General features: G+C 42.0%; 2 protein-coding genes across 3 annotated transcripts; one reads left to right on the forward strand and one right to left on the reverse strand.

Moving 5' to 3' along the window:
• Positions 1-1,038: 1,038 nt before the first annotated feature.
• Positions 1,039-68,138, forward strand: LOC147629579 (uncharacterized). 2 transcript variants are annotated; one of them, XM_086811079.1, is made up of 7 exons: positions 1,039-1,194; positions 1,289-1,919; positions 49,600-49,681; positions 65,314-65,448; positions 65,527-65,702; positions 65,824-65,975; positions 66,557-68,138. In XM_086811079.1, the coding sequence occupies exons 2-7, from the start codon at positions 1,675-1,677 to the stop codon at positions 67,693-67,695; spliced, it is 1,929 nt and encodes a 642-aa protein (XP_086667205.1). In that variant the 5' UTR covers positions 1,039-1,194; positions 1,289-1,674; the 3' UTR covers positions 67,696-68,138. The 2 variants fall into 2 exon arrangements, with proteins under 2 accessions (XP_086667205.1, XP_086667204.1); XM_086811078.1 differs by having other exon boundaries at positions 1,040-1,202.
• Positions 68,139-102,058: 33,920 nt separating this feature from the next.
• LOC147629580 (uncharacterized) lies at positions 102,059-103,070 on the reverse strand. Its single transcript, XM_086811917.1, has 3 exons — positions 102,868-103,070; positions 102,280-102,623; positions 102,059-102,237 (listed from the first exon to the last, which is right to left on the reverse strand). The coding sequence occupies exons 1-3, from the start codon at positions 103,068-103,070 to the stop codon at positions 102,059-102,061; spliced, it is 726 nt and encodes a 241-aa protein (XP_086668043.1).
• Between the last annotated feature and the right edge of the window lie 41,109 nt (positions 103,071-144,179).

Consider the following 144,179-nt stretch of genomic DNA (forward strand, 5'->3'; position numbering starts at 1 on the left):
AAATCTGGCCGCTCTATGGAGTGGCAATCCCATAGGATTGGTACCAAAAATGGAGATGGACCAAATGGGCGACCAGCTACCTGTTGAGTCGACCAATCAAGCTCTCTGTAAGCTTTTTGTTGAGAGACTAATTCAACCATGTGTCTATTTCTCTATTGCGCTTAGAAATTCCATCATAGAGCATAGGTACTTGAGCTTCCTTATCTATAGACAATAGCCACACTAAGATGAGCTGAATGCTCAGCTTGTTCACACACACAAATTGCCACGTGCTTAAATGAAGAAGAAAATCCAAGATATCCCATTGCCAATCTTTCGTTGGTTGTGTCACACAAAGGCTACCACACATAGTGTTTCCTTCTAGAATCTATATAGCTTCTCAAAGATCACAAACTCGACCCCACCACCTTAAAATCCAAGTTTGATTTTCACACATGAGCAACACCAATAGATCTCCTTACACCTGCACACCTACAAGAGATTGTCATAGAAGCCTTTCAGATAGATGATTAACAATGCAGAACCTGACTATTCTCAAGGACTTATAGACTACTTCACTAAGAGCTTCTCATGGTTGTTCTCCACACAGAAACTAGAGAGCTCTCTCTCTTTCTCTTGTTCACACCCACAATGGTGTGCCCCACAAAGATGATCCCTCCCTTAATCTCTCAATGTGCCACTCATTAGGGTAATGTGAATGATTGCTCAAAGGGATAGCCAAGAAGTTATTGAAATCCATAGGCATGAATTACAATAATATTCATACTTGTCGCAATGATTGTTGCCTCTTCCGCCATGAATATGAGCATTTGCAAGAATGTCCCCATTGTGGCTCTAACAGATATAGAGAAGATGTTCAGGGGGAAGCTGTCCCGGTAAAGGTTCTTAGGCACTTTCCAATCATCCCAAGGGTTCTTGTTTTCTCTTATTTTTGCCAGAAAGCTCTCAAAGCGAAAATGCATCCAAGGCAGCAAATGCAAAAAAATGAAGGCGAAAGGAACAAAGCATTGCAATAAACTATGAGCAATGCATTGGAGAGACTACTACTAGTCGCAAATAGTGTATTACCACTCCCTAAGGTCTAATAAGCTAAACGGGAAATGTAAGAGGGGCTAGCTGAGGTACTTCACTTCTTTCCCCTTTTCGAAAGAAGGGTTGTCTCTCCCCGACACTTCATCGGAGGATCTACTCCAGGTGGGCAGGTAACTGTTTGATTCGCTATGTTTGTTCGCTTCGCGAAAATGTATGCTTTCTTCCTCCACAAATCACTTTGCATCTCGCAATTCAGGTTCAAAAACCCCTCAACAGAAGCTACGGCGGACAGTCCCGTCTTTAGAGCGGGAAACCCTAAACTTTTAAAGAGCAAGAAACCATATTTTTCCTTTCAGAGTCTTCATGTTCGTTCTACAAGCAGGAGGAAACCCTGATTTTTATACAGGGACCATTTCTGTCTGTCAGAATTTCTGTTCTGGTTTACGACGGGCAGAAAACCGAATTTTTGCACAGATTTCGACTTTCAGAGAAGGAAACTTTTTTCTGTCAGAGCTTCATTTTGGGTCTACTTCTGCCAGCAAGGGGGAGGAAACCAGAGCATGAAAGCTTAATTATTCTGTCGGTTTTTGCTTGTCGTTCTGCTGCGGGTGGCAGGCAGGGGGAAGCCGGAAAAAGAAGGAGATGGCTGGCTTGCCGCAAGGAGATAGTTCTCAAGCTGCAGCAGCAACAGATGCGGTGGCGACTGCCGCCGCATCTCATGAGAAGCTGGAGGAGCCAGACCATTCCAGCTCCAACTGGTACTTCCCCCGAGAGCAGATCGAGAAGCACTCCCCTTCGCGCAAGGATGGCATCGACCTAAAAAAGGAGACCTACTTCCGCAAGTCATACTGCACCTTCCTACAAGATCTTGGCATGCGGCTCAAAGTGTAAGTAAGCCTTTCATCTACCAGGTTTTTACCCATCCCTCATTTACTTGTATGTTCGTTTGCAACAGCCACAAAGAGACTTGCTTGGCAGCTTGGAAGGCCTTTTTCTGGGTGAATTGGGTTGGCAGTTCTAGTTTCCTGATTTCAACAGGACTATTTTTACCTGTGGGATATTGTTTTCTTAGTGGCCTAATTTTAGGGAGTGTGTGTATCTCGGAGCAAACAAATGTTTTAGACAGGGGACCTGTGGTTGGAGCGAATTAGGGACAGATGTGCTTACCACCCTTTTACTCTTTCTTTGAAGTAAAAAGGGTCACATTCAGCAGGAGTATGGCAAGGGAGGGTGGTGGAGAGAACAATCAACACAGTGAAGTTGGCAAGCATCTTGGGGGGAGAGAGAGAGAGAGAGAGAGACGGAAAATTATATTAACATCTTCAAAAGGCCACTAGGGTCTATGAGACCAAAAATATTTTACAAAGTATCCATGTTATTTACAATGACCATGGTATTTAACATAAATGAAAAAGAACTTAAAGCTAACAGCATCAGTTGCATAAAATTAAGTAGTGGCTAATTGAGGTATGGCCTGTATAGTAGAGAAATTGAGGCTCATGGGGTGGTGGCTGTTGGGACTCACAGACACACATAGTAGGGTTTCTTGCAGATTAGGGTTAGCTGCAGAAACAGGAAGCTAAGAGAGAGAGAGAAAGAGAAGAAAGAAAGAAAGATATATTAAGCGTCTACTAAAGACCCAATGGGCCTATGAGACCAAAGTGATACAATAATGTCCATGGCATATCTCATCATGGAATGAAAAATAAAACAGAAAGAAAACATAAATATAGCTATCTCACTGGGGTGATACAAAACTGTCCATGGAAACTCATCATGGAATACTAAGAACATAAAAACACAGCTCCGAGTAGATGGTATACCACTCTCCAAAATGTCAAGCATGGGGCTGACGAGTATGGCTGAGAGGTCTCCCTCAGCTATGTCACGTGGAAAGGTAGCTCGATGGCGGTGGAGCATGTCCTGGATCTGGAGTTGATGAGGTGATCATGAGAGAGAGAGAGAGAGAGAGAGAGAGAGTGGTGACCACAAAATGCAAGTCAACTCTTGCATGTGAGTCACATCTATATAATATACAAGTACAGTCAACTCTTGCATGTGAGTCACATCCATATAATATACAAGTACAAAATTTATATGGATAGAGTGTCCTTTCACACTTGATATCCAAGGGGAAAAACCACGTGCCCTTGTTAAGCCTTGTTCACACGTAGCACTACTATAAGTGAGCATATGCCTACAAATCCCCCCTATTGTGTAAGTGTGAACCTGCACAAGGTAGCAGATCACTCTCTGTATGAGAGTCAGCCCAAAGCTTTGCGAAAAGCTTCAAACTTCTCTCGAGGTAAAGCCTTTGTGAATGGATCTACAATATTATCTTGTGTAGGGCAGTAAGATAAACCGATTTCCCTTACATGTAACCTCTCTCTGATAATGAATCTCAATGTGCTTGGTACGTGCATGAAATACAGGATATTGTGTCACGGCCATAGCACTCTAGCTATCAGTGAGAGTGGTGGTTGTGTGTTGACACTCACGAAGATCAACCAATAATCTCCTCAACTTTACACCATCTACTATAGCTGTGAAGATTGCCTTGTACTCAGCCTCACAAGTAGATGTGGCAATAGTGGGTTGCTTTTTACCTAGCCAAGATATACATGAACTAGCATGAAAAAAACAATTCCCACTAGTGGATTGCATGGTATCATAATCACCAGCCCAATCTGAATCACTGTATGCGTAAAGCTGTAAACCAAGATCCAGGGTACCCTAAAGATAACAGAAAATGTGTTGGACTACTTGCCAATGCTTTGTGCCCGGGCTGTGCATGAATTTTCTCAACAGAGATACCCCAAAAGATATGTTAGGTCTCGTGTTGCACAAGTAAATGAAGCATCCCACCGCTTGGCTGTGAATGTCGGCCTCAAAAGGCTCACCAATATCATGCGTAGTAAGCCGTACATCTGCTTCTATTGGAGTAGAAATTGGCTTACATTCTTCCATGTGAAACCTTTTTAGCAAACTTTTTATGTATAGTTTGTTGTATAACAATGCCATCGCCTCTATGTGCCAAGATAGTAGTGTAAAGGCCCCAAATCTGACATCAAATTCAGCTTTCAAATATGAAATTTGTGCTTTGCTAGTCCCTGTAATGAGCATGTCATCTACATACAAGATGACTATGAGAATATCGGCACCGGTTTTCTTCACATACAATGTGCTTTCAGCTGGACTATTCACATAACCTTGGTTGGTTAGATGAGCATGTATTTAATCATACCAAGCTCTTGGAGCTTGCTTTAACCCATAAATGCTTTGTGTAACCTGCATACTTTATGTTGCATACTTTATGTTCCTTGCCAAGAACTACAAAACCAATGGGCTGATTTACATATACTTCCTCATGTACATCCCATTTAAGAATGCAGTTTTGATGTCCAACTGATGCACTTTCCATCCTTTATGTGCAGCCAATGCAATCAATGATCGGATTGTAGTCATCCTCGAAGTAGGAGCAAAAGTCTCCTCATAATCTATTCTCTTTCTCTGAGAATAGTCTTTAGCCACAAGTATGGCTGTTTGCTCTTCATTGACAAGATCTTCAACTTCTTCCATAGAAGGGGGCTGAATTACTGGCTGTTCCACGTGTTCTACATGAGGATTTTCTTGTGTAGGGGCTGGCTGATTTGAATCCCCGCTAATCTCAATGGGTAATAGCCCATCAAACATGTCCCGAATGCTTGTATCATTACTTTTGTACAGCTGTACATGGGCTGAACTGAATTTTCAGCAAATACCACATCTCTATTGACAAAAATCCCGCACGGTATCCTTTGCTCTTATTGCCGTAGCCCACAAAAATGCATTTTATTGCTTTATCATCTAGCTTTGTTTTGAGTTGTTTTGGCACATGTGCATATGCCAATCACCCAAATGTACGCATATAATCCACTTTTGGCTTTCGACTATAGGTTGGTTTCACAGCCAGGAGTTGAGAGGGGGTGTCAGAAGTCATCTCCTGTCCAGTTTTATACACCAGGGCCTTTGTTGTGGGTGTGCCCGCCCTTATGAGGTGTTTTATCATTTTTCCCCACTCTCCGCATTTCCCCCCTATTTTTTCCATTTTTTCTGTGGCTTGGGAGGCAGCCCTGAGTTGGAGGATCCATTTGCTGGCCGACTACATCAGGATGTGTGTACAGGTGCTAGCCGACTGGACTTGACCAGTCGTGGACCCTCAGTGCTGGCCGACTGGATGCATGCTGCTGGCCGACTGATGCTGCAGTCGTGGAGCTTTTTTCAGCTGGCCGACTGATGTTGCAGCCGTGGAGCTTTTTTCAGCTCTGCTCATCTGGGGGCATATAAATAGGCCCCCAGCCCCCATACCATTTGTGTATCATACCGGGATCTTCTTGTGTATATAGAGCAGAGTTACACGCCTACTTCTCTCTCTCTCTCTTGTGCTGTTTTTTCTGCATGCGTTTTGCTCTAGTGTTCCCAGATCTGGTCATCATCTCCGCTGCGTATTCTGACAGTTACTTTGTGGCAACATTGGTACCGTTTGCATACAGCTCCTTACACTAACTTATTGGACTATGATTGGGACACCTTTGTGTGCGATTTGAAGACCAAGTTTCTCACTCCACAGTACATGACAAATCTAGAAGATGAGTTCTACAAACTCACCCAGAACCGTTCCCCCGTGCTCACTTACTCCAACAAGATGATCACATCAGCTCAACAGTGGGGAAGTCCGAGGAGGAGAAGCTCAAGCAGTTCATTCGGGGATTGGATCCAAACATTCGGTTCCTCGGTCGAAATTTTGAACCTCAAGACATATGACAGGGCTTTGACTCTTGCACAGAATCATGCGATGATGCTCAATGGAGGCAAGCACAAGACCTCTCCAGTCACCCCCAAACCTCAGTAGCAGACACAAACCAACCAGCAAAACCAGGCATCTAACCAACAGTTAGGTAAGGGGGCTCAAGAAGACCCCTGAAGAAAAGATCAAGGAGGGCCTTACGGGAGGATTCTTGCAGTCAGATGAGAAGGAATGGTACTGTTGGATTATATCATCTCCAGAGGGTCTACATCACCTTTTTTCATGCTTGTATTGGCCATTTATGAGGCCTTGCATTAGCATATCTTAGTAGAGATTATTCAGTATTTTTCTACCATTTTTGGGTATTTTTGGCATTTTATGTAGCATTTTTTTGCTACAGCCATGTTGTCAGCCAGCTCTACAGCTGGCCGACCAGCATAGGGCTGGCTCCCTTTCCCTTAGTTCATCTCTCTTTTCAGCTTCTGCAGTGATAGGCAGCATCTCTGGGACCTCCCTCATGCTACTCCACATAATGTACTACCTTTTCTGGTGATATTCAGCAGAGATCTTCTTTTCTCCTTTATGCTTGCTGTCCATATACAATGTTATACAGTTCTTGCAGCATTTCTTTGTGGGTATCATAGCATAGTACCCATTCTTTCATAGTACTTCAAAGAGAACCGTTGTTTTTTCTGCCACCACTCGGGACATGCCAAGAAGGATTGTACCAAATGGCAAGCGAAAAAGAGCAAACAACTAGCCTCTACAGTGGCTACCGCCACAGCTGTACCACCTCCACCTCCTCCACCCCCACCCTCAACCACCAATGCTGTTCAGCTTTTGCCTGCTTTGAATGCGTACCTGCAGTGGTATTTGATGATAAGCAGGAGGGCGGAGTTGAGGAGCGTCAGAAAGGTCTTATCCGAGCTTATGGCACGGCGAAGGGGCAACAATTTGTTGTTCTCTTCAACATGGGCAGTTCAGAAGATGCCATCTCTCCGCAGTTGGCGACCAAGATGAAAAGCCCAGTTTCAGAGGGACTTCATTGTCTCGCCTCTTCTCAGGTGCGACATGATCCTTTGGATTCAGTGGTTTCGCGAGTATGCGCCTATTCCTGATTGGAGGTAGGACACCTTCACAATCGTCGAAGGTTTGCTTGAGCCTACTATCATTCGAGGGGATTAGATTATTCAAGGTATTCCACTTATTCCCCACCTTCAAGCCAGTAGAGCTATCAGAAAGGGAGCTGAGTGTGCGATGATCTATGTCTGCCCACGTTAGATAGCGACATCCACCGCGACTCCATTGGAATCCGAGATGACTGGTCTTCTCCAGTAGTTTCAAGACATCATGTTGAGGGATGATCTGCCACCAAGACCCCCACCCTCTCGTCCTGAAGAACATCGTATTGAATTGGTACATGGAGCCGAGCCACCGAGTAAGTTTCCGTATCGTCTTTCCAAGGCGTTGGAAGCTGAGTTGGGGACGCAACTAGCACAGTTGCTGAGGTCTGGTTTCATTAGCCCTCCTTCCTCTCCATTTGCTGCACCTATCCTGTTTGTGCAAAAGAAAGATAAGACCGCACGTCTCTGTGTGGATTACCGAGCCTTGAATAAGTTGACAATCAAGAATAAGTTCCCAATGCCAAGGATAGAGTACATCCTTGAAAGGCTCAATGGTGCTTGGTACTTCACAAAGATCGACCTCAAAAGTGGCTATCACCAAGTGAGGATTTTCGAGGCCAATATCCCAAAGACTACCTTTCGAACAAAACGAGGGCATTATGAGTTTGTGGTCATGCCTTTTGGTTTGACCAATGCATCGGCGACATTCAACAAGATGATGTCACGAGTCTTCGCCGTACTCATCGGTATATGTCCGTTCATTTTTTTGGATGACATTCTTATTTTTTTTGGCCACTGCAGAGTAGCACGTGAAGGATGTGCAGAAGGTCTTGTAGCTTTTGCGAGACAACGAACTCTACATTAATGCAAAGAAGGAGTTCAAGAAGTCCAATACCTGGGCTATGTGATCGGTTCTGATGGCATTCACGTTGATCCGGAAAAGATAAAGGCAATCCTCGACTGGGACGTTCCCAAGACAGCCTAGGAGATACGTTCCTTCGTGGGCTTGTGCCAAGCATATTGTCATGTGCAAGATTTGCCATGGACATTCTCTGAGGCTAGTCCTGAAGGACAACAGATAAAGAAGGAACTCAAGATCAGTTAGAACCAGGTTTTGGAACATGGAGTGCAAAGTTGGCTAGTGTTGGACTAGGAGAAAGACAAGGAAGAACCTGTCGGCTGCATAGGGTGCTGTTGTTTGCATAGAGAACAGGCGGATTTGCATTTATGAAGAATTTGTCCAGTCGGCTGGCCAACCAGCAGTCGGCCAGCACTCTAGTGGTCCAAGGGCCTATGCAAAGGCACTAATGCTCATCATTATGATTGATTCACTCCCTTATGGAGTGGGTCCAGGATTTAGGACTGTTTTGGGTGTTTCCACCTTTTCATGGAAGGCAGCCCATGGCTGCCAAATTTAGAGGTACCTTTTTGTACCATATGAATATACTGAATTTCCGGCTCTCTCTCTCTCTCTCTACTCTCCCTTCTGTCTGTGTTTTTGCATCAGCATGTTCTAGATGGTGTTTAGGGCTGAAAGAAGCATCTCAGAGCTTCCGTGTGTTACATTGGTATTAGAGCATCAAGCTCAGCAAGGCTAAATCCTGATTCAGTCCCATATGAAGGTGTACAGGTCCAAGGTATAAGAAAATGCACAAGTACGAAGCCCAAGGCATGGAACAGAAGACCGGGAAGAGCTCCCAGGAGGTTGGTTGGTGTGACATGTGGGGGATTGATCGTAGTAATCACAACCTTAGGCTAACTAAACTTCACTTACTGATGCTTAAGAGAGACAAATAGTGTCGATGCAATGCAGCTCTATTAGATGAATGGGTTACAATGAGATCTAAATAGATCTATGATGCTGTCCTAGATGAAGATCCTTCTCGGGATGAGAGGGATATGGTGAATGCTGATGATGAGGATGTTAGAAGTCATCTCTTGTCTTTATCAGACATCAGGGCCTCTGTTGTGGGTGTGCCCGCCCTGTATAGGCGTTTTATCATTTTTCCTCACTCCCCGTATTTTTTTCCCTTTTTTTCATGATGTGGCTGGCTGCCACAGGCTGGCTGGAGCCTCTGATGCTGGCCGATTGCACTTGTGTACCAGGAGCACTGGCCGACTTTATCAGGAGGGGTCGTGGTGTTTTTCTCTGCTGGCCGATTGGATGTGCCCAGTCGTGAGGGCTGCTAGTGCTGGCCGACTGCATGATAGGGCCATATAAATAGGCCCCATTGCCCCACATTGTATTCATTTAGTTATTTCTCGGGATCTTGTGTATAGAGAAGAGTTATACGCCTATCTCTCTCCTTCTCTTGTGCTGTCTATTTTTTGCACTCTACTTGCTCTTGTGGTCTCAAGTTTGGTTATCATTTCCGCTGCGTATTTTGACATGGTATCATAGCCCTAGGCTCTTGAAAGATCTTGGGAGTTTTCTGAGCAAGAGGGGGATAGTTACGTTGCTGATTGGTGGACTGTTTGGACTGTTCGGGAAGAGAAGTTGCAAGAGGAAGGCGGGCTAAAGCGCTGCACAGCCACTTGCAGGTTTAGAGTTTTTTTTTCCCACCCACCACCCTTTTTTCAGTTACATCCCCGCGATGGCAGATTTGTTAGAGATGGCTGAGAAGCATGTGAAGATCCCGACTCTCCCCACGTTCCCAGTGGACCGCCGTCAGTTGGACGGGAACAATTACGGCATTTGGAAGGGGATGATGGAGTCTGTGCTGGAGTCATATGACCTTGCTGATTTCATCGTTATCGGGGTTCCAAGGCCGGAAGCAAAGGAAGGGGAGTTACTGTCGATGAAGAAGGACCGAGAGGCACAGGCACAGATGTGGGATCGTGTCAACGCCAGGGTCCGGTCATTTATTTTCCTCAATTGCACACCACAAGTAATCAATCACGTAAAGCACATGACGCTGTCCAGAGGCATATGGTAGCACTTGGCTTCTCTTTATAACAGGGTATCACCCATGAAGAGGATCTCCTTGGAAGTGCAGATGCGGGTTATGAACCTTGCAAAGTCCTCGACGATGCGGGAGCACATTAACAAGCTGCAGGCTCTTCAGCAGGAAGTCCTCCAGGCTGGGAAGGAGATATCATCTGAAGACATGGCCATTACTTTGTTGTCCCACTTGCCTGCTTAGTATTCCGCTTTCTACTACTCTTTGATTACGAATGACAGGCTCAGCACCATTACTTGGGAGGAGCTTGTGCCCATGGTCTTGGACTAGGAGGAACGTTTCACAAACCCTCCTCAGAGCGGAGGTTCGGAGGCCTTAACTGGCCAATGGTCGAAAGGCCGGAATAACAAGGCAAAGGGAAGGCTTCACCGGAGAAGTCTTTTGAGAAGAAGCTCGACACAGAACGAGAGAAGAAGTTGAAGGCCGAACGATCCTGCAATGATTGTGGCGAGAAAGGCCACTATTGGAGGAAGTGTCCTAAGCGGACTGGGAAGAGTGCTGATTCTTAAGCCTCAGCTGCAAAGACTCGTGCATTTGTGCACTTAGAGATGATGGACTCTGATGCTTCATCGTCTTCAAGCGAGGAGGTAGTTGGCTTCACCGCAAAGGATACCCGGGAATGGATTCTTGATAGTGGTGCTTCCAGGCACATGACTCTGTCCCGTGACTTCTTTTTGGATCTGAAACGACAGTCAGGTCGCATTTTTATTGGCGACAACTCCACTATTCCGATACACAGTGAGGGCCGGATGGAGATTATTCCCGACGGCAAGGGGGGCAAGCATGCTTCCTGTGTTCTTTATGTCCCTGCTCTTCATCTTCTGTCAGTGCATGAAGTATGCAAGACTGGGTTTCGGGTGGAATTTGAGGAGCATTCAGTTGCTCTACGGGACCGTGAGACTGGCCAGGTTGTTTGGGAAGGCGGTGTGGAGAATGGTATCTACAAACTCTCTACACTCTCCTCGTTGACAGGTTCTCAGGTCAGAGATTTGTGGCACTTTCGTTTTGGCCACTTAAATGTGGATGCGCTGCGGCGAGCTTTCCGAGACCAGATGTTGGTTGGCTTGCCAGATGTTGGCAGTAGGCAAGGACGTTGCAGTTCTTGCATACGTGGTAAGTAGCACAGGGAATCCTTTCCGAAGCAGGCTTCTAGGCGAGCTTCGAAACCGTTGGAGTTGATTCACACTGACTTGTGTGGACCTCAGCAGAAACCATCATTGGGAGGATCTCTCTATTTTATGCTGCTTGTTGATGACTGTACCAGATTCACGTGGGTCTACTTTCTTTCATAGAAGGACCAAGCATGGTTGGCACGTGATGGTGGAGAAAGAGTCTGGATTGTAGGTAAAGACTCTCAGGGCTGACAAAGGAGGTGAATTCTCCTCGACTGAATTTCTTAGATTTTGTGCAGATCATGGCATCAAGAGGGAACTGGCCAATACAGGATCACCTTCGGAGAATGGAGTTGTAGAACGCAAAAACAGGATTGTGGTGGAGATGGTGAGGACCATGTTGGAGCATCGTGATCTTCCTCGTCCACTTTGGGGAGAGGCTGTGGCAACGGCTGTCCATACCCTCAACCGATCTCCGACGACTTCAGTACCTAACATGACTCCATTTGAGGCATACTTTGGCAGGAAACCTGATGTCTTGCACTTCCGTGTTTTCGGGAGTGATGCGTATGTACATATTCCGAAGAAGCAGAGGGGGAAGCTTGACTCCAAGTCCCGCAAGCTTATATTTGTGGGGTATAATTCTCTTGCCAAGGGATACAAATTGTATGATCCAGACAGGAACGAGATTGTTGTCAGCCGGGATGTCTTTGATGAGCATGTTCCAGTATCCACTGTCGAGGAGCGGCCACTTCTTGGAGATCTATGCTATTTTAAAGGATTCCTAAACTCACTAAACTCAGGTTTAAAGAAAAGGCCCAGTTGTTTCACATGGTCCTAGCTCAGCGCATGCTACAGATGCCCTTTTGAAGCATATAATCCTTGAATGCATTTGACATGTATTCACCATCTCTATATGAGCGGAGTGTTTGGACTTTACATCCACACATATTTTCTGCCATTGCTACAAAGTGTCGAAAGCAGAGCTTGGACCTTACATCCCCCCCTTTTTTTTGCCATTGCTACAAAGTGTCGAAAGCATGTAAACACCTCTGCTTTCGCTTTCAAGGAGTAAACCCAAGCAAACCTAGAGTAGTCATGAATGAATGTGACAAAATAAAGATGCCCCCCTATGGATGGTGTCCGCTTTGGACCACACACATCATTGTGTATGAGCTGCAATTTATTTTCAGCTCTAACAGCTCCATCCTTGGGGAATGGTTTTCGATGCATCTTTCCCAAAATATGTCCCTCACATACATGTCTTGCTGCCGGAGACTCAAGAGGCGGCATATTATCAACCATATGATTCGTATGCAAAAGCATCAAACTCCGAAAATTTACATGCCCAAAACGAGCATGCCAAAGTTCTGCATCATGCATAGTAGGAGTGTGGGCAGCCACTGTAAGTGCATCATAAGTACGCTTGTCATAGCTATCCAGCTTATACAATCCTTTGTATTGTCGGAATGGCTCAGACAGAGAGTAGATTTTTCTTTATCCCTAGAACATACAACACTTTTGTCATACATATATTTGCACCATTGGTTGCAACAAGTATGACCTTTCCAATTCCCTTTATTGGATAAGTGGTATGATCTCCACATGATATAGTGATGCCATTAGAAGTATAAACCAAGTGCTAAAATACATCTTTGCATAAAATGATGTGGCTCAAAGCACCACTATCAAAATACCATGATACATCCTGTCTGTTGGATGCAATGCAAGACATATCATTCCCTAAAGCACTTGGTGTGTCACTAGTGCATGTGACCAAAAAAGTGTACTCTTCTTGAATTACATTAGTCGATTGCTTTGCTTTGTCATCAGAAGAGTCTGCTACTGCATTGCTTGCATCTTTCTTCTTCTCTTTTGCAATCCGCTTTCTACATTCATTGATGTAGTGGCCAGGCTTATGGCAGTAGTGACATTTTCCCTTGTTTTTAGGCTTGTTTGCATCCCCTTTGTCAGACTTTTCACCACTAGAAGAGGGTTGTCCATGACCAGCCTTACTAGACTGGTGTTCCCTATGCTTAAAGCTCTTTGCTTTACCCTTATCCTTGGCTGTAAACACCTTGTCTCCACCACGGTTGCTAGATAGGTTTGCTCTTGTTTGCTCTACCTGCAAGAGTAAACCCACTAGCTCTTTAAAAGTGACAGGATTAGGGCACCTCCTCCCATAGAGAGGTTGAGAGAGGTGTGAAAGCCCAAATAGGAGGGTGGTAAAGAATTTAGAGCGTTGGTGACTAGTTGTCTGTTTGAGATAACCTCATCAATGCTGAGCAATCGTTCCTGCAAATCTTTCACTTTGGTGAGGTGATCTGACATGGAGTCACCCTCATCCATAGAAAGAAGATCTAATTGCCTCTTCAAGTAGGCAACTCTTGCCTCATTGCGTACTTGATACATTGCTTCCAAAGTGTCCCATGCAAGCTTCGATGTCTTGTAGGACCGAAAGTGTGGAATAATAGACCTTTTCACCGAAAGGGCTATCAAGGACATGGCATGTGCATCCTTGGAGTCCCATCTCTTCTGCTCTTGTGTGGGAGCAAGTTCTACTTCAAGAGCTCTTTGAGCTCTTCCCCTTTGAGGTGTTGTTGACTGTATGGTAAGTGCGCGTGTGTCGTCACTACACATGATGCTCCAAAGCCCTTTGGCTACCAACAAATTACAGATCATGAAACTCCATAGGGAGTACTTTGATCCATCCAACTTGTCCTCCTGGGTGAGCACACCAAATACATCTGTTGCATTTTGAGCCATGTAGACAAGCAAACCAAGCACCAATGTGCACTTCCAAGCAACCAAATGTCCTGTGCAAGCTTTTGCCTGCAACTTCAAGCAAGTATAAACTTGCACCAAATTGTCCAAGTATACTCAACGTGTATACATATGTGACAAATGACTGTCGTAATCCCTTGTTACATGCTCCAAACTGAAAAGTCTCAATTTTTATGCACTGCAATTGCTTCAATGTGCAGTTAATTGCCCAATTTTCACAAAAGCCCCAAATTTCTGTAGCTGGAAGAGGCTCAATTTGCTGATTTTGACCTCAATTTGAAAAACCCCCAAATTCTAAGCAAAGCAGCATGTTAAATTTTTCCAATTTGAGAAATCCCCCAAGGTATCTGCATGGCTCTCCCTGTCCCTATCCTCAAGCGGTGTGATGAGACCCGCTATTGGCCCATTGCAATCCGCATGGCATGTGACATGTATATGTCAAGGTATCTAGCCCTCAGTATGAAACCATCCATTGTAAGCCTCATGAAAGTATCCATGTAGTATTGCTATTTGTGTGAGAGTGGCTCATGAGTTGTGATCCAGGTATCGTGTATGTAAAGTCCCAATAAATCATATCTGATCACCTAGTTCATGTCATCTTGAGATAGCTTGTTGAATGGGGATTCTGGGTCATACTGGAGTGGCGGGAGGAGGCTATCCATCTGGAGTCCCTCACTCGTGAACAGGTGCATATTGGCTTTACCATGACTCGTGCCCATCTGGTTGTTGCATGCGTGGAAGCCTTGCTGTATTGATCCACAGTCCTAAGTCTGATTAAGAACAAGATACTGATTTAACGTGATTAGGATAGAGGAGAGAGAGAAAAAGAGAGTTGGTGTTAGGGTTTTCTAGTATTATAGTACAAAAGGTGACATGAATGTCTGTTCATCTTCAAGGCTGTTGGTCTATCCTAAAGGGGTGAGCTCTGTCCTTTACATGCTTTCTTCTAACTTCTACTTCATCTAAAAGGTGAATATGAATGAATAAATGATGCAAATGCTGATTTATGTCTATATATATGTTGAAGGTGCTGGTCGGCCTGCTGCTGCTGCTGTCGGCCAGCTTTGAATAAATATATTCATAAAATAATTCTTTAAATGCTGTGCTTACTTCCATGTTTGCCCAAATCTACTGGCCTTGACATTGATGCCTGGCCACTTGCTTGCCTGAGTGCCCTGTTGGCTGTCGACTGGGTACTCATGCCCCTCCATGATGCTAATGATGATTATGATGGTGATGATGACGACGACGACGACGATGCTGCTGATTCTGATGCTGATGATGCTCATGCTCACTTGGATGCCATGTGGACATCTGTGTATGGTGCTGGTCCCTTGTGAGCCCTTGTCTGGGATGAGTCAGCGTAGGATTCCACTCTAAGCGGCCAAAGTCAGGTTTAGAAGTCTCGTACATCATACATGGTCTTGGTTAGGTATGCAAGTCCCACACATGAAGCAGTGGCAGGCCATATTGTGAGTCACCCTCTACAATGATGATAAGTGTCTTGAGCGTTGTTAGGCTTGTCGCTAGATGCAAGGCACCTGAGGAAGCATGTAGATACATGTAGATTTGCATAGTGTAGGGTTGCACCCAACACTTGGGGCTCCTTCAGAGGTATTTGGGACCCAAGCTAGTGTGGTGAATAAGCCCACCCTAGTGCCTAGACATCTCTCTGAGGAGTAGGAGGATCGGGCGACGGAGCCTAAGGGGGCGACAGTCCGGCTTGAGTCCTCGCTAGCGGCCGACGACGAGGTGTATGGTCTCGTAGGGTTTTGCCCAACACGTAGAGGTTGGAAGGCCGAATTCTAGATGATCGGCAGTATAAAGAAAAAGAATAAGAGAGCCGGTTTGGCTTGCATGGAATTAATTCATGTATAAACTTTTTTTATAAATCTTGTTTTTGGCATTATTGTACTGTGGAAAAAGGTTGTTTTAAGGAACCTTGTGAAAAGGGCCTTAATTAAGGAACATGTTTATTTATGTCAAACAGTATGGTAGGATTAACTAGAAAAAAAATTGACGCGTGAGTAGGGTGGAAAGTGAAAGGATGGAATGTCTCGACGGCACCATCCTACGGACGGGTGGACCCGATTAGTCGGGTAGCTTTTCAACAGATCAAGTGAAAGCCCTATGCTAGATAAAGAGATTCTCGGGCAACTCTATTCTAGAAGACTAGGCCAACGGCTATGCCTTGCATGGATGAGGAAAAAAGCATTGTCTCTAGGAAATCAAGATTAGTAGTTGCCCAAATTATGATCATTTACCCTATGGGTGATTTGATTTTTAGAAGACCACGCTCTCCCTGTTGCGGGATAGGACTAGGTCTTACCTACAAATCGTATTCTTGAATCTTTGCATAGTCAAGGTGTCAACGAGTAGGAAATTTTCTCCAAGTTAAGACTTAGTAGACTATCTTAAGTGTTTTCCCTATTTTGGAAGGGGGGAACCTCACAGAGACTAAGACTTCCTTCAACCAGCAAGCAAAGTACTATTGCTACGAGTCATATTCTCGACCTAGGTGTTGAGCTACCTACTTAAAAACTATCGGCCCTAAAGCATTATGATAGTGAGGGAAGCTAAACTCCAAGGTCATAAAGTTTCAAGCCAGGGGTTTTGTATATCCTTTTTGTGAAAAGGGTATTGACTGTAGCTAGTGTGTGTGTTTTTTATCTACATTTAATAACATATCTACAGCTGAACAAAAAGTTTGAGAACCCAATCAATCTTGATACATGAAGTGTTTAACATGATTACACAACAATAATATTGGTTACAATATTCATGTTATAAATGAAAGGAGACTATGTTTCAGATAGTGAAATATGTCATAAAGCTTAATCCTACAAGACATTTGAGATGGTAGATCCTAGTACTTGCATCCATCTAAAACAGACAAACAAATTGTTATCTTGCATGTGTATTACAGGTGTCCTAAGATCTACCACATGTTATAGATGTTACTTAGAGATCCTCATAATTAAGCTATAGTTAGGTCAAGTACAAAGAAATTGGAGCGAATCCGTTAGGTTGTAAAGTTAAGGCCTAGGCTTTGGGCAAAGACCCGGGACCCCTTTACTTGAAGTGATTATTAGTACACACGTGATTAGCATATAACCAAGTACTCAAAAGATTATGTGGCTTACAGTAAATGCAAAAAGGCATAAAGGTAGACACTAATTCACTATCCTAATGGATTTTTTCGCAATGGGTCTAGCCATAATGTACATGTCTATTGTGCCTCATAAGGGTCTGGTCAAAGATCTTGCAATATACCAATCTCAAAAAGTTATGTATAAGTTCCAAGAAGTTCGTCACTAAGGATTCAAGAATCATTATCCAAGGGTCCATCAGAGAAGCAAGAGCTTAGCCTTTCATCAAATTAGAATGTTCATACCCAAACAAAGTATTAATATCTTCAAAGTTTACATGGAGGATGCATACAACAAATGTATATGCGAGACATTAATCTCCATACAAAAGCCCCATTAAACTAGGATTTAGAGACTCATTAAACCTGTTATTGTATAGCGTAAAGAGTGTAAACAAGCCATAGCAAATATAGAATGAGAGCCATGCTAAACAACACCCGTGATTCACAATGCAAGCTAAGTAAGTAACTCACCAAGATGAAGCCCTTTCTGTAGTCGGAGCCGAGTAGAGAAAGCCAGCTATCACCGCCATCGTCTTTGATGAGGAATCTGCAAAGAGATCATGTGCAGAATGGCCCATCACATGCGGCCAGAGCATTACGACAATACTATTGATTATGATAGAGCCAAACCGTATGTGGTTGGTATTAAGGCCTTTAATAGCAATTACCCAAAAAAAAAACCTAGAGTTTCTCAACGTCAAAAAGAACTAAGTGTGAATGTGTGTGTGTGTGTGAGAGAGAGAGAAAGAAAGAAAGAAAGTTATATTAACGTCCACGAGAGGACGAATCCGACCTGGTACATCCATTTACATTCCACTCTGGGTATCGATGCCAAAGAGGCATAAAACTGAAAAAAAATAACTCAAAATGAACTCTTAAGACTCTTAAGAGTTTAAGTTACAATGTGAAACCGATCCCGTCAGGCGGGAAGACTCCGTTGGACACCCACACGCTTAATAGCACAACTTTAAAACCACAATTTGAAATGGACAACTTAATTCAACTTGAAATTGAAATGAAAATGAAATGGAAAGATGGACACCAGCACTGGGGCCGGAACGGGCCGACCCCCCCCTCAATATATGATATATTTATTGGGAGAAGTTAACAAATACAATGCTCCATGGGTTCCAAGAACCAGATGATGTCCATGTACATATGAAAATAGTACCAAACAAATAGGCTCGAAGTCGAAATTCGATGTAGATGCTCGAAGCAGAACGACCACTAGCGTGATCCAATCTCTACGGTGCTGTGCTTTCACTGGACTCCACGGAGAGCGCCTCACTGGTGTTCCGAGACCACGCACAAACAGGCGCTCTCGTACTAACGCCTGGCTCTCCCGATCTCAGCACCTTTGGACCGAGGTTCTCCAATAGAGCTTGGACAACCCGGCACCGAACGGGTATGGCCGTATAGGGAGTCGGGAATCCCTTATCAAATTTAACACAAAATACTTTTACTTAAATCTGAAATTCACTTACTTGTGGATGGCAGATAGAGAAATCCAATACCCATGTGTGCAGTTACTTGAGAGAGACTCAGAGGCACAGCATGTCGAGAGAGGTAGCTGCTGTATGGAGATGAAACACAGCCTGTATGGTTGCCAGGCTACAGTGGAGAAGAGATGGCAGCTTGCAGCCACCGACCTTTAACACACTGTTGGAGAGGACATACAGTACATAGCCGTCTTGTTGAAAGAGGATGGAGGCGCCTGGAATAAACAGAAGAGGCAACGCCTGTAGGAGATATGGTACCAGGCTGCAGTCTACGCTGCTGCTTGCTTGAGTAGTGGGCAGCCCACAACTAGCGCAGCCTGGAACTGAAGACGGTGGGCAGCCTGCAAGTAACACAGGCGCACATGTGCAGTTTGGCAGTCGCCTGTAGTTGGTGGGCAGCCCTGCTGAAAATCAGGCGCAGCCTGTGGAGTTTTGCAGCTGCCTGGAAGAGAGAGAGTCACGCAGCCTGTCAGCACCCGCCTTGGAGCAGAAGCACATATAATTCAGCAGCCGCCTGGGAGCATGGGGAGGTGTTTGGTTGCAGCCTGTAGTGCAGGGCAAACAGTCGCTTGAGAGAGAAGCATGCGCAAAAGAGATGGTCACCGGCAGTTGATTTCCACGAAGATGGTGGAAGCGGGTGATGTCCACGCTTGAAGGAGGAAGCCTCTTTTTTATAAAAATTAAGGTGGAGTTACACTAGTGATTTCAACGCTTGCATGTGGGTGACTAGTGTGGGTAGGTGACCTTGCCCACCCCCACATTTACTTAAGTGGGGCTCCCCACCTTGGCCCCTAAGTGGGTGCCCAAAGGAGGTGCCCACAATTAAATGTGTGTGAACAAAAGACCTTATAAATCAAAAGGGTTAGAAATAAGAAACATTTAAAATAACATGTGCCATATACTTACCACATGTTCACATGCACTCAAACTCGTCAGAATACAGAGCAGACTTCACGACTCACTGGCAGGCGTCCCCGCTCAGTAGGTAACACGTCAAGCAGGGAAACACAAAAATACATGTCATGCGAAAACAGTTTCAAACATGCAAAATATGTGTGCATGTGCAAATAGTAACATGGACATGTCTTCCGTTCATGGAACAAGTACAAAATATCTGTCGGCACAAAACTGGCACGACGTAAAACATAAAAACCTGGTCTTCCTATGGAGTGACAGTCCCATAGGTAAGACACAGTTCCAGGCACGAGTTTCCCTATGGTGTGACAGTCCCATAGGCAAAACACGGCACGAATACTGGCTCTTCCATGGCGTGACAATCCCATGGGTCGAACACAATCTAGGTCATACACGGGTGGCACCAGTCTGGCTCCCATCCATACGACACCATCCTGCTAACACGGGTGGCACCAATCTGGCTCCCGTCCATGTCAGCAAAATACTGGCCTCTTCACAGGAGACACCGGCCTGGCCTCAAGTGAACGAGACGCAAAGACTGGAGATGGACCAAATGGTCGGCCAATTGGTGACATTCCCCCGGGCTTCTAAAGAGTTGTCCTCAACTGAAAAGCCTGAAGATATGCCTGCAACAATTGTGGATAATCAACAAAATAGTTCTCATTTACCCACTTGGCATCAATAGGCAAATAATTCTTAAACTTCACAAGGTATCTCCTGGAAAGCTTTCCTGCAGGTAGCTTTCTCTCCTTGTGAAAAACAATCTTTTCTGGCTGGAGGATCTCCTCAAGCTCTTCAATCTCTGGCGGATCTTCTGTGACAGGCTCATCAGGATCTGGCCCCACATATTTCCGAAATAGACTCACATGAAAAGCATTGTGAATCTTCCACTGACTGGGTAAAGCAAGCCTGTAGGACACTTCATTGATCTTCTGAATCACCTTGAAGGGTCCATAATAGCGAGGAGAAAGCTTAGGATATGATCCTTCTCGTCCTGGCCTCTTCCGAAGCCTAGCCTTCTCAAATTTCAGCAATACCCAATCACCTTCTTTGACTTTCATGTCTCTTCTATGCTTGTCAGCAGCCATTTTATGCTTATCCTGAGATCTTGCAATGGCTGTCCGCACCTGACCAAAGGCAACATCCAAGTCACGAACATATTCATCAGCTGCAAAAATCTCATCCTTTGGTACGAAGGATGGGTGGCAATACCACTCTGCCATAGATAATCTCAAACGGAGCCTTTCCCGTGGAAGCATGGATTGTATTGTTGTAGGCAAACTCAACAAGTGGAAGATACTTCTCCCATGCACTCTTTTGATCTGCCACATAACATTTCAATAAATCCAACACGGCTGAATTTGCAGCTTCACTTTGGCCATCCGTTTGGGCATGATAAGCTGATGAAAACTCAAGCTTAGTGCCCATATTATCAAATAAAGCCCTCCAAAAGAGGCTTGTAGTCCTGGGATCTCTATCCCCAACAATGGATTTAGGCATACCATGATGCTTGAAAATATTAGCAAGAAAAAGCTTTACCTTATGATCAGCTTTGATGGTTTTCTTGACGGGCAAGAAGTGAGCTTATTTGCTAAACCTGTCCACAATGGTCCAAATAGCATCATTCCCATGCTGGGATCTAGGCAAATCCATAATAAGATCCATCGTGATACTTTCCCAAGGTTGCGAGGGAATAGGCAATGGTTGAAGCAAACCTGGAGGTTTTTGCCTATCAAATTTCACCTTTTGGCAAGTAATACATGCACGTACATAAGCCTCAATGTCTTTTCGCATGCTCGGCCAAAAGAAATACCTCTGAATCATGCGAGTAGTAGGCATGATACCTCGATGACCAGCATATGGTGGAGCGTGACATTCGTCCATAACCTTTGGACGCAAATCCTTCACCACACATGGGCAATTATCCTTCATAAGATAACCCTCGTTGATAACATAAGAGGCATGTGAATGACCAGCCATCGAATCAGTCCATATATGGCAAAAATCAGCATCCAAATGATACAAATCTCTCATAGCAGATAAGTCTCCATGAGAGGCCACTGAGACTGCAGCAACATAAGGCGTTCTGGATAGTGCATCGGCCACCACATTTTTCTTTCCTGGAGTATGCACAATCTGAAAATGAAACATGGAAAGAAAATTTGCCATTCTCATCTGCTTTTCTGAAAGCTTTGTTTGAGATAGAAAGTATCTCAAGCTTTGATGATCTGTCTTGACTACAAATTCAGCCCCAAGAAGATAATGTTTCCATATCTTTAAGGCGTGAATTACAGCCAAGAGCTCTTTCTCATAGATATCCATATGAAGCTCAGCATCATGCAAACGACGGCTCTCGTATGCAACTGCATGCCCTTCTTGATTTAGGACAGCTCCAATACAATCACCACAAGCATCACACTCAACCACGAATACTTGTGCAAATCAGGAACAATCAATACTGGACCACATATAATAGCATGCTTGAGCTGTAAGAAACCATCCTGTTCCTTTGAAGTCCATTTGAAAGCAGTTTTTTTCTTCGTGAGATCATGTAGAGGAGTGGCAATCATAGCAAAATGCCTTATGAAACGCCTATAATACGAACATAATCCCAGAAAACTACGTACTTGATGTACGTTTTGCAATTTGGGCCAATCGCGAATGGTCTCTATCTTTGCAGGATCCATTGTAACTCCATCTTTGGATACAATATGACCCAGATAATGAATCTCTGAAAGGAAAAACTCACTTTTCTTGGCATTTACGAAAAGTTTATGCTTCCGCAACTCTTCGAACACTGTGACTAAATGAGTTCTGTGTTCCTGCTCATTCTTGGAGAAAACCAAGATATCATCAAAGAAGACTCCTGCGAACTTGCGATGGGGTCGGAATATCCTATCCATCATTCAATGAAAGTAGCAGGAGCATTGGTGAGACCAAAAGGCATTACCAAGAATTCATATAATCCGAAGGCTGTCCTGAATGCAGTCTTATGGACATCTTGTGGCACCACGCGTATCTGGTGATAACCACTCTTCAAATCAAGTCTGCTAAAGCAAGCCGAACCATCAAGCTTATCCAAGATATCATCAATTCGCGGAATTGGGAATATGTTCTTGATGGTAAGCTTGTTCAAAGCTCTATAGTCCACACACATACGGAATGATCCGTCCTTCTTTTGAACCAGAAGCACAGGAGAGTAGTAAGGTGAAGAACTGGGCTGAACCAAACCTTTCTCTAAAAGCTCGTTTACCTGCTTCATGATTTATTCTTGTTGTGCAGCACTCACTCGGTATGCGGGTTTGTTAGGGGGAGAACTACCTGGCACAAGATCTATGCGATGATCTTCGGGCCTTTGGGGAGGTAATTCACCTGGCAATGAATCAGCAAAACAGTCGTTGAATGCATAAAGAAAATTCAGCCTATCATTAGACATAGCATCCACATTTTGATGATTTGGCACAAGGCTATCACGAACAAAAACCAAGTACGTTGAAAGACTCTTTTTCATTGCTTTATTAATTGGGATGTGTGATACAAGTGGGATGGAACCCCCTTCTTTGCCAGTATCAATAAAATGCATGCGGCCTTTATGCATAAAAGAAATCATATTAGACTTGTAGTCTTTGCGGGGCTCAAGCCTATGGTGCCACGGCTTGCCCAACAATACATCACATCCATTCAGTGGAGCAACTAGGAAATGTTCATTATCAAGGTAGCCCTGGATATGGATGCGCAACTTCCCTATCAATGGGGTAACCTGCACCTCTTTACCAATAAATGCAGCTTCGGCTTCAATCTGAGGTCCCATATGCTCGACCTCAATACCCAATGCAGCTGCCATTTGCATAGAGATGAAATTATCACTTCCACAGTCATCAAACATGAATAGTGCGGGCTGATCCTTGATTTGCCCCCAAGTGTTGCAAACCATTCGCTCTTTTGCATCATGACCTGTATTGCCTTGCACATCAGGAACTGCATGTACATTAGCTTTGGTGTGCTTGTCCTCGTGCTTTGGTTTGCGATCTGGGCATTGTCGAAACATGTGGTCTTTGCTACCACAAGAAAAGCATTTTCCATCCTTGGCATATTGCTCTCTTTGCTCCGAGGTTAAGCCGAATTTGTTCTTCCTTGGGCCCTGATCTTTAGATGTGTTATTTTCAGCTTTAGCACCCTTGTAGGTGTCTCGGAAGTTCTTTTTAGGTGGCTGTCCACCCTTTTGCAGATTTGGGACAGCCTTGTCCTTCCCCTTTGAACCTCCTTGATCCTGTTTAATCTTGAGCACCAATTGCTCCGTAGCAAGAAAGAAGCTGTGAGTTGTTGCAAAGTATGTTTCGGGTGCAATTCTATGCCCGAACGATATGCTGGTTGCAGTCCAGAACGAAACTTCCTGTTTCTTTCATCCTCAGTGATTTGCATAAAGGGAGTCACTTCCAGCAACACTTTCCAGAACTTGTTAACATACTGTTGCACGCTTTCATTGTCTCTTTGTTCCAGCCTGTCCCACTTTTGAGTGAGAGTTTGCTCCGCATTTGGTGGCAAAAACTGAGCATAGAATCTGTCTTTAAATTCCTTCCAGGTGGAAATGGGATCCTTGGTGATCTTTTCAGTGATCCACCAATGAGCAGCAGTCCCTTTCAAAAACATGCTAGCATGGCGTAAAGTCCTCATCGCTAAAAGCAATGTCGAACTGTGCCACAAATGCTAACACCTTAGAAGCATCATGTTCACCATGAAAGACATCAAACTTGACAGATTTGTCACCTGCTTTGAATTCCTTGAGCTTCCTGGCATGAGGCTCATGGTCTTCTCTTTTTCTTTTCCCCTTGTCCAACGGGGCAGCCCTATCTGCATGGGCTCCATGGGCCGTCATAGAAGTTTCATGGGGCACGGTGGCATGTGCTCCACGAACTCGAAACTCAGATACATGTGACTTACCTGCATATGGCAATGTCTCTCCATGAGACAACTCAGAAGGCAAAATTTTTCTAGAAGCAGACCTGTCACCATGAGATACATGTCTTGCATGCATGTGACTTTCACGCCCTCCATGAGCACTGGCATACATATATCTGTCAGGCTTAGTGCCTTGTGGAGAAGATGCATGTCGAGAGGTGACTGTCACCTCTTCCTTTTGCATTAAAGATTTCAGCCTTTGAGATGCAGGATCTCCATGCTTCAAACGAGGTGGATTTCTGAATTTCAGCTCTCCGTCATCCCCCTCTTTGATATCACCTTTGCGGAGGAGGTAGGCAAGTGCCAACTCCCTAGGTTTCTTGCCCACTTCTGTCACAAACCCCTATATTCTAGGGACATGCGGATGCGTGTCAGGCCTAGAAACATGCGGATGCATGTATGTATTATACCTGGGCATGTGTATGGATCATATGAGTGGATGCATATGAGTCCAAGGACATGGCAGGACATTTGTGGACTTTCGGGCGGTGCCCGTGTGGATTCCGGCCATGCACACATGGTGTGTTATGATGGCAGGCGGAATATTTTCAAGTACAAGAATGATGATAGGTGGTTCTCCAAGTTTACATGTGCACAATGCATAAATGATGCATGCCATAACTTTATTTTACTTTGTGTGACATTGTCTTGCTGCCTGGACAATGCTTGTTATTTTGGCTTGTGAAGTCCGAGGGACCGGGGACGCCCGGGCACCTTGTGGACACGTGTGTGCACTCCTGCTTGGGCCTAAAACTGTGGGCTTATGGGTTTTGCAGGTGGTAAGTGCGTCCACACTCAATTTACAGCTTATTTCATTTACTACTAAAGTTTATTGGTTTACAGGTCCACACTCATTAATAAGTGGCCGGACAACTTATAATGCGTTCGCATTTGGTTGGACCAAAATTAATGAAGTCCGGACAGCTTATGGCCATTTCCCATTTGGTTGGACCTAAACTTATACAAACAGGACAAATGGAGCACTATGGGCTGGACACCTACCTGGACACCTTATGGGGACACTTGTCAGCCTGTATGTGAACCCACCAAGCCCCATAGGTGGCACTGGAGAAAGGCGCCTCCTTCAAGAGGTCATTTGGGCTGTTTTATTCATAACTCAACACATTGGAGAGCTGGTTGAAGCTTTGGGAGTTGCTACAGGGCTGGTTGCTTGCTTCCCGGACTCACACAAGCTTGGATAATGATCCCCACACTCTTCTAAAGGGCTGGTTGGTAAATTTCAGACCTGTAATTTCTGGTTATTGCGAGTTTTGGGCTGGTTACAGGTGTCCAAAGTCAACTTGGACAGTACAGGACAGCTCTAGGGACCTCCACAGGGCTGTAGGACCCTTTACAGGTGGAATTCTCGCGATAGAAAGTTGCTGTTTTGGACTGGTTATTGCACAAAACAGGTTGGACAGCAATTGAATATGTGAGCATGGATGTGTCTCAAGGTTTCCTGGTATAACAGGTGCTTAGGGCAAGCATTGGGGACACTTGCTCGCGGAGAACACAGGTTTCTGGATCAGTTTCTCGCGTGGAAACAGGGCCTAAAGATCCATTTTCATCTTGTGCAGGGCGGAGTACCTGTGAGGATTGTGATACTCTTGTGCAGGGCGGATGTACCTGTGAAGAGGCTTATGCAGGGCGGATGTACCTGTGTGTAGGGCGGATGTAACTACAGATTCTCTTGTTTGAGATGTTTTCATACATGATGTATTTGGAAGAATCAGGTGCAGGCTGGTGGTGAATCCCCAGGCACCCTTAATCTTGTACTTTGCAGACTCTTTTGGTAATATAACCTAAAGGGGGGGGGGGGTCAGCCTATCATCGGCCCCTTTATGTGGTGTACTGTCATTTTCAGCTTTGTGGTTGTAATGCTCAATTGTTAAGTGCTTAGAATCTTGTTCACATTTATACGATTCCAATACACGCGTCCGCCTCCCGTTTCATTGGTATCAGAGCTCAGTTTTTTCCCTCATTGGAAAACGGTTTGAGGCTTGGAATCATAAGTGGTGACCTGATTTGAGTGTCATGGACAGCCACATTTCTGACAGTGTGGAGAACACACAGGACCGTGAATTTCATGGTACAAGGGATGCAAGAGATGCTGTAGGCAATGATGTCTATGGAGATGCAGGTACTCATGACACTATGCATTCTGATTTGGAATCTTTGAGGCGTCAAGTACGACGCTATAGGGCTGAAACCGAAGAGCTTAGGTCATTGAAAAATGACCCGGATGTACAAAGGGTGTTGGCTGCGAAGACAAAGGCTTCGGTCCATGAAGTCACTTTTGAAGCAATTGCAAAGGAAATGGATGTTGAGAAACCCCGAGAGCTTGCACTTGCATACCTAATGGTTAAGGGTGATGTATACACTGAAGCAGATGGTAGTTTGGCTTTCAAGAAGCCATCCCTCATGGCTGCCCGTGGTGATGCACAGGATGCACAACAAGCAGAAAGAGCACAGCAAGTGCTAAATGCTGAAAGGACAAGAGTCCCTGGTGCTAGGCTTGATGCAGGTCAAGAGAAGAGTAAGGATGAGGGATCCTCTACTCATTCCCGCTTTGCTCCAAGAAGACATATACGTTCTCGTGTTGAGCTTTCCACTCATTTGGAGAGTGTGACTCAAGAGAGAACGAAGAGGGATCGTGAATCTTCATCGCGGCATCATCATCATGCAGATGAACAGGATGTACATAGGGATCGTGAATCTTCATCGCGGCATCATCATCATGCAGATGAACAGGATGTACATAGGGATGCATATAGAAGGAAGAAGCCTCGAGAGTTCAAGTCCGGTGACAAGGATGTAAAGTTTGAAAACTTTCAGGGACGGATGGACTCTACCAAAGCACTTGCTTTCATTAGACAGTTTGAAATAGCTTTTTGCAATGAAGACTTTTCAGAAAAGTCTATGCTCAGGCATGTGGGAATGCATCTCAAGGATACGGCAAGTGATTGGTGGCTTGGCAAAATACTTGATGGAAGTGCTGCCCCAACTTGGTCTTCTTTCAAAATTCAGTTTTATGATCAATTCTTACCACCAAACTTTGCAAAGGATGTACGCAAGGAGTGGGATTGGCTGTCCCAAGATGAGGGAGAGTCCGTTGCTTCTTACATAGCAAAGTTTTGGAAAGTCCTTCTCAAGGTTACTCCCTTCATGAAGATTGGAGAGGACGAGAAGAAGAGAAAGTTTGAATCGGGGCTCCATCACATCATCCAACAAAGCTTGGGAGTGTACCCAAATAAGACCATACAAGAGCTTATACACTCAGCCATGATTGCGGAGAACTTGCACATAAAAGCACCCACAAATAAGCCATTTGCAGGTCAAAACAAGAGCAAATTCAGGGCTGGTTATGACCAGAAAAAGGGTGGACAGCCACCTAAGAATGCTTCCAAAGATGGCCGAGATGCAAAGGATGACTCCGAAAAGAAGCCGGGGGGTAAACGCCACAATTTTGGGCTCTCAAAACAGCAATTGGAAGAGTACAGGAAGGCTGGAAAATGCTTTAAGTGTGGCAGTAAAGATCATATATATCCTAAATGCCCACAGAATCCTAAGAATGCTGAGCCTAATGTGCAAAAGCCTCTTGTGAATGTTGTACCCGATGTGCAGGGTAATACAGGGCATGAGCCCAAGAGTAGAGTCATATGCAAGGCTTGGGGCAAATTGAAGGATCAGCCCGCTTTGTTTCTTTTTGATGATGCTTCCACAGATAACTTTATATCCGTACAGATGGCTGCCGCCATAGGTCTCAATGTGGAAGACATGGGAATGCAAATGAATGCAAATGCCGCCTTTGAGGGCAAACAGGTTGATGTAACTCCGGTTATTGGTAAGCTCCGTGTACATATACAGGACTACCTCGACTATGAGAGCTTTTTAGTGGCTCCTCTTACAGGTTGTGATGTTTTGTTGGGGATGCCCTGGCATCACCGTTTAGAGCCTGTTAAGGCTTACAAAGAGAAGAAAATCAGCTTTGTACATAGAGGCCGTGAGCACTCTATAGATGCTGGTACTACTGGAAGTACCATACCTCTTGTAAGCCATGTACAAATTAATAAGGCAATAAAGAAATCAGCTTGTTCTTACTTGGTTTTTGTACGTGATACCATTGAACATTCTAGTGTTGATGTTAGTACATTAGATCAAGACAAGCTTGACTTTTTGAATGAGTTCAAAGATTGTTTTGCGAATGCTTTGCCAGCAAGGTTGCCACCAGAGAGGCCGGAAGATCATTGCATAGATCTAATTCCCGGTAGCTCTCCACCTAATAGGCCACCATACAGGGTGAGTGCTAGTCAACAAGAAGAGATTATGGCACAGGTGAATGAACTTTTGGAAAAGGGTTTGATTCGGCCTAGTTCCTCGCCATATTGCTCGCCCGTACTTCTTGTTCAAAAGAAGGATGGTACTTACAGGATGTGTGTTGATTACCGTGCTCTCAATAAGATAACCATCAAGAATCGGTTTCCCATTCCGCGCATTGATGACATCTTGGACAAGCTTGAAGGTTCGGCATGTTTCAGCCGAATAGACCTCAAGAGTGGGTATCATCAAGTGAGAGTGGCACCTCAAGATGTACACAAGACTGCATTCAGGACAGCCTTTGGTCTTTATGAGTTTTTGGTGGTGCCTTTTGGCCTTACAAATGCACCCGCTACCTTCAACAGGATGATGGACAGGGTGTTCAGAAAGCATAGAAAGTTCACAGGTATATTCTTTGATGACATTATTGTATTCTCAAAGAATGAAGCCCAACATCGTGAGCACCTGGCTATTGTGTTTAAAGAGCTTAAGGAAAATCAGCTCTACATAAATGCAAAAAAGAGTGAATTCTTCCTCCCAGAAATTCACTATCTTGGTCACATTGTATCAAAGGATGGTGTGCGCATGGATCCCGCAAAGATACAAACCATGCAAGAATGGCCAGAGCTGAAATCAGTCCATGAAGTGAGGAGCTTCCTTGGTTTATGTGCTTACTACAGGAGGTTCGTCAAGCATTTTGCTTTCATTGCCGCTCCGTTACATGACTTAACGAAGAAGAAAGCAATCTTTAAATGGACACAAGAAGAGAGAGATGCCTTTCAAAAGTTGAAGAGTGCAATCATCTCGGGACCGGTACTCATTATTCCGGATTTGCACAAACCTTTTGTCGTGGAATGTGATGCAAGTGGGGACTGCATAGGGGCTGTTTTGAACCAAGAAGGACATGCCATTGCCTATGAAAGCAGACGCTTGCAACATGCAGAGCTTCACTTACAGGTTTATGAGAAGGAGTTGTTGGCTGTAATTCATGCCCTTACTATTTGGAAACACTATCTTTTAGGGGCTGATTTTATGGTCAAAACTGATCATCAAAGTTTGACATACTTTTTGACTCAAAGCAAGCTCTCAGAGAAGCATATGAGATGGGCAAATTTCCTCTCAATGTTTCATTTTCAGATTTTACACACTCCAGGGAAAAAGAATGTGGTGGCAGATGCCTTATCTAGACGACCACAGGTTCATGCTATTACAGTTGCATACCATGAGGACTTATCGGATATGCGTAATACTTATCATCTGGATGAGGATTTTGCACATGTATGGGCTGATTTGCAAGAGGGTATTGCTGTCCCATCTTATGTCATAAGAGATGGATATCTCATGATGCAAAATCGTATGTGTGTGGTAAAGAACCTTCGCCATAAGGTTATGGATGAGTGCCATGCTCCTCCATATGCAGGTCATAGAGGCATTTTGGCCACAGCACAAGCTTTGGAGAGGTATTTCTTTTGGCCACATATTCGCAAGGATATTGAAGCATATGTACGTGAATGTATGGTGTGTCAAAAGGTCAAGTTTGACAGACATAAAGCACCTGGATTGCTTCAGCCTTTGCCTATACCAAATGAACCATGGGAAAGCATTGCTATGGATTTCATTATGGATTTGCCAAGGACGCCACAGGGAAATGATGCTATTTGGACCATAATTGATAGGTTTAGCAAGCAGGCACATTTCATTCCCGTGCGCAAGACAATAAAGCCAGATCATATGGCTAGGATGTTTTTGGCACAGATATTCAAACACCATGGCATGCCTAAATCTATTGTGGGGGATAGAGATCCTAGAACCACAAGCTTATTTTGGCGCGCATTGTTTGACAATATGGGTACAAAGCTGAACTTCTCATCAGCTTACCATCCACAGACAGATGGGCAAAGTGAAATAGCAAACTCAGCCGTCCTCGACTTGCTGAAATCTTATGTATCCGACCGCAAATCGGATTGGGAGAAGTATTTGCCACTTGTGGAGTTTGCCTACAACAATACGGTACATACTTCTACGGGCAAGGCGCCCTTTGAGATTATCTATGGCAAGGTGGTACTACCACCCATCCTTCGTACAAAGGATGAGATTTTTGCAGCAGATGAGTATGTCAGAGACTTGGATACTGCATTTGCACAGGTACGGACAGCCATAGAGAGGTCTCAAACCAAGATTAAAAAGGCAGCTGATAAGCATAGAAGGGATGTACAATTCAAACAAGGTGATTGGGTCTTGCTGAAATTTGAAAAGGCACGACTTCGGAAGAGGCCAGGAAAAGAGGGAAAGTATCCTAAACTTTCCAACAGGTACTATGGACCTTTTCAGATCTTGGAGAAGATCAATGATGTTGCATTTCGGCTTGTACTCCCAGATCATTGGAACATGCATAATGCTTTTCATGTGAGCCTTTTGAGGCCTTATGTGGGACCGACGCCGTTTGAGCCGGTTTTGGAAGACCCACCCGAGGTGGATGAGCTGGAAGAGATTCTTCAACCTGAACAGATTGTTTTTCACAAGGAACGAAAGCTTGCGGGAGGCAAACTTGTTCGTAGGTACCTTGTGAAGTTTAAGAATTATTCAGCTTTGGATGCGAAATGGATGGATGAGGCCTACTTCGAGGATTACCCAGATCTTTTGAAGGCCTATCTGGAGGCTTTTCAGTTGCCCGAACGATATGCTGGTTGCAGTCCAGAACGAAACTTCCTGTTTCTTTCATCCTCAGTGATTTGCATAAAGGGAGTCACTTCCAGCAACACTTTCCAGAACTTGTTAACATACTGTTGCACGCTTTCATTGTCTCTTTGTTCCAGCCTGTCCCACTTTTGAGTGAGAGTTTGCTCCGCATTTGGTGGCAAAAACTGAGCATAGAATCTGTCTTTAAATTCCTTCCAGGTGGAAATGGGATCCTTGGTGATCTTTTCAGTGATCCACCAATGAGCAGCAGTCCCTTTCAAAAACATGCTAGCATGGCGTAAAGTCCTCATCGCTAAAAGCAATGTCGAACTGTGCCACAAATGCTAACACCTTAGAAGCATCATGTTCACCATGAAAGACATCAAACTTGACAGATTTGTCACCTGCTTTGAATTCCTTGAGCTTCCTGGCATGAGGCTCATGGTCTTCTCTTTTTCTTTTCCCCTTGTCCAACGGGGCAGCCCTATCTGCATGGGCTCCATGGGCCGTCATAGAAGTTTCATGGGGCACGGTGGCATGTGCTCCACGAACTCGAAACTCAGATACATGTGACTTACCTGCATATGGCAATGTCTCTCCATGAGACAACTCAGAAGGCAAAATTTTTCTAGAAGCAGACCTGTCACCATGAGATACATGTCTTGCATGCATGTGACTTTCACGCCCTCCATGAGCACTGGCATACATATATCTGTCAGGCTTAGTGCCTTGTGGAGAAGATGCATGTCGAGAGGTGACTGTCACCTCTTCCTTTTGCATTAAAGATTTCAGCCTTTGAGATGCAGGATCTCCATGCTTCAAACGAGGTGGATTTCTGAATTTCAGCTCTCCGTCATCCCCCTCTTTGATATCACCTTTGCGGAGGAGGTAGGCAAGTGCCAACTCCCTAGGTTTCTTGCCCACTTCTGTCACAAACCCCTATATTCTAGGGACATGCGGATGCGTGTCAGGCCTAGAAACATGCGGATGCATGTATGTATTATACCTGGGCATGTGTATGGATCATATGAGTGGATGCATATGAGTCCAAGGACATGGCAGGACATTTGTGGACTTTCGGGCGGTGCCCGTGTGGATTCCGGCCATGCACACATGGTGTGTTATGATGGCAGGCGGAATATTTTCAAGTACAAGAATGATGATAGGTGGTTCTCCAAGTTTACATGTGCACAATGCATAAATGATGCATGCCATAACTTTATTTTACTTTGTGTGACATTGTCTTGCTGCCTGGACAATGCTTGTTATTTTGGCTTGTGAAGTCCGAGGGACCGGGGACGCCCGGGCACCTTGTGGACACGTGTGTGCACTCCTGCTTGGGCCTAAAACTGTGGGCTTATGGGTTTTGCAGGTGGTAAGTGCGTCCACACTCAATTTACAGCTTATTTCATTTACTACTAAAGTTTATTGGTTTACAGGTCCACACTCATTAATAAGTGGCCGGACAACTTATAATGCGTTCGCATTTGGTTGGACCAAAATTAATGAAGTCCGGACAGCTTATGGCCATTTCCCATTTGGTTGGACCTAAACTTATACAAACAGGACAAATGGAGCACTATGGGCTGGACACCTACCTGGACACCTTATGGGGACACTTGTCAGCCTGTATGTGAACCCACCAAGCCCCATAGGTGGCACTGGAGAAAGGCGCCTCCTTCAAGAGGTCATTTGGGCTGTTTTATTCATAACTCAACACATTGGAGAGCTGGTTGAAGCTTTGGGAGTTGCTACAGGGCTGGTTGCTTGCTTCCCGGACTCACACAAGCTTGGATAATGATCCCCACACTCTTCTAAAGGGCTGGTTGGTAAATTTCAGACCTGTAATTTCTGGTTATTGCGAGTTTTGGGCTGGTTACAGGTGTCCAAAGTCAACTTGGACAGTACAGGACAGCTCTAGGGACCTCCACAGGGCTGTAGGACCCTTTACAGGTGGAATTCTCGCGATAGAAAGTTGCTGTTTTGGACTGGTTATTGCACAAAACAGGTTGGACAGCAATTGAATATGTGAGCATGGATGTGTCTCAAGGTTTCCTGGTATAACAGGTGCTTAGGGCAAGCATTGGGGACACTTGCTCGCGGAGAACACAGGTTTCTGGATCAGTTTCTCGCGTGGAAACAGGGCCTAAAGATCCATTTTCATCTTGTGCAGGGCGGAGTACCTGTGAGGATTGTGATACTCTTGTGCAGGGCGGATGTACCTGTGAAGAGGCTTATGCAGGGCGGATGTACCTGTGTGTAGGGCGGATGTACCTACAGATTCTCTTGTTTGAGATGTTTTCATACATGATGTATTTGGAAGAATCAGGTGCAGGCTGGTGGTGAATCCCCAGGCACCCTTAATCTTGTACTTTGCAGACTCTTTTGGTAATATAACCTAAAGGGGTGCCGCCCCGCACTACAGTGCGTTATTTGGGATGCTATGTGGGCATTGACATATCTCTGGAGCAGCAGATAGCCCCCCTTCTTCTGAGCATTCGGAAGAAGCTTCTGTATTGGAGTACCGCTCGTTTATCTCTGGCTGGCCGAGTAGTTGTGGCCAACCAGGTTCTGCTTGCTACCATGTGGTACATCACTTCTTGCTGGGCCTTCTCTCGGGCGTGCATTGGCCAGGTGCAGAGGCTCATCAGGAACTTTCTCTGGTCCGGTGGCGACGGGCGGCCCGCTAGGGCCAAGGTGGCATGGGCTGTGATCACTCAGCCGAGGGAGAGAGGCGGCCTGGGCATTGTTGATCCTATTTGCCAAAGCCGAGCTTTGCTTGGCAAGTTGGTGGTTCGTGGCCTCCTACCAGGCGCTGAGCCGTGGAAGGAGTTTCTTGTTTCCAGGATGCTCAGCCGCACTCCTTCTCTTAGCGGCCCCTGGACCCCCAGCATCAGGTGGATCTTTACAGAGCAGCGATCCAGAGGAGTGGGCCTTGGCTTCGAGGAGCGTTTTGCAGCTAGCCTTCTGAGGGCCTGGGCGCATCTGAGGCCGTCACTCTTCCAGACTCCCCCGGGCACCGATGAGGAGCGCCTGAGGCAGCCATTGATCTGGAACCCCTTGATTCGACTTCCCAGTGGCCATATGGTTGGATCGCGGTCTCACGTGTCGTGGGGCCCATTGAGCTCCGGCCCAGCCCAGTCCCTAGACCACTGGATATGTTTTCAGCAGAGCTGCCTCTAGAGGCTCAGGAGAGGAGACTCAGTGGGATGAGGGGCAGAGAGTTGATGAGACAGGACATTGAGGCGGCCATCCCCTGGGAGTGGCGGACCCCAGTACAGGACCCTCCACCTCCACAGTGGATGGGCGTCTTTACTCGGCATGAGATCCTTCTAGCGGTCTGCGGCACAGCGGAGAGAGTCGCCCCACTCACTTTCGAGGTGGGAGAGGGTGGCCAGCTTCAGAGGACACGACTAGATTTGGATGAGCTCCAGGGTTGTATTTTTCAGAGGGTGCGGGTGGTCGGCTTTCATCAGAGACAGTGGCATGTAGACCCCTCACCGGCCTCGATAGGGGAGGACTGTTCTTGGAGATTATGGGCTTGGGATAGCAGGCCTCTTATTCGCCTTCAGTGGGATCCAGGTGAGTGGTTTTGGCGAGATCCCTACTTGGCCCCTACCAGCCCAGGCATCCCCTTTTTTTAGTACACAGCGAGGCTGGGGCGGCGGATTCAGAGGCACAGGATAGCTAGCACCCCGACGGCGGCCGAGCACTGGCGGCGACAAGGGCTCTCCCCTGCCTTTCTTAGGGACTTCTGGCAGCGCCTTTGGGCCAGCTTCCGGCCCCGGAAGGTGACGCTTTTTCTCTGGCTCACAGCGCATAGAGGACTGGCTGTGGGGGCCTGGCTAGCTTTTGGCAGACACCCAGCGTCCTGCCCTCGGTGCGGCCATGCACAAGAGTCGCAGCGGCACTGCTTATGGGATTGCCCACAGGCACAGCAGGTCTGGCAGCGCGCTCTCAGGATGGTTTTTGCAGGCTCGCCAGGTGAGGTGCTGGTGACGTGGGGTGCGGTGGCTTGGGCCACGGACAGCGGCCCGGCCCTTGGATATGAGGACGTCCATGGCAGTGCGACCATCCAGGTCTCTGACAGGGCGATGGCAGTGGTTCCGACGCCAGACTTCTCTTCGGCAGTCCCTCAGGAGGGGGTCGGGCACAGATGGGAGATGATCAGCAGCATGACGGCTTGGCACATATGGAGAGCCCGATGTAGGGACTCGGGAGGCCATTGACCGCCAGGCGACTCCTCCGGCGGAGGTCATACAGGCCCTCTGGGTGGACATCATTCACACCTTGAGAGGACACTGGGGGAAACTTCAGGGCGACTCGGATCGCATGAGAGGTCGCCGCAAGGCTTTTCTCCGCACTTGGCAGCTTGGCCCTTTCCTCATCGCGAGGGTCACTTGGCACTATAGGCCTCCAGTTTGGCTTTTCTCACCTGGTAGCCCCCCCCCCCCCCAGAGAGCGGCCAGCCACGGGGGTGGAGCTCAGGTGTTCACTGTGTGTTTTTTATCCCTCCTTGTGAGGTGAGCTTTGTAGCCTTATGGCGTTTCATCTTTCTCCAAACAGAAGTAACACAATCCAATGTTTGCATGGCGGGGGAGACCTCTGGTGAGATGGCTCATACAAGTGCAGAGTGAGCTTTTGAGTCTTGATTCTCCCAAGCTGAAAGTTCTGCGAGAAAGGCATCCTCTTGGTCCTAAGTCCACTTCCTAGAGCTAGTAGGGCGTTTGGGCCTTCGTTCGTGGCCCTGAACAATCTCCCAGAGTCCCTTTTGTGTGAACCAGACCTTCATCTGTAGCTTCCAGTGATCATAGTTTGAACCACTGAGCTTGTCCTCCTTGTTCGTGTAGGGGAGACCCATGTCTGCATCAAAGAAGCTATGTCTCAAACAACCTCAGCAGCTAAGCAATCCACGTGCTCTCTCAAGCACCTTTCCACAGGATCCAACTAGGGACTAGTAGCCCCCTCTGAAGATGCAGGCTGGACAGCAGCAAAAGAGACCCAAAAAAACACACCACCGGGAACCTCCTACCGGAAGAGGGAGGGGGTCTTGGAGGGAGAAGAGCTGATGTGCCACTTGTCTAATGCACTTACTGAATTTGCAGCTAGAACTCCTCCACTTGCCTCTATAGAAGAAAACGCCGCCTGGGGGCTGGCCGACAGCAGTTGGAGGGCTTGTAGAGCAAAAAACGCAGCTAAGAAAGAAAAACGCAGCCACTATTTGAAGGATCTACAGCCTGGAGAATCTAGGCAAGCAGAAAACGAAGAGAAGCAGATTGTGCAACAGCCAGAGCCTAAGCTCTTATACCATGAAAGAATGTGCATAAGCGGAAGCAAATAAACATGAGAGAGAAAGATTGCAAGCAAGAACAAGTGCTTTATTAGCTTGAGGTTACAGAGTACAAGAGCCAGCAAATAAGGCAATGTAAGATGATTGAATGAATAAAAGAGAGTAACTCTTATATACTTGTGCATGAAGCGGTCGGCTGTAGAAAACAGGCCGACAGGACCTCCACGACAGCGTTAAGAGAGATGCAATATTTTAACACTTCCGGCGCCTCTCCACTGCAGATTCAGGTCTTCCCTCACTGGTTTGATCTTTGAGATTCCCTTCTTCACCTGTCGGCTGCTCCTTTTCAGGGCTGCAACATCTACCTTGCTGCGTTTTCTTCCCTACAGGTGGCTCTTGCAGTTTTTGGTGTTTTGAGTTGAGGATTGGTGGCTTCTGGTACCTGTGGTGGTGGACACTCTTCCGAGATTGTGCATTTTTCTGAGATTGAGCCCAAGCTCTTGTGATGGCTGCTCCGACTACCCTTCATATGTTCTCGAGGTCTGCAAAGTTGGATGGCTCCAACTACACTTTGTGGAAGGTGAAGGTGAAATTAGCCTTGCGTGGCATGGATCTCTGGGATTGGCTTGTTACACCTGCCAATGCCACCCCTCCCACCCTTGCTTCTGGTGGTGTGACTTAGGCACAGATTGATATTTGGCAGGCAAATCGTCGTGTTTTCTCTTTTTAGATGTTGAATTGTTAGGATTCTGTTCTCTCTCATGTGCGTACAGTGGACGCTGCACATGAAGTTTGGAAGGCATTTGCAGATCTTTACGAGATTAAGTCTCTAGGATGGATTTTGGATTTGGAAAAGAAAATTATGAACGTGTCAGTTTTTGCCTTTCCATCTTTATCTGCTTTCATCTCAAAGATGAAAGATCTCCGGGACGAGCTTGCTGTTTGTGGCAAGGATATCTCTTCAGAGGATATGGCTATTCGGCTTCTCTCAAAGTCTCCAGAGAGGTTTGATGCTTATTTTCAATCTCTTGTTTCTTCTCCTCGTCTTGTTCCAGTTACTTGGGAGGAAGTTCTCCCCTCCATTATGTAGATTGAGTCTCGCTTTGAGGAGCGGACTGGCACCTTTGGTGGTTCTGATGGAGCTTTGGCTGCACGAGATAAAGGGAAGAATCAATAGAAGAAAGGGAAAGGGGGTTCTGACAAGAACTCCAAGGATAATGACAAGGATAAAGACAAAGACAAAAGCAGATCTTCTAAAAACAAGGACATTGAGTGTCATTATTGTGGCAAGAAGGGTCATAGATCGCCCCACTGTCACAAGAAGAAGTGGGATGAAGAAGCAAAGAACTCTCTCTACAGCGGTGTCTCAGACCAAGAAGGATGATGATATTCTTCTATTAGGAGGTACTCGTAGTGTACTTACTCTTGTGACTTCTCAGTTGCAGTCGTGGATTGTGGATAGCGGTGCTACTGCTCACATGACACCCCATCGAGATTGGTTCGAGGACTTCACTGCCAGGACATGCGAGATCACTTTGGGTGATTCTTCTTCCGTGCCAGTGCATGGACATGGCACCATACCCATTTCCACTCCTCTGAGGACAAGAGGTACTTCTCTGACATTCTATACATTCCAGATTTGGCATTTAACCTTTTGTCAGTGAGTGCTCTTACAGCTCAGGGTGCGGAGGTAATCTTCTCTCCTTATGGTCCCTTTTCATGGCCCTTGGTTGTGGGCTGGCCACCCTATTTTTCTACATTTTTCTGGGATTTTTCCCAGGTCGGGTACCTTTTTCCTAGTCGGCAAGCATAACCATGTCTAGTCAGCCAGCATAACCATGTCTAGTTGGCCAGCCCCTCTTACCTATAAGTAGGTGGGCTGGCCTCTCACTTTTCTTATAGTCTAGTCTTTCCTTTTGCTTCCTCACTTATGAGACTCTTCATGTCTCTTGCTTGGGACAATATATTCAGCATAGTTGCTTCATATGTCTCTCTCTCTTGCACTCTCTGCTTAGCACACTCTAGTGCTTGTTTGCTTCTGCTCTGTGCACTCTTTCAAGCTCTTCATACAATGTGCTTTGTCTTTCAATATTGTGCGCCCTGCACGATGGAAAAAGGCCATGAGGGCAATCAACCGCTGTGTATGTGAGTGGGAGGGGCCCTCTTATGATGCCTTGCGCACACGCGAGGAGACAAGCTGTGGAGATGGAGATAGAGCCGCTCAAGGAAACATGTCAAAGATATGGATGCACTTTTCTATGTGATGGAAGGTCGGATGTCAGAAAGAGGAATGTTTATAACATCCTCATCTCATCATGCAAGGGCACAATGTTCTTGCGTTCCATAGATGCATCCACAGCAGGCTCCGTGGTCACAGGTAAGTACATTTGGTGACACATTCGAGAGGCTGCCATGGAGATTGGGCCACAGAATATAGTGCAGGTGATTACTGATAAGGGCTCAATTGTGTCTCCATGGGAAGGATGCTTGAGGAGGAGTTTCCTTCCATTCTTTGGACTCCATGTGCTTCTCACAGCTTGGACCTACTCATCGAGGATGTGGCAAAGATAGGTTGGGTGTGAGACAGCTTTGATGATGGTAAAGTTTGTGAGAAAGAGGCCGAAGGTGCTTGCTATGTATCGGGTATACAATGACTTAGAGCTTCACAAACCTTCTACCACTAGATTTGCATTCACATTCATTGTCTGCCATGGACTCCTACACATAGTGCTTGGGATGACCGTGAGAGTCCCAAGGCTGTTGCGTTTGTACGTGTTGAGAGGCTAGTGAGAGTCCGCCATGAGCTCCTATGCACATTGGTTTGTAGGGAGTGGATGGCTTTGGATGATCGTGAGAGTCCCAAGGCCGTTGTGTGTGTACGTGGTCATGAGAGACACTTGGTGGCAAGAGGTTGAAGCTCTCATAAAAGCCATTCAGCCTATTTATAGTACTCTTCGCATCACGGACATTGAGGGCAGCACTCTTGGACTCTTGTACGAGTTCATGGATAGAATTGGTGAAGCTTTGAACTGCTGCATTGTCTTATCAGCAGAGAGGTATGCTGCATTATGCATGCCATCTTAGTCTCTTAGTCTCTTTGATTCTTCAATCTTGTGTAATATTAGGTTTATGACATTATACATTTCATGGCTGTTTTTTAAATGTTCAGGACATCCCAGCCGTGTGGAACAGACGATGGGATTGGTTTCATAGACCAATCCATGCAGTTGCTCACATATTTTATCCTCTTTGGAGAAATGAGGAGCATTACAATAATGAGGACCTTGAGGATGGATGGCTACATCCAGAGATACACAGGAGAGATGTGGACCAGCTAAGGCTGCTGGAGGATAAGTTTCTTATTTTTTGAAATGGTAGCTTTAAATTTTCTTTAGTTGACAGCCAAAATGTAGGAGACACACCTACAGCCAGTATCATGGTGGGAGAAATATGGCATCAACACCCCTCACTTGGTGAGTCATGACTCTTGACTCTTGACTCGAGTCTTGCATGAGAATCCACTTGTAGCATACTTATTACTAACAGGGGCTTCAAGTTCTTTTGTTGCATGAATTATGACAGAAATCCCTTGCCATTCGAGTCCTATCACATGATTATAGCTCGGGTCTTTGCGAGAGGAATTGGAGCACTTGTGCCCTCTTCCACACAAAGAAGAGGAATCAGTTATCCACTGTTCAATTAGAGCGGTTGGTATTTTGTCATTGCAACCTACGTCTAATTGAGCAAGTTGGCAATCCCATCGAGCCTCGCCAAGTCAATGTTGATAAAATCGACATTGAGAAAGTGAAAGAAGTCCTAGAGATTCCTTGAGAGGAGCGTGATAGCACCTGTACGTGTTACTCGTGCACATTCATCTGCACAACAGGTGCTGATGTGGTGAAAACCTGAATTAGGGTTAGAGTTCATTCATGGGAGACATACACAGAGAAGCAAGGGAGAGAGAGAGAGAGAGAGTTGTGGGGATAAGTCAACTCATGAGGCATGAGTGTGTGACTCCCCTATCACACATGTATATTGCACTAGTACACATAGTGCACTTAGTACATTAAAAGTACTAAGTGTACTATGTACTATAACTTATGGGCTTGTACACACTATAAGGGTGGGCATAACGCCTTTACCCCAACAACCTCCCACTTAAAGGCAAAGTGCCCTTAAGTAAAGGAAAAGAAAAAATCAGCATGTACATGATAATATACAAGGCCATATCAAGGCTGAAAATAGCCTCATCCAATGCCCATCAAGTGTCTGCAATGAGCAAACCGCTCCGGAGGCAAACTCTTCGTCAACAGATCAGCCGGGTTGTCATCCGTATGAATCTTAACAAGCTGAATTTGCTTGTTCTCTATCACCTCTCTGATGAAGTGATACTTCACATCCACATGCTTCGTCTTTGCATGAAAAACAGGGTTCTTTGCCAACTGAATGGCACTCTGACTGTCACAATGCAACAATGGAATATCCCCTGTATAGCCCAAATCAACCACTAACCGAGATAGCCATAATGCCTCCTTGCAAGCCTCTGTGGCTGCAATATACTCGGCCTCTGTAGTAGATAAGGCTGTGCACTTCTGCATCCTAGATATCCATGACACAGCACCTCCTGTGAATGTAAACACATAACCGGTAGTAGACTTCCGGTTATCTGGATGACCGGCATAATCCGAATCCGTGTAACCATGCACTAATGCATCCTGTTTGCCAAAGCAAATGCACAAATCCTGTGTGCCCTTCAGGTATCTCATGACACCTTTCACTGCTTCCCAATGCTTCTTGCCAGGGTTGGCCATGTATCTAGAAACCACTCCCACTGCAAATGCAATGTCCGACTCGGCCTCTGTAGTAGATAAGGCTGTGCACTTCTGCATCCTAGATATCCATGACACAGCACCTCCTGTGAATGTAAACACATAACCGGTAGTAGACTTCCGGTTATCTGGATGACCGGCATAATCCGAATCCGTGTAACCATGCACTAATGCATCCTGTTTGCCAAAGCAAATGCACAAATCCTGTGTGCCCTTCAGGTATCTCATGACACCTTTCACTGCTTCCCAATGCTTCTTGCCAGGGTTGGCCATGTATCTAGAAACCACTCCCACTGCAAATGCAATGTCCGGCCTAGTAGCAACCATGGCATACATGAGACTGCCACAAGCTGAAGCATACGGAATCTTGGCCATATCAGCCCTGTCTCTATCTGACTGTGGGCTGTCCATAGCACTGAGTTTCACATATGGAGGCAAAGGAGTACTAGCTTTCTTCCCCCCGTCCATATTGAACCTCTGCAAGACTTTGCCAATGTATTCCTTCTGAGACAAATACAACACATGCTGATTTCTGTCCCGAAGTATCCGCATACCCAAGATGTGATTTGCATCACCCAAATCCTTCATATCAAAGGTTTCATGCAGCCTCTTTTTCAATGCATCCATCTCTTTACGAGATTTCCCGGCAATCAACATATCATCAACATACAAGATGAGGATCAATAGACTGCCATCCAAAGCTTTCTTGGTGTACAAGCAGTGATCTATGTCACTTCTCCTGAATTTCTGAGATTTCATGAATGTATCAAATTTATGATACCATTCCCTTGGTGCCTGTTTGAGCCCATAAAGACTCTTTTTCAGCTTGCATACAAGCTTCTCCTTTCCACTTACTGCATAACCCTCTGGCTGCTGCATATATATCTCCTCATGGAGATCACCGTGAAGAAAAGCAGTCTTCACATCCATCTGAATCAAGTCCAGATCATCATGTGCAACCAAAGCTAATACAGCTCTAAGTGTGGTCATTTTGACCACTGGAGAGAAGATCTCATCAAAGTCCACACCATATTCCTGCTTAAAGCCCTTTGCCACTAACCTGGCTTTGTATCTTGGCTTTGCATCTGGTGCAACTTTGAGCCTGTAAACCCACTTGCATGGCAAAACCTTCTTGCCTGCAGGTAAATGCACCAACTTCCAAGTTCCATTTTTATGCAGAGAATCCATCTCTGACTTCATGGCACGCTCCCATAGAGCCTTGTCTGCCCTCTGTAAAGCCTCTTTGTAACATGAGGGCTCCCCACAGTCAGTGAGCATCAAGTAGTCAACCCCTGGAACAAACCTGTCAGGGGCTCTGGAGGGTCTAGTGGACCTCCGTACCCAATGACCATCATTTGCAGGTTGCTGTCCAGCCTGCATATCACCCATTGGTGGCTCCTGTTCCATGCCATAAGGCTGAAATATAATGCCCGGTATCTCCTCTAACTGTGGTATATCCATAGGGATATCTTCTGCCATCTCTGGCTGTCCATTTGGACCATTTTCAGCACCATTTAAGGGCTGGTTTTCCTGCTGTAATGGCTGATTTACAGCCCTTGGTTGTTGTCCATGATGTCCATCATCATCAAAGATGACTCTGCCAGGCTCCTGTTGCCTTGCAGGCTCCTTATACATGCATGTTTCATCAAAAATGACATCATTGCTGCGTATGATCTTTCTATTCATGGGATCCCAAAGTCTATACCCCATTTCACCTCTGTCACCATATCCTAGGAATATGCATTTGTGAGACTTAGGATCAAGTTTGGTGCGCATTTCCCTGCGTATGTGCACGTACGCAACGCAACCAAACACTCTCAAGTGCTTGTATGACGGAGGCTTCCCTGTCCATACTTCTTCTGGCACTTTCCCACCAAGCCTCGTGTTAGGTGACCTATTTATAAGGTGAACGGTTGTCATAACAGCTTCAGCCCAAAAACCATGAGGTAATGCAGCATGTGACAACATAGAACGGACCTTCTCCTGAATGGTCCTGTTCATCCTCTCTGCTGTCCCGTTTTGTGGAGGATCATAAGGAGTAGAGAGCTCCCTCTTGATGCCTTTAGCATCACAAAAGTCCTGAAACTGTTTGGACATATACTCTCCACCATTGTCGGAACGCAAAGCCTTCAGTGTTTTGCCAGTTTGATTCTCAACATGAGCAACAAACTTTTGAAACACTGAGAATGTATCACTCTTCAAACGAAGAGGATAGACCCACACCTTGCGTGTGGCATCATCAATGAAAGACACAAAATATTTTGCCCCTCCCAAAGAAAGCTGAGGCATCTCACATACATCTATATGCACAAGCTCTAACTGAGCATCTTTCTGTCCAAGAGCTTTCTTGTGGGGGCACTGTAGTTGCCTACCATATATACAATGCTCACAAAACTGAAAACTTGAAAACTTTAGAGAAGGCAAGTAACCCAAACGAGACAATTGCTCCATTCCCTTGACACCCATGTGTCCCAACCGGCTATGCCACATAGAGATTTCCGGCAGCTCGGTTGCATTTACATTAGCATGGTGACAAACACCTGCATGCATAAAGTAAAGAGTGTCCACCTTAGAGCCTCTGGCAACAACCAGTGAGCCCTTACTAATCTTCCACTTTCCACGACCAAATGTGGTAACATAATCAGCATCATCAAGCTGTCCAGTAGAAAGCAGATTCTTCTTGATCTCAGACACATGCCTGACATCATGGAGCATAAGCTGTGAGCCATCTGAAAACACAAGCCTCACATCACCTCTGCCAAGAATCTTGCATGCATGGTTATCACCCAAATAAACCACTCCTTCATTGCCAGCAGTATACCTGACAAACAAGTCTCTGCAACTTGTGACATGAAAGGAGGCACCTGAATCAATGATCCATGAGTGCATACCATGACCACCTGTAAGAAGTGAATGGGCATCAAGTGAAGACGTAAAGAGGACCTCATCCTCACTGCCACCTGCAAGTGACACATTGATTTCTTCGATCTTGACTCCACTTTTGCCCTTTGGCTTTACATCTTTGGCTTCATCTTTCTCTTTGTCTTTGCCTTTTCCCTTTTCTTTTTGATCATTTTTCCATTTGTAGCATTGCTTTTTAATGTGTCCCTTCTTGCCACAATAATGGCATTCCAAATCCTTTTTGGAGCGAGACTTGCTCCTTCCCCTTTCTTGGCTTTTTCCCCTTTGCTGGGATCTCCCACGTGCATTCATTGCATTGGACTTTCCAACAGAGTTGTTTTTCCTGTTCATCTCTTCTTGAAGAAGAGCACCCTCAACATCTGCATATGACAGCATAGCATGCGAATTGCTAGTGGCTGTCCTGAATGTGTCCCAACTCTCTGGCAAAGTGCATAACAAAAAAGTGGCTTTGAACTCATCGTCCATTGCCAACTTTTGATTAATGACTTGGCTGACAATACCATTAAACTCATTGAGATGGGCTGTCATAGAAGCCCCTTCCTTCATCTGAAGGCCTATGAGTTTCTTCAACCAATACACTTTGCTTGAGGCACTTTGTTGGGCATACAAGTCCTGCAATCTCTGCCACATTCCCCAAGCTGTCTTCTCTTCACGAATGCTGAAAAGTAATGAGTCTGACACAGACAACATGATAGTAGATCTTGCCAGCTCATCCATATCTTCCCACTCTTCAGCAGTAAGAGAAGCGGGCATTACACCCCTTTCTTTGATAGGCTTGTGCTGCTTTTTCTGGAGCAACACATTGTAGCATTGGGTTTGCCAAATATCATAGTTATGCGAGCCTTCAAGCTTCTTGATGTGAAGCAATGAAGAGCTCTCACCTGTGGTTGCCATAGCAAAATGCAACCTGTAAATGCCTGACTCCTTGCAAAATGTGCAAACACTGCACCAAAAGATGTGCAAACACTGCACCCTAAGCACACAAAGTGCTCACAAATGTTCTCCCAAGCTTTATCTCCCACTGCGGAAGCAAGAATGCAACTTTTCTCCCACTTTATGTGATGAAAAACACCAAAATCTGGTTGCTGCAGATTTTGGACAGCACCTTGAATGTGCTCTTTTGCCCTTCCAAAGTACTGTACAGCAGTACTAAGTGCTCACCTGTAATGTACCGAACCTGTCCCGGCAAGTACAGCAGCTGAAATTGAACCTTTTGGTCACTCAAAACAGTGTACAGCCATGCCAAAACATGCACAAAGCTGTGCCAAATCTGTACCAGCAGGTACAATAGCAATAAATGCTCTCCTGGCTGTCCAAATGAGTGAAAATCAGACTTTTACAGTCTCGAACACTGCATGCAACAGTCCCGAACAGAAATTGGGCAAAAGCCCCTTGACTGCAAGCTGATTTTTGAGGATTCAAGGCATAAATGTCTTGCCTGCTGCTTTGCCAAGCTCAACAAGCATACAAACTTGAAAAGCCCCTTGATTTGAGATCAATTTCTGATCATACATGGTACATTGACGCACATAAAGGCATCCAAAGTGTTCACGATGCTTCCCCCTGGCCATATATACATCAAATACATGAAAGCCCCTTGATTTACAGGCACATTGAGTGCTTGTAAGGCATCAACACATTATCCACAGCATCAAATGCGATTGCCTGCATGCAAATCAACCAAATCGGCACAAAAGCCCCTTGATTTGCACTGCAATTTGCTGCAATTTTGCCCAAATGTGCGATTTTTCACATCATACAGCATGTATGAGTGCTTAATTGCACAATTACATCAAAAGCCCCAAATTTCGACATCCAATTTCCTGCAAATTGATCCTGATTTGACCAATTTCTTGCAAATTTATCCTGATTGTGACCAATGTCACCCAATTTTGCCAATTTTGCTCAAAATTGAGCAATTCGGCGCCTGTATTCGCTCAATTAATGATTGCACCTGCTCAATTGCAAATCCCCAAAAAAAAATTTGAGGCAAATACCTTGATTTCTGAATTTTGTTGCAGGAAATTGATGCAAAAAGGGGGAGGCAAAACCGATTCTGCTTGTGTTGATGGAGTTGGCTGCGCTGCAGATTTAGATCACCTGCAGGTACTGTACGGGCTGGGCTACGTGGCTCTCCTCAGCAGGTGACGTGGAGCTGAGCGCATACTTACGCTGGCCAGTCCTTTCCAGTTACGTGTCCACGCTCACCCCACCTTGGCTACCTGCGCTAGGCGAAGCAGGCGGACAGGCGAATGTGTTGGCTTTTCGCTACCTCACGTATTGCTGCCGATCGACGGAGCTCTTACGTTTTGCCTGCACCGGAACTCCACGCTCGTCTAACGCCCAGCGCTGACACGTGGCTGTGAATAGTGCGTAAAGGCGTTGAATGCGCTGTCCTCCTCGCTCGACGCCTGGCTGCTGCCTTCGCCGTCTCCGCCTAGCAGCGCTACACGATTAGCGCTGCTATTGACGCCCGTCTGCCTTGGCTGCTGTTCGCTCAGATGTTGCTGCTTCTTCGCTTGATTGGCTGCGCCTGAGTGGATGGGCAGCCCACGCTACTGGCTGGATGGCCTTGACTTGGGTGATGGGGCAGCACTATCTGGCCACAGTGCAGCCTATGCAGCAGAGAGATTCAAAAGGGCAAAGGCTGTGTGAAACGAGAGCTATGCAGCAGAGAGATTCAAAGGGAACCTGGCTCTGATACCAGTTGATGTGGTGAAAACCTGAATTAGGGTTAGAGTTCATTCATGGGAGACATACACAGAGAAGCAAGGGAGAGAGAGAGAGAGAGAGTTGTGGGGATAAGTCAACTCATGAGGCATGAGTGTGTGACTCCCCTATCACACATGTATATTGCACTAGTACACATAGTGCACTTAGTACATTAAAAGTACTAAGTGTACTATGTACTATAACTTATGGGCTTGTACACACTATAAGGGTGGGCATAACGCCTTTACCCCAACAACGTGCTAGTACTAGTGCAGCAACTGAAGCGAGTGCAGCAGTCGAGTCTTCCTCCATATCCAATTCCGATTCTCACAGTGAGTCTGAGTCTGACGATGATGAGGGCGAGGAGATTGACTTGCAAAACTAGCTACTAGCTAGGCTGAGAGCTTGAGCCATTGTCCATGAGCCATGTGGCTTATCATGATCTATTTCGTATTGTTTATGGGCATTGGGCCATGACTATTGATTCATCATGTACCATGTGACAAACTTTTAACCTATGTAGTGTCATGTATGTTTTTTTTTAACGTGGCATGGAATGATGGATGATTGGATCATGGATCATGGACCATGATGAATCATGATCATTGATGATGGATGATTATATGGTTTTTGTTATTTGTGATTCAAAGATTGTAGTCTACACCGTTCAGACTTTAGTCTTGCAAGTTGCAAGTTGCTAAGTAGTAAGTAACAAGTTGTAACTTGTTTATAATGAAAATTTTTGTTGTTCAAACTTCATGCCACTTGCAAAGTGCTATGTCAGTGACCAGTGTGTACTTTGTAAATTGTTACAACTTACATGTAGGCTTCAAATTGATGTTTCCATGTATTCTTTGCATTCAGTGTTATTTTTACATATTTTATACATCATATATTTGAAATTTTGTACATGCAAAAACCTGTAGGTAGGAGCTAAAGAGGGCCCTATTAAACATATGGGCCAAGAGGGGTGCTAGGGTGTCGCTTGCATAAAAGAGGTGCTCAGCCACCATAAGCCCCTCGCGATCCTGGGATCGGTTGTTCAAAAGCTTGCGATTAGCCTTCACCACCCTAGAACCCACATGTAACGGGCGTCGGGCATCCTCCTCCCTCCTTACTATGCTTACCATGGGTATTAAGTGTGTTCTGAATAAATGTCACATGCACGCCCGTGCCATGGCTAATCCTTAGCATGAACAACCTAATCCCTGATTTAATCCATTTGTTAGGACAGTAGTTAGGTCACCATTAGTAGCATCATCATCTTCATTACCATCAGCAGCATAAGTATCATCAGCGTTAGCATCAACAGCCACATCATCTACAGCAACACCATCATCATCAGCATCCACATCATCAACAACATCCGTAGAGGACTTGGATGCCCGGTCGGCTGCTGTTTGTGGCATCCCAAGCCAGGCATCAAGGGTCAGGCAGCAGCCTGGACAAGGCACATGTTTAGTGCAGCAATTAATGAAGAAAATAATAAGTATTTTCTTGTCTAAAGCTGGCCAACAGCAGTTCTGCTGGCTGACCAGCACTCAAGCAGTATATATATGCACAAATCATGAAGTCATTCCATCAAGCAAGTTTATTGATCACATTAAATCATTAGAAGTTAGCAGTAGTCATGTAGTGAGGCCAGAGGTCAACCCTATGGGGTTGACCAAGGGCCTAACCATGTACATTCATTAGTCACCTTTTTGTACAATATAAATACAAGAAAATCCCTGACACCAATTTCTCTCTTCCTCTCTCTCCTCTGTCTTAATCATGTTTATTCAGCATCTTGTTCTTAATCAAGCTTAGGGCTGTGGATGAGTACAACAAGGCTTCTGCGCATGCAACTATGGCTACTCCTCTTGATCCCCTCACCCCTCTTGCTGTTAGGGTCTCCCCCTAGTAAGCTGACTCCCATTGGTATCCCAATACATGTGGTAGTCCCCTCTTGGCTTTGGTGCGTCTCTGTGTAGAAGATGATGTCCCGTCTTGTGAAAGTCTCCCTGAATCCCCCAAATGTCTGACCACAAAGTCTCATTGCAGTTCCAGACTGCCATCCTCAATGTGTGGTCCCATAGAAAGAAGAAAGAAAGAAAGTTGTATTAACGTTTACAAAAGGCCAAAATGGCCTATGAGACCATGTCCATGAAATACATCATCATGGCCACTAAAAATAAAAATCAAAGAAAGTAACGAGAGAGAGAAAGAAAGAAAGATATATTAAGCGTCTACTAAAGACCCAGTGGGCCTATGAGAGCAAAGTGATACAATAATGTCCATGGCATATCTCATCATGGAATGGAAAATAAAACAAAAAGAAAACATAAACATAGCTGTCTCACTGGGGTGATACAAAACTGTCCATGGAAACTCATCATGGAGTACTAAGAACATAGAAACATGAGAGAGAGAGAGAGAGAGAGAGAGAGAGAGAGAGAGAGAGAGAGAGAAATGAAATGAAATGAAATGATATATTAACGTCTTCAGAAGGCCAAAATGACCTATGAGAGTTTGGGTTTTTTTTGCAGGCCTCAAGTAACGATAGCTACTGCTATTGTATTTTGTCACCGCTTTTATCTACGGCATTCTCATTTAAAGAATGATAGATATGTGAGTGTATTTTTGGTATATCTTTTTTTTGTGCTGGGAGAAGGTATTGTTTTGTGTTTGGAGTTTCACTTTACTCTTTTGAAGTATGATGGATGACTGAGTGGATGTTTTAGTAATATTTTTACTGTGAGTTTTATGATCTTCTCAGCTTTTATTTTGTATCACTTTTCATCTTTTTTGTTGTGTCAGCATAGATACTGATTTCTTGACTTCATAGTACTCATTGCTTGTGAATCATAGTATGCTCATGATGTGCGAGGATAGATAATTTATTATATGAAGAGTTTGTGGATGTCTTAACAAGACAAGCTTTGTGTGATATCTTAATGGGAGAGAGAATATGCCACATGATGAAGGGAGTGACCGAATTTTGTGGTAGTGGAGAAAACGGTGCTATGAGGCCTTGCCACCTGACTGGATGTTGTTACCACTAAAAGTCAATCCATTAGGCGCTTAATTTTTTGGGTCCCCTGGATCACACAAAGAGAAGCTTTGAGGTTTGAGTAGAAGTTTGTGCAAGAATCTTATCAGATGGAGGCGATATTGGAACATCATGCATGTGTGGGGGACCTGGTCTGCAAGTGGAGTGCATTGGATTGTGTGCAGCATAGTCACAAGGGAACGGGAACGTTTTGGGGAACGGATGACTGTTTGGAACGGGAACGAAAAGCTTGAATAAAAGGGAACGGAATCGGGAACGCCACATCATTGCATAAATGTGTTTATAAATTTACTTTATATATCTGTAAATGCTTTGGAAAGAGGCATAGTAAAGAAAGAACCTCAAACCATCTCAGTAGTGGCCTGATAATGCATAGATGTGTTCTACATGATACATAGTTCACTTATATTTCTTACATGGGTGCCATTTTGGAACGGGAACGGGAACGGCTATCTCTATGGAACGCGTTCCCCCGTTCCAAGAGCTTGGAACGACGTTCCCTTGTGACTATGGTGTGCAGGCACCTTTTGGGACCCAAAACCACGTAAAAAGGGTGTCCATGTTTGGAGGCAAGAGGTTGGCCTTCCATTTGTCAAGTTTACAACAACAGTTGGCTGCAGGTGGTAAGTGCTGGTAGGACACTTGATTAGCATGTTTTTTGGTGAACTTGACAACAGCAGTTGGCTGCAGGTGGTAAGAGCTGGTAGTTCACTTGATTAGCATGTTTTTTGGGCAGTTTCTTGGCTTAAAAAAATATGTTTTTGGCCAAGGAATTGCCCAATGACCATGACAATCATGCTTGTTACATCACTGGCATGGGCATAAGTTGATTCCCCACGGGCCAAGGAAGTGTCACACATATACGGTTGGCTATTGAGAGAACTCGACAATTATTCCATGAGTGTATTGACAATAATAGTGCTAAAGTTCCATATAAGCATGAGGAGGGCTCATAACTTAGTGTTGAGCATGCTTTGTGTGTTCTAGATCCAGACTGGCCTTGAGGTGGGTCTAGGGCTGTTGAGCTTTGTAGGCTGGTACCACTCGTGGTACGGGACATTTAGGGTAGTGGTCTAACCGTGAGATGGTCTCGTGCTTTGTGTAGGAGATAAGTAGTGGAATTGTATGTAGGTGTTAGGAGGTATTAGTGATAGGCACATGAGGCCTTATAGCATAGTGGTTTTAAAACCTTACACTTTTTAGGGACACATGGCACATTATGGTTGGACCCCTTTGGGCCTTTGATTTAGGGGCTTTTACTTTAGTTAATGAAGCCTTCTCACACAGACTAACGCGTGAGTTTCCACCGCAACCTTAAGCTCTCTGTGTGCTCGTCAAGTTCTCTGCTCTATCTGTATGTGTGTGTTGAATACACCTGCAGCAAGCTCTTTATAGCCCTACAAGCTAACATTTGGAAATCAGAGCAGGTGGTTGTGTGACCAGGCGGCTGTGGTGTCTGCAGTACATGCAAGCAAGGTTGGCTGCAGAGGACGGCTAGAGACCCAGGTCGGTTACAGAGCAGGTCGTTGCTGTGAGCAGAAAGTGGTGTTTATCTGAGCATTGCAGAGCAGAAGCGCGTAGGCGCACCAGGCTCTGTGACACGTGCACAGGCAGGTGTGGTGTCCGCTGTACAAAACAACCGCATGTGGCTCATAAATAGCAGCGCTGGTGTGACATGTGACAGAGGCACTGGTGTGGGAGTTCACAGGCAGGAGCATAAGTGGCTGTACCAGGCAGCAGTGGATGCACTGTGACGTGGTGGTGTGCCTCTGTACCAGCAGGCAGCGCAGCTCTGACGGGTGGCAATGTGTTGGTAGCCAAAGGGCGTTGAGATATCGTGTCAGGTGATGACACATGCTTACCAACACTTCAACCAGCTACACCTCAGAGAACAGCTGTACAAAGGGTTGCAGACATACAGGTTGCAGCTGCTCCTCTCCCCCTACGGAGGAACAAAGGAGGCGGGATTCTCTTGCTGCACAGGCTTTGTCATTGATTGCCTTATCATTGAAAAGATCCTATCGTACCTCATATACGGTCACGGAGATGAGCAAAACAAGCATGGGACACACTGTGGATAACATGCATCAAACAAGGAACGAGGAATGGGTTGCGTATCTCAAGAGGCAGCTTGACATTCTTGAGATGCATGAGGGAGACTCCATGACAGCATCTTACCAAGGTCAAAGACTTGAGAGAACAACTGCTGAATATCGATGAAGTTGTACCTGACAGGCTGCTTATTACAAATACTTTGAATTCTTTGCCTCCTTATCTTGGGTTTCGTACGTCTCTTAATCTCTCTTTGAGGGGTGGTAGAGATCTAGTCTCTTTTGATGAGCTTGTGGGCTTGCTTCTACAAGAGGAGAAAACTAGGGCTAAACACTCTCATGGTGGTGAACATGTTTTTGCAGAGAAGGATAAAGGCAAAATGCAGGCAGACATAGGGAATTGGTCACCAAGGGTGATAGTTCTTCCAAGGATGATGCCTCAAAGAGCAAGAAGAAGAAAGGGAAATGCCGTTTCTTCTGTAAGCCAGGGCACTATATCAATGAGTGCAAGAAGAGGATTGTGAAACTACTCTGGCTAGGTGTGAATGTCCTTGGGCACCGTTTCGTGAACAAAATGCTCATCAGTGTACTTGCTGTGCCGGTTGCAGTACTCACCTACTGTACGCTGATGTACTTGCTGCTGTACTGTTGTACCTGACTGCACCTACTGTACCTGCAGTGTACTTGCTATACCCAACTGCACATACTGTACTCGCAGTGTACTTGCTGTACCCGCCTGCATCTACTGTACATACAGTATACCAGCTGTACCCAACTGCATTCAATGTACCCTAAATTCTAATGTACATGCTGTGTGTACCGGCTGTACCTGACCTGTACCTTCTGTGTACCGGCTGTACCTGACTCTGTACTTGCTGTACTATCTGCACCAGCTGTACCTACTGTATTTACACCTACCCGTGCACCTGCTTGAGTACTTGCTATTGGTTGTTGTGTACTCATACATGTTCATGTATTTATACCTATTCGCGTACTTGTACCTACTTGTGCGCTCATACCTGGGAGACCTGAACCATGGTCTCTGCGAGGGGGTGACCAGGCTCTAGTATGAGAGCACCTATTTGTGCATGGTCTCTGAATGACAGTTTCCTGTTCACTTCCCTCCAAGTGTATGAGACTAGTCACTAGGCTACTTTGACTCTTTCGATGAGCCCGGCATCCACAATCTACTCCAACACACTTTTGTTTGGGTAACTTGTCTTCATATTTGCATACCATTAGATTATCTGGCTGGAAAGCCCTTGGAACTTTGTAAATAGTGTAGATACTCCAATAATATACTTCAGTATTGAGGGGGGGTCGGCCCGTTTGCAGCCCCAGTGGAGGTGTATTGTGCAGTGCTTTCCGCTTGCAGTTTGTCTTGTGCAATGATGTATTTTTCATATCATCGTCATGGAAAAGTGAAACAAAACTTAAACTGACAGTGGAAACCTAGTAACTTAATTTGAGTGCTAGGTAAATGCACAGAACAAAAGGGGGAGCATGCTATAAAGTATACAAGAATGATCATAATGCACTGTATCCCAAATCTATGGAGGGGAGGGGTGCATGGAGGAGATCATCATTGGGCAGGAGAGGATGGCCGTAAGATCTGAAAAAATAATGAAGAGAGGCTGAGAAGAAGAGGCCTCCATCGTGCGTCGATGACGTGTAAGGAGGATCACATCGATCTGAGCTTGATGAACTAGTGGTGGTTGTGGTCCAAGGGGCCGAGGTCGTCTCACAGCTCGGAGCATTGTGGCTTGACCTATGTTCTTGGATACTGTCTTGGTCTGATGAAGTGCCGGATCTGCTGGTGGAGTAGGTACAACCTGCTAGGGCTAGAATAAGTTGGTGATCCTGAGCTGGGCTGAACTAGCTCGTGAGGTCTGTGCTTTGAGGAGGCTCTCTCTGTATCTCAAAGAAAGAGCATCACAGGTTGTAGGCCCAAAGCACAAACTGTAGAAGGCTGGAAACAATTGATTATTGCTGAAAATGAGCACAAGGGAAGCCCATAAGTGCCTACAAGCATAAGAGATTGTTGCTACAGCCAATGACCTCCAGCAGATATGCAAGAATGAGATGAAAAGTGAGGGGAAGGGTGAGAACCTTGTATATCCCTCCAGAGAGCTGGTCGGCTAGCTGTCTAGTAGCATAAAATGCTATAAAATGCCTTAAAAATGGTAAAAATGCCTACATAATATTTGCTAAGTATGCCAATGCAGGTCACATAAAATGACTAGTACAAGCATGAAAAGGTGATGTAGACCCTTTGGAGATGATATATTCCAACACCTCCTCTTCAGCGTCAGAGGGGCGGTCCAATACCAGCACGCTGAAGTAACACCTCCAAAGTAGCTCTCAGAAGTGGATTGGTGAAGAGATTAGCCCAGTGTTGCCAGGCGTTTCTGAAACGGCAGGTATGAAACGGGTTTCATACGTTTTGAAACGTTTCATAAAAGGTAAGAAACAGGTACAAAAAGGTTTCATACAAAATAGAAAAAGCATGTATATTTTTAACTTGAAATATACAAAAGAAAAAATTGTTGACATAACTTATAAGAGACCACATTGAACTCATTTCAATAAAAACAAAATACATGTAAGATATGATGATATCACAAATCACGTGGGTGATGACTAAACAGAAATCAAAAGGATCACCACGTGGGTGATGAGTCATGACTCAAAATCCACCCAACTCTAGTAAGTGGTCCCCATAATGTCCTCTGTCTGGTCCAGTGTCCTCTGATGTCTCCTTTGGATCCACAGGGTGGAGGATCTCCATGTCATCATAGTCATACACCTCATACTGTCTGCTCTGTGTGTGGGCATTGAAGTCGCTCGTAAGAAATACTTCCCCTAGTGTAGAATAATGCATAATCTCCTCTGACAGACAAGTGTATGGCGAGGCTCCAGCCTCCTGTCTCCTCCTCCTGTGGCATGTCCTCTGTAATGACATAGGAGGATCCTGATGGAGAAAAGTAACATAGGGCTATGTATATAACCCTGTCCTGTGAGAGCTGTAAGCTGATCCACATGTATGTAGCCTCTGGATCCTGTGCTACCACTCTCAGACTCCCCTGTAGCTCCCGTCTGAATAGAACTGCTACTCCCCCCGACCCTCTCGAGGTACCCTGGCGTGTGGTCCTCCTGTATGTTGACTCCCACTGGAATCCCTCTACTCGAGGTAGCCCTCTCTCTGGGCTTTGATGTGTCTCTGTCAGAAGTATGATGTCTCTCCCCACCATAACATGCTCCAGTCGTCTAGGCTGCACCCATAGTGAACCATTACAGTTCCATACTGCCATGTGTATCTTTGTCAGTGGCCTGGTCTGTGTCCCGTAGCCCCCAAACCGCTAATCCATGGGCCGGCCATCAATGATGACCCGACCATCTCAATAGAAGGCCTTCTTGCCTTCTCTCCTCGCGTTTAAGACTCGTGGCATGCAAGCTCTCCTATGCTCTAGCTGCATCATCGTGAGATCATCATCCAAGAAAATAGGAGCTCCCTCTAAGCCTCGTAGTATGACCCTCTTCCTCATGAAGGTGACCCTCTCAGTCTCTCCTGCAAATTGTAGGATGAGGGCTCGCTTGCGTGTTGAGTCTTTCCCGGCTCTCCATGCTTTGGTGAAGGGGAGAGGGTCCTCTTCCCTGTAGCCTAGCTTCATGCATAGAAGCTGTCCATCTTTCTGAGGAGTGGAGTTGGGTGTGTCGGCTGTACCTGTGACTCGAATGTTGAGGCGGCGGGCATGCCTCATCTTCTCCTCCTCAATGGTGGTGTGAATGATTTGATGTTCTTCCCTTTGAGTCTCCTCCCTCACTTCTTTGCGGATGTTCTAAAGAAAGAAAGAAAGATTTTATTAATGTCTTCGAAAGGACCGAACACGGCCTATGAGACAAATCGGTGTACCTGTATGGGGTATCCTCTGTCATCCCAACAAAATGAAAAAGTACTGAACTAATTAGCTGAATCTGGGTGTGCAATAAGTACAATGGGTATGGGAGGGGATGGAGCTCTACTACTAGGAGAATGCAAAGCTATATGAATGGAGTATACAATCATGATATGCAACCTAGCTAGCTCCATCCTGTACCATACTGGGGGTATAAAATGTATACATCAATGAAGGGGGTGTCCACAGCTCCTTGAAGAACATGCCTGGGTTTGCTCTGAAGCGAGCCAGTCGCTCCCCACCCTCTCTGTGAAACTGAGCTCTGATCTTTGTCATCTCTCTCTGGTATAGGCGTGGTGTCCGAAAGCCAGGTGTCCTCTGTCTCCTGCGGGCTCTGAGTGCTCTGCTCTCTGGAGAGTAATTCCCTGTCGTGTAGGGGCTGGGAGTGGGATGGATCTCTGAAAAAATGTAGTAATCTATGTCTGTCGTTCCCCTGGAGCTGTCTGAGCCTGTAATGATGTCTCTCTGTGACGCTGTATGTCTAGAATGAATCTCCCCAGTATGTGCTGGTCTGCTGCCTCAAAGATCTGGCGTAGGGAATGTGGCTCTCTGAATAAAATGGGATATCTCTCTCTGATGTCTGTATATGCTCTGCATCTACATACATAATGCTCCTCACTCTCCACCTCCTCTCTGCACAATCTGCATATCCTCTCCTCTCGGGGGATCCGTGCTGCTCTGCCAGTCTCGATCTCCAATCGATCTGATGAAACTCTAAGCTGACCAATGGCCACTCGGGAGCCGTGTGTTAAAAAGCCCTCCATGTATCTAGGCCTCTCTATAAATGGATCATCAGTGATACTCATGAAGTGATCTCTATAGTATAGCATCTTCCGTGGAAGAGGCTGTGTAGGCGATATCCATGTCTCTCGTGTATAGAGCTGCCATAGGTCCTGTCTCAATACTCTGTTCCTCTCACTATGAGAGAGACGGATATGTGGTGCATCCCTGTCATACTGGAATGGTGGTAGATGATCCATGTCTAGGCCATGCTGTGAGAACCAATGTGTGACCTGTGCATACCACGATCCTCTGTCTCCTGCCTCAGCCAGCTGTCTTATGACAATCTGTCCTGTGGCATCTCTCTGAATATGTCTAGCAAGCATATAGTCTGGAATATGGCCTCTACCATCATAGGAGGCGCAACAAACTCTGCTCGGATAATGTCATGAGGTACTGATGGTTTGCTGCGTATCATGCGTGCCATCATGAGGGCCTGTGGTCTCTCTATCTGTGTCCACCAATGGGTAGCAAGGCCTGGTGCCCATACTGCTGCTCCATACATCAGTGCCGGTGTGACTAATGTGTCAAATAGCCACCCCTTCGTCCGGGGCTCCTGAAAATGCGCTTGGTGGCACTGCCTCTCTAGCATAGCCAATGCTGCATATCCTCGTGTCAATCTAGCTTTGGCTGCATGGTGAAGCGTGTGGCTGCTGCAGAGAAGGTAACCCCTAGGTACACGTATGATGTCACCACCTCCACCTGGCGTCTTGTGAGAGTGAATGTCAACTGACTCCTACCCTGTCTTGATGTATGAAAGACCATAACCTTGGTTTTCCCAAGGTTCACAGTAAGACCCCTCTGTGTGCAGAAATCATGGAGTGCATGTAGATGCTGCTGTAGACCTCCTGGAGACTCAGACACTAATACAATATCATCAGCATAAAGCATAATATGTTAGGGGCCTCTCCACCGGCTTCCACCCATCATATACCTCCTCTGTATTTGTCTTGGTCGGCTCTCTCCTCTGTCTCCTCTGTCTCTAGCGAGCCAAGGACTGTATATGCCCTCGTCAATCTAGCGTCGGCTGCCTTTCGCATTGAGAACTGAGGTCCAGAAAAAGTGATCCCAAGGTATACATAAGAGGTAACATACTCCACAGGCTCTCCACTGTATGTAAACTGTACTGCAGATCTACTTATCCGCTATGAGAGAGAGAGAGAGAGAGAGAGAGAGAGAGAGAGAGACTTGAGCGCCGCATACAGACGCCCATAGGAAAAGACTTGAGTGCCACACAGAGACGCCGCACAGAGGTTGCCACACACACGTAAGGAAAAAATGGCGTTGACTTGCGTTCGTTTTTTTAACTTATAAAATCAAAAGTGCACGTTCACTAACGTTTCCAAACATTTGGAATGTTTGGATTACATCCAAATGTAGTTTGGATGCAACTATGCATAGGAGTGCCATTTTTTCGGGCAAGTGATAGGTGTTGGAGGGCGATGTGCTCGGAGTTTCCAAATTCTGAAAAGAAGCATCCTCTGGAAAGGTCAGCATCGCAAGATGTAAAGCTTTGTAGGAAAGGTGGGGTCCATTTGCTCAAAATCCTTACCATGAGTTGCCCAATGCTGTACTTAAGTACACTCCACTAAGGTCGGCATGGCTAGATGAAAGGACTCCACATCCCCCTTTGAAAGAAGTTGTCTTCGGACCGGTACAAGCACAACCTGATTTTGATCCAAATCCAAAAAACTCTGGAAGTACCACTGTGTCCCAGGCATGGTTAGCAACCACAGATGCATAGCATCCCACTGTGTCCAAAAGTCCATCCTCCAAAACAACAAACCAACACACCGCATCAAACTGGCAGGGGGAGGGGCATCCTCAGAAGTATCACAAAGAGAGGTTGAGGTAGACTCCTCACAATGGGGAAGGGAAACATGAATATAAACTACAGTGGTAACAAGGTCCTCAAGAGCATCACTGACAATAGATGACTCTTCCATAAGTAGAATCAGATCCCAAGAATCAACAACAAACAAGTGATCCATGTGAAAGGATCACATTTCACAGGCAAAACACCCTCCTTTCTGTGCAAACACTGCAAAGAACACAAGGTCGGACAAAATAAACTCTGCTCAAGATCTCTTAAAAGAGCACTACTCTCCTCCGAAATCTGTAAACTCCTGTAAGAGAAGAAAGTATCCACAGATACAAAACAGCTCCCGAAACTGATCCTTAAGTGAAGTAGTTGGAGATGGCCCCCCTTTGAATGTAGAAAACTCCTTTGGGAAGCAAAACGCAACCAAAACATTACAATGCTCCATAATCAGCAAAACGCTGACTGAAATCAGAAATTCAGTGTCCTCCTCCCAAATTGCCACCAAAGCCACAATCCACACAAAACTCCTTTTGCATGTGATATGTGGCCATTGGAGAAGAAAACGCAGCCAACGAGAGGGCTGCAAACCTGAAAATTCAGGCCAACCAGTTTCCACACCTCATATGAGGAAAAACGCTGAAGGGAAGGTACCTTCGGGTCCAACAGAAGAGCTACCAACAAGATCAGTCCAGAAAAACACTGAAGGTAGAGCTACCGGCAAGATCACTCCAGAAAAAACACAGCAACCAGGGCTGGAATTCTGAAAACGCAGAGGTGAAACGGGGCATTAGATAGTGCAGATTCTGGAAACGCAGAAGTGTAAGGTACCACCAAGCCTCAAATCAGCCAATCACCATAAGAAAACCTGTAGGAGAAAAACGCAGCACATATGCTGCTGCGTCCTGCACAGAACAGGCCGCCAGCACTACAGGAGAAGATGAATACTGAAAACTGTTGGAGAACCACATGTAAAAAAAAAACGCAGCAGACAAGGTGCTGCTGTTGTGAAACAGAGCTGCCGACAGGTGTGCAGAGGGGTTTCAGGGGTGAAAACCGGAGAAGGATGACCTCAAGCTGCTGTGGAGAAGCGCGTGGAAGAGGCAGACCAACCAGCAGCAAGACTGAGAAGAAAAAACGCAGAAGGTAGAGGAGGAAACATCCAACACTACTAATCACCGGCGCTCTGATACCATGATAGAATGCACAGCGGAAGATGGAAAGTGGAAACACAGGAGAGAGAGAGAGAGATGGAGAGGAAACACAGGTATAGATGTGCTCTCAATATCACCAACCAAGGATACAAGTCCCGAGCAAGAGGGGAGACGGTCTCGTATGTGAGGGACTGCAGCAAACAATGCTAAGCAATGAATATGAGTGAGGGGAGGACCGGCTATATATATGCCCATGTAGAGGCAGCCGACTAGACCTCCACGACTAGGATAAATGTTCAAGACTCCATAAAATGGGGATAAAATATGGTAAAAGATGTGGGGTACCTAACATGGTCAGCCCTAAAGGCTAAAATAGGACACCACACAAGAAGCCAGCAGTGGGATGATGATGTCTAACAGGATCTGGACTTGGACTTGGACTTGGACTTGGATTTGGATTTGAATTCATTGGATTTGGATATTAGATTTGGTACTAGCTCCCTATTCCCTTCTCTCTCTCCCCTCTCTCTCTATATCTTTATCTCTTGGACACCACGCCCCGCTGGGCTTACAGTTTACCAAGGTGTTGCCTTGAGAGAAGTTTGAAGCTTTTTGCAAAGCTTTAGGCTTACTCTTCTATAGGGAGTGATCTGCTACCTTGTACAGGTTCACAACATCACTACAGGGGGATTTAAAGGCGTCTTATGGATCTTGCAGATTAGTAGTGCTATGTGTGAACATGTGCTTACTAGGGGCACTTTGTCCCATTGGGTTTTTCCCCCTGGACATCTAGTGTGAAAGGACACTACACTTTATATCTTGTACTTGTACGTCATTTTTCTTATCATTCAAGACACGTACAAGTTTTTCTCCCACTCCTGCTCCCAGTCGTGTTGCTTCTTGTGAGTGTGTGTACTCTTCATTGCTATCCATACCCTAATTCTAGCATCCAAGAGGGCCAACATTTATGTGCTCCATGATTCTCTCCATGAGTGATTCTAGGAGATGCCAAGCCCACTTGCATTTTGTGTAGATTCCCAGTAATGTCCTGAATTTTACATTTGACCTTTGACCTTTGATCAACTAGGTATATTTGGCCCTTTAACCCCTAAGGCTCTAGGCATTAATATTTGGTTGATTATTCCAACACCCCCCCTCAAACAAATATTCATGGCAATGCTATATTATGATGGCAATCATGGTCCTATTAGGGATTCCCGCTTATGCTTATGATGTTGGTGCTCTTTTGGTCTTACCTAGTTACAATGGCAATGGTGGTACACCCAGTTAGCTTTATGATGCTAGTTATGATGACCTCTTGGGTTTACAATGCTAGTTAGAATGACCACGCTGGTTCCCATGTAGGTATCGAGTTATGCTTACAATGCAATAGTTTTGCTTAGAATAAGAAACGCGGCCCACAGGTAGGGCCGTGCCCTTGTTGATCTAGTTGGTCGAGACGACTTTAAAAAATTTGTCCTCGGATGAGGCCATCTTTGTCTTGTAAGGTATAAGTTGTGAACTGATCATTCACAACAGCTCTTAGAAGGGTAATTGTCTCTTGGGATGACTTTTCTGTTTTGTCTCACATTGAGGGTATTTATCTCTTGGTGAGCTGGAGCTAGTATCGATGGAGATTTTATTGCTGTAGAGCTTGTTGACAATGTGAACAAAAACATCCAATGCAATGCATTTCACCTTCATCTTCTTCCTTGTTACCATGCTAGCATGGCTTTTACTAAAGTTTTTTTCTTGATGAAAATTCTTTGCCATGGAAGCTTCTTTCAATGATGCATGCATACTAAAGAAATTTCAAATTGAATGAGTGCATGCTAGTGATGCCCATGGTGTTGAGACAAATGAAAAACCCACGATTCTATTCTCCTCCATGTGAACAACCTTTTAGACAAAACTTTAAGAGATTTTTAAACCTTGTTAAATAAATGGTTGTGGCCCATGTGCAAGGTGGAAGCGCACCGGTCAGAGGATATGCCTTGGTGCTCAATGACGTTGGTTTTGAAGAAGCAGCATTCTGCTTTGCTGCTACAGGCTAAGAAATGGCAGCTTATATAATGATGATGATATGTTGAGCTGACATGGAGTGATCGATGGTGAACTTTGCAGGTATGCACTTGTGTGAAGTGCCCTATGCAGGTATGATTTTGTGTGAAGTGCCCTGGCTCCTGAAGTTGCAGAGCTGCAGCCAAAGCTGATGGTGTCAGACGGGCAGTGGTGAGGACAGTGTGGCGTGGTGCTTCGGGTGAGCAAGGTGAGGAGATTGGCGAACACGGCACAGCAGCCTGCAAGTGTGCTCAAGTGAGAGAACGTTAGGTAGCATTGACGACTAGCAGCTCACACTTAGTAGAGAGAGCCGACTATGGTAAAGGTGGCATGCCACGGAGCTAGAGCAGCTGACGCAGCGTAGGTGATGTAAAGGGAGCGCCCGGGAAAAGTGGCTGTGGCAGTTTTCTCTGCGCACTTGGCTTGGTGTTAGCTGACTTACAACACTAGGAGCCAAATCTAGACAGGCAACAGAGCGCGGACCAGGCTCGAGCAGTGGGCGCACACTGAGGTATTGTGGCCGCTCTGTGAGAGTGTGGGCACTAACACTGACCAGTGGTGAGGAGATGAGGAGCCACACCTGATTGGGCGGAGGTAGCAGAGGAGGCTAGAGAAATTTGGTCGATTGACAGTGGCCAGGGAGTGATGAAATCCGAAGCTCTGATACAAATTGTTGTAAATTGGATTTTAGACAAGAAGAGATTAAACCCTAATGAACATTAAGCTAAGGAGGCTCAAAAACTATGTACCTCATTATGGGTAATCAATCATAACTAAAGAGAGATTAACTCCTGAGGGTGGTTGCACCTTGGGCAAGTAACTGGTCGACCACCAATGGCGAACTAGTGCCAACCACCAAGCTCTTGTGTGCCATCATCCAAAGAAAGAGGGTGATCTTTCGAGGCCGAAAATTGTCCCAGAGCCTCTTCCAAAAATCTGAGAGAAAATGCTGGGAGAGGCCCTACTGCCTATGTACTGCTGCTGCTGGGGTGCCATCAATCTCTTGCATCTGAATCCTGTGGCCTAGCCACACTGTGTATGTGAAAAAGGGGGCATCCAGATTTTCCTCCTGATCAGCAGGATCACTCCAAGTCCACTCTCCTGGTTCCATTGGAGGCGTGTGAGAGGTCGGCTCTCCCAAATCCATAGCTGCCAGAGTCTCTCCCTGGCCACCTTGGCCGGCGGGGGGTCTATGTACCAGTTTATGTGCATGAAATCCAATCACCCTCACCCTCACCCTCTGTAAGGTAAAGCCACTGAAATCCTCCAAGGGAGGCTCTGATCTCTCTAATGTGCCATGGGGACCAATAGAAAAAGTGAGCAAACCACAACCCTCATCCGCTCCATGGACTACCAATAGAATATCAAGCCTAGTAAACATTCCTAGCCATTGTGGGGGAGTTGGGTCTCGGATAGGTGTTAGCCACTCTTGAGGAATCGCAAAGTCGATGTCAAGGCTGGCGAGCTGCTCCGGAGAGATATTGATGCCCACTTGGTGTCCAAGATAGCGGACTGGAGTGCCCCTCGAGATCCACTGGAAAGCCTCAATTGGGCGCCAAGTTGGGGCGGGTGCAAAGCCTACCTAAAAACCACACGACTTGTGCCAGTTGATCTGCACTCTTGATGGGCGACAAAAGATCTCGATCGCCTTAGCGAATCTCTGGTGATTCCCCACATCTCCTGATACGTATGTTGTTGTGTCATCTGCAAACTCCGAGTCCAGGAGCTCCTCCTGTGTACGGAGGGGAAGATGCAATCCTTGAAGCTCGGTCTCCTGAGCTGAGAGAAAACTGCTCATGGCCTTGGTGACGAATAAGAAAAGATAAGGTGCCAGAGGATAGTCTTGCCGGACCGAGCGGGAAAGGGGGAATCTGTTGCCTTGGGCTCCCTGAATGAGAACATGGCTGTGAGAGGCTGAGTACAGTCCTGAAACACCACGGATCCACTTCACAGGGAACCCCATCCGGCACTTCGTGCCCTCGAGAAAGCTCCAATCAACCTTGTCAGAAGCTTTCTGGTATAGTGGGAGGTGGGTGGGGCATGGTCGGGTCCAAGAGGGCATGTGGGGACCCGGGATGGTGAACTCAGAGATGAGTGAAGAAAGCTTAGGGGGTCCCATAATATAATCCACCGTGCTCGATCGTCCACTATATGGAAAGCTTATGAGTCCGCTGGATAGGGGCCACTATGCCATCCTGTTATAAATAACGAGACCATGCCGAGAACCCGACTCCAGGAGGTGCCTCCCATATCTAGTGATAGCTCGAAGGTTGTGAGAAGCCCGCTGCAATTCTGTGCCCTCTTGGTCAAGTGCCTGTAGTCTGATAGGGTCCTCAAAGCTATGTAACTGAGATTCCTCATTGGACATGAGGAGAACTTCACCTAGTCCCAACATGGCTGAGATATCATCAGACAATGATGCATAAGGGGACTCCCTCTCCTCTGCCTGAGTGGTTACACTGTCCTGACTATCCTGTATAGCATATCGCGAAGTATTTGGTGCAAAGTAGCAAAATAGCTTTGGTGTGTCTCGGTATGGAAAACAATCTCTCTTTCTGTAAATGTCTCCAGGAAGCCTCCCACATCTGACCACAGAGTCCCATTGCAGTTCCAGTCTGCCATCTTGATGCGTGTAGTGTCATAAACCCGGTGCCCCTATTTAGGGGTGGGGTGCCTCTCCGTAACGATGAATCTCCCATCTCGGTATACTACCCACTTCCCTCCCTTACGGGTTGCCATGTTCTCCTTTGAGGCCTTCCTGTGTGCCACCTGTGTCGGGGTCAGATCCTCGGCCAAGTAAATTCTCCCCCTTCAAGGCTACCTTGGTATCTAAAAATGCTTGGCGACTCCCTAAGTCCGGGAAACAGAGGTATCCTTCCTGCTCTCCATACATCCACAAATGGGGAACCTTCCACACTCAGTTTCTTGCATAGCTCCAAGGCATTGTTATATTAAATGTCTTCAAAAGATCATACGGTCTATGAGACATAAGGGATTACAAAGATTGTGTTAAAAAAACTGGTAGACAGACAAAATAATGCTGCCTAGCTAAAGCCCCAAGGCTTTATGGCTGGGGGGGGGGCTGGGGCTGGTGCTGGGGTGAGGGCCGCCTTTAGCATTTGGGGCACCCCCAAGCAGGAGGAGCGGAAATGGGCGGGCAGGAGAGAACAGGTGGCGGGCTGCTGCACTTACGGGAGCCGCAGCGACTCATATCTCCTTCCTTTTTCATGATCATCTCGGTTTACCTTGTTCTGGTTTGATGCAGGTTTTGTACATGCATGTTTTCTATAATTTTAGCCCATACATGCGAGTTTTGTAAATGGATGTATGTCTTCTATAATTTTAACCCAAATTGTTTTTGTCTAGCAGTTAATTGCAACCACCTGTATGTTCCTTGCTGGGAAGGTTGAAGAGACTCCTCAAAAGCTCTGTGATGTTATTTTTCTCTCATATGAGATCAGGAACAAGAAGGACCCAACTGCTGTACAAAGAATTAAACAGAAGGTGAAAGAGAAAAACCCTCATTTTGATCGAATGTGGCATGGTTTTTGGAATAAATCTTTAACCATCTTTTTGGTACAGGATGTTTATGAACCACAAAAAGAACTTGTCCTGCTTGGAGAGCGCCTTGTGCTTACAACCTTGGGCTTTGATCTCAATATTCATCATCCCTACAAGCCACTGGTTGCTGCCATTAAAAAGTTTAAAGTGGCACAAAATGCCTTGGCTCAAGTGGCATGGAATTTTGTCAATGACGGGTATGCACTTCCATCAGGACCTGGGTTTCATTTCTTCAGGCGAGATCAGATCATATCCAATTTTCCTGGATTTTTGTGGACTAAGTTGCTGTATTATTAATACTCTGCAAGGGGTTTGTAGGCTGCGCACTTCCTTGTGCTTGCAATTCAAACCTCATCATATTGCTGCGGGGGCTATTTTTCTTGCCGCAAAGTTTCTCAAGGTCAAACTTCCAAGTGAAGGGGAGAAGGTCTGGTGGCAGGAGTTTGAGGTCACTCCTCGACAGCTGGAAGGTAATACTTGGTGCTGGTATTGCTACTTGCTAGTGAGCCGTTGGTGTGCTCTATCCTATCCATCCAGTCATGCATCTACACACAAACATAGAGACAGGAGAGGGAGAGGAAGAAAGAAAGAAAGTTATATTAACGTCTACAAAAGGCCAAAATGACCTATGAGACCAAAAGGATCACATCATGTCCATGGAATACATCAACATGGGTACTAAAATGAAATAAAATGACAGCTAAAATGCTAGGGCTGATTCATGTACAAAGAGCATAAGGCTGGCATATCATCCTAAGATATCCCGCATGCAACGTCACACACACACACACACACACACACACACACACACACACATGCATGTATGTAGAGGATATAGCTTGCTACACACACACACACACACACACACACACACACACACACACGTGTGTGTGTGTGTGTGTGTGTGCCTGTGCCTCTGCCTGGTTGACCCTCATGGTCTGCTGTACGTGGTTACTAACCTCATTGTCTCTGTATGATGTTGATGAATGTTGGTCGAGTTCAATGTCATCTTTTTATAACATCTTTAGTTTTTGGGAATGTGTTTTTGCAGAAGTAAGTAATCAAATGCTGGAGCTTTATGAGCAGAATAGGGAAGCACCTGCTTCTCGTTCAAGTGATCCCAGTGCAAGTATGGGTGCAAGCAATCACAATAGAGCTGTAGGTGAGGTGCCTTCTGGCTCTGCTGTGCAATTGCCTGAGAAAAGTTTAGCTGGGGATTCGAAGGGAAGGATGAATGCAATCAATCACAAAAGGTTGGCTGGTGAGGCACTTCCAACTTCTACCCTTGTGGCAGATAAAAGTATAGTAGAGACTGAGGAAAGTTTAGTAGGGGAACCAAAAGCAAGGGTGGATGCAAACACCAATGCAGATGCTGAGACAATTCCTGTATCTATATTGGCACCTGAAAGTACCCTAGTAATGGAATCAAAGCCAAAGACGGATGCAAACAGTAGCATTAAAACTGCAAGTGAAGCATTTGTTCCTGCTATTCAGGGGTCAGCGAAGAATTTTGTGGGGAAAACAAACTCAAGGGCTTTGATGATGGATAGTAATAGAGCATCCTTGACCCAAGAAGCAGAAGAGGTTTCAGTTGGGGAATCTAAGGAAAGAATAGTGGACAACAGAGCTGCTGAAGAGACCATTCTTGCTTGTACCCAGACGTCTGAAACAAATTTGCCAACAGGAGTGGAAGAGGTGGAAAAGAATCGAGATTTGCCACGTCAAGCCCAACCAAAAACAGATTGGGTGGATCTTGCTGATGTTAATATTGGTCGGGTTAAAGCAGCCATCCAGAGGCGAAAGTTGGGGGGAGAAGCACGGCCTTCTGTGGCTAAAACAGAGCTTACTGATGAGGAAGAACTTCTTGAAATGGACCTTGAAAATGGACGAAAACATGGGCAGCATGAGCGTATGTTTGACCATGCACATAACAGGGGAGATCATCATACCGATGTGGAAGGTTCTGCTGCCAACCCAGATATAGAGGCTGAGGAGCTTCTGCAAATGGACCTTGAAAATGGTGGAGATGATAAATATCAGCATGCACATAATAGGGACATTCAATCTCAACATCAACATCAGCATCAGCATCAGCAGAGATTTGATACTGACATTGATCGTCATCACCGCACAGACACGGGGAGGCATGAAAGGGATCCCAAAAAACCACGTCTTGAGTATGGGAAATGAACTAACCTATTTCCATCAAACTGTTATGTTAAGTGTCAAAATTCCAATTGCTGGTGAGCACAAGCATGTTGCGAGATCGCTGATGAAGCCCTGATTGGTTTAACTGTACTGTAAAAGAGCTAGTGGGCAGAGCTCCACACAAATTAAAGACCTACCTGGAGCATGCTCTCCACAATCACTCAAAATGGTTTCATGTGGTAATGGTGCTATTAAGTGTTGAAAGTTTGCTATCATCCCAAGAAGCAAATTATCAAATGTTTGTCTTGAGGGCTCCTTGCATAGTTTCATTGAAGGAAATCTCTCATAATAAACATCAATTTATATGAGCAGGTGCATTATTACAATGATAGAGATTGTATGATTGATTTTTGAATCTTTGGGAGGAGACCGAGGTGGCCAGCTTTAAAACTTGCCAATAAAAATGACAATTGATACTTATAAAATCATATTCTTTACTGATCAAAGTTGAACATAAGGGCTATTAAGTGGTTCCAGTTGTGGGATCAATGATGAAAGTTGACCATAAGTGCTATGGTTCCAGTAGTGGGATCAATGGGTGGTGGTTATGCTTTTTAGTTACCATACACAACACACGAGATATCTCTTTTACCTACCTCCAAATGTTGGGGAAGGAGATCCGCAATGAATCTCCAAATGTTGCAGAAGGATATCACAGTGCTTGATCTCCTCAAAGGCTCCGTTACTGTAGCTCTGTATTAACGTCTACAAAAAAAGACCTTAAGGGTTTATGAGACCAAAAAGATGTTAAACGTGATCCCTGAGTAAGTTGGTTGCCAAGGCAACAAGAAAAAAGAAAACTAGCTGCAAAAAGAAAAACAGGGCCTGTGTTGGCTTGTGTTCTAGAGAGGCCATGTGTATGCAATGGAGTAGGCAGAAAAACGTTGTATGTGTGGCTGGCCTTGTGTAACAATCGGTTAGGCAAAAGAGCCTCTCATCATGTTTCATTTTCCTTGTATAGTATATGGCTGGCACTGTTGCCGATCTGTGGTGTCGAAGAATGTCCCGAATCTCTCAAATGTATGGCGGATCTGGAGCTGGCAGGTGGAGGGTTTATAGCTCCGAGGATGGGGGAGTGTGGCTCTCTGAAGGGAGATCACCCGATCTCCGATGATTCCCTATGTGCATGGGGTTAGAGGGGCAGGAGATCTAGTATGTTGTTTGTGATTTGTCCGCTTTGTCTTGGTTGGTGGGAGTTGTGGATGGGGCTTTTTAATCTGTCTGATGCTAGCCAAATGAAGTTTTGAGTGGGGTTGTGTATTTCTCTCCTCTGTGTGGTTGCATTTAAGCCTCAGGCTGATTTTTAAAAAATCATTCATTAGATTCAAAGAAGATTATGGGAAAGCAAGGTTATTGTACAAAAAAACCAACTAGTGGAAGCGAGGGGGTTTGATTTAATTGTACAACTAAATGCAAACCCACATGGGTGGGCAAGACACGTCTTAGGTAATTGTATCGCAACGAGAGTGCAGATTTTCCGAGACTTGTAGAAGAGCTGCATATAGCAAGTGGCAATTCTCTGGGGAAACAAAAGAAGAGAAGTGGAAGGGCAAGTAGAACAAACATGAACTCGTTAGATCAAACATGAAATTTGGAGGAGACCATTGTCTTTATGCATGAAGTCTTGCCAGCCGCGTAGATTGTGATTAGGAAGACATTATTTATCAAGGGACAAAATAAGTGGGCTGTATATTGCAATGGAAAAGCTCTTATTGGTAAGGAAAGTGAAGACCAAAACCGAGAAAGCCAAATAGGGATATGCACCATGTCACCAAGGAATTGTATGGGCACAACGTGGAACTTTCTTGACTTTTATGTTGCTATTGACACAGAGAGCCATCAACATCACACAAAGAGGTTTAATTGACTCATTTATTGGGCTATACTTGAGAGTTGGTCTACCAAAAATCAAACATTACGTCAAGAGAGTTGCCTTGTAAAAAGGAGGAAAAAAGAATGTGCATTTACCCAACCAGTGAGTGCACATACGTCACTATAACCTATACAAACAATTAGAGTAATGCACATACATCATTAAAGTGCACACAACTAGCAAAATTATTTATTAAATTTTTTAGAGTGCACACAATAGCTTGTATACGTGACTGAGTGGTCACAATGAGATTTTAGTAACTTTAAAATTTAAAATTATTTTACTTTCTCTCAAAGTGCACACACCTTCCATTATAGAACTAGTCATCACCCTAGCCAAAAGAAGAAAGAACACTTGCATGCAGGAGAGGAGGGGAGATTGCTGATAGAAGCGCATAGTTGTGGGAAGCTGTGGGAGAAGGATTGCATTATGTGTGAGCTTGGTTGTAGAGAGGAGAGTCGTGAGAGACCCAAGGTGTTTTGTGGTGAAGCTTGCTATTGAATTTTGTTTTGTTTTGAGAAGAAAGCAAGAGGATTTTTGTTTGAGGAGATTTGGGTTTTCCCATAGCAAAGGTATTTTTCTCAAAGTGCACATAGTAATCGCATACATGACATGAGTGGTTAAAAGTGCACAAAGTAATCGCACATACAAGACTAGAGTGTCATAGTGAGTTTTTAAAATTAAAATTTTTAATTAGTTAACTAATTAATTACTTAACCAATCAAAACAAAAATAAAATAAATTAACACACACACACACACACACACACACACACACACACACACACATAGGGTAGACACTATCTCACCATCTTAAATGTAGTGACTTAGGATTTAACTTGGGCTAGCATTTTAAATGTTATTTATCTAGTTATTCATGAATACATAAATAATCAAGAATAGTTCGATCTAAAATCATTAGACGACCCATATAATATAACATAGTGTATGTGTGTGTGTGTGTGTGCATGTACACACACACACACACACACACCCACACTTTTTTTTTGGTAAAAGCGCGCACACACACACACACACACACACACACACACACACACAAATGACCCGCCCTCTATAACTAAGTCGATAGGATTTTCCTATTTGACATTAAGTACATGTCACATGAGCAATGGAAAAAAGGTGGGTCCCTGTAGAAGCTTCTTTCGATGAAAACTCTAGCACTTTGCTTTCTTCGCTTTGCTTTCTTCAACTCTTACACATGGTTTGAGATAGGGATTTGGTGGTTGATGTGTAACGAGGTTGGCCGATAAGGCGAGTGTGAATGAGATTGGTTTTCCATGAGAATGGAAGAATTTAGGACACCCCGTATGGTAGATACATTGGTAGACCACGAACTATGGGTGGTGTTCTTGAGCCTCTTTTTGAAAAATTGGTGCCTCTGCAACTCGGTTGCTTAAAGTTTGGTGATGTTAGTAGAAAGAAGGGAAGCAAAACTGAGCCTTGGGGGTGAAATTTGGGATTGTCGAGCCATGCTGACCTTGGGCATGTAACGTTGCTTTGACCATTTGGGTATCTCTACCTTGCTAGATTAGCATGGATGTAGGCAAGTGTAGAGAGAGATGGAGAGCGTGGCTAACTGAATCGCCATTGTGTGGGAAGATCTCCATTCGGGTGCCTAGATCCGAGGGCTCTAGAGATGATGCCCATGTGATTGGGCAAGATGGAGGACTCTTCGATGGATAGCAACATCAAGAAGGCCAAGTGTGTAGAATCCGAAATTGTGATTCATGGATGGAAAGGGGCTAGACTAAGCAAGGACGAGACTCAAGGAAGACGAAGAAGCAAGAGACAACTAGATCAAAGATAAGCATGCAAAGCGTGGGCATGGGACATGTATGCTACGTGCAAGAATGGGATCCGGTGTGAGAGTGCCTTGATCAGGTGCAGTTAAGACCTTGGGTAGGATAAAGAAAAAGGCATGGGTGCGTGCATGGGTGCCAAATGGACCACAAGGTAGGAAGGACTTGCTGAGTCACAGTTCCTAAGTGTCCATGGGCAAAACGATGTGAGTGAAGGGGGTTGAATGCACACAGGAAACTTGCAAGGGTCTAGCTACAAGTGGAAGTAGATTTGGGTTTGGTCGAAGTGTGATTCTCTATTAGACTTGCGAATAAATTGACAATTGAACTTGCAAGGGTCTAGCTATAAGTGGAAGTAGATTTGGGTTTGGTCTAAGTGTGATTCTCCATTAGACTTGCCAATAAATTGACAATTGAACGGTCCGAGCGATGTACTTGTAAGCAATCCCAGTTGTACCCATCACCCATCTTGGGTAGCGCTCTACTAATCCAGTGTGGGGAGCCAAAAGGAGGAGTAAAAGGAGAGTGACGCACTTACCGGTTTGTTGGGAAGACGTGGACGTGGGTGTTTTGCATTGATCGTCACTTTCTCAGAATGCCGGTAACAGTCAGATGACTTCTTCTCGTCAGTGGCAAGGTGACCTTGTTGCTGGTATCAGGTTTGGTGTCTGGGTGGAGCACCGGCTTTGGGGTTGGTGTCTTGGAGGCATGCCGATATTGAGGTGGTTGTAGGAGGTTGGGGAAAGTGTTAGAGATGTCGTGGCTGGTTGGGGAAAGTGTTAGAGAGTGCGCATGCATGCCCCACATGCGTGGTAGCTGCAAGGGGGTGAGGGGAAAACCGCAGTAGCAGAACAACTGCACCTCAGAGGTGCAGAGGGCACCCCTGGTCCTTGTGGCAAGGCCTGTGAAAGACCCAACAACTGTGGTCTCTCCTAGAATGAGAGAGAGACAAAGCCTCCTCTCCCATTATGCAGAAGAGATCGAACAAGAGCAAAAGAATTAAATTAAAAAAACACTGTGGATCATCCCCCCCCAAAAAAAGTCATAAATTTTATTTTTGTTCTTCGACCAAGAACATGTGAATACTATGGTTGAAAAAGGTGTTAAAACCCATACATGAACGTTAATACTATGCTTGAAAAAGGTGTTAAAAAACATACATGAACATGTTAAAAGTATGTTTGAAAATAGGGACCTAGAGTGAACATTAGGCCATTAACCCTAGCAAATTGTAAAGAGAAAAGGATTTGATGGGTCAAAAAATCTTGCACCGAACGAAGCCTCTGCAAATTTTCCACCCCACACAATGTTGAAGCAGCCTGCAAATCTGGTGTTAGCTTCGCAGAGCTAAAACAAGACATTACGCTTCTTCTATGTGCAGGAGCTTGAGATCTGTGTGGCTGTTGACAAATTTCATGTTGCACATATGGTGTGTGTGTGTGTGTGTGTAGCCGGGTGAAATTCTCGTGTGCAACTAGGAATGGAATAAGATCTCATGAAAAAAAGGGCAGGTGCATGCGGTGCGTGTGCACATGTGTGTATGGGGATGCAAAGTAATGAATGTGGGGTGTGTGTGTGTGTGCGCGATGTAGGTGGGTGTATGCAAATGTGAATGAGGTGTACGTGCACATGTGTGCAGATGCAAGTGAATGTATGCACACGATTGTGCAAATGTGAGTGTGGGATACACATGCATGTGTGAGGGGTGCAAGTGAGAATGTGTGTTAGCAGGTGTAAGCATGTGTGCGAGTGTATTGTGTGTAAATAGGTGTATGCATGTGCGAGTGTAATGTGCGAAGGTGGGGTGCACGTGCATGGATGCAAGTGTACATAGTACAGGTGTGCGTGGTTATGTAAGTGTGCGCATAAAAATGTGTAAATGTGTGTGCACGTGCATACACGAATAAATGGGGTGTAAGTGTTTGTGCACACGCACATGCATGTAGATGTGTGTGGGATGGATGCAAGTGACTATGCACACGTGAGGTAGACGTGTGAATGTGTAAGACTTTGTGCACACGCACGAATGTGTGCACAATACAAAAGGCGTGTACAAGTGCGAATGTGTGTATGTGGTGCACGTGTGCATGCAGATGTGAATGGGAATGTACGTGCTGGTGTAAATGCGTGTGTACGAGCCGTGCGTGAAGGTGGATGTGCACGTGTTCAGGTGAAAATGTGGGTGCACGAGGGACATGGGTTTGTATGCATGTGCACGAATGCAAGTGAATCTGCATGCAAATTTTGCAAGATGTAAATGTGTGCATTTCTAGTTATTTTTTGTCCTTTCTTGTTATGTTTCTGGGTTTTTGAGTTTTTTTTCATTCTTAGTGAAGGTAGTAACTATACACTTGAGCACGAGGGGATTGAGGCTTATCGTACACACGCTTCAACGGGCCAGGGCATATAATATTTTGCCCATCCACGACGAAAGCTTAGGGTTTGAGGCTTACTGTACATGCGCTCATTGTTGAAAATACAAGTGAATAGGGTGTGTGCGGGAACAAGCCCTTGGTTAGAGGCTGTAAAAGAGAATGAGTAAATGTGAAAGAACCTGTGTGAAAAGGTGAGAAGAATCTACTGGGAGAGAGCAAAGGGTAGCATGAGAAGATTTAGGAAGTGTGGAGATATTCTGGGAAGTGTGGAGATATTCTGCCGCTTGGCAGATCTCTATCCATGGCTCGGCTTTGGGCCAAATGGTGGGTGTTGCTTGGGCCTCGTAATTTCCTTGGCTAACTAGGATACTCCTAGGTACTACCCACTACTTCTTGGTACTACCCACTCCTTCTTGGAGACCTCCTAAAGGGTTCTTGGGGCTATCATTTAGGGGATGGTCATTGTCTGCGGGGTGAGATTTTAAATCTCCATAATGGTTGAGGCAAGATTGTTTTGTAGTGTGAGAGGTTACTGAAGGTGGTGGTGGAGGAGGACGAGGCTTGGGATGTTGATAGGTATGATGTGCCCTCATCCACCAAGGGTACAGTAACCATTCTAAAGGGATCTTGATAGGTACGAGGTTCCCTCATCCACCAAGGGTATGCAATCTGTGGCCCACGATCTATTCCCTCTAGAGTATGATGCTATCTTTCAATGTACTTGTAGGGGTCACATAAAAGATGTAGATTTAGGTCCAAAACGAGGGGTGGGTGGCCTAATGAGGTCTACGTCTCTCAAGAAACATGCTGTGGCTAGCCCCAATGTCAACTAAGCTAGGCCACACGCAGCCAGATGGTCTTTGTTGAGGAACTCTAGCTCAAGGCGAGCTGATTCCACCCTTATGAATAGGGATGTGATTTTAGCACTATCCAATCATGTAGGAGAAAAGTGTCCATGGTTGCCAAAATGTGAATCCAGTCCTTGGTGTTAGCAAGCTTTGGTAGGGGCTCATATTCTTGGTCCCCATAAAATTTTGTGCTTTCTTTTTTTGAAAAGAGAAAAAATAGTTTAAAATTTTAGAAGAAGTTGTCATCTTCACCATCCAACATCTTGTTACAAGCTCTACAGACATGAATTGACATGGTGTGAGCTTCTACTTACATGCTCTGCAAATATTCGCTGAAGTGGTCAAAGCCGTTGTGTCAGACTCATTGGCGAGAATGCCTCAATCATGAACCAACCCTTCATCTCTGATGTAAGGCCTTTCGAGGATCATGGTGCATCACCCACTTCTTTGAAAATATATCACCACCATGAATGCATGGTGGAATTTTAGTCCGAAGGTCTTAATATTTGCATCCTGCATCGTGAAGGATGCCTAAAGATTTAACAGTGTTTTCGTTGGTAAGCTTGACCATGAGGCTTGTACCTACAAGTGGCAGGCTACCCTAGGCACCAACACCATCTAAGATCATGGAGCACCGTAAGTCCCTCTTACATGGTAACACGACGTATCGTCCTTGCTTATTCCTCCTCATGTTCAGGTTCATATGTATGGGTTCTTAAATTCCCATTCATCCAATTCAATAAGTCTATCTAAAGTTACAAATTTATTGTTGTTGTTTGCAAAAGAGAACTTATAGTCACTTGGACTTCCAAAGATACGAAAGATGTGAGGCCTGCTATGTTCCTCATGTGATATTTGTGTGCTCACTTAGCTTGTACTCGTGCGAAGGTGGGCTTGGACCTGCTAACATGTATGGGATATACATTGATCCTTCCCTTAGAGGCGGTGCCTCTGAAGGGGTCAAAATGATGTTGTCATCTATCACATCATGGAAAATATTATCATTACTATTATGAACCATAAAAGGCCAACTTTCACCTCCCACTGAGTCCTCCTTCATTGCATCTAGCAATATAGAATCTGGTTGGACTGGTTTTAGAGGTAGAGGCTTTAGAATTGTTTGTTGTATCTTGAGAATTGTTATGATCTTGGGCAAGGCGTTGGCAAGCACTGAGGTCCCCTCATTGGTTCTATGATTCACTCTATAATGGGTCAATAAGGTCAGTGGTTTGTATTCATGAACACTTATTTAAGTACTGTCTCTAGTTTAGCTTATACCTTCCTTACAAGCTCTTGGACTTGTTTCATTCGCTCTTTCTCCAACATGAGGTTGGGATACTCTTTGAGTTTCTTTGGAAGATTTTCCTAGTCAATGAGTTTTAGGTCAAAGCTTGAGATTTCTGATTCTTTTTTGCTAATTACCCTCAACTTGGTTTGGAGCCTTATGATATCATTAAGTGGGAGTGCAAGCCCAAGTCAAAGATTCTAGGAAAACCCCTTTTCGGTAAAACCAAAAATTAAAACCGTAAACAGTAAATTGAAAATGTAAAAAGAAAAAACAAAAAAAGATGTAAAAATAAAAAATAAAAAATAAAAAGAAAGGTCCGGGAGAGTATAGAAATTTTTTGAAAAGTGCACGCGTAAACTTGCCTAATATATGTTTTAGGCTGTTGTGATCATATTGATGCAACTTGTAGGAAATCCCAAAAATTTGCATTTTTACATAGTTGAGCTTTCTTAACTATGGGAGCAAGTGCCCGCAGCACTTGACTGACCTAAAAAAGTACACTGTTTTGGGCCAGACGGGTTAAGAAACACTAGAAGCATGTTTTGAACAATCTAATTTTTTTTGAAAAAATAAATAAAAAATTTCAAAAAATTTATAAACTTGTCCGAACATCTATAGGACCTTCCAACACCCCATGTTCACATGCGCCTATGATTTGGGTGTATATTAGAGATCTATTTAGACGATAGTGCATCTACCAATCTACATGCATACCAGCCTACACTAGACTAGGACCTTCGGTCTGAACCTAGTTTTAGCATTGTACAAGGATTTGCACTAGGGACCGGTGATACTTTGGTCAGATTTTGTGTCAATGGAAGGATCCCTAGTCCCAAGGACTGAGAGCCCTAACCAGGTCTCACTAGTCAAGCCAGTTACCACTCTTTTTGATCGTGTAGCTAGCTACCTCAGAGATTCAGCCTCAACCGCTACTTTTGAACCAAATCTTACTACATACAGACTCTAAGATGAAGGAGTTGAGGTAAACTCCAGAGAGACACCTGGTGTACTCTCATCGTTATAAGAAGGGAGCATATCCGTGTCCATACAGCTCCTGTTGCACCTTTGTAACCGTGACTATTGAACCATCCCCTACACAAGTGCTTATGCTTGATGGTATGACATTAGAAGAAGTGCAAGCGATAGAGGCACTAATCCAGGCTGCCTAAGTAAAGGAAGAAGAGACTTTGCAAGTTACATAGTAACGACTAGTAGCCCAAATAGCCCAGTATGCCCAAAATGAGTCCCAAGACAACACTACACAAGTACTTCCCGATAGTCTCAATTAGATAATAGCATTGCATCTATCTCGAGGAAAGAGTTAGGCTTACAAATCTTCAATCAAGTTCTTCTCACAAAGGGAGTATGACGCATCAAAATAGACTCTTGTGGATTTCACCACCACCACAGGCCAAGCATGGTGCTAGTTGGGAAAGTATTGTCTCAATCAATATCTGGGGACACAACCGAGGAGGAACGATTTGCAGGGTATCTGCGATTGCAAATATAGTATCATTGAACATGAAAGGATCCAAAGACCTATGGTGCAAGTCAAGACATCCAAAGCAATAATGCCCACAATGAGCGAAATAGTAACACCTCTTGTGAGCCTAGTGGATCCTACTTTTGTAGTATCACCTGGTTACTTGATGGACCAAGCCTCGACTGCTGCTATTGTTCCTTTAGGTTACATAGGACTCCAAGAACCTACAAGCACAGACTTCACATTTTGAGACCACAGTAGAGAGGTTGCAACCCAAGATGCTATTAACACAATTCTAGGTTCTGTGTTAATGGGTTCTACACACCACTCATAATGACACCACTTGTGACCAACCATGTAGGATTTTCCATTAGTTTCATGTCCTCGGTTACACCTATGGCAACCACAGTTGTAGTAGTCCCTATAATAATGGCTCCAGGGGCCTAGCTAACACATCCACCTCATTGGCTAGGGCCGAAGAAGGAGCGACCTTCACCCAAGATCATTGATTCCTTGCATCTCTATCTACTTTTCCAATGCACCCTAGAGCAAGGGGGACATCTTCACAAATGACTAGACTAGTGATGCCCTTGGCTCATATGACATTGGTACCTATAGGAATTCTTGTACAACCCCCACACCTATTGGACTTCTGTACAACCCCCCACCTATTGGACTCACATTACTCCTACAGGATTCATGACTAGACCAGTGGTGCCCTTTTCTCATACGCCATCGGTACCTATGGGCATTCCTGTACAACCCCCCACCTAGCGGACTCATGTTACTCCTCTTGGATTCATGCCAACACCCTTCATACCACATGTTGCCCCTGCTATACCAATACCTCTAGTAACAATCTTTCCAATTGATCTAGTAGCCTTTGTGCAAGCATTGTGCATTTACCTCCACCAATCTTGGGACTGCAACGACCTCCACCAAGGGTGACACCTCTTAATCAAGTAAGCTTTGAGGAGCCTATTGATTACTAATAATATGAGGTGGATATTGAACCCACCCCCTCCTCTTTGAGGACCCCATAGATCTTCATCCTAATTATATGTAGTGATGGGAGAGGGGGATCCAAGCTAGTTTACCAACTTGCTATGATGGGAAGGGGCCGTGACATTAACGCCATAGCTAGAAGAATGCCTCTTCAATGTTACCACTATCAAGGTCCCCATCGAGTTTCAGAATGCCCTCTGAATTTTCCTCAACTGAACCAAGCAGTGCCCTCAAACATGCTACTAGCTACTTGTAACCGTTGTAACATAGACTATTGGATTAAGGATTGCCCCAACAAGATTGTGGTGACAAGCCTATAGACAGGACCCATCATCACACCCCTAAGCGTGATTGGGGTAAGTAATCAAACTCAAAAGCAAATCTTGAAAAATCTAGATCACACATCTTTGAATGCTATCACCCGGCTACAAGCCCAAAATCAACATGTTCTCGAGCAACAATATGTGGCCTTGGTAGCGAAATCTAAGAAGAAAAAGAAAAATAGGAGAAAAACTCGATTAACAATGGGAAAATGAAGAAAATAAAAAAGATAAATCTTGGGATACCTCAAGATCCAGTCTTCACATTAGGGACGTAGATGAGGACTTAGATCAGAATGGGTCTTACCCATATTGCGGTTATGCCCAAGAAGAATGGAAAACTTAGATTGTGTATTGATCTAAAGAAAGTGAATGCTACCACGCGCAGGGATCACTACCCCTTGCCATATTCACAACATGTGCTTAAACGAGTTGCGGGGCAAAGAGGTTTATAGCTTTTGGATGGATATTCAAGCTCTAATCAAATTTCAATTGCATATGAGGATAGTCCAAAACAAAAAGCAATCCGCTTGTTCAAATTCTCTGCAATTGAAACATCTCCTTGTTGAATATCAAGCTGTGACATCAAAATATGTCCTTCAAAACATTCAAAATAAAAAATTTGATTTTCGTGATCATCGGCAACATCAGACACAATGGTCTGACTTTTTGCTTGAATTCGCAAACCATCACAATCAGCATGTGTAAACTCCTATAAGGTTTGTTCAGCACATTGGGTTTCTAAGTTCAAAATTTGTTTATGGGATTCATGTATCGATCCCGCAACATCTTCCAACTGCAAATTCTCTTGTGTAGATATGTTTGACAGAAATTCCACAGTCACTGCATGAGCATACTCTAGTGGTAGATTAGGGGTATCTAAGGGCTCTTTGAGGCTCTCTTGGCCAAGCTCCTTTTGCACCTCCTTCTCCACCATCTTTGGTACTCCCACTTGATGACTTTCAAACTCCATGCCAGTCCAAATGTCATCATCATCACTTGACTCCCCTTCAAACTCATCTGCATATGCATCTCTCAACTTCTCACATGCTTTTTGTAACTTCCCAATGCTTTTCCTACGGGAACATGACTTTCGCCTGTCTCCTTTGTGATCAGCTAACCATTCAGATGCACTCTCCAAGACATCCTCAAAGTCATCTAACCTTCACAATGCATTCTTCATTTCCTCCCAAGCTGATGCTGTATGCACTTTATGGTGGATAATTTTATGAAACTTTGTGCATAGGTCAACCATACACCATTTCCTACATGCATCTCCCTTTGAGCACTCATCAATTGCACACGAACAATCCTCTATCTCATGCTTCCAACTCATGCAAACCTCACATTTTTTCTTCTTCTTCTTACCCCCCATGACACACTCACATAATTAAAATACAACAATCATATTCAGCCCTCAAGAAAGATGCACCACACCAATCCGAGACCCATTAAATTTGCTAAACGGAGAGCCATGGATGTTGTACCAGGATCCGCAAAGTTCATTTAATTGGCTACTTAAAATTGATTGAAATATTTTAAATTGATAATATTATGATTTCTCCTTGAAAAATTTACCGTAAAAAGTTACCTTCTGGCTGCAAAGCAGATTTAGTCTGCAAATCAAATGTCATCTGTGATTCAGATATTGTTTTTGAATTTTGACTGCAGAACGGACTAAATTTTGACTTCTGTCCTGCAAATTAGATTTGTCGACCCTCTGACTCCAATTTCATCACCTCATTCTTGATTCCAATCATCTTTTGCTTGCTGCAAACCTTGCCGCACCTCACTGCCCACCTAGTGGAATATGAATGAAGAAATTGCTGCGAATTCTCCAGCCCAAACTACCGCCTAGCATTTGACTTCCAAGAAAACATAACCACCTCTACAACCATCACTTCTACTGCTGCTCTGCATCTTCTTGGCACCCGTCCTTCTAACAGAAGAAAGTGAACTCGACCATGAACACCCATCATAAGCATCGTGATCTCCAGTGTTTATTGTTGCCTGAGCAGAGCAGTTTTTTCTCCATTCCTAGGTCTGACATTTCACAATGACACTCACTCTGACAAACCAACACAGTTTCATCTTACTCCGAAATTCACTACAACTCTACACACGTCTCACACAACACTGCTGCACTTGCACCACTCTCAAAATACAGAATATAGAATGAAATGACTAGAAGAGGTGAAGCACAAAATCTGTCAATTGTATTGTCATTATAGAATCCGCCATAGCCACCCATAAAATCCGCCAAGAACCATATTCATGTACCACTAAATAAAACGGCTCTAACTATATAGACTTCCCACCACGACTCTCTACCTTCCAAGATCCCAAAGCTAACCATTTTCCAAAAATACCAAAAATCCATACATATAACTTAAAAAATAATCCGCCTAAGGTCTACCCCAAACAATACTGTGATGGCATTAATCACTTGGTGGGAGACTTCCTGGTTATGCTTGCATTACCTGAACCAGTAATGCTTGGTTGTACATGGATAAAGGTTGTAGGATATATGATTGATTGGTCGAGAGGGTGTGTCTCTGTGGGTGAAACCATAGCTGAACAATCTACTCATAAACCCCTGTCACCTCTCAATGTTATTGAGGGTCGCAATGAGGAGGAAGCTTAAACATCCATAAAATCTATGGAAACCCCCTCCACTTCAACTTCCACTATTAAAAAACTGTTGATTCTTTTACCTCCACACAGCAAACACCTGCATATCAAAAGAATGAGTAGATACAACGAGCTATAAAGTGGCAACCCAAATCTACCTTGAAATTGGTTCCCCCAAGATTTCTCCATATATACCACCTCAATTGACCAAGAAAAGAGGACCTCAACACAAGAATCAATGCAGGAAGATCAAGTTATAAGTTACCCCAAAATGGATCCCCAAACACTTATTGAAATCTCAAGGCTAATACGAGGGTAAACATTGTATTTGGATACCAATACATAAATGTATATCACTAGTCTCACTTCTCCTTATTTAAAAATCCCCAAGTCTCCTCAGTGATGGTGGATAAAAGCTTCAATAACTCAAATGCCATCAAAGGGAAAGCTATTGTAAAAGAACCTTCATCGCTAATGCCCAAACAAGTCTAGATCCCAAAGAGAAACTCTATCACACGAGACATGGTGATTGATAGTGGTGAAGATTCTACATCAGTAAAGGTTACAAGACCACTATTGGCTATCCAAGCCCCAACCCCATTGATTTCCCTAGAGCGACCCACTACGCAAGTTTCAACTCCATTTCTCATCTAAAGGGAGAACCCATAAGCTCTATCTGATCTTATGAGATCCCTTTATCGCCATTAAAGCTGGAAATTGACATGCCATGATGATAAGTAACAAAGGGCACTCCTAGCCAAAAAACACTGATGGAGCACAGTTGGAAAGGATGGTTACAAAACACCTACAATACCTTCCACGATATCAAGGTATGATAGAAAGCAAGAAGGGGGGACTTATGCTAATGTCATTACTTTTACCCTCCATGTTTTGGCACTCCTAGCCAAAAAACACTGATGGAGCACAGTTGGAAAGGATGGTTACAAAACACCTACAATACCTTCCACGATATCAAGGTATGATAGAAAGCAAGAAGGGGAGACTTATGCTAATGTCATTACTTTTACCCTCCATGTTTTGCTCCCCGATAAAGTTCATGTCCATATCAAGAGGGAGCTTGTTGGAAAAAGCTAACCCATGATAATATAGCTTGCAACAACAGTGTACAACAATGCAACAATTATACACATACTAAAAATCTGACTAACCACCATAAAAAAAAATGACCAAGAGAACATGTCAAAGAAGAGAATAATGTACGACTTTGCGGGTGAGAATGGACTTTTTGTGGATCGATACGAGTGACTCTATCCTGGATCTCGATTTCCTAGAATGGTACTATCAAGGGTAGCTAAGTATTCCTCCTTTCCAAACCCGCTCACGCTATTTTTATGCACCACTAGGGGAGCAATGTTGAGGAGCCACCTTTGTGGACCTGTTCTACCTACAATTTCATCCCCTTACACCATTTTTTACCTGTGAAGAGCGTCGCATGTTATATGCAGCACCCTACTTATGCTGGCACTGTAGAACCTATTTTAGGCACTATGGGTTGGTAGGAGAGACACCACAACAACACGATGACATGTTGTATGTAGCACCCTACTTATGCTGGCACTATAGAACCTATTTTAGGCACTATGGGTTAGTAGGAGAGACACCACAACAACACGATGACATGTACATTACCCAGTGGGAGGACCCTATCAAGTAAGAACTGCATAGGGATAGCTTGTAGAGAAGGGGAGGAGGGCAAGAACTTATGGACTTACACTATCATTCTATGAAGTAATGTTACCGACTCCTTGTCCAAGAACTGCACAAGAATAGCTTGTAGAGAAGGGGAGGAGGGCAAGAGCTTATGGACTTACACCGTCATTATATGAAGTAATGTTACCAACTTCTTGCACCTTCTGGAGCATGGTGGGTGATTTTCTAGATAGCTTAGCTCTCAGTAGCTACTTAGCTCACTTATGTATAGTACCCATGCCATATCATAGTGAGGATGCACTTAGACCGTTGCCTAGTATACTAGAGGAGACATACATATATGAAGCAAATCCAAGTGAGGGGGAAACTCAACCTAGGGATGTCAAATCGGAGCATGCTTATGAGCTATGGTTATTTGATGAGATGATGAGTTTGATTTACAGGTTATTGAGGTGCAGTCGTGTAGACCAGATCTAGATTTACAAGTTACAATGGATGTGTAACCTCAATATGGACCATATTTTTGCACTTCCCTAGGTGTATTCTAAACCCATCCTCAAATATTGGATATTGTTTCAATCTTTTTTATGATTCTCCATTTAGTGTTTGTTTGAGTACTTGCTTGCATCATTATGTGATTGGTCTATCACTTTTCTAGTTATTACTTGGATAACCATTTAGGATTTGGTCCTAGTTCAATTCTTCCTAAAATCGACTTAAAGTATCCTAAAGGAGTATGCCAAGTACTCCATCTTCCTTAGTGTGCTCTCTTTAGTTAGAATAGAGCCTTCTAGGTGATTTGTAAAAGTGAATCTAGTAAAAAAAATAAAAAACAAAGCAAAAATTAAAAAACCCCACATGAAGATAACCATTGCCATGTGCGATCTAGGTAGGACTTTAGGTTTAGTGATGGAGTCTTCAGACTGTAGCCTTGATTTCCATGGGATGCAACCTCATGGCTAAAAACCTATATCAATAAAGGTCTTAAAAAAAAACATCGATGTAGAGGTACTTACTGGTTCGTAGATACCCTTGAATGAGGTCTTTGGGCCATTGCTTGGGTCTTTGTATGGTGGCATCCTACTTTTATATTTTTCTCTTCTTATTAAATAAAAAATAATAATAAAAGCATGTTTTTTGCTTCATCCTAGTTTAGATAGAATTTGGACCAACCTTAGTATTACCCTTGTCTTAACTAGAAAAATTTGACCAGTCACAAAAATCTTTCCTACCTGCTTGATTGGGTGTTCGCATTTCGCTTAAATTTTATTTATTTTCCAAAAGAGTACCTTACTTATTTTACCATGTTGCCTTGTAGACCTTCCAAGACTCTAACATTTCCAACACCAACATACATCCAACATCAGCCTAACGAATCTTCATCGACATATTTTGAGGATGGAATCTACATCAAGAAGGGGGATATGTCAACCCTTGCTATATGAAGACCTCTATGGTGTCGATGCTGGCCACCATATTATTTTTACTTCTTTTGGGCCACAAGCGTTAGAATGACCAGAATTCAGAGGAAAACCATGTATTGTACATTTTACGTGTGTGCTCACTGCTTTTCTATTAAAGGCACACCACGAGATTCTAGGTTGAGAGTGCTAGCTTTTAGAATAGGTGTTAACACTAGCTAGAGTGGTCAAATGAGCTGAGGACCATACTTTTAACTTTGCCCACCCAAGAGTATGAACCCTAGAGGTTACGTACAAAACCTAACATGTAACTCTCATGCCTCATTCTCTTATGGAACTAATAGAGTTCTCTTCTTCTTTACTATCTTGCTCTCTTATCTTGCTCTCTTGTGCCTTGCTTTCCTAATTCAATTAGAGCTGTTATATGCTCATTGTGTATGTGTGAGTGTATGTATGAGAGAGATTGAGTGAGAGAAGGGTCGAGCTTCCTTTGGAGTGTGGTGAGGGGAATGGAGTTTTGGAGTATGGCTGCATGACAACATTGTCTCCTACGAGAATCCGAGCACAAGTATTCATGAGGTGAGTGAAACACCTTACCATGCAATTGTAAGCTAGGTCATGGCATATTGGTTTCTCAGTTGAGCTGTTTTATGCTCTCCCAAGTGCGGTAGGGGAAAGCCCCATGATATAAGTTTGTTCCTACACCCTCTTTCTATGGTACAAGATCTTCCCAGTAAGCTTACAAATATAGCCAAATGGGCTAATCCAGTACACAACCCTCTTTTGGAGCGGTTGATCAATAAACAACATTCAAGTCCTCACCTAAGAGGAAAAGAGTTATTAAAAAAAAATGAAGAGCGCAAAATGAACTCAAGTGTTTCTAGGTGATTAAGCATGTCTAGGTGATTAGGACCACGGGAACACCTTTCACCCTCGCCCTCCTCCATGCACGACACCTGTAATTCTCATTGGGCTCTGTCTTTTTCACACACACCATACAAGCTTTATCAAGACAGCCATCCATGTACATCTTTGGATGGGGGGACCATGGAGGGTGTAAGCTTGTTCAATTGTACAACCCATCACCTAGATCTTCTTGATCACAAACCAGTAAAAATAGTGGTTTTTGGGTTGTGGTTTGCAACTAGGAAATGAACTTTGAATTGGGAAAAAAATAAAAATATTTTGAAAACTAAGAAAAGATAATGTACATAACTGAAAAGATAGTGGGGGATAACTGAAAGTGGTGGGGTAATTTTTTTTCACATGCACTATCTCATTCGAAAAACTCAGAGTTAGCAGATCTCCTCTCTCTCCCTTTCCCCCACTCACTGATAGTAGCTGCTTGAGAAAATATCTACATCTTCAACAATGGCTAACTCGAAGGGTAGTGACAAAGATACAAAGGTGACCCTTCTCTCTTTGTGTGTGTGTGTGTGTGTGTGTGTGTGTGTGTGTGTCTCAAATCGCTCATCAACCTGCTAATCAAGCTCCATAGATGTTGGTGGTCTTGAGCTGTGAGAGACAAGGAGAGTATGTTTGCTTATCTAACCAATGTGTTCTGCATGCCAGAAGAAGCAGGCACCCACCAAGTTTCTCCACCGAAAGTTAGAGATAGAGCCATTAAAAGAATTTTGTAGGACTTCAGAGGATTTTTCTAAACTTTACTTCACTAGAGAAGCTCTAGAAAAAGAAAGGTATGTATATGTGTTTTCTACATATGAAGAAACTCCATGCCATGTTCATTTCCTCTTTGTCTGTGTTTGTAGGCCAATTTAGACCATAAGAATGAGGCTGTGGAGAAAGCAGGTGCTAGTAGAGCTTTCATGATGGGTGTGAAGTTAGAGAACTCTAGCACGATGATCATTCCACAATCGCCAAAGATTCTTCTACATGAGGATAGTTTGCTGATTGTGATGACGGAAAGTTGCCCAGGGTGTGGTCTTGGATTTGAAGCGGACTAGTCTATTGTTAATCTGTTTATATTACCTTGCAAGAATGCGTACCATGCATTTTTTTACTATGATGTATGTGTCAAAGGCAAGCGCATTGCAGTTGTATGTGTCAAAGGCAAGTGCATTGCAGTTGTATGTGTCAAAGTCAAGTGCATTGCAGTTGGTTTTGTAGCCAGGCCATACCCGAAGAAGCAAAAAAAATGGTGGTAAAGGAAACCACTTGGTCATGCCATGCTTGAAAAGAAATGTAGCAATATATACTCTTTAACTACTTTTATTTGATTAGCACTACTGGGCATTTGTTAATACCACATTTAAGCACTTATAGTGGGTGTCAATCTCATATAGCTTGGGGGGATTTGGAGAGTTGGTTGTGGCTATTGAAGCTATATGAGAGTGCTTCCAAGCAAATCGGTTGAAACCCATTTGCAGTGCTTCCAAGCTATTACAGTGGGTGTCAATCTAGTGATTGAAAACCATTTTTTATGCTCTAAACATATAAACTGGTAGTCAGCGGACTAAAACCAATAGTCCAAAACCCTTTCAAGTGCCCCTTCTCTTATAAACTTGTTTTCAAACCAGTTGTCATTTCTAATACTCTCAATCTATAAATAGGTTGTCAACAAGTTGGAAGCCAATTTCTCATGCTCTCAATTTATAAATTTGTTGTCAACCAATGGTGGTTATAAACCCTTCCAACCCATAAACTAGTTTCAAAGGGATTGAAAAACAAGGGTCAAAAACCATTAAAGTGGCCCAATTTATAAACTTGTTTTAAACCAATTTATAAGTTAACAACCGATGTTTATAATCCTGGTTCGTCAACTTATAAATTGGTTTTAACCAATGGGTTGTAAACCCTTACAACCTATTATATGGTTATCAACCAGTTGGAAACCTGTGGTAAAAAACCCTTAGAGGTGTTGAGATTCAAGCTTGATGTTAGCTTGTGCCAGTTGCACTATGTGCTGGCATGTTAGGTAGTAGCATTTGTGAGATATAAATGACCGCCTCCAGCTGGTCATAGTTGTGTGGACAGTAGCTAGGGTTAGCTGTGTGTGGACACAACACAAGTAGTGTGTTGTAGCTTTTGGATTATGGCTTTATGCATTGTGTGAGATGGGACATGGCTTCCCTCTATGGTTAGGGTTTGACTAATACATTAGGGTTTGCTCTTGTGTGTGTGTCTCCTCTCCCTCTACCTAATTTTCATCATGGTATCAGAGCCTGGTGCTCTCTATTAGGGTTTATGAGTGAGTGAGAGAAGAGGGAGAAGAAGCTATGAAGAAAAGCAGTGGAGCTTGTCATTAATGCTTTGAAGCTTGGAGCACACCGATTTTAACCAAATCTGAGAGCTTGGCCTACCGTGTAAGGAAAACTAAACATCCTTGAGCGGATTGCAAGTGCAAAAACACAAACAATATTAGATTTGAGTTGCCCAAAGCAAAGAAAAATTTCTGTTTTGCAAGCTCTCCATTGAAGCTTGATAGTGGTGAATGTATGAGGAAAATGGTTGCAAATCTGCAACGATTCATGTATCTAGCAATGGGAATGTGTTGGCAACTCATGTGCAAACCCTAGAGTGAATTTGGAGCAAGTTTGATGCATTGAAGTGATTGGAAAAATAATGTTTTGAAGCCCTCACAAAAACAGTGTGAATAGAGGTTCAATTTTGATGCAATTGGAGCTGGTCCCTTGCAAAAATCAACAAATTGGTGGCTTGTGTGCATGCCTAGGACTGTTGGGAACTCTCATATAGCTTCAATAGCCATAACCAACTCTCCAAATCTCCCCAATAGCAGGCGGCACAGCCTAAAGGCCAGAAATAGGGTAGAATTGCATAGTTTTGCATAGTTGAGGTCAAATACAAGCTTGGGTAGTTGATGAACTTCAAAATTCTTTTAGCAATATTGTGATACATACAGAGGAGAAGGTTTCTATGTGGTTTGTTGGAGCAATTATGCATTTTGGAGCTAATTATTATGAGCTATTTAAAAATGTTATAAATAGTGATTAGTGAAACAGAGGGTCATTAATCGACTAATTACTCTCTCAACTTTTACAATTGGTGGATGTGGGTATGGATGTGGATGTGGATGTGGATGTGGATGTGGATGTATGAATGTGGATGTGGAAATGGATTGCTAAGCTAATGAACGCTTGGTCCCTCAATTTGGACAAGAATTGAAGAAATTAGGTGAAACGAAGTCTTTGTCAGATGTCTTGTATGTTACTTCTATTACAAAGAGTTTGGCATCAGTTGGTCAAATGGTTGAACAAGGTTTATAGGTTCATTTCAACGAGCATGGTTGCTTCGTTGAGGATATTAAAAATGGATGTACAGTCATTGCCAAAGGCAAGAAAGAAGGCAGGTTATTTAAGTTGGATGCTAGGATTCCTGAGTTGAAATCGGCTGTGTTCTCTAAAAGCCAAAATGTGGTACAAGACATATGGCATAGCCGAATGCTCTGGTATCTTGTCCATGTAGCAGTTCCATTGAACTAGCAAATGGCATAGATAAAAATGCCATTGACCTAGCCATTGTGGAAATCCAACCTTGACTAGATGGAGGAATGTGACATTACATTCCAGAGCCTCAAGCTAATGCTGTGTGAAGCACCTGTTCAAGCCCCTAATTGGGAAATGGCATTTTACGTCTTTGTGGATGCATCAAATGTGGTAATAGGAAGTGTCCTGATGCAGGAGGCTGATAAAAAGTGGTTGTGTCCTATTTATTATGCCAGCCGATGACTCTCATATGTCGATTGGAATTACTCCACCACACACAGGGAAGTGCTTAGCATGATCTACTCAATTGGCAAGTTTAGCCATTATGGGCAACAAGTTCACTTTCCATGTGGATCATTTTGCCTTGCTTTATCTTTTGGATAAGAAAAGCTTGGCAAACAAAATTGCAAGGTGGATGCTAATCCTGTAGGAATTTGAGTTCACCATAGTGCACACCTCGGGCACAAACCATACATTGGTAGATTACCTATCTTGATTGGAGTGTAGTGAAGCCCCAATTAGAGTAGTGCCGACGATGATCTATTTGATGTGGAGCTGTTCACAGCGCAGAAGCAATCATCCAAATTCCCTAGACATGGTATGATGAAATTTTGGCATTTGTGGGGCCACATGCCTGATGGAGGATAGCCTTTATCAAGATCAGAGGAAGTGGATAGCTATCCAAAGCCGTTCTTTCCAAGTCATAGCCAGTCAACTGTACAAAAAAGGTATTGATCAAATTCTCTAGAGGCGCATTCCACCCTAACCATAGAGGGAAGCCATCTCCCTTCCCACACAATGCATAAAGCCATAATCTGTAATACACACAACACACTATGAATTGTGTCCACACTCTACTAACCCTAGCTAATGTCCATACACTATGACCAGTTGGACGCGGTCATTTATGTCTCACACATGTTCCTACCTAACATGCCAGCACATAGCATAGCTGGCTCACACTGACATCGAGCTTGAATCTCAACAGCCCCTCTCAAGCTCATGATGTACTGCCATATAGATGAAGATGTAGATGATCTTGGGATATCAAAGCTCTCAACACTCCCCCTCAAGCTCATCCCATGTACTCCCAACATAGTACGGAAGTACTCAAACTTCTCCCTGCTAAGTGGCTTTGTAAAGATGTTAGCCACCTGCTCATCAGTTTTCACATACTGTAGATCAACTGTACCATCCAGCACCTTCTCTCTGACAAAGTGATAATGGACCTCTATGTGTTTGGTCCTCGCATGAAACACTAGATTCTTGGCCAACTGTATACTGCTCATGTTGTCACAATGAATGACAACTTTGCCATCAATAGGCTCACCCAAATCTGCGAAGAGATTCTTTAACCATACTGCCTCACAAGTAGCAATGGCTGCACCTATGTATTCAGCCTCTGTACTAGATAAAGCAACTGTAGGTTGCTTCTTGCTACTCACCACCCACGGCACTTCCAAGTGTAAAAGCATAACCACTAGTAGACCTCCTGTCATATGAGCTACCTGCCGAATCAGCATCTGTGTAGCCATGTATATCCAAGCCTTTACCATTCTCATATAGAAGACCATAATGTGCAGTGGTCTTTACATATCTCATAATGCGTCTCACTGCATCCAAATGAGGGTTTCTAGGGCTCTACATAAATTGGCTTACTAGCCCCACAGCATAACTCAAATCCGGGCGTGTGATAGTCATGTAAATGAGACTACCAGCCATCTTTTTGTACATAGATGGATCATATAACTCCTCACCAAAATCAGCCCGCAACTTCACATTCTGCTCCAAAGGTGTACTCATAGGCTTACACCCTGTCATGCCATATTTTACCAACATATCCAATGCATATTGGCGTTGTACTAACCATGTACCTGCATGGTCTTTGATCACTTCGATTCCAAGAAAGTATCTCAACTCACCAAGATCTTTCATGTCAAATTGTCTACTCAATGCTTTCTTGACATGCATCACATCTGTACCATGATCACCTGCTGTGATAATCAAGTCATCCACATAGATGACAAGTAAAACAATCCCATGATCTGTTTTCTTCACATAGAGTGAAGAATCTGCTGTAGAAACCTGAAAACCAAGAGAGATAAGATATCTGCTCATCTTATCACTCCAAGCACAAGGTGCTTGCTTCAAACTATATAATGCCTTTTTCAATCTGCATACATGAGTGGGATATCTTGGGTGTACATACCCTTCTGGCTATGCCATATACACTTCCTCTTGTAGATCACCATTTAGAAATGCATTTTTGACATCCATTTGATGCATTTCCCAACCATTAACTGCAGCCATAGCAATGACTGCTCTCACTGTTCCCATCTTTGCCACTGGACTGAATGTTTCATCATAGTCCAAACCTTGGGTTTGTGCATAACCCTTAGCTACCAATCTTGCTTTATGTCTTTCAATGGAACCATCAGACTTGCACTTCACTTTGTAAACCCATTTACAACCAATGACATTTTTGTCCTGTGGTAGTGCAACCAAATCCCATGTGTCATTATGAACCAATGTGTCCATCTCAACATCCATTGCTTTCTCCCATACATGCTTTCCAACAGCTTCTGTATAGCATGTAGGTTCCACATGCTTCACCATAGATGTCATATATGCATAATGCATAGCAAAATCTCGATATGTCAACTTGTCAACTGGATATTTGACCCTTTGGGATCTCCGCAATGCATGCGGATCACTCTGAACACCTGTCACTCTAGCATGTGGTGGCACATATCTATCCTGCCTATAGCACCAGGTGTGCATAAAATAGGTATGCCAAGCTCCTCATCCAAACTCTCTGAACTGGATGACTCATAACCTGTAATTCCAATTCCTTCAACCTTCTTCTTTCCTTTGTCCACAGCACTACTCCCAGTGCTCACACTCTCATGCCTCAAACGTCCTGACCATGGACGTACACTGCTACTCTCAGCTTCTGCTGTGCTGGCCCAGACATAGAAGTAGAACTAGAACTTGCTTGTGGCAAGTTCACAGGCACATCAGCTTCAAGTGACTCAATGACACCCTCATCCTTTGCTTTGTACCAACTAGCAAGCTCATCAAACACCACATCTCGTGAGATGACCACTTGTCTAGTTTGTGGATTGTAACATTTGTATGCCTTTCGATCCTGTGCATATCCAACAAATACACATTTTTCTGCCTTAGGATCCAGCTTCCTTCTTCTTTCATCAGGTACATGTACATAAGCTATGCATCCAAAAACTTTGAGGTGTCCAATGTCTGGCCTAAAACCTGTAAGCCGCATCTCTGGCGTACTTCCATGAATGGCTGCTGTAGGTGTTTTATTCAGTATATACACTGCAGTAGCACAAGCTTCTGCCCAATAGTAATCTGGCATGCTCTTTTCATTGAGCATTGCCCTGGCCACTTCACATATGACTCTATTCTTTCTCTCAGCACCACACTATTTCGCTGAGGTGTATACCTGCAAGTCAATTGTCTTCTTATTCCATGCTTTCTCAAGAAATGTTCAAAAGCATTTGAGGTGTATTCACCACCTCCATCTGTCCTCAAACATTTAATCCAACAGCCACATATTGCTTCTCTACAAAAGCTTTGAAATCCATAAACTTCTCCAGCACTTCACTTTTCTCTCTGAGAAAGTATATCCATGTCATCCTGCTGAAATCATCTATGAATGTCACATAATATAAACTTACTTTGATAGATGGGTTTTGTGCAGGACCCCATACATTGCTGTGTACTATCTCAAGTGGCCTGCTACTCATGTTTCCTTCTCTAGGAAACCGCAACCTTGCCTGCTTTCCAAACTGACAGGCTTCACAAACATGCATATTCCCATCATACTTGAATCTAGGCATTCCACTAACAATGCCTCTTGCCTGCATGTTCTTTAACCTTTGTATATTGACATGTCCAATCCTCTTATGCCACATATCAATGTCTTGTACCACATTTCTGCTTTTAGAGAACATGGCTGATTTTAACTCAGGAATTCCAGCATCCAGCTTAAACAACCTGCCTTCTTTCTTGCCTTTAGCAATGACTCTACATCCATGTTTGAAATCCTCAACGAAGCAACCATGCTCGTTGAAACAAACCTGTAATCCCTGTTCCCCCATTTGACCAACTGAGGCCAAGCTTTTTGTGATAGAAGGCACATACAATACATCTGACATAGATTTTGTTTGACCATTGTGCATAACCAATGGTACACTTCCAACATGTGTAATGGCATGCTGAGTATCATCTCCTATTTCCACATAGCCTTTCACATCCATAGGCTTCATATGCTCAAACCATTCACCATGACAAGTCATATGGTTTGACGCTCCAGAGTCCATATACCAAGTGTCATCATTCTCAGCATTTGTCATCATAGATCCCACAACATGTTTCATGGCAAACAAGTGATTTGCGCTGCCATCATTATTGCTTGATGCATAATCTCCACCATGTTGTGCATAATTTCCACGATGTTGTGCTCTACCCCCTCTCAAATCATTCTGTTTGCGGAAACAATCTCTTGCCATATGACCAAATTTCCCATAGTAATGGCATTCCACATCTTGCATAGATGTTTGTTGGCCTTGCCAACGTCCTCTACCACGAGGATTACCTCTGCCTCTCTGAGGTGCATATCCACGACCACCTCGAGCACCATATGAAGGCTGAAAATTCTGTTGTGATGACATGTCCTACCATCCACGACCATTACCACCACGGCCACGTGATGCGAATCTCCCCTTGCCTCTAAAACCTCTCTGCGAATAGAAAGCCTGATTTTTGCCATTATCATCATGGCTAGTAGATGCATCCAGAAAAGAATCATTGAGTTTGATTTCCTCAACAAGCAAGAGTGAAACCAACTCATCAAAGTCTGGTAAACCTGTACTCCGAACTGAGATGGATGTATCAAAAGATTTATATTCCTTGCCAAGACTACGCAAGGTAATATCCACCAAATCATCATCAGGCATGGGGGCATTAATTGTTGCCAATGCATCTGCAAACTTCTTTATTTCTTGCACATAATCATGGATGCTCCCTCTATTCCGCTTCACATTATGTATCTGTTGTCGCAATTGAGACTTGCGAGCACTTGTGTCTATATCAAACAACTTCACCAATGTATCCCATGCATCCTTGGGATTCTCAGCATCACGTATGTGTATGAGCATAGCATCCGAAATACATATAGACAGATAATGCAACACTTTGAATGCTCTTTCTGACCATTGCTTAGCAGCAGGTTATGAGCAATAACCTGCTGCTCTTGTGTAGGTTGTCGGGGTAGTTCCGGCTCTGGCTCAGCACCTGTTAATGAGATTCCAAAAACCTTTTTCCTTCAGAAAACTTTTGATCCTGTACTTCCATGCCTGGAAGTTCTTCCTATCCAGCTTTTCACCAACAATCTGTACAGGATTATCTGACATATTGCTCAATGCAAAAACACCTTACGTACACTTCCAAATCTGTAAACGAGCCTTCCTCAGCTCAACCACACTCCAATGAGTGTTCCAAATACTCCAATGTAGCCAAAAATCTTCAAATTTGATGTAGAAAATCAACCTGTATGCATCCAAAATGAACTGGCTCACGCAGTCCGAGATACCCTGATTTGATGCGCCTTCCAAGGCTCCAAATTGCAATGTAGTGGTGTAATCAAGTATGGGTAACTTGCATTGACACCTAAACAACCTCAATGTTGAATATCAACACCATCCGACATGTGTACATATCAATTTTGTCAAACCCCTTTCTTTGTTTTGGAAAAAACCAAAAAAACAGTAAAACCAGTAGTAATTTTGCTCTAATTTCTTCAATCTTTGTCCAAATTGAGTAACCAGGCATTCATTAGCTTAGCAATGATGTCCACTAACTCCATGTAAGAGGAATTTATCCAATTGTTTAAGACCAAAGAGTAATTGTTTAAGACCAAAGAGTAATTGTTTAAGACCAAAGAGTAATTGTTCGATTAAATTCACTATGTTTCTCTGCAACCAATGGATAGGCTTTTTAATCAGCTCATTTCTAGCTCAATTAGGCATAATTGATCAAACCAACCATGTAGCCTCCTTCTCTAGTGTGTGTAGCAACCAATTGCTAAGTCAATTTTGAAATATGGCAAGCACTCAAGTTGAATTTGATCCTCCACTCAGTAAAAATGTCAAAATATGCTCTGTTTCTGCTGTCCAAAATGCGCCGCCTGCTGTAGAGGGCTTTGGGAGTGTTTGTAATACTAATTGATGATGAAATCAAGTGCCCAACACACCTAGGTATGTGTGCAACCTGTCAATGCTTTGTTTTTTGCCAAAAACATGCTCCAAATGCATCAAATTTTGACCTCCTTTTCTCTGTTTTGTGAGAGCTCAAAAACTAAAATTTTTCACTCATTCAAATGCATGTAAAATGCTCCAAAATCAGTGTAAGGCTTGCATAGGAGTTGCCAATACATCCCTCCTTGTCAGATACATGTGTCTTTACCAGATTTACATGTATTTCCACCATACATCAGTGCTTCCAAGCTTTAACGGAAAGCTTTCAAAAACCAGAATTTTTCTTTGCTTTGGGTTGCCCTAAATTGCTTTGTTTCGGCCTGGATCACCTGCAATCCGCTCAAGGATGTTTAGAAGACCTTACCCGGTAGGCCAAGCTCTCAGATCTGATAGTAATCGGTGTGCTCCAAGCTTCACAGCTTCTTCTCCCTCTTCTCTCACTCACTCATAAACCCTAATAGACAGCACAAGGCTCTGATACCATGTTGAAGAATAGGTAGAGGGAGAGGAGACACACACACAGGAGCAAACCCTAATGTATATTACAAACCCTAATGTATATTGCAAACCCTAACCATAGAGGGAAGCCATCTCCCTTCTCACACAATGCATAAAGCCATAATCCGTAATACACACAACACACTATGAGTTGTGTCCACACTCTACTAACCCTAGCTAATGTCCACACACTATGACCAGCTGGACGCGGTCATTTATGTCTCACACATGTTCCTACCTGCTGCCAGCACATAGCATAGCTGGCTCACACTGACTTTGAGCTTGAATCTCAACATATTTTGGCCAAGTCAACCACCAAGTTCCTCTATGGGATGATCATCAAAGAGCTATGTTTGATCCTCACTGGCCAATGCAAGCAACCAGCACCAAAAGAAGATGCATTGTCTCAGATGATGAAGGCGACGCACAATCCATAGTACCGAGTCGGGATGCCTGCCTCACTCCACTCTGCCGCTCCAAGTGTCCCTCCCACCACCAAAATCATCAACCTCCGCCACCCATGATGACCTTCTCACAAAGATGGACCAACTGTAACAAGAGCTTGCCCAATGTAGAGCATAGAATGCCAAGATCTTGGGCAGCAAGAAGCCAACCAAGCCAAACCCGGAGGCACCAATCAACATGGAGAACCTGCAATTGGACATGGTGCCCTACTTTAGGGTAATGACATATAAGGAAGATTCGTTCATGACTCTCCTAAACAATCACGCAGCGGCCCTACAGAAGAACTACGACAAGCTACATGATCAGCTGACCGCCATGAAGATGGCCTACAAAGATGAGCATCAAAACGACACTAAAATGATAAGGATGAGATGCTCACTCCAACGAGGAACTCAAAGGCAAGGTTGATAAGAAGAGGCCAATTACTCGGTGGCTTAAGAACCATGACACACACCTCTAGAGACATCTAGCTCACCCATCACCAGCATTGAAGAGGCCAAGAATGTCACCCTCCATGTGCCAAACTCACCTTCGCCCAAACACAGATCATGGACCTACAGTGCAAAATTATCCAACTCCAAGAAAACCTCACCCAAACCATTCACCAGGGTAGTTACTACCTCCAAATCCTAGCCAAGGACATCATCATAGCCAACCTACCCAAACCCCGACCCTAGAGGAGGATGGATCCCTTTCTATGGTAGCATGGCCTCAACCCTAAACCCCTTCCCAACCTTGCCCCCAACATGTAAGATTCCTCCCTCCGGCTTTTGATGTGTGTAGGTGTAAAAACCTGTAAGATTCCTCCCTTCGGCTTTTGATGTCTGCAGATGTAAAAACCTCCCCTTCCGATCTTATAATTATTCCCCTCTCTGAAATAAAAGAAAGATCTTGTTTTGGCCTAGAGAGAGAAAATGTCTAAAGGTAGGTAAATCAAAATTGAGATATTTTTTGATATAAAATTCCTCCTATTGTCTAAAATGGTTTCCCCTAAAACACATATTCAAAAAGAAATTTCCAATGTGCAATTGGAATAAATTGAAATCAGGTAAAAAGAACCTTAGCCTAAGGGTCCAGATTTTCTAAAATTTTTGAATTAAGGTTCCTATGGACCAATTAGATTAATCCAAATGTAGGGAGGAGATAAATTGAAGAATAAAAGGAAATCTTCCCAAAAATGAGTAAATACTCACATAAGATGAAGAGTTGACTAAGGACAAGGTTATTAGTTAAAAAAGAAGAGATATGTAGAAGAAATGATGCATTTTTTACACCTCAGTGTAGGGGAATTTCCCTCATGAAGGAGGCACCTATTTCACATGCGTGGTTGAGTTTTAAACTCATAAATAATGAGATATTTTCATCTCTCCTCTCTCCTGCTTCAACTAGATCCAAAAAGTAAGCTAAACTGACCTAAAAATGGTCAAAAATTAACCAAACTGATCTGGAAAATTCTAGAATTAGTTTGCTTGGTTAGAGGCTCACTTTTTCCTATAAATGAAGCCTCCCCCTTTATAAATGGTTAATAGTGTTTTATGCACTGTTACTCTACTCCTCTTCCCCAGAGCCAAAAACAGTGAATTTATTGATAATTCATTAGTTTTTGACCATTTCCTCTTCAAAAGAATTGGTGGCCACTCTTGTTGTTGCAAACAAGAGTAGATCCCTCAAACCATCAAGCCAAAGGAAAGCTCACAAAAATTCATGTAAGCTAGAAATCTTACTTTTTCTTTATTCCATTTAATGGTTTTCCAATTTTTGTTTTCTTTAAAATGAAAAATGATGCTATGCCTTGTTGAAAAGGCTTTCCCCCTCTCTTCAGTCTTGAATTCAGCCTTTCTTTATCCTAGATGTGTAATCAAATTGTTAGAATTAAACTTTTCATATTGTTTCTCTTTAAAAAGTGAAATTTGATTAGTTTAGAATGTTTTAAAACATTTGGGATAATTTCTAAGTAACTTGAGAATGAAAAAAATTGAAAAATGGTCAGCCATACAAAGGAGGTTATGGTAAAATTTTCTTAAATTTTGTGAAATAAGTTTTATCTTTTATTATTCAAAAAGAGTAATCCCCTCCACTTGTGTATTCTAAAAGTGTTATTTTTATTCTATGCATAGAAATATTTTAATAATAAAAGTGTTATTTTCATTAGAATTAATTTCTATGCATAGAAAGATGCATATTGGGAATATTTTGATTATAAAAGTGTTACTTTCATCAAAATTGATTTTTGTGCATAAATAGATGCATAAAAGAATTTTTTTATTACTTTCATTAAAATTGAATTTATACATAAATAGATGCATAAAAGATTTTTTTTATAAAAGCGTTACTTTCATCAAATTTTGATTTTATGCATAGAAAGATGCATAAAGAAATTTATTTTTATTTCAAAAGAGTTATTCTCATCAATTTTGATTTTATGCATAGAGAGATGCATAAAGAAATTTATTTTTATTTCAAAAGAGTTATTCTCATCAATTTTGATTTTTATTCATAAAAAGATGCATAAAGAAATTTATTTTTATTTCAAAAGAGTTATTCTCATCAATTTTGATTTTATGCATAGAAAGATGCATAAAGAAATATATTTTTATTTCAAAAGAGTTATTCTCATCAATTTTGATTTTATCCATAGAAAGATGCATAAAGAAATATTATTTCAAAAGAGTTATTCTCATCAAAATTGAATTTATGCATAGAAAGATGCATAAAAGATTTTTTTTTCAAAAGTGTTATTCTCCTTAAAATTGAATTTATGCATAAATAGATGCATAAACGGATTTTTATAAAAGTGTTATTTCCCACTGAAGTTATTCTTATGCATAAATAGATGCGTAAAGAATCTTTATATCAAAAATAAGAATTCTCTTACATTCTATAAATAGATGTGATAAGATGTGATATGAATCAGATAGATGAGAATGAATAGAGGATGGATGTGATGAGAGTAGAAGTGATGAGAATGAGAGGTAAATAGATGTGATGAGATGAGATGCGAATCAGATAGATGGGAATGAATGGATGGATGGATGGATGTGATGAGAATAGAAGTGATGAGAATGAGAGGTAAATAGATGTGATGAGATTGGGATGCGAATCAGATAGATGGGAAAGAATGGATGGATGGATGTGATGAGAATGAGAGGTAAATGGATGTGATGATATGTGATGCGACTTAGATACATGGGAATGAATAGATGGATGGATGCGATGAGAATAGGAGTGACGAGAATGTGATGTGAATAGATGTGATGAGATGTAATGCAAATCAGATAGATTGATGGGAAAGAATGGATGGATGTATGTGATGAGAATAGAAGTGATGAGAATGAAAGGTAAATAGATGTGATGATATGTGATGCGAATCAGATAAATGTGAATGAATAGATGAGATGTGATGTCATGTGAATCAGGATGTAAATGAATGATATAGGATGTGAATGAATGTAATAACATGAGAATCAAGATGTAAATGAATGATATAGGATGTGAATAAATGTGATAACATGTGAATCGGGATGTGAATGAATGATAAGGGACATGAATGAATGTGATAACGTGTGAATCGGGATGTGAATGAACGATAAGGGACATGAATGAATGTGTTAGCATGTGAATCAGGATGTGAATGAATGAGATGTGATGTGAAATGGATGTGATAAGATGCGATGTAAACTGGATAGATGTTAATGTATGTGAAGTGATGAGATGTATGGGTAGATGCAAGTAGATGTGATCTGATGAGGATAAATGAGGAAATAAGTGATGAGTTAGAAAAAGATGTGATTAGATGAGAATGGAAATACTTATGAAATGAATGTGGATTGATGTGGATGGATGTATGGATGATGTGGATTGATGTGTGGGTAATGTGGATTGACGTGTGGATTGATGTGGATGTATGAGTGGATAATGTGGATTGATGTGGATGGATGTATGGATGATGTGGATTGATGTGTGGGTAATGTGGATTGATGTGGATGGATGAGTGGCTAATGTGGATGGATGTATGGATGATATGGATTGATGTGTGGGTAATGTGGATTGATGTGAATGGATGTATGGATGATGTGGATTGATGTGTGGATAATGTGGATTGATGTGGATGGATGTATGGATGATGTGGATTGACATGTAGATTGATGTGGATGGATGTAGGGAAGATGTGGATGGATGTGTGGATAATGTGGATTGATGTGGATGGATGTATGGATGATGTGGATTGGTGTGGATGATGTGGATGGATGTATGGATGATGTGGATTGATGTGTGGATGATGCGATTGGATGTGATTGGATGTGGGAATGATAGGATGTGATAGGGATCGATGAAGAAAAAAAATGGGGACTAATGTGAAAGGAGGTGGAGTGATGAGAAAAAATGGAAATATTGTTGGAACTGTATTTGTATGTGAAGTCTGTTTTTAAATGACTATTTTATGTCAAGAATGCTGGCGAAGCATTTTGACCGTCTTGTGAATGAGATCGTGGGAGACCTATCTGTTAAAGTTGCAACTGCTATGACAGAGAGTCCACGGAGGACGTCTCGTGTAGCAAGGTTGGTCGAGGTCTTGACTAGCCTCATTAATTGAAATGGTGAGCTTCCGGTACATTGGATGAGGGACCAAGGAAGCGGCCTATGAGTGAAGCACTAGGTGACCTGCGAGCGACGAAGGATCCTAGAGGGTGCTGACCAAATGGTGCTTGGGCTCTGGGTCACTGAAGATACCCACACATATGTCGGGGAAGATATTGGAACAAGGAGTAAGAGTTGTTTTCTCAATTCGGGCATGGATCTAGTTGGTTGACCTTGCTGGTCCTTAGCGGATGAGTCCATGGCTCTTTTATATGGATCCGTTGGTTGATCTTGCAACAGAGATTCCATTTTGATATGTGAATATATTGCTGGTTACTTCTATGAGCTAGGAACTATCGAAAAGGCCCCTGAGTGAACAGGTGGTGAGCTTTCCGGTTGCCAATGATGCCATAGGTACACCGATGAAGGAATGATTGGAAATAAGGATTCAACCGGAGATTTTGAGGATTGTGATCAGTGACACAATGCTTTCATTAAATGATTATTTTAAAGATAGTTGATGATGCTGAGAAAAATTTCATATTGGGTGTGTAAGTGGTGTGACTAGTTTTAAGTTTGCATGAATATCCAGCTAGGGGGCCTCGGAACTCTTTTCCCTAGTACCCAAGACAAAACCTAACCAAATTCTTAATTGGATCCCATCACTACAGTGGTTGGGCGGTTGGCTACCCCCCGGACTGGATGGGGCTAGGCTCGACTGATGGATCCTTAAATTGAGACTCAATTTTGTTATGGTACGATAGATGAAGTAAATCCCGGACAAAAATTGTTCTATGGAAAAGAATCAACGGCCGTGCCTCTCAATGAGGAAAAAAGCGTTGGTCTCTATGATCCAAGTGCAATCTTTTCCCTGATCTGACTTGGGACTTACAGGTTTGGTCAGATCAGTTCAGTTAGTTAAGGCTTTTGACTACGTTAGAGAAAAGTTATCCTGGAGGAATCACCCGTGCTTTTCAGGCAAGGGAAGTTTTTCCGGGATTGGTTTTTGAAGAACCGATGGGGATAAGCCTCTTGCGCTCCAGCTGTTCTACGGCTGCATTCTGCATGGCCTGCTCAAAAATAGGACACTTACTAATTTGACACTCAGTCCCGTCAACCACCTCAAGAGTTTCAAGTGGATATTCCATTCCCACAACTCGAAGACCCCCAATCCTCATTTTGATGTGATTTAGACGTTTCACACAAATCAAAACCATCATTTTGAAATTTAAAAATTCCGAACGCCACGTCAGCACAAAACACTCCGACGCCTTGGATCCTCCCTTCGGAATCACCCCTTCACATATTGCGGACATGATCTCCACTTCATTCCGCTGTGTATCCATTGGAGTCAACGTCGGACCTTCTATCCGGACCTGTTTCATGAATGCCCTTCTGGCCTAGGATAGCTCCATAAAATTTCTTGAGCCTGAATCCATTAACTGGTTTCAACACCTCCGTTCCAAAATAGTCTATCAGTCGGAATGTGCCTTGCCCTAAATCCTCTGTAACTTTTTAAGGACCCAAATACCTAAGTTTGAGCTTACCAGGATGTGGTCCCAGCTTTGAGTTATACATCATAACCCAATCACCCTTCTGAAAAATTTTAAACTTGATCTGCCTTGCCATCCATGCTTGTCTCCTCTTTTGTATCACCTCCACTGTAAGAGCACTAAGTAGTCTATCTTCATCCAACTGTAACAGTTGCTCCTGCTTGTGCTTTAATGACTCCTCTGATGACAATCTATATTCTGAAGAAATCCTTAGTGTCGGAACCACAAACTCCATGGGAATAACCGCTTCTATCCCATACACCAATCGGAATGGTGTCATGCCAGTCAACACTTTGAAGGCATTCTGAAGGCATTCCGAAAGGACCACAAAGCTGAATCTAATTTATCATCCCAATCCTTATAGTGATCTGCCACTATTTTCTCCAAAATCCTGAGCAAAATCTTGTTTGAACTCTCCGCCTGTCCATTTGCCTGCGGATGATATGGGGATGATTTCTTGTGTACCATCATGTGAGTCCTGTGGTCAACTCTTGAACTACTGAATTTAAAAAATGTGTCCCCTGATCAGAGACCAACTCCACAGGACATCCAAACCTAGTCATTATGTTCTTGTATAGGAACCTTGCTACACTAGCTGCCTTGTTATCTCTCAAAGCCACTGCCTCTACCCATTTTGTGGCATAATCAGTAGCCACTAGTATGGCACCTGTTCTGCTAGCTCTTGGCTTAATTGGTCCTACAAACTCAAGCCCCCATTTCTGAAATGGTTCCAAAGGCATTATTGGATGATCTTGCATTCTATCTGATGATCTTGATTGTCCCATTTTCTGACACTGTAGACACTCTCTGGAGAACTTATGAGCATCTTTAAGTACAAGAGGCCACCATAAACTAGCCTGCAGGATTTTCCAACATGTAATCTCTCCTTAGAAATGTCCGGCAGCATTGCCACTGTGAGTCTCCTTCAATATAGCTTCCTGCTCTTCATCAGGCACACACCTGCGTATAATCTGATCAATACCTCTTTTGTACAAACGCCCTGCAATGACTAGAAAAGGTCTCCTCTTCAAAGCAAACTTCTTTTTCTGATCCGCTGTCATCTGTGTTGGAAGCATTCCATCTAGCAAAAAATTCAGCATCTCATCATACCAGTTTTCAGCTTGAAAAGTCCTAACAGCATAGAGACTGGCATCTGGTAACTGATCTGAAACTCCAACTGCTGCTTCACCATGCTCAATCCAACTCAAATAGTCTGCAATTGCATCATGTAACTTGCATGGAGTATGAATAATAGTAAAATCAAATTCCTGCAACAAGAGCATCCATCGTGCCAGCCTTCCTGTCAACTGGGGCTTCTTCACCAAATACAGCAAAGCTTGGTGGTCAACATGGAAAACCACTTTGTTGCTCAATAAATAGTGTCTGAACTTCCTTAATGCATAGACCATGCCCAAAGCTTCTCTCTCAGTCACTGTGTAATTCTTCTCAGCTGGTGGCAACATTTTACTTGCATAATAAATAGGCCGGTACCACTATTTCTGCTTTTCTTGCATTAAAACAGCTCCGATTGCAACATCCGACGCATCTACAAACACATGAAAAGTTAAAAGCCAATCTAGTGGCTGCAATATTGGTGCTACCACCAATATTTTCTTTAGAATTTCAAATGCATTCTTCTGTGCCTCTCCCCAAACATATGGAATGTCTTTTTTTGTGAGATGAGACAATGGGGCACAAATATCCGCCAGATAGTGCAAGTATCTACAATGCCATTTAATCTGACCCAAAAACCTCATTAACTCTTTTAGATTCTGTGGAGGTTGAGCTTCTTGAACTGCTCGAATCTTGTCGGAATCAACCAGCATTCCTTCTACTGAAATAATATGTCCTAACAGCTTTCCTCTGCGGACTGCTATTGCGCATTTGAATGGATTCAGGGACATTCTAAACAGCCTGCATCTTTGCAAACATTTCCTCAAATGCTCCAAATGCAATGACTGTTTCCCAAACACTGAGAAATCATCCATGAAAATCCTCATGAAATCTGTAAGATATGGCTCAAATGTTTTGAATGTTGCTTTTGAAAAAGATGGGGGGCCATTCTTTAACCCAAAACTCATCACTGTATACACAAATGCTCCCCACTCTGTTATGAATGCAATTTTTTCCATGTCTTCTTCTGCCATGCTAATCTGATTATACCCCGAGAATCCATCCAGAAAACTATACATTTCATGGCCAGCAACATCATCAAGCAATGTGTCTACAAATGGCAGGGAAAATGGATCAGTTATTGTAGCTGCATTCAGCTTCCTATAATCCACACAAACCCTCAGCTTTCCTGATTTTTTCAAAACTACTACAATGGGGGAAAGCCATGCTGCCTGATCCACTGGCTTAATAAACCCTGCTTTTAGGAGCTTATCCAATTCCTCCTTCACTTGTCGGGCATAATTCGGATTCATGCGATAACGTTGTTGCACCACTGGTACAGCATCCTCTTTAAGATTAATCTGATGCTGATAAATCTGTGGATCCATCCCTTTCATATCAGTGTAGTCCCAAGCAAACCGTATCAATAAATTCCTGCAGCAACTTCTTCAACTGCTCCTTAAAATTGGAATCCAGGTGCACACTAACCTTGACAATCCTTGGATTGTCCACTGTACCCAGATCTAAATCTTGCAATTCATCTTCTTTTACTCTAGAACTCTCCCAGAGTATGTTCATACAATGCCTCTGCTTGCTTGTTGATAGCTTCTCCAGCATCCTTTTCGGAGTCCTTGCTCTGAACATCCAAAATCTGAGAAGTTGTTTCCTCCCTTGAGATTTCCTTCAGGTCGGACCCTTTTGGGCCCTCCAACTCCACTTGAGCACACTGAAGATTAGATTTCCCTGTGAACCAGTACCTATCCATAATGTCAATGACATCCACTTCAAAAACAAGCACTACTGTCAGATTTGCTTTAAGATAATCCTCTTCCTCATCATCTGTGACTTTCGATGCCAAGTTGATTGCTTGAGCATATAGAGGCTTAATTTCCTTTGCTAAAACTGCTTTATCAGTCATGCTAACCTTCACTGTTTTGGAGCCTTTCTTAAGAGCAATTTCATCCTTCTCCCAATCTTGCCTAAGTTTTGCTGTGTGGAACCAAGGTCTCCCCAATAACATTGGGTAAGCTCCTCGTGTGTCTTCCAATTTTAAGACCACAAAATTTACTTGGAATGACAAACCAGAAATCAGTACCTCTTGGTGTCGTAACATCCCGATAGGCTGGACCTTCCTTTGATCCGCCATCCGCACCTAGAAAGGAGCTGGTTGCAACTCCATCTGCTTCAATTTTAGAAACTTCCCTTCAGGTAAGATGTTCACTCTCCGGAGCCTCCATCTAATAAAACCTTAGTAAAGTCCTTCCCTTGAAACTTCAGATTTATGGTAGGAACTCTCCAATCCACATCTCCAGGTGACATGTTGCATACTTCTACCTCTAATGCTTCTGGCCTCTTCCTTGCAGTTATCACTTTGTCTTTAAATATTGGCACTATGTTGAGCAATTGATCCAAAGTGATATTTAAAGGAGTATGCAGTAATTCTTCAAAGAGTGAAACTGAACCAACCTTATCCTTCTTCTTTTCATCTTCCCAAGCTACTTGTTTCTTCTTCTGCATCATCTTCAAATGTTCCGATGACTGCTCTTGGTTGTTCCTCCCAATCCAATGGAGACTTCAGCTTCTGAGATCTGGTTACTGCCATCACCTCAACATTATCTTCTTTCTCTGCATAATTGGAACAGTCCCATGCCATTTGCATTGCTGACACTGATTTCTCCCTGGGATATCCGATGGCGGACTCAACACAGGCTGAATTTCTGTTAACACAAGGTTAACCTGTGGAGCAGGACTCTCTTCCTGTCTAGGCTGTTGGTGTGGAGCCTGATTTTGATTATATGCGCCGGCGGTTTGCGCTTCTAATTCGACTGGCTGGAGCAGCATTGAGTAGCTATCTATGGCTAGAAGGGTTTGGGTTAATTTTGAGTGTGCAAATAGAGGAAGCTCCTCCACTGGTTGGGGGTACAGAGGTTAGTTGAAAATAACTAAAAATTTTGATTATTTTCTAATTATCTACTAATCCTAATTAACTAGATAATGGGCTCATAAACTTGATGGATTCTAGGCTTGGCTCTGATACCATGTTAAAATTACAGCAATGTGATGAGCTATGGTGGATCAAATATTAGAATCAACATCATTAATAAAGTGATTAGATGATAATTAAGATATGATTAGTGAGTAATTAACAAATAGCTTAATGTAGGCATGGATAATCAAAAACCAGCAAATTCTCATTAGGCCAATGCCTCAATTTATAGAGTTTACATCCAAGCATCTAATCCCACTGATTTCTCCTTGATTCACTCCACCTCTTTTGCTTGATTCACTCCACCTCTTTTGCTTGATTCTCTCCACCTCTCCCAGAATATCTCCACACCTCCTAAATCTCCTCATGCTACCCTTTATTCTCTCCTAGTAGATTCTTCTCACCTTTTCACAGGTTCTCTCACATTTATTGATTCTCTTTTACAGCCTCTAACCAAGGGCTTGTTCCCGCACACACCCTATTCACTTGTATATTTCAACACCTCCCCTCAAGTGAATACTCCTAGCACACTTGGACCCTATACCAAGTTTCCCTCTTACTTGATAGTCCGCGACCAGTGTCTAGCACACCTCCCTTCAAGTTAACTTAGCACACCTGGACCCTATACCAAGTTTCCCTCTTACTTGATAGTCCGCAACCACAGTGCCTCAAGTCCCTAAACTCATAGTCCTTGACACTCTCTCTCTCTCTCTATGTGTCCAAGGCTACTATAAGTGCCCGCGACCTTGACTAAAGTGCTCACACATACATCTACCACGTGGCCTACATCATCGGTGGCTCAGAGGTGGTCTTGCTTTGTTGGGGTAGGTTACATTGGGTTGTGGGGTCTCTCTCTCTCTCTCTCTCAGATTTTCACATAGCTCCTCACTCTTTGGAGCCTCACATTTTCTCTTGTCTTCAGTCTTCTTGTTGTGGCAGCTTCTCTTCTCGTGTCCATGTCTTCCTTCAGCTTTTCTTCTTGGTGTGGATCCTCCTCTTGGAAAGAGATGTTCTTCTTCTTTCATGGCTGGGGCCATGAGCTTATCCGTCAGTTCTTCTTGCTCCATGTGAGCAACATGTTTAAATGTTTTGTTGATAGTTCTTTTGGGCTTTTGATGTTTATCTTGCATCATTATGCAATGCGAACCCAAATCTATGTGGGAGGTCTTACCTCTTGCCTTATTCTGGACAAGGGCAGTGTCGATCCCATTTTTACACTGATGTAATGTGCCCAATACATAATGCGTATAGCATTCATTCTTATGCACATTCCCAAATGTAACTCTAGCTGTGAATAGTCTTGAATTTGAGTGTGATTTGCAGGCATGAACCAAGGGTTAAATGCAAAATGATGATTACCACAAATCAACATAATTTTACCAGAAATTACATTAAATCAAGGGGTACGGAATGGTTGGAGTATCAAACCAACTCCAAATTGTAATCTAAAGTTATGGGGATCTGTATCAGATACCTAATGGTTAATTTGAACCCTCAATTCCACCAAAATACAGCGATTAGTACTGATTAATCACTGATTAGCAAATTAATCCTCTGTTTTATGTGCAAAAAATAGAGTATGCGAGGAGCCCAGATCTGAGGCCTTAGAGTTCAAATGAGCTCAAATCCTTTCAAGGACATCAATAGCAATTAGTCTAGTAGAGGATTAAGCCAAGAAACACAAGATTTGACCAAACATTGAATGCTTAATCTCTGTTTTACCAAAGTCACCTGTAGATTTGAAGAGCTTGGATCTCACTGTAGACTTGATCAAATCAAATTCTGACTTCACGCGCTTGTAGAGCATGCTTGAAAACCCCATTTGATTTGAAGTAGCTGAAATGTCAAATTTTCTCAGAAAAAATAGCATTGCAGAAAAATGCGATTTCTCCTAGATGCGCCGGCGGTTTGCGCTTCTGATTCGACTGGCTGGAGCAGCATTGAGTAGCTATCTATGGCTAGAAGGGTTTGGGTTAATTTTGAGTGTGCAAATAGAGGAAGCTCCTCCACTGGTTGGGGGTACAGAGGTTAGTTGAAAATAACTAAAAATTTTGATTATTTTCTAATTATCTACTAATCCTAATTAACTAGATAATGGGCTCATAAACTTGATGGATTCTAGGCTTGGCTCTGATACCATGTTAAAATTACAGCAATGTGATGAGCTATGGTGGATCAAATATTAGAATCAACATCATTAATAAAGTGATTAGATGATAATTAAGATATGATTAGTGAGTAATTAACAAATAGCTTAATGTAGGCATGGATAATCAAAAACCAGCAAATTCTCATTAGGCCAATGCCTCAATTTATAGAGTTTACATCCAAGCATCTAATCCCACTGATTTCTCCTTGTGATTTCTCCTTGATTCACTCCACCTCTTTTGCATTCTCTCGACCTCTCCCAGAATATCTCCACACCTCCTAAATCTCCTCAATGCTACTCTTTATTCTCTCTCCCAGTAGATTCTTCTCACCTTTTCACAGGTTCTCTCACACTTGTGAATGGATGTAGAATGATGTGAATGGATGGGAATAAATATAGGAATGATGTGAATGGATGTGAGTGGATGTAGGAATGGATGTAGGATGATGTGAATGGATGTGAGTGGATGTAGGAATGATGTGAATGGATGTAAGAATGATGTGACTGGATGTAAGAATGATGTGACTGTATGTGAGTGGATCTAGGAATGATGTGAATGGATGTGTATGGAATGAATGTGAGTGGATGTAGGAATGATACGAATGGATGTAGGACAATATAAATGGATGTGGAATGATGCGATGTGAATTGAAGTAGAAGAATGTGGAATGATGAGAAACGATGTGGAATGATGTTGAAAGATGGGAGTTTGTTGGAAACTATATTTGTATATGAGAACTGTTTTTAAAGATTGTTTTATGTCAAGAATGCTGGGGAAGCATTTTGACTATCTTATCAAATAAGGTCGTGAGGACCTAAGTGAAAAGGTTGCAACAGTGGATGGAAATTCAATGAAGGACGTCTCGTGTGGCAAGATCGGCCAAGGTCTTGACTAGCCTCGGTTCGATTAAAATTGTGAGCTTCCGATACGGTGGATGAAGGACCAAGGAAGCGGCCTATGAGTGAAGCGCTAGGTGACTTGCAAAGGAATTTAGAGGGTGCTGACCATATGGTGCTCGGGCTCTCGGTCGCCTAGGATACCCACGCATGCGACGAGGAAGAAAAATGAGTTGGAGATGTTTTCTGAACACGAGCATGGATCTGGTTGATTGGCCTTGCTGGTCTTCAACGGATGAGTTCATGGCTCTTTTTACATGGATCTTGTTGGTTGATCCTGCTGATCTCCAGAGCTGAGAGTCCATATGGTTTTTATGTGATTAAACTCCTACGTACTATGGGCTAGGAACTATTGAAAAGGCCCTTTGAGTGAGCAGGTGGTGAGCGTTCTGGTTACCGATGATGCCATAGGTACGCTGAGGAAGGAATGACTGAAATTGGATTTTATGGTTGAAAAGTGGAAAAGTTAGAAATTGGATCTAGAAATGGAATACTGAGGATTAGGATGGAAATACTATGGTTTCATTCCAATTTTGCTTTAAAGATAGCTGAATCTGTGAAAAAGGCAATTTCATATTGGGTGTGTAAGTGGTTTGTCTATTTAATTTTTGCATGAGAGCCGGCTAGGGGGCCTGGGAACTCTTTTCCCTAGTACCCGGGACAAAACATAACCGAATTTTCATAATGGATCCTATCAATACAGTGGTTGGGCGGTTGGCTAACACATGGGATTGGATGGGGTTAGGTTGGACTGATTGATTCCTATAATAAAATTCAATTCTATTCAAGTTATGATAGTTGAAGTAAATCACGGATAATCCTTGTTCTATGGAAAAGAATCAACACCTGTGCCTCTTTGACGAGGAAAATGCATTGGTCCCTATGATCCAAGTGCAAGTTCCTCCCTGATATGGCCATGTGATTCGTGAGTTCGGTCGCGATGTGAAAGAGAAGTTAAGGCTCTTGACTACGTTATTTTTCCTGGAGGAATCACTCGTGCTTTCTGGGCGGGGGAAGTTTTTTCTAGGTTCATGAACCGAGGGATTAGACTCTTGTCCAAAAATTCCTAGGCAAGGCCCCGAGTGGGAAACCCTGCCCCGTGCGAGAGGTTGCTACTTTCGCTGCTAACTCCCCGGATTTTGGTGCGCGGAGGGGACAAGGGTCTCACATTGAATCATGAGCTAGAGCAAAAATTAGGTCAAGAAATAGGGATAGATGGGTTAAAGATAACCAAATTCAACAAATAGAAGAGGATTGGTGCAAGATTCATGTTTGTGAAGTAATGTGCATGATGAATAGAGGTATTCTACAAGATGATACTAAGATTATGAAATTGCTATCATAGGTTAGATTGCGTAAAAAAGGATTGATTTCCTTATGTTTTTCCATGATAATTTGTGAATTACCATACTACATGGGGGTATAGAATAAGAAATTCAAAAGTTCATATCATATGAGAGGTATATGGATGCATGAAATTAGGATAATAAGGCCAATTAACTTTAGAATAATAAAGACCTTTTGGAGGCACAACAAACAAGCCAAGCACATGAAATAAAGGACTCTTTAAGAACAATGTTTAGATAAAAGAAGATTTTTACCTAGTGGTGGGGGACACCAATTTGAAAAGAGACAGGAGGATTTACTTAGATACTACCCCAGCTCGCGAGATGAGGACATCTCGAATCTTTTAAGTGGGGGAGATTGTAAGGTCTCTCCGAAGCCACGTATGTATGTGTCTCTTTTAGTATAGATTTCAAGAACGAAAGAGAGTGCACTTAGAGAAGAGCGAGACAATAAGGCTAGAAACATTAGGAAAGTGTTAGAATAAAAATATTAGCTCCAAAAATCCTAAAAGAAATAAAAAGACAAGAATAGTTCTATTATAAGAGATAAGTATCTCCAAAAATAAAAATTTGAATTTAGGTGATAGGAGGTCGTATTTAGAGTAGTTTTACATATTTAGAGTCCATACATACTAAAAATGTGAAAAAACATAGACCTTAGAAAGAGAGAAGAGTCACAGTACGAGTAAGAGGAGATAAAGCTTGGGGATGATTGGATGATTTCAATCATAAGAGAAGGTATTAGAAGACTCTATTCTCATATGTCAAGTCCTAAAGCTCTTGTTAACGAGCAAAGACAACGATAAACGATAAATTTCTATAAGGTATATACATATTTTGTTTTTCAATTATATATCATTCTTAGGGATTGAGGTATGGCCCCGGCTTCTCCATTAATTGTTAATATTGATCTATTTGATTGATTTACTATTTAAAGTTTGTATTCTTTTAAACAACAGCATATGCCTTAATAAAGAATGTCTTATTACAATCTCGAGTTGAAATACTAAAATCTTTGTGAAAAGGATTGTTTTCTTAAGAAGGTAACATGGATTCTAGTCCTATGGTTTAGTGAGTAAATGGATTGTTATCTTGGTTAAATTAAGGTACAGGTACAACTCTCCCTGCCTTGACACTGCCCCGTTCTTGTGCTTGTATAGCTGGACAGTGGAGACGTTAGTAAGGCTCGGAGTTAGCCCATGGTATCCCTCATACCATTGGGAGAATGAGGTTTGCCGATTGAGGCGAGTGATTGTGATGCTACCTAGTTCTGAGGGCCCAGGCTAGTGCGGTGAATTAGCCCACCCTAGTGCGCAGACATCCCTCTCAGGGGGCGGGAGGATTGAGCGATGGAGCCTGAGAGGGTGAAAGGCCGGCTTGAGTCCTCGCCAGCGGGGCCGACGATGAGGTGTATGGTCCCGTAGGGTTTTGCCCAGCATGTAGAGCCTGGAAGGCCGAATTCTAGATCATCGGCAGTATAAAGGAAAATAATAAGAGAGCCAGTTTGGCTTGTATGGAATTGATTCGTATAAACTTTTTTTATAAATCTTGTCTTTGGCATTATTGTACTGTGGAAAAAGACTGTTTTAATAAACCTTGTGAAAAGAACCTTAATTATGGAACATGTTTATTTATGTCAAACAGTGTGGTAGGATTAATCAAAAAATAAATTGACGCGTGAGTAGGGTGGAAAGTGGGAGGATGGAATGCCCCGACGACACCATTCTACGGACGGGTGGACCCGATTAGGGTAGCTTTCCAACATATTAAGTGAAAGCCCTACGTTAGATAAATAGGTTCTCGAGCAATTCTATTCTAGAATACTAGGCCAGCGGCGGCTGTGCCTTGCATGGATGAGGAAAAAAGCGTTGTCTCTAGGAATCAAGACTAGTAGTTGCCCAAATTATGATCAATTACCCTATGGGTGATTTGATTTTTAGAAGACCACGTTCCCCCTGTGGGATAAAACTAGGTCTTACCTATGAATCGTATCCTTGAATCTCTGTATGGTCAAGGTGTCAATGAGTAGGAAATTTTCTCTAAGATAAGACTTAGTGGACTATCTTAAGTGTTTTTCCTATTTTGGAAGAGGGGGAACCTTACATGTTAAGTTACGATAGTTGAAGTAAATCCCAAATAGTTCTTGTTCTATGGAAGGTTGGCCAACTGGTCTTCAACAGAGAGTCCAGAGAACACATTTTGTAACACAATGGACTCGGAATATTGCGAAATGATGATCAGTAATATTATGATTTTTATTGAAGGATTGTTTTAAAGCCAGCCAAATCTGTTATAAATGGCAATTTCCTATTGGGTGTATACGTGGTATGCCCACCTTAATTTTTGCATGAATTGCCGGCTAGGAGTCCTGGGAACTCTTTTCCTCGGTACCCGAGCAAAAATGCAATCAAGCCTTTATAAAGGAATCCCACCAATACAGTGGGCGGGTGGTTGGCTAAAACCCACGGGCCGGTTGGCTGGATCGGAGGATTCTTACGAAACAACTAGGTGCGATTAGTTACGATAGCTAGATTAAGTCCTCAGAAGACCTTGTTTTGTGGGAGGGGATCAGTGACTATGCCTCGTTAAAGGAGGAAAGAAGTGATGATTCCATGGACCAAGTGCAAGTCTCTTCTTGATCTGACCATGTGACTTCAGGTTCGGTCAGATTAGTTTAACTAGTTAAGATTTGGACTCGTTAGAATAATTCTCCGCCGTTAGAAGATTTTCCCATGGTGGAATCGCTCGTGTCTTCCGGGCGAGGGGAGTTTTTTCGGGCTTAGTTTCGGAGGAACTATCGGGATAGCCTCCACAGGCGAGGCCCCGAGTGTGGATCCCCACCCCGCGCGGGAGGCCGACGCCGCTTCTACCGCTGTTCTGAACCTCGGAGGAGGCAAGGGTCACTTATAGTTATAAAAACCTTACTATTTTCATTGCTATACCCTTACTCTGTCGTGGTGCTAATGCATTAGCCACAACCATATCAAACTCTTAAAGAGAATGCGGGGGAGACATAGAACTTGAGTTCCTTGCAAAAGCAAAGCACACGAGTGCAATACACAAGAGAGACATGGATGGATGCATTTTCTTCTATCTTCTTCTCTTCTCTACAACCATATAACTAAAAGATAAGAGTACATACATAAAGGGAAAGTATTCTCCTACAATAACATACAATGGTTGGTCCATAGTGTGAACTTGACTATATGAGCTGGTGCTATAACTATGCCATAACTCGAGTACTCCAAAGTGGCTGTCGCACAGCCTGTTATCCACTGGCAGCAAATCAACCATAATCTCACCAACCATGCCAGTGGCATAGGTGTGGAACCTATCACCCAAGCGAGTCATCAATGTCCATTTGTAGCACTAGTTGAGATCGATATCTCAACACCCCCTCAAGCTCACCTCCACACACTACAATCCAAGAAAGATCCTAAACTTATGGTGCTTTTTTGTGAAGATGTCAGCCACCTGATCCTTTGTGTTGACATATACCACATCTACATCACATGTTTATAACCTTCTCCCTTAAAAAGTGATAATACATCTCAATGTGCTTTGTTCTAGCATGGTATACTAGGTTACTAGCCAATTGTATGCTTTTTGTGTTGTCACAATAAATGACAAATGCCCTATCCATGGGCTCTCCCATATCACTAAGTATCTTCTGAAGCCAAGCTACCTCACAATTTGCCCACCATAGCAGTACCCCTGTACTATGCCTATGTACTTGACAAGGAAATTGTTGGCTGCTTCTTACTACTCCAACTTATAGTAGCACTCCCAAATGAAAACATAAAACCGCTGGTAGATCTTCGGTCTTCAACACTACCAACCCAATCATTATATGTATACCCATGTAGCTGTATCTCTATACCAACCTCATAGAAAAGTCCATAATCAACTATGGACTTTATGTACCTGAGAATCCATCTAGCCACATCCAAGTGTGGCTTCCTAGGGTCCTGCATAAGTGACTCACAAGTCCAACATCATAGCTCAAGTCTGGCCTAGTAATGGTCATGTAGATCAAGCTACCCACTATGCTCTTGTATGTATTGAGGTCCTCCAAAAGCACCTGTATTTGCGAAAAGCTTTGTGTTCTACTCCAATGGCACTGAAATAGGCTTATAGCCTATCATACCATACTTTCTTCGACAAGATGTCCAAGCCATATTGCCTCTACAATAACAAAATTCCATGAGGTGATCTCACCACCTCTATGACCAAAAGCAATACCACAGCTCACCCAAAACCTTCATCTCAAACTTCTTCTTCAAAAGCCTCCTGACATCATATATGTCAGCATCACTATCACTAGTGACAATCAAATGATCCACATAGATGATGCATGGATATCTGAAATCCAATGGTAACAAGATATTGCCTAATCTTGTTTGACCATGCTCTGGGTGCTTGCTTCAAGCCATACAAGGCTTTATGTAACCTACACACAAAATCTGGGTGCTTGCATGGATATCTGAAATCCAATGGTAACAAGATATTGCCTAATCTTGTTTGACCATGCTCTGGATGCTTGCTTCAAGCCATACAACGCTTTATGTAACCTACACACAAAATCTAGGTGTGCATCACTCTCATGACCTGGTGGCTGCATCATGTATACTTCTTCTTGCAAATCACCATGCAAGAAGGCATTCTTTACATCCATTTGATGTAAAGACAAACCCTTTGCTGCAACCATAGCATTTGATGTAAAGACAAACCCTTTGCTGCTGTGCAGCCATAGCAATGAGAGCTCTCACAGTTTCCATTCTTGCAACCGGTTTGAATTTATCTTCATAGTTAATGCCATACATTTGTGCATAGCCCTTGGCAACCAATCTTGCCTTAGACATGCTCACTGAACCATCAGCATTATGCTTGACCTTATACACCCACTTACATCCAATTGCCTTCTTTTCCTTCGGCAAAGGCACTAACTCCCATGTTGCATTTGTATCCAATGCTACCATCTCCTCATTCATGACATCTTCCCATTTCTTATTTCTAAGTGCCTGCTCAAAACAAGTGGGATCCAACTCTTATCTTTCTTTTACCATGTAAGCATAATGATGGGTTATATATCCATCATATCTCAACCTACTAATAGGGTACACAACCCTCGTAGACCCGCATACATTTGGATCACTGCTAGGTGTCCTCAAAACATCCCTGGTTCTCCTTATACTAGGAGTAACCACATATGGAATGCCAAGCTTCTCATCAAGGCTCTACTCAGAGCCACTAGAGTCAACATCCACATATGAGTGACCTGCTGACAAATCATGCACAAAAGGATGATCTACCTTTTCCTTCCCTTTGCGTGATACATGTGTACCTACATCTAAGCTCAACTTGCTTGACCATGGATCCACTGCAAGAGGACTCTCTAGGTCCACTAAGCAATTGTGACTAATTCTCTACATGTGGTGCAGTATCAACACTTCTTACATCTACATCTTCTGTTGCCTTCACTCCATTAATTCCTTTACACTAGAAATTTCGTTTTTCTCATTTATATGGTTGAATTCCAATTATGGTGGGAATTCCTCTTTCATCATTTAAATTTATCTATGCAAAAAGATAAATTTAACTAAATTTTCTCTTAAAAATTAAATAAAAATCTCCATTAATTCCTTTATACTAGAAATTTCATATTTCTCATTTAAATGGTTGAATTCCAATTATGGTGGAAATTCCTCTTACATCATTTAAATTTATCTATGCAAAAAGATAAATTTAACAAAATTCTTCTTTAATTTTTAAATAAAATATCCATTATTTTAGTATTCCAAATTTTTCTCTTCACTCATTGGAATACATAGATTTCTATAGTCATGGGAATTTCTCTTTTATAATAAAATGAATTACTAGAAATTTTTCTTTTTTCTAATTAATTATTTATGTATAAACATAAAAATCAAATTTTCCATGGTTATGATGAGAATTATTCAATTAACCTAGGATGATTAATCCTAGAATATGGTAGGAAGTCCTCTTTTCATATTATGTATAAAAATGATTTATGTGTTAATTTTTCAAAAATATTGCCATAGCTCTGCTATTACTGATAATTTTCAATAATTTTGAACGCATAAAGTTTTAGTAATACAATATGATAGAATAACTATCATTTGGATTAATATCCAATTATGGACTTGATTCCTAAGTTTTTCATAATTTAAGTAGCATAAAAGCATTAAAAAGCCACTTTCTTTGCCTCTAACTTGACTAGCATAGAAATTACTTTTAGATTTGAGAATTGCTTCATGAGAAGCATCATTTGAATATAGAATTGGTCATAGGAATGACCATTCTTTGGGGGAGAGAGAGATATGCTTAAAAAATATTTTAATTTAAGCATAAATGGAAACTTTATAAGATTTATCACTAAAATTCATTAGAGAGCTTAAATTGCATTAAAGAGCCATTCAATTGAATACTTCTCAAGCTTGAGAGGGATTGAGAAGTGAGAAACATTGAGATTAAGAAAAAGACCATAAAGTCACACTTTACCTCTTACTTTGCTTGATTCTTTAGTCTAAGGAGAGACCCCCAACCAATCAATTGGTTTAGTATGTTGATGAAGACTCCAAAGAAGGTTGAAGAGAGAGAGAAGCTCCAATCTCTCCAATTTGTAGAGGATTTTTAGAGGATAATAAAAAATATGCTTATTTTAGAGTAATATTAAAGAAATCTTCCTGAAATCCTAATCCGGATCTATCTAAAGGATTTCTAAAATCTATATCTATAATATGGGCTGATGCATGTGCTTACCTATAAGAATGAAATTGAGATTGTAAATAATCTAAGAAAGAATGTTCCAGATTATTTGGATTATCAGTCATGTTCTTCTTCTGACTTCTCCTCTGATTCCAGAAGAGGCAGAGGAAGTTGATTATCCGGATTATCAGCTTCCTCTGCTTCTTCTATCTACTCCTCTACTTCTGGCCAGTTACTCCAACCATATAATCGACATTGTGCACGACCCACACCTCTGGAAGATTATCCTTGTGCCTTCTATGAAGATTCTTTAAATATTCTAGAGCATTCCGTGCTTTGTCTCTTTTGATTATCTGGTGGTTGCTGGCTCGTGGGCTGCACAAGTTTACTCAAATGTGCCACTATTTTTTGCACGAGTCAGCCAGTTCGAGGGTAGAGGTTAAGTCACTGATTTGCAATGTTTCCACTGCATTTAATATACATATGGAGAATTTATGTAACTCATTCTCACAAATCTGTATAGACCTCCAAAGCTCCCCTATCTCTTATTCACTTCCTTTTTTATATTCATTATGCTCTTCTTGCAGTTTTTGAAGTTTTGTCTTCTATTCATCTATTCTTCTCACTGTATCTTTATTACCTGTAACTTTTTCCTTCAATTTGGTCAATGTGGTCGAATCCTAAGCTATGAAATCTTCTAGTTGGGAATTTCACTCTTCCACTTTTTGATTCTCCATCTTTAACGCTTCAGCTTTATTCTTGAATTGCTCCACATTATGGTGAAAGGCTCTGGCTTGCTCTTGAATTAAAACATACTACATTCTAAGCTGGTTCATGTCGGATCTTCTAATGGACCAGCTTGGTTGCCTTTAACTTTTCATGTGGATTGCTCTTGAGTTTTCTCTCTCAGGCTGTCTACTGAGTTTGTCCAGCTTGCCCAAAAGGTCCTGCTCCTTTGGCTCCTTCAGCTCCTTTAGCTCCTCCTCCGGATCCACCTACTCCAGATTCATCATCTTGCTATTATTTTTGGAGGATATCAAGATGGCATGTCATTTGAATAATCTTCTTTAATTCCTGGATGTAACCCACAGAGAGACTATCTATGTAAGATTCCTCCCCCAACCCCCTTTTTGATGTCTAGTATCTTCCCCTGTAATCAATCCCTCTTCAGAAATATAAAGACCTTGTTTCTAACTGTTTTAACCTAGAGAGAGAAAATATTCTAGAGAGAGAATATTCAGATTTTGAATATTTTTGGATAGAAAAATATCTCATATAATTAAGATGAATTCCCCTGAAACAGAAATTCAAAAAGAATTTTCAAATGTGCAATTGGAATTAATTGGAAATAGGTATAAAGAACCTTAGTCTAAGGGTCTAGATTTTCAGAAATCTTTAGACTATGGTCCAATTAAGGTTCCTATGGGCCAATAGCATCAATACATGTGTAGGGAGGAGATAAATCCAATTTGTAAAAAGAAGATACCCAAAAATGAGTAAATGCTCACATAAGGTGAAGAGTTGAAAATGTACAAGGTTTATTAGTAAAAAACTATGAGCAATATTAAAAATATGAGATATTTTGGGTATCCAAAAATGAGTAAATGCTCACATAAGATGAAGAGTTGAAAATGTACAAGGTTTATTATTAAAAAAAACACATATGTAAGGAAGGGGAGTTCTTTAAAGGAGGTGCATATTTCACATAAGATGAAGAGTTGAAAATGTACAAGGTCTATTAGTAAAAAAAACTATGACACATATGTAAGGAAGAGGAGTTCTTTAAAGGAGGTGCATATTTCACATAAGATGAAGAGTTGAAAATGTACAAGGTTTATTAGTAAAAAACTATGAGCAATATTAAAAATATGAGATATTTTGGGTATCCAAAAATGAGTAAATGCTCACATAAGATGAAGAGTTGAAAATGTACAAGGTTTATTAGTAAAAAAAAAAACACATATGTAAGGAAGGGGAGTTCTTTAAAGGAGGTGCATATTTCACATAAGATGAAGAGTTGAAAATGTACAAGGTTTATTAGTAAAAAAAAAACTATGACACATATGTAAGGAAGGAGAGTTCTTTAAAGGAGGTGCATATTTCACATGCTTGAATGAGTTTTAAACTCATAAAAATTGAGATATTTCATCTCTCCTCTCTCCTCATTCAAGTCTAGTTCCAAAAAGTTAGCTTAACTGACCTAAAAATGGTCAAAAAGTGACCTAACTGACTTGGAAAATTCTAGAATCAGTTTGTTTGGTTAGGAGCTCAAATTTTCCTATAAATAGAAGCCTCCCCTTGTTGAAAAAAATATAATGTCTTATGCATTGTTACTCTACTCTACCTAAGCCAAGAACTGTGAATTCTTTAATAATTCACTAGTTTTTGATACTTCTCTCTTTCTTCAACCCCCATTGGTGGCTCCATCAACATACTAAACCAATTGATTGGTTGGGGGCCTCTACCGTGAACAAAGAATCAAGCAAATTATAAGATAAGTATAGTGAATTATGATCTTTTCTATAATTTCTCAATGATTCTCTCTTCTCAACCCCTCTCAAGATTGAGAAGCTTAATTGGTATGGTTTTTGAAATGCTATTGAAGTTAATGATAGTAAAGAATTACATAAAATTCTATTTATATTTAATTCTAATGGTTTTTCTCTCTTTCTCACTTAAGAAATGGTCATACTCAAGACCCTCTTCAATCCAAATGAAGCTTTTCATAAGGCTTTTCCTTAATCCAAGATTAAGCTATGCTTGAGGCCAAATTAATGGCTTTTTTCTATGCTTTTAGTTTATGTATATTGATGATTCAATCCATTATGGATTGATGATCCAATTAGAGACCATTCTAATTATTTTCTTAATGATCCAATTAGAGACCATTATGGATTGATGATCCAATTAGAGACCATTCTAATTATTTTCTTAATGATCCAATTAGAGACCATTATGGATTGATGATCCAATTAGAGACCATTCTAATTATTTCTTTAATAATGAGCCTTATCCCTTAGGAGATGTGGATGTATACATGTAGATGTAGATGTATAGATGTAGATGTGGATGTGGAGGTGGATGGATGCATGTAGATGTAGATGTAAAGATGTAGATGTGAATGGAGATGTGGATGTATGCATGTAGATGTAGGTGTATAGATGTAGATGTGGATGTAGAGGTGGATGTATGCATGTAGATGTAGATGTATAGATGTGGATGTGAATGTGGAGGTGGATGTATGCATGTAGATGTAGATGTATGGAGGTGAATGTGAATGTGGATGTGGATGTATGCATAGAGATGTGGATGTATGCATGTAGATGTGGATGTACGCATATAGATGTGGATGTATGGATGTGAATGTGCATGTAGATGTGGATGTATGGATGTGGATGCATGAATGTGCATGTAGATGTGGATGTGAAAATAGATGTATGGATGTAGATGTGGATGTATGGATGTGAATGTGGATGTGGATGTGGATGTAGATATATGTATGGATGTGAATATATGATATGTGATGTGAAGGAATCTGAAGTGATGAGATGGAAAATGATGTGATGGGATGAGTACACATATAACTGGAATGTGGAATAAGCAATGTGGATTGATGAGGGATAATGTGGAAAAATGAGAGTTAATATAGAAACTGTATTTTGTGACTGTTTGTAAATGCTGTTTGTAAATGACTGTTTTATGTCAAGATTGCTGGGAAAGCATTGTGACCATCTTGTGATTAAGGTCGTGGAGACCTAACTGAAAAAGTTGCAACTGCTGACAGAGAGTCAATGAAGGACGTCTCGCGTAGCAAGGTCGGCCAAGGTCTTGACCAGCCTCGGTGCGATTAAAATGGTGAGCTTCCGGTACGGTGGATGAGGGGCCAAGGAAGCGGCCTATGAGTGAAGCGCTAGGTCACCTGCGAAGGATCCTAGAGGGTGCTGACCATACGGTGCTCGGGCTCTGGGTCGCCTAGGATACCCACGCGTGCGTCGAGGAAGATATTGGAACAGAGTTGGAGTGGTTTTCTGAAATCGGGCATGGATCTGGTTGATTGACCTTGCTGGTCTTCAATGGATGAGTCCATGGCTCTTTATATGGATTTGGTTGATCTTGCTGATCTTCAACGAGAGTCCATCTTGATAAGTGATTATATTGCCGAGTATTATGGGCTAGGGATTAGGAAACGGCCCCTGAGTGGACAGGTGGTGAGCGTCCTAGTTGCCAATGATGCCATAGATACTCTGATGAGGGAATGATGGAAAAATTAAGAATCAACTGGATAAATTGGAAGATGGTGATCAGTGATACTATGGTTTTATTAAAGGATTGTTTTAAACTGGTTGAATCTGTGAAAAGGCAATTTCATATTAGGTGTGTGAGTCGTGAGACTAGTTTTATTTTGCATGAACACCGGCTAGGGGGCCTTGGAACTCTTTTCCTTGGTACCCGGGACAAAACCTAACCAAATTATTAATTGGATCCCATCACTACAGTGGTTGGGCGGTTGGCTAACCCATGGGATCGGCGGATGGGGTTAGGCTGGACTGATGGACCCGTAAATCGAGACTCAAACTTTTGTTTTTACGATAGATAAAATAAATCTCGGACAATAACTATTCTATGGATAGGAATCAACGGCTGTGCCTCTTGAATGGGGAAAAAGCGTTGATCCCAATGATCCAAGTGCAAGTTTCTTCCTTGATCTGACCAAGTATCTTATAGATGCAATTGGATCAGCTCGATCAGAAATGATCTTGACTACGTTAGAGTAAAAAGTTATCCTGGTGGAATCGCCCGTGCTTTCCGGTAAAGGAAGTTTTTCCGGGTTCGGTTTTGGAACAATCAACGGATTAGTCTCTTATCCGGATATCCGTGGGTGAGGCCCCGAATGTGGGACCCCTGTCCCGCGTGAGAAGTGCTACTTCCGCTGCCAGTATCCTGAATCCGTTGCTCGGTGGGAACAGGGATCTTACAATCTATAAGCGCTCGAATCCGAGCTTCATATGTGTCGACTTCACTCGTGGATAGCTCATACACCTCTGCATCATCTAGTGCATCTGGAGCACTAACTCTATTTTGAAATACATGTAGATTTGCTATATCCTGCATTGCTTGAGCTTCATGCTGCTCCATAGTAAATATATGTTGGCTTAACAGATGGTCACTTTGCAGCTCAACATCTATACACTTCTTTTGCAGGGTCCTGATCTCCTGCTGCATCTGCACTTTTTCTTGTTTGAGTTGAGAGAGCTCCCTGGCCTACAAATTAATAATACTTCTGAAATGTGTTTGCTCCCTTTCCAATAGTTGTACTCTTTGTTGTAAGTGTTTGCAGTTCTTCCTTTGTTTTCTTGAGCTCTTCTTTGATGTCATCCGCCCCGTTGAAGTGAAACAACTTTATCTACACATAGGGAGAGATATCTACAAGAAGCCTAAACCTTTTTTGAATTTATATCATATTTTATATCCAAAAAAGTGGTTTATATCATCTTTTATATCCAAAAAAGTGGTTTGTGTAGAACCTCCTTGTTGATGATCTAGATGCGAAAGAGCGCCTCCACCTCTATGTTGCTGCTCCTTATGTGTTTCTTCTAGTGCGACACTTCCTTGCACTTGATTCTTCTTGCTGCGCTTGTCCTTGTGCATGAAACCAAATGCACCTCCTATAGCCGACTGCAAACTAGGTGTGCTCTACACAGCTTCTTGGTGCATGAATTTGATAAACAGACCAATTTGGTCTTTAAATTGGCCCAATATTTTTCAACTAGTTGCTGGAATAGTATTCTAGCCCATGCAACAAGCTTTCTCGTAGAGGCATATAAATACAAACCCATGGCCTTCTTTGACATGTAAGTTACCTTGTGGGTTAAAATAATCATTTCGATGATGAATCTAAAGTGCAGTAGATTATCGTCTTGATGGTTGCTCAGCTTATATTCTTTAACCACTCCTTTGGAGCCGAAATAGAACTCCATGTCCTCCTCTATTTGTAGCTAGTACATTGACTCAGTGGGGTTCACCTAAAAATATGTAAGGAGTATGACCACATATGGGCTATGTGCTAATGTTGCCTCTTTTGTTGAAAGCGGCATTACTCATAATGAGGTAGAGTGATTGTATATTGATGGCAGACCCCACATTCAAGGAAATATATCAAGGCTAATCAATAGTAGCTGAGGGAGGCACGAAAGAACTAATTGTACTTTTTAGTAGCTGAGGGAGGCATGAAAGAACTAATTGTACTTTTTAGTAGCGTAGGTGACCACCACCAACTTCCTAGAGGGAGTAGATGTATTTGTAGCAATCATTTTATCTTAAATTTTATAAAGGGCTTTGGTCCATGAAATTCTAATGGTATATTTATATTTTTAGTAATAATAAAATTAGATTTGAAATAACATGTCCAATAGGGTCAAAATTTGATGAAAGTTTACAATGGATTCGTAGAATGACAAATTTAAAACTATTTATGCATTTTTGTGAATTTTATTTGGATAAGTCTATGGCATGCTTTTTTGTCACTTGTCTTATTACTTTGTTTGGCATTTGTCTTATTGTGAATTATTATGTGTTTATGATTTCATGATTCATATTGGATCACAGGTTCCATATTATGATATTATAAAGGATGCACCCTTATATCGTCGGCGTCACTCTCAATTGTTAGTAGAGTGTATGTGGGTTATTCAAGCATAGGATACTACTAATTATCAAAGGTTGAGAGGGAAACAGACCTCTCAAATAGAGCAACCTAATGATGAAGAGCATGATGATAATGGCATGATTGAATTTCTTAACAACAAGTGGTTTTAAATTAATACACATGATAGTGATCCTCATGAGCAATATCTTCGAGAAGAAGCACTCACACCCATTTATGATGGTTCTTCTCTGATGAGATTATCTACAACCCTGATCATCCTAAACCTCCAAGATCATTACTCTTGTAGCAATGCATCAATTTTGACATTACTAACATAAGTGTGTGATATACATGGATGCTAAATGATAGTGTATGTTTATTTGCCTAAGCAACTGTTCTGAATGCCATGTTGCTTTCTAGTAAGATTCTACCACCTAATAACACCATTCCAAAGATGAGGGAAGAGGCAAGAAAGATGATGACTAGACTTGGACTTGACTATGAAATAATCCATGCATGTATCAATGATTGCATTTTGTATTGAGGAGAGCATGAAATCACTATTGTTTGTCCTAAATTAAATGCATCATGATTTAGGGAGGCAGTAACACTTATTCCTCATAAGATTCTAAGATATTTTTGATTATAAAAATGGATAGAGAACATGTTTTGTAGCTTGAAGTTAGCAAAACTTATGGATTGGGCTACAAAGAATGCAAGCATAGATGGGATCCTATGAATTTTGTCTAGCTTTAAGCACATTAATATAGAACATGGTTAGAGTTTAGTTAAGACCCTTGTCATTTTAAACTTGGTGTTGGTCTTGATGGGATCAATCCCTTTTCACATCAATCAAGCAGATGGTCAACTTGATGTGAAAAGGGATCAATCCCTTTTCACATCAATCAAGCAGATGGTCAACTTGGCCAGAAGTTCTCATTAATTACAACCTACCACCATTCATGTCCATAAAGAAGGATCATTTAATATTTAGTAATTCTAGGTACGTGCATAATCAATATTGTTTGAAATGGCATCCACTCAATATGTTTCTACTTCTTGCAAATTCTAATTGGTCCCTCACATGAATATAGGAAAACGACAAGTAAAAGACATCAATGTGTACTAACACCGCTCATCAAAGTTATACAGCAACTATGGAAAGGGATAAATGTGCTTGACATGTCCAAGCATATAGGCAAATGAATCTTTGAGATTCACGACATTCTAACATGGACTATTCATGAATATAGGGATAAAGGTGCTTGATATGTCCAAACCTATAGGTGAACAAATCTTTGACATTCACGGTATTCTAACTATTGGATGAGGGAGTAGATGCTATGCGCACGCACTTGCACACACACACACACACACACATAGAGTCACACACCAGCTCATAGAAAATTGATCATAATCTTTTCTTAGGGTGGCTATAAGCAAATCAATCATAATCTCCCCAACCATGCTGATGGCATAAGTGTAGAAGCTATCAACCAGGCAGGTCATCAATGTCTGCCATAGCACTAGTTGGGCTCGATATCTCAACAACTCTTTTTTCTTCTCCTTCTCTAGCTTTCTTCTACATTTATTTTTATAATGGCCTCCTGACAGTAGTTATGTTTACCTTTCTTCTTAGACTTATCAGTCCCCTTCTCGGTATCCTTTCTAGAAGGCTAGGCTAATTCTTCCTTTGTCTTAAAGCCAGCCTAAGAAAAGGCTTTGCCTTTACCTTTTTGATTGGTAGTAAATGTCTGATCTCCCACATGCGTACTAGTTCAATTTCACCCAGAATGCTCTTCTTGCAAGAGCACTACAAACGTTGAGTCCCACAAGTCTCCGCATTTCTTGATGCCTTTAGTAATCAGGCTTGTCTTTTCTCCTTGGGTCCCTCCACCTTGATAGATCATACCCGACTGTGCCATAGAGGTTCATTAAGCGAGGCATCCGCATGACGCCATTAGTCCCATCTTCCACTCTAGCTAGTCAATCCCTTCACGTCAAGCAAGGCATCTACACGACCCCATTAGTCCCATCTTCCACTCTAGCTAGTCAATCTCTTGACGTCATTTTCTAACATATGTTGTCGCCGTGAGCACCGATTTGTGCAATTGAGACTTCAAAATCAAAAACCATTCCTGCATGACGATAAAAAAATAAATGCTCACAAATATATATGTAAGCGTTAAAGTAGAAGTGATCATGAGTATAAATGGTACAATGTGAGGGCAATGAAGAGATATACAATGTAACTAGGGCTATATAAAAGCTCTGGGTAATATAAACATATACAAAGCCTATATAAATATATACAAAATGGGGTTGGACCAAAATGGCAAAAAGAGAATGAGGCTCTAGAGCAAGGAGGATGAGGATCTTGTCATGATGATCCTCGCTATCCCTATCATAGTCCTTCTCCTGATCAATGCACTCCAATCCCTCTCTAGTCTCCCTAGCCCAACGAGCAGTAGTTTGATGAGCTACCTCCTCCGTGTCTTCCTTGCCATGTAATTCCTACGTTTTACAAAAATTAGTCAATGTTTGAATGATGTAATTAGAACTAAAAATCAAAACTACTACCAAAAGGAACCTTTGGGGATAGCTAGGCATTCAGATACCTATTCTCTATCTCTTGAGGGGGTTAGGCTCCCGGGCTGTAGTCCTTTACCTACTATTAAAAAAATTAATGTAGGTTGATAAGAACGTGCATAGAGGACCAAATGTAGACATTTTATTAACTTACAAAAGTGTCAATAAAGCCTTTCTTGGCCATCCTTTCATGGTGTGACTAGACTCTAGTTGAGAATATAAGCTTGTTCTATGTCCTACTGTTGAGAATATGAATGCCCACAATAAAAAACATGTATATATAAATTTAGGATTTAAGACAATGTCTAGTAAGTAGCTACAGATATACCTTCTCCTAATCCCATTTTAACTTGTGTCGCATCTCTTATCGGGAAGGTCCTCCCATGAGTCGAGATGCATAGAAGTGGGGTGGTGATTTTTTAGCACATACGAATAATGCCTACACATTTTTTAGTCACATATAAGAAGTAAAAGAAAATATGTTATCTAAATCATAACATCGTATTCATTTTAATGATGAGTAGTTGTTCTAAGTTTCTTATTGTACCTATGGCAAACAGGTTCCAACTCATCCTCTGGTACACCACCTCCTCTAGTATGCCTACAAGATTCTATGGGTAGGGTGAAGAGGTGTGCCCTCTTCTTCATTGATGTCTTCTGCGACATCCTTTAGATCTGTGGAGTATGAATATAATAATGAGACACATGCATATTAAGAGGAAAGAGGTCCATGTTGGTGTGTGAATTGTTGAGGCACTCACCAATAGCGGCAATGCCATACACATGAGCACGCGAGTACTATTTTGGAAGATGTCATGGTGCACCGGCACTAGGATTAGCCTATGGTAATTGATGTTTATTTTTCCTAAGATTTGTACATTGACACATTCAAATTTTATATGATGTTGATAGGCATCTAGGTGCAATCATTCATGGCCATTGCTAGTTGTACATCTAGCTCATGTGATGACGATGGGTTTCATGGGCTTGATCCATCTATGTTTCCTCACATGCAACACAGACAAGCTATTTTCTATATAGATGGAGGTAGTGCACATTAGTTGCCTCTTGGTCCTCAATCTGAGATGTTTGGTGATGATCCCTTGTCTAGTTACCTCTCATATGGACTTATGATCACAAATATTATAGAGGTTGGTTGGGAGCATCACTACCAGGCTGATGGAGAGGCCTTTAGCCTCTATAACTGGCACATGCAAATCATAACTAGCACACATGCCATGTCATCCCACCAATTTGGGGACTTCTTGAATATGCAAAATTGCCCATCATGCTATATGTCATTGTCTTAAAGAGTAGATTCTAGATGTGCAATAACCGTCACCTTTTGATTTGATTTTCAAAAATTTTACCATAAGCCCATTTTGCGGGAGAGAGGAGGTGTGGAAATCCTTAAGGGCTAAATTGAGAGTCAAATATTTCACCTAATGCTTATAGCTTTTTGGATGGATATTGAGGCTATAATCAAATTTCAATTACACTTGAGTACCAAGCTAAAATAACTTTTGTTTTATTAAGCATGGTGTGTTTGCTTATAGAGTTATTTCATTAGGTCTAACCAACCACATTCCAAAGACTTATGAATACTACTTTTAAGCACTTCTTAAGAATTTTCTCAAGGATTTCTTGGATGATTTGTGCGTTCATTCATCTTGGAAAGAGCACTCAGCATGCCTAAAAAGGGTGTTTGAAAGGTGTCAATTTTATTGCATATCCTTAAACCCTTACAAATGCCAATTTTGGGTGAAACACGGAGTTATTCTTGGGCATATAGTGTCCAAAAATGGGATTTCCACTGATGAGAGCAAAATCAAGGTCATATTGGAATCACCCCCACCAACAAACTACAAGGGAGTCTAGAGATTCATGGGCCATGTCGGCTACTACCATTGGTTTATTCTTTTCTATGCAAAAATAGCTCATTCTTTATATAAGCTATTGGTTGTATTTATATGAACCGAGGAGTGTCAACAAGCTTATGATGTGCTGAAGTAAGCCTTGGTCAGTGCTCCAATCTTATGAACACCTAACTGGGATCTCATATTTTATGTGCACATTGATGCCTTTAATTTTTCAATTAGATGTGTCCTAGCAATGCAGGGGAACACAAATTGGAATATCATATTAGTTTTGTAAGCCGGCAAATAGATGAGGCTAAAATCAATTACACCACCATTGAGCGTAAAGGCTTGGTATTGTTTTGTGTTGTAAAGAAATTTTGGCATTACCTTCTTGCTAACAAATGTGTTTTCTATGTTTCACATCAAGCCTTGTTATATCTGGTAAACAAACCATCCTCCATGGGAAGGATCACAAGGTGGTTGTTAATTCTTCTTGAGTTTGACTTTATAGTGGTTGTGAATCCTCGCAAGAAACATGTCATCATTGGTTGATCATCTATCTTGCATACCTAATGGTGAAGCACCATCGAAGTTGATGACGAGTTACTAGATGCTACACTATTCATGGTTGACACTACTCTATAATGGAGAGAGAAAATCATTAGGATTTTTAGCTAATGGTTTTCCAAAAGGAAAGGAACTGAGGGAAGATTTAGCAAGAAAGTTGCTAAAAGAGAGTGTGCCTTACCAACTTATTGTCGGAACTCTTTATAGATGTGGTAAGGATGACATATTAAGGCGATGTCCTAGGGAGGATGAATACTTATATATCAATGAACAAGCACACCAAGGGGTAGCTGGTGGACACTTCACAGGCAATGTTATGGCAAGAAAATTACTCCAATAGGGGTATTGGTTGTCCATGATCTTCAAAGATTGTGGACTATTTGTCAAAGGATGTGATGAGTGCCAACATTGTGAAAAGACATAAAAGGACATGATGACATTGCATCCTGTCAGAGTCAACCAACCTTTTGAAAAATGGGGCTTAGATTTCATTGGCCCTATTAGTCTTGCTACATGTGGCACACAAGCACGCTTCATAATTGTTGCCATAGATTATTTAACCAAATGGGTTGAAGCAAGAGCTTCACAAAAAGTGGATGCCATGGTGACTGCTAAGTTTCTCTATGATAACATCAGTACTTGCTTTGGATGTCCATTTGAGCTAGTGAGTGATTAAGATAAGCATTTCATCAACGACGTAATAAAAAATCTCACTAACACATTCATGATCGCACACAGTAAGTCAATGCCATATTACCCACTGGAAAATGGCCAAGCATAGAGCACTAACAAGGTTCTTATTTCAATAGTGACAAAGACTGTTGAGGCATGACACACAAACTAGGATTCTAAGCTCATAGCATCTTTATGGCCTATTGCACATTATACAAAGTTACAATTGGTTGCACGCCATTTAAGATGGTATATGGACTTGAGGCAGTAATGCCTTGGTCCCTAGCTTAAGGATAGCTATGAGTGAAAAGCTTGATGGTCATGAATTGGTTGATCGATTGTTTGTTTTAGAACAAATTATAGAGGAACGACAAATTGCAGTGCAAATCATCTGATAGAAAATTATCGAAGAAAGAAATGTTTGACCAAAATATCAAGGACAAGGAGATCGTGGTATGAGATCTTGTACTTATGTATGGGGTCCGTAGTGAAGAGAAAAATCTCAAATATATAGGGAACGGACCATTTAGGGTTTGCAAAGTTACTCCACAAGGTACTATGCATGTTGAGACTCTTGATAGATTTGAAACTGTTGGTCTCCTTGATGGTAGTAAATTCAAAAGGTATTATGGAGCCTTGCACATGATAAGAAGGCAGCCAAGGAGAAATAAGAACTAAATAAAGTTCAAGCTTGCAGGAGGCTAAAGAAAGGGAAATTTGACAATAACAACAAGAAGCTATTCTAGGATCCGCACAAGTATTCATGGGAAATTTGACAATAACAACAAGAAGCTATTCTAGGATCTACACAAGTATTCATGGGAGAATTTGAAGGAGACACATAAGAGCACATAGAACGTCTATGAACATCCATTCAATTACCTAGACCTCATGGTAAAGTGCTTTATAATGCATTACTTGATACGAGGGCTAGAGACAATCTAATTTCCTTCAATGCATGGGACCAGTTGGGAAAACCTAAACTTGTAGATACCTCTTTAAATGTATCCATGGTAGAAATACCAAGGTTATTGGGCTACTACAAATAGAGACACAATTTGATGGTAAAAAGAACCTACTGATAGGAGACTTTCTGTTATGCCTGCCAAAACATTACTTAAATTGGCAATACTTAGTCGTACATGGATGAAGGCTGATGGATGTATGATTGGTTGGTCGGTAGGATGTGTCTTTGTGGGTGAAGCCACGAACATTCTAGTCATAAACCCCTCTACCACCTCCCAATATTATTGAGAGTCACAACGAGAAAATGAAACTTTAGCATCCACAAAATCTAAGTAAACTTCCTCCTCTTTGGCATCCACACTGTTCAAGGAACTCTTGATTATTTTACCCCCACAAGGCAAACCTTGCATGTCAAAAGAACAACCAGATACGACAAGCTAGAAAAACGTGGCAACCAAAAGAACAACCAGATACGACAAGCTAGAAAAATATGGCAACCCAAATCTACCTTGAAATGGGTTCCTAAAATTTCTCCATCTATACCACCTCAACCAACGAAGCAAAGAGGGCCTCAACACAGTAATCGGTGCAAAAAGTCCAAATTACAAGCTACCCCGAAATGGATACCTAAACGCTTATTGAAATCTCAAGGCTACTAGCGAGAGTTACCATTGTATTTGGACACCAAAAGATAAATGTGTACCACTAGTCGACTCCTTGTGCCTTTTGGAGTATAGTGGGTGATTTCCTAGATATATTAACTCGAGGTAGCTACTTAGCTCACTTACCTATAGTACCCCATGCCATATCACAGCGAGAATGCACTTAAACCATTGCCTCGACTACCAGAGGAGACATATATATTAGAAGCAAACCGTGACGATGATGAGCTTAGTTGTGCTGAGTGTGACCCAGCTTATGAGTTATGGATATCTAATGATGACCTTTTGTGCTGATTTTTAAGATTTTTTAAGGTTCACAGAAAGCGCAAGGTAATTTCTCAACAGTACAAGTACAATTCACAGATCGACTTCCCAACCAAACAACAAACCAGGTGTATTCTAAACCCATCCTCAACTAATGCTATTGTTTTCAGTTTTTCCTCTTTTTATTATTCTTCATTTAATGTTTGTTTGAGTACTTGTTTACATTGTTCTGTGATTGGTCTATCACTTTTCTAGTTATTATTTGGATAACCATTTAGGATTTGGTCCTAGTTCAATCCTTTCTGAGATTGACTTTAAAGTATGCCAAGTACTCCACATTCCTTAATGTACCCTCTTTAGTTAGAATAGAGTCTTCTAGGTGAATTGTGAAAGTGAAACTAGTTTAAACAAAAAATTAAAAACAAACCAAAAATTAAAAAAAGAACACACACACAACCTTGCCATGTGTGATCTAGGTAGGAGTTTTGGCTCTCTTGACATAAAACAGTCATTTAAAAACAGGTCATAAATACAGTTTCTAATGAACTCTCATCTTTCCACATTGTTCCACATCATTTCTCGTTATTCCACATTCTTCTACATCAATTCACTTTGCTTAATCCACATCCAATCATATGTATTCCCATCGTCCTTCATCCAATCACATTATATTACATCCCATCACATCTATCCACCCACATCAATCCTCATCACATCTCATCCATTCTCATCTACCCATATCCACCCACATCTATCCTCATCACATCTATCCACCCACATCTATCCTCATCACATCTCATCCATTCTCATCTACCCATATCCACATCACATCACATCACATCACATCACATCCATTCACATCACATCTCATCCATTCACAACTACCCCGATCCACATCACATCACATCACATCCATTCACATCACATCTCATCCATCGACATCTATCCTGATTCACATCACATCACATCTCATTTATTCACATCTATCCCGATTCACATCACATCACATCACATTCATTTCACATTTCATCCATTCACATCTATTCACATCTCATCCATTCACATCTATTTACATCACATCCATTCACATCTATCCCGATTTCACATCTCATCCATTCACATCTACTCACATCACATCTCATCCATTCACATCTATCCTGATTCACATCACATCACATCACATCCATTCTCATCACATCTCATCCATTCACATATATCCCGATTCACATCACATTACATCACATCACATCTCATTCATTCACATCTATCCTAATTCACATCACATCACATCACATCCATTTCACATCACATTACATCTCATCCATTCACATATATGCATATCCATATCACATCACATCGCATCCATTCACATTGCATCTCATCCATTCACATCTATCCCGATTCACATCACATCACATCACATCCATTTCATATCACATCACATCCATTCACATCACATCTCATCCATTCACATCTATTTACATCACATCACATCATCCATTCACATCTCATCACATCCATTCACATCACATGTCATCCATTCACATCTATTTACATCACATCACATGTCATCCATTCACATCTCTTCGCATCCATTCACATCTATCTCATTCATTACATCCACATCACATCACATACATCCCATCCATATAACATCACGTCCACATCTCATTCTCATCTTTTTCAAATTTCTCAAGTGAAATATATTCAATATTCTTCTTTTGAGTAAAAGATTCATGAGATTTACAAAAATCAATTCTACCCATATATTTCCAATAATGCTCAAAATTCCACTTTTGATAAATACTCATAATTTGAATTATGCTAAAAATTCCCCTTTTTCCATTTAATTTCTTGGATCTCAAATATCATGGGAATTCCTCTTTTTGCATTTAAATGATTGAATTTCAAATGTCATGGGAATTCCTCTTTTATCATAAAATAAATTTATCTAAAATTTCTCTTTTCTTTAATAAAAATATCCATTATTTCAAATATGCCAAGAATTCCACTTTTACCATTTAAATGATTGAATTTCAATTGTCATGGAAATTCCTCTTTTATCATTTAAATTTTCTCATGCATAAAATAAATTTGTCTAAAATTCCTCTCAAATTAAATAAAATTATCCATTATTTTAATACACCAAAATTTCTCTTTTTCCATTTAATTACAATGATCTCCATTATCATGGGAATTCCTCTTTTTGCATAAAAATAAAATTACCAAAAACTCCTCTTTTCTTTAATCAATTATTTATGCATAAACACTAAAAATTAGTTTCCCATGAATATGATGAAAATCATTCTTTTAGCATAGGATGAAAATCATTCTTTTAGCATAGGATGTCCAATCCTAGAATATGGTAGGAAGTTCTCTTTTCACATTATGCATAAAAATGAGTTATGTATTAATTTCTTAAAATTTTGCCATAACCTCGCTGCTATTACTGATAATTTTTAATATTTCTAGAAAGAATAAGACTTTGTAATACAATTATGATAGAATAGCTATCCTTAGACTTAAATCCAATCTATGGAATTAAATCATAAGTTTACCATAATTTTATTAGCATAAAAGCATAAAAAGCCATTTTCTTAACCTCTAGCTTAACAAGCTTAGAGATTGATTTTGAATTAAGAATTTATCAATGAGAAGCATTATTTTGCTAAAGAATTAGTCATAGGAATGACTATTCTTTTGGGAGAGAGAGATATACATAAAAAGCATCCTAATTAAGCATAAAGATTGACTTTTTTGTGATTAATCATTAGAATTCTTATAGAAAGCTTGATTTGCATTGAAAACAATTAATTTGAAACTTCTCAAGCTTGAGAGGGGTTGAGAAGTGAAATCTTTTGAGAATATTAATGAAAACCATGAAATTACTTCTTACCTCTAGAATTGGCTTGCTTCTTTATCTTAGAAGGAAGCCCCCAACCAATCAATTGGTTTAGTATGTTGAGAAGAAAGGTCCAAGGATTGTTAAAGAGAGAGAGAAGCTCCAATCTCTCCACCAAAAGTAGAGGATTTTTAAGGGATAATAGAAAATATCATTATTTTAATGTAATGCTGGCATGGTATAGTTCACAGATTTTTTTACAAAAGATTCTAAGGATCTATCTATAGGTGAGGGAGGCCACTAACCAAGTCCAACTGGGTTTTAGAATTTTCCAGGTTCAGTTTGACTCAATTTGGACAAGATTTGGACGAGTTTGGCTCCCTTTTTGATCCAGTTTGATCCAAGAGAGAGGAGAGATAAAAATATCATAATATTTTTGAATTAAAAAGTCATCCACATGTGTGAATTAGGTGCCTACCTCAAAGGTCTCCCCTTCCTTACCAAGGTGTCAAAAATTCATCATTTTTCTAAAATATCTCATTTTTTTAGTAATATCTCTTAATTTTTAACTAATAAACCTTGTACTCAGTCAACTCTTCATCTTATGTGAGTATTTACTCATTTTTGGGTATTTTCTTTTATTCTTTGGATTTATCTCATCCCAAGACTTGGATTAATTCTATCAGCCCATAGGAACCTTAATTGGACCATAATCTAGAAATTTTTGAAAATCTAGACCCTTAGGCTAAGGTCCCTTATATCATTTTTAATTGATTCCTAATGCACATTGGAAAGTTCGTGCTAGCAGTGGAAGTAGCACTTCTTGCATAGGGTAGAGCCTCTCACTCGGGGCCTCGCCCACGGATATCCAGACAAGAGACTAATCACTCGGTTCTTCCAAAACCGAACCCAAAAAAACTTCCCTCGCCCAGAAAGCACAGGCGATTCCTCTAGGATATTTTTATTCTAACGTAGTCAAGAGCCTTAACTAACCATCCGACCGAACCTGTAAATCACATGGTCAGATCAAGGAAAAGACTTGCACTTGGACCATAGAGACCAACACTTTTTTCCTCATCGAAAGACACACTTGTTGATTCTTTTCCATAGAACAAAGACTATCCGAGATTTACTTCATCTATCGTACCATAATAGAATTGAGTCTCAATTTTTAGGGATCCATCAGTCCAGCCATCCAATCCCATGGGTTAGCCAACCGCCCAACCACTGTAGTGATACGATCCATTTAGGAATTTGGTTATGTTTTACCTCGGGTACCAGGAAAAAGAGTTCCCAGGCCCCCTAGCCAGTGCTTCAAGCAATTTTCAAGATAGTCATACCACTTACACACCCAATATGAAATTTCATGTTTCACAGATTCAGCTGTCTTTAAAACAATCTTTTAATGAAACCATAGTATCACTCATCATAATCCTCCAACATATTCATCATAATCCTCCAACATATCCAGGTTGAATTCTAATTTTCAATCATTCTTTCATCGGTGTATCTATGGCATCATTAGCAACCAGAACACTCACCACCTGTTCACTGAGGGGCCTTTTCAATAGTTTCTAGCTCATAGTATCCAAAAATATATTCACTTATAAAAATCCAGATGGACTCTCTATTGAAGATCAACCAACAGATCCATATAAAAGAGCCATGGACTCATCCAGCAAGGTCAATCAACGAGATCCATGCCCGAGTTCAGAAAACAACTCTAACACGTTGTTCCATTTTCTTCCTTGACACACGTGTGGGTATCTTCGGTGACCTAGAGCCCGAGTACCGTATGGTCAGCACCCTCTAGGATCCTTCGCATGTTACCTAGCACTTCACTCATAGGCCGCTTCCTTGGTCCCTCATCCATCGTACCGGAAGCTCACCATTTAAAAAGAACCGAGGCTGGTCAAGACCTCGGCCGCGACCTTGCTACGCGAGATGTCCTCCGTTGACTCTCCGTCAGCGGTTGCAACTTTATCAATTAGGTCTCCACGACCTCATTCACAAGATGGTCAAAATGCTTCCCCAGCATTCTTGACATAAAGCAGTCATTTAAAAATAGGTCATAATATACACTTTCTAACGAACTCTCATCTTTCCACATTGTTCCACATCATTTCTCATTATTCCACATTCTTCTACATCAATTCACTTTGCTTAATCCGAATCCAATTATATGTATTCCCATCGTCCTTCATCCGTTCTCATCCAGTCACATTATATTACATCTCATCACATCTATCCTCATCACATCTCATCTACCCATATATCCACATCACATCCAGTCACATCATATTACATCTCATCACATCTATCCTCATCCAGTCACATCATATTACATCTCATCACATCTATCCTCATCACATCTCATCTACCCATATCCACATCACATCACATCACATCCATTCACATCACATCTCATCCATTCACATCTACCCCCCGATCCACATCACATCACATCATATCCATTCGCATCACATCTCATCCATTCACATCTATCCCGATTCATATCACATCACATCACATCCATTCACATCACATCTCATCCATTCACATCTATCCCAATTCACATCACATCACATCACATCCATTCACATCACATCTCATCCATTCACTTCTATCCCGATTCACATCACATCACATCCATTCACATCACATCTGATCCATTCACTTCTATCCCGATTCACATCACATCACATCTCATTCATTCACATCTATCCCGATTCACATCATGTCACATCACATCCATTCACATCACATCACATCACATCTATCCCGATTCCATCACATCACATCACATCCCATCCACATTACATCATGTCCACATCTCATTCTCATCCATTTACATCACATCACATCCTTTCACATATCATCACATCTGAATTTCATCACATCCTTTCACATATCATCACATCTGAATTTCATCTCATCACATTCACATTAACATCCATTTACATCACATCACATCCCATCCACATCTCTTCACATCCACATCCACATCCACATCCATTTACATCATATCACATCACATCCCATCCACATCCACATCCATTTACATCACATCACATCCCATCCACATCTCTTCACATCCACATCCATTTACATCACATTCACATCTTATCACATCCACACATCTTATCACATCCTATCACATTGCATTCACATCTTATCACATCGTATTCTCATCTTATTCACATCATATTCACATTTAGTAACATTTTTTACTTTCCATACCGATGGGACTTTTTCTAAATTTTTGCCAATTGCTTGGCCTAGTTAAAGGTACTTTTTCTCGATGGATATTTTCATATTCTTTCTTAAATTTCTCAAGTGAAATATATTCAATATTCTTCTTTTGAGTAAAAGATTCATGGGATTTACAAAAATCAATTCTACCCATATTTCCCAATAATGCTCAAAATTCCACTTTTGATAAATACTCATAATTTGAATTATGCTAAAAATTTCTCTTTTTTTATTTATTTTTTTGGATCTCAAATATCATGGGAATTCCTCTTTTTGCATTTAAATGATCGATTCAAAATGTCATGGGAATTCCTCTTTTATCATAAAATAAATTTATCTAAAATTCCTCTTTTCTTTAATAAAAATATCGATTATTTCAAATGTGTCAAGAATTCCACTTTTACCATTTAAATGATTAAATTCCAAATGTCATGGGAATCCCTCTTTTATCATTTAAAAATTTCTCATGCATAAAATAAATTCATCTAAAATTCCTCTTTAAATTTAAATAAAAATATCCATTAATTCAAATATGCCAAAAATTCCACTTTTACCATTTAAATGATTGAACTCCAAATGTCATGGGAATTCCTCTTTTATCATTTAAATTTTCTCATACATAAAATAAATTTATCTAAAATTTCTCTTTAAATAAAAATATTTATTATTTTAATATACCAAAATTTCTCTTTTTCCATTTAATTACATGGATCTCCATTATCATGGAAATTCCTCTTTTTGCAAAAAAATAAAGTTACCAAAAATTTCTCTTTTCTTTAATTGATTATTTATGCATAAACACTAAAAATTAGTTTTCCATGAATGTGATGAAAATCATTCTTTTAACATAAGATGACCAATCCTAGAATATGGTAGGAAGTCCTCTTTTAGCATTATGCATAAAAATAAGATAAGTATTTTCTAAAAATTTTACCATAGCTTCGCGTTGTAATTGATAATTTTCACTTTTTCTAAAAAGATAAAGACTTTGTAATACAATTAGGATAGAAGAACTATCCTTAATCTTAAATCCAAATTATGGAATTAAATCATAAATTTACCATAATTTTATTAACATAAAAGCATAAAAAGCCATTTTCTTAACCTCTAGCTTAACAAGCTTAGAGATTGATTTTGAAGTAAGAATTTATCAATGAGAAGCATTCATTTGCTAAAGAATTAGTCATAGGAATGACTATTCTTTTGGGAGAGAGAGATATACATAAAAAGAATTCTAATTAACTTTTTTATGAGGATCAATCATTAGAATTCTTATAGAAAGCTTGATTTGCATTGAAAACAATTAATTTGAAACTTCTCAAGCTTGAGAGGGGTTGAGAAGTGAAATCTTTTGAGAATATTAATGAAAACCATGAAATTACTTCTTACCTCTAGATTTGTCTTGCTTCTTTATCTTAGAAGGAAGCCCCCAACCAATCAATTGGTTTAGTATGTTGAGAAGAAAGGTCCAAGGATTGTTGAAGAGAGAGAGAAGCTCCAATCTCTCCAAAAGTAGAGGATTTTTAAGGGATAATAGAAAATATCATTATTTTAATGTTGGCATGCTATAGTTCACAGATTTTTTTACAAAAGACTAAGGATCTATTTATAGGTGAGGGAGGCCACTAACCAAGTCCAACCGGGTTTTAGAATTTTCCAGGTTCAGTTTGACTCAATTTGGATAAGATTTGGACCAGTTTGGCTCCCTTTTTGATTTGGTTTGATCCAAGAGAGAGGAGAGATAAAAATATCACAATTTTTTTGAATTAAAAACTCATCCACATGTGTGAATTAGGTGCCTACCTCAAGAGTCCCCCTTACCAAGGTGTCAAAAATGCATCATTATTCTAGAATATCTCATTTTTTTAGTAATATCTCATAGTTTTTAACTAATAAACCTTGTACTCAGTCAACTCTTCATCTTATGTGAGAATTTTATTATTTTTGGGTATTTTCTTTTATTCTTTGGATTTATCTCATCCCAACACTTGGATTAATCCAATCGGCCTACTGGAACCTTAATTGGACCATAATCCAAAAATTTCTAAAAATGTAGACCCTTAGGCTAAGGTCCTTTATACACATTTTCAATTAATTCCAAATGCACATTGGAAAGTTCTTTTTGAATTTCTGTTTCAAGGGAATCCATTTTAGACACTAGGAGGATTTTTACATCCAAAGATATCTTAATTTAAGATTATCTCTCTCTAGAAGTTTTCTCTCTCTAGGCCAAAATAGGGTAAAACAAGATCTTTCTTCTATTTCAGAGAGGGGAATAATTACAAGAACAGAAGGGGAGGTCTTTACACCTTTACACCTCAAAAAGCTGGAGGGAGGAATCGTACACCTTTATATAGGGGAACCTATATCCATGGAAATAGAAATCATCCACGCAAGCAAGCCTTTGTGCCACCGATGATCTCAGCACTCCACCACCAATCTCCAGCATTTCTATAGCATAGTAGGAACCACAAGGACCAATCAGCCCCCCAAAAATTTGTGGTAGAGAGTGGTTGGGATAGCAACAAAACAGTCCACAAAAAACCCTCTAAGAAACACCCACCAAAAGGGAAGGGAAGCCGAAAAGAAGATGAATGGCAAGGCCATTTGTCAGGCTGCACCATAAGCAAGAAACATACCTCTAACCTGTTGTCAAAGTAGTAAAAATAGCCCACTGTGTTGTAAATTAGCTCAAGAAAGAAAAAAATGTAGCCCTCTTTGGGTTACACCATGATGTCTGACGAAACTATAAGGTAGGAGCACCAGAAGATGAAAATTCTGATGAGAAAAAGGGGCATCCTTGCAAAACATGTTGATCTAATAGACAAAAAAAATGTAGCCACCTTCAACCTCATGAAATGCAACTACGGCATCAGGTAGAAAAATGCAGACATTCGTTTAAACATAGAATTTAAGAGAATTTTAATTTTTGATATAAAGATTCTTTACGCATCTATTTATGCATAAAAATCAACTTCAGTGGGAATAACATTTTTAACAAAATCCTTTTATGCATAAATTTAATTTTTAAGAAAATACATTTTTGGATTAAAAATAAATCTTTTATGCATCTTTCTATGCATAAAATCAAATTTGATGAGAATAACACTTTTGAAATAAAAATATATTTCTTTATGCATATTTCTATGCATAAAATCAAATTTGATGAGAATAACACTTTTGAAATAAAAATAAATTTCTTTATGCATCTTTCTATGCATAAAATCAAATTTTGATGAGAATAACACTTTAAAATAAAAATAAATCTTTTAGAATGCACAAACGAAGGGAATTACTCTTTTAGAATAACCTAATGATAAACTTTAGTTCCACTTAAGAAAATTTTGTCATAACCTCCTTTGTATGGCTGACCATTTCTCAATTTTTAACATTCAATTTATGACTTGAATTAATCCAATTTGAATTCTAATATCTCTAATCTACTCCATTTTACAAAAATCAAGAGAGTAAATAATGAAAAGAGTTTAATCAATCTTTTAATTAAACTTTCTAGGATTAAGAAGGGCTAAATTGTAAAGAAGAGAAGGGGGTGGCCTTTCCATCAAGGCATAGCATCAGATTTTAATTCAAACATTTACAAAGCATAAAATTTAAGAAAACCATAGATTTGAAATTCACAATAAGTAAGAATCAAGCTTACATGGAGCTTGTAAGCTTGCCTTTGGCTTGAGAGATTGAGGGTTCTACTCTTGTTTGCACAAGAGCGGCCACCAAATTCACTTGGAGTGGATTAGGCCAAAAACAATTGAATTATCAAGAAATTCAATGTTAAATGGCTCAGGACAGAAGCAGAGTAATAGTGCATAAATACCATTAAGCTTTTACAAAGGGGGAGGCTTCTATTTATAAGAAAAAGTGAGCCTCTAACCAAGAAAACTGATTCTAGAATTTTCCAGATCAATTTGGTCAATTTTTGACCATTTTTGGGCCAGTTTAGCTCTCTTTTTGGATCTAGTTAAAATAGGAGAGAGGCGAGATAAAAATATCTCATTATTTGTAAGTTTAAAACTCATCCACACATGTGAAATAGGTGCCTCCTTCATGAGGGAAATTCCCCACACTGAGATGTCAAAATGCATCATTTCCTCTAAATATCTCTTCTTTTTTAACTAATAAACCTTGTCCTTAGTTAACTCTTCATCTTATGTGAGTATTTACTCATTTTTGGGGGATTTTCTTTTATTCTTCAATTTATCTCCTTCCTACATTTGGATTAATCTTATTGGCCCCATAGGAACCTTAATCCAAAATTTTTAGAAAATCTGGACCCTCAGGCTAAGGTCTTTTTTTTAACCTATATTTAATTAATTTCGATTGCACATTGGAAAGTTCTTTTTGAATTTATGTTTCACGGAAACTCATTTTAAACACTAGGAGGATTTTTATATCCAAAAATATCTCAATTTTGAATTACCTCCCTCTAGACATTTTCTCTCTCTAGAGCCAAACAAGGTAAAACAAGATCTTTCTTTTATTTCAGAGATGGGAATAATTATAAGATCAGAAGGGGAGGTTCTTATACCTGCACACCTCAATAGACGGAGGGAGAAATCTTACACTTTCCATATTCTTTCTCAATTCCTCAAACCAATTATATTCAATATTCCTCTTTGAATAAAAGAATTCATGGGATTTACAAAAATCAATTCTACCCATATTTTCACTTTTGATAAATAGTCATAAATTGAATTATACTAAAAATTCCTCTTCTTCCCATTTAATTTCTTGGAGCTCAATTACCATGGAAATTCTTCTTTTTGAATTTAATTATTTGCATTCCAATGTCATGGGAATTCCTCTTTTATCATCAAATATTTCTCATAAAATAAATTCATCTAAAATAAAATATCCATTAATTCAACATGCTAGGAATTTCTATTTTCTCATTTAAATGATTGAATTTCAAATGTCATAGGAATTCCTCTTTTATCATTTAAATATTCCTCATACATAAAATAAATTTATCTAAAATTCATCTTTGAATTTAAATAAAATATCTATTAATTCCAATATGCTAGGAATTTCTCTTTTCCCATTTAAATGATTGAATTCCAAATGTCATAGGAATTCCTCTTTTATCATTTAAATATAATTACCATAGTTTTCTCTTTTCTTAATTATTTAATTACACATAAACTTAAAAATTAGTTTTCCATTAAATGTGACAAAAAACCATTCTTTTTGCCTAGGATTTTCAATCCTAGAATATGGTAGGAAGTCCTCTTTTCACGTTAGGCAGCATAAGAATGAATTATGTATCAATTTCTTAAAAATTTTGCCATAGCTCCGCTGCTATTTACTGGCAATTTTTATTTTTTATGAAAAGAATAAGACATAGTAATGTAATTATGATAGTATAACTATCTTTTACCCTTAAATCCAATTTATGGATTTATCTCATAATATTATCATATTTTACAAGCATGTAAGTATAAAAATCATTTTCTTAAACCTCTAGCTTCACAAGCCACACCAGCATGGTATAGTTCATAGATTTTTTTTACAAAGGACTAAGGATCTATTTATAGGTGAGGGAGGCCTCTAACCAAGTCCAACTAAGTTCTAGAATTTTCCAGGTTCAGTTTGGCTGAATTTGGACAAGATTTGGCTCCGTTTTGATTTGGTTTGATCCAGGAGAGAGGAGAGATAAAAATATCACAATATTTCTAATTTAAAAACTCCACCACATGTGTGAAATAGGCACCTCCTTGAAGTGCCCCCTTCTCCTTACCAAGGTGTCAAAAATATATCATTATACCCAAAATATCTCATTTTTTTAGTAATATCTCATAGTTTTTTACTAATAAACCTTGTGCTCACTCAACTCTTCATCTTATGTGGGCATTTAATCATTTTTGGGTATTTTTCTTTTATTAATTGGATTTATCTCCTCCCCACACTTGGATTGATCCTATTAGCCCATAGGAACCTTAATTGGACCATAATCTAGACCCTTAGGCTAAGGTCCTTTATACCTATTTTCAATTAGTTCCAATTGCACATTGGAAAGTTTTTTTTGAAATTTTGTTTCAGGGGAAACCATTTTAGACACTAGGAGGATTTTTTTATCCAAAAATATCTCAATTTTGGATTACCTCCCTCTAGACATTTTCTCTCTCCAAGCCAAAACAGGGTAAAACAGGATCTTTCTTTTATTTCAGAGAGGGGGATAATTACAAGATCAGAAGGGGAGGTTCTTACACCTGTACACTTCAAAAGATGGAGGGAGGAATCTTACAAGCCAAAACATTCTTTTCATTGATAGCTATTCCTTTTATTGCCTTTTACCACTCCTTTTTAGCACTTGTGACAAAGGAATGTCAATGACACTCTA

This window comes from Cibotium barometz, chromosome 17 (genome assembly GCF_041138505.1).
Source record: "Cibotium barometz isolate CiBa-2024 chromosome 17, ASM4113850v1, whole genome shotgun sequence".
Lineage (NCBI taxonomy): Eukaryota > Viridiplantae > Streptophyta > Polypodiopsida > Cyatheales > Cibotiaceae > Cibotium > Cibotium barometz.

What these genes read in the sequence shown, in the direction of transcription:
- LOC147629579 (XM_086811079.1), top strand. Translation starts at nt 1,675, where the DNA reads ATGGCTGGCTTGCCGCAAGGAGATAGTTCTCAAGCTGCAGCAGCAACA. An exon ending in CTTGGCATGCGGCTCAAAGT is followed by an intron (nt 1,920 to 49,599) that starts GTAAGTAAGCCT and finishes TTTTTTTTGCAG; the next exon opens with GCCTCAAGTAACGATAGCTA. An exon ending in TACAAAGAATTAAACAGAAG is followed by an intron (nt 65,449 to 65,526) that starts GTGAAAGAGAAA and finishes TTTTTGGTACAG; the next exon opens with GATGTTTATGAACCACAAAA.
- LOC147629580 (XM_086811917.1), bottom strand. Translation starts at nt 103,070, where the DNA reads ATGGGACAATCAAGATCATCAGATAGAATGCAAGATCATCCAATAATG. An exon ending in AAGGCAGCTAGTGTAGCAAG is followed by an intron (nt 102,624 to 102,867) that starts GTTCCTATACAA and finishes ATGATAAATTAG; the next exon opens with ATTCAGCTTTGTGGTCCTTT. An exon ending in AAAGCTGGGACCACATCCTG is followed by an intron (nt 102,238 to 102,279) that starts GTAAGCTCAAAC and finishes AAAAAGTTACAG; the next exon opens with AGGATTTAGGGCAAGGCACA.